The sequence below is a fragment of the Triturus cristatus genome, chromosome 3_1, assembly GCF_964204655.1.
Source record: "Triturus cristatus chromosome 3_1, aTriCri1.1, whole genome shotgun sequence".
Taxonomy (NCBI): Eukaryota; Metazoa; Chordata; class Amphibia; order Caudata; family Salamandridae; genus Triturus; species Triturus cristatus.
The window spans coordinates 573,941,923-574,066,470 of record NC_140583.1 but is presented as its reverse complement, the minus strand read 5'-3'; the positions used below and the strand labels follow the sequence as shown (position 1 = coordinate 574,066,470).

The following is a 124,548-nucleotide window of genomic DNA, read 5'->3' as shown; positions in this document are numbered from 1 at the left end:
CTCTTCATCGAAGCGCACAAAAATGGAGGTGCGCCATGGCTTCCGAGCTGGAAAAAACAACGAGCTCTCTCCCTTCTCCGTCGAGTCTTCACAAAGCACGGAAACTAGCATCGAAAAAACGCGATTTTCACATAAAATCCCGCAGAAAGAACACCCCAAAATGCTAAAGCTGTTGTCAGTGGGAGCTAGGACCCCCCCTGGGACGTTCCAAAGTAGAGCAAAGTTAATCCAAGTGGAGGAAAAAACCCTGGGAGCTGCTGCTCTCTCCAAGGCACAGCCGCCATGCAGAGCTCCTTCCCAGCTCTGAGAGCCCTGCCTCTGATTGACACTCTCTCCATTTACCCCACAACTCAGGTGATGTGCCATAGACCCACCCCTTCCCTTCCATCCAAAATGGAGGCAGGAAAAGGACCCCCAGATCCACATGGTATACAATGAACCCCAACAACTGAATGGTGATTCCTACCTAGTATTTTGTAATGTACTTTTTTTCCATTCATAAGCACCCATGTGTGGTTTTCTTTTGTTTAAAAAAATATATATGAAATTAACAGTGAATTAATTTCCTTAGATTACTTCCTGTCTGGGCAGGAAGCAGTCTTGAGTGAAACCATTTTCAAGGAAAACAATAACTTGGACTTGCAAGAACAGCCAGGAAGTATGCAAAATAATTACACAACCTGATGGAACATAGGGGACCCCTCCCTTCCACCTATATGGCTCACTACTCAGGGTTGTGGTGTTTTTTATTTTTATTTATTCCACTTCTGTAAGACACCAATGATTAAGGACCAACAGGAAATTGAAAAGCTAGTCGAACTAGAAAGTGGAAGCAATGCAACCCAACAGCGCCGCCCTAGTGTTCAAATTCTTAGACCCCACTAACTATTTATAAAAAAAAAAAAAAAAACGAACATGTTAGAAACAAACTCTCAGACTACTCCATTTCAAAGCAAAAGTTACTTTTTTAAATCTTCCAAACCTGAACTTACACATGCATCTGACCCAGACGGCTGAAACAGCACATCTGAAATTTGTGGTCATGTAGTAAGTCATTAGGGGTGACCTGCTAAGAAGCGTATGGACTCCTTCCATGATCAATGTCAAAACAAAGATTTTTAGAGATCTTTCCAGACCCAGCCACTAGATGCTAGAATAATGCATAGAATGTGAATCTAGACTAGATTCACGCCGAATCATTCTTGCCCCACAAATATCAATATAAGAAAATTGTCCATTCACGTCATACACTTAGTGTGTGAATGAAGAAACAGATGTATCTTATATTACAATGTGTATAAACACAAGTACTGTCTCACACATCCATTGTGACTGGTTGTTTGTAGTGAACCAACAACTTTGGAAAACACCACCCAAATCATTTATTAAGTTCCATCTTTAACTCCTAAGTGGATCCCAGCCCTACCTAGTCAATTTCAAATCCTAGATGTCCTGTAGATCTCAGTCATATCTCTGGAGAGCTTTGCTTCAAAATCTTCTTAAAGAATGCCCTGCTCGCCTCAAATAGTACACATTTTTTGAAGATGCTATACCACCGCAAGAAGTGCGTTCAAAGTTCATACTCAAGCACCTCAAAATTACAGGTCAAAGGACACACATGAATTGCTAGACAACATGGTAGACCAGCTTAAAATGTTAAAACATTGATGGATATTGCAGTGGACATACAAGATCAGGTAACTCCAAACAGAATTTTAAACACAATTCAATGTACTTTGACCCTAATATAAGCCATTCGGTTAGCCATCTAAATAACCTCCATTCTTGTACAGCTGCCTTAAAATCACATTACTTTTGCATTTAGTGTACATAGATGTGACAGAAGTTCAGTAAATTTAACTTGTCACCAGCTCCACTACTCCAAAATCATCATTAATTTAAAGCAAATACATTTTATTAAAACCACTAGGTTGCACAAAATTAAGACTACCCACACACAATGAGTCACCTACAAATTACATTTGGAAAACATAACCACAATGTATGCATAAGATGCTTCTTGCTCATCAAGAACATACCATATTTCTCAATGCCAAACATATATTAATGTTTGGAAAAAATGATTAACCCTTTTAGTTTTGTGCTCCATTCACCAGGCAAAAGATGCTCTGCAGCAATTTACAAACGAGGATCATCTAAATCTAAAAACTAAAATCCAAGGCTGCAGATGACAGCTCAAAATCAGTTTTTCCCACACTAAACTATTGTTTCAAGTAGCATAATGAAAAACGAAAAATAGTAGCCAAACCTTTTTGTAATGAAAATCAAGCACACCGCACAGCTCACTAGGTACAGGTGCAATTAAAATGGTTTACTTCACGCAATCAATTTGGATTTACTAAGTTAACCGTGGTATAGGACTTAAAAATGGCAATAAAGCACAAGACCCCAACATAAAATTTACCAAACTAAATGTCACTTATTAATGACATGACAGATGTCACACATTTGCAGAAACTGAAAATTGACATATTAAGAGGAATGCAAATGAAGAGACAATCTTTTTTGAGTAGTCTAGGCATCTCAGGTTGGAGTGGTCAACAAAAAATTGTGAGCTCAAACATCACCGAAGTGGAAAGAAGAGTTTGGGTCTTTAACCAAAGTAAAGTGGAAAGATTCCTATACCAACTTTTTGGAGAAATGGGATGAAACACTGTCAAACACAAGATAGGCAATTACATTGCATTAACATTTGTTGCAGGAGAACAGTGTAGTGATGAAATGTCAATTTTCACCATGCCAATTAGGATCAGGTTCAATCATGATCAACTCAAAACTCCATGACCACAAATAAAAGATCTCCACTTTATTACACTGTTTAAGTAAAACAATCTATCCAGTTGCTCAACAATCCCCTCTCTTCACCCAGACACCACACTGAGCAGTTATGGAAGAGAATGGTTTAATAACAGATACATAGAACACAAAAAAAGAAAATTTAATGCAACAGCTTTTATTTTCAATACATAATTATTTTAGGTCTTTGGCTCATACTTGGAACATTTAGTATTATCCAGTGTTATGCATTTCAAATTGATAAGTGAAGCTACAAAATATGCAGTAAAAATATAAATTAGAAAGTCCAGACAAATACTTATAAAAAAAAACATCTGTGTGATCTTTGGAAAGCAGGAGTTCATTTAACATGCTGATCAGAAATCTAGTCGAGTATTGTGGAGGCAATCCTTGTATAATATTTTATTCTTCATGGGAAAATAAAATAGGGCGCAATGATTAGTCCATGTTGCTATTCTCCAAATCAGGCAATGAATTTGAACCACCATCTTGAATTTCCCACATGTTTCTTCACTTGAATGTCAGCAGCCCAGTGTTCTTTATAGAAAGAAATAAAATAAAGTGTTGGAATGCAGAATAATTCAGGATTTAAAAGCACAGGTAATCTACCTTAAGTATCAAGTTTAAAACTTTACATATACATGCATTTGTAATAAATCAATCGCACACATTTTCTTAAGGTAAATTTTTAACAAAAAAACATCAGAAATTATATTCAAAGCAGGTTACACATTTATACGACGAAAAAAAGGCAATGTAGTCACATACATATGAGCTCATAAAATGTAATTATCCGGCCAGCAACATAAATTGCCTGTACCGTAAATACAACTGTATGAGAGAATTAAGAGTCTTCAAGTTCATTCGGACACCCTGCCTCCCCAACCACGTAAAAGCAGCAGTCAAGAGTACAAACTTCCCTTAATCAGAAAGATCAGACGTCTCCTACAACCCAGCCACTAAATTAAACTGATGAGAGCCTCAGTTATGTGGATCCTGGATTACCTCAATGTAATCTACACCAACCCCACCCCCCCCCCCCTCCAAAAATAGGTGGGCTGTAAAATTCTCAAAAGTCAGGCATCCAAACAATACTTTACTCTGAAACAATGTAAACACATGCAGGCTTTTATTCAAAGTACTACATTTTTTCTCTTTAGGCAGAAGATTAAATTGAATATTTTTGCAGTGTACAGAAGGACTCCCAGAGCAAGAATATAGGTTACCTGCAACCACAGTCCCTGACCCTCTCCCCAATGCCTGCCAAATCAAAACCACTTCAGCGAACGGACAATCAGTCCAAACCCTCTCCCTTCGCTCTCCCCCAAAAGTGCAGGACTTGCACCATTGGCGTAGATACTCCAGGATGTGGTAGGCACTTAATCCACCCTAAAGAGCACAACCATAGAACCCCATCAACAGATTCCGAAAATCACTTGTTCAGCAAGCCGTCACAGAGCCCATGAGTGGTGGTACTAATGGACATAGTGGTCCAAGGATATCAGGTAGGGAGAGGCAAATAGCTTCCAGGACATAATCCTGCCACATACATATACTTTTTCCCTGTCCCGTTCCACCACGCTTCAGGAATCAAACCTGACTCTTAGCTCTTTCACAGTCACACTGGGTGATATCCAAGTAAAAGACAATACACTTCTTAAGTCAAACTCTAAATTGATCAGAGTCTAACTTAAAAATGTTCCAAGGAGCCATATGGCTGATATGTGAAGCATTAAAATAACCATATCTGTGTATGTATAAATGCATGGAGTGCGCCGCATCATAAACTACTTTAATGCCACTATCTTTTTATTAAAAGGATAGGCGGTGAAAAAATAAATAAAATGTAGAGATGAACTAAGCAGCATAAACTATTTAATAGAGAAATTATATTTTCTACTCCAGCCAATTATCTTTACTTGAATTCATAGGTTAACTAATTGACAAGTACCAACACCTGGCAGAGGACATGTGAATCTATTAACATTTGAAGGTTTAGACACACTGTCGATGTCACGATACTGAGGCCTTAAAAACAAAGTATTTTCCTGTAATTTACTTTGACTAGAGTAGTTAGTGCACTGAAATCACAAAACAATGAAAATATTGATGACTTGAAAATTCTGAAACAGAATCCAAGGGAGCACAATTTTCCCAAATGGAAAAAAAGCTGGGAAAAAAAGCTGGGAAAGCGCTTCAGTTTCATTTAGATGAGAAGGAAAGTATACCACAGCTGGCATGCGTTACTTCTGCAAAGCGTTCAATATCTTTCCTCAAAAAACACAGTTTACAGAAGCCAAGCTGACGGGTTAGTAACAATTGAGAAAATGATGGTAGACAATATACACTCAAGTCCGTTCAGAGAAAAGCAAGTGACAACTGTGGAGCCACAAAACAATTTCTGGAAACATTCATAAACTGACATAAGAGTTGTAGGTGTGTTTTACTTGCAGATGGTACAGAAATCTGTCTTTGAGTTTTAAACTCTAAAAAATTGAGTCCTGATTTAAAAACTCAAAAGCATGACCTGCGAGGCGCTCGTCGAGTAAGTTCAATGGAACCACACAAAAAGTTTCCCTCTAATAGCACACCCATTCCTTGAGCAAGAAACAGAGCTTAAAATCTTAAAATGAGAAGCAAAGTCTAACAAGTGACCACACAGAAGAGGAACCTTGAGATTATGCTAGTATTTCTCTCACTCACTATTCCACATCTTTTTCTTGAAGGGACAGGATAAAAATAGATCGGAAACAAATTCACAGGCTAACAACATTGGTGGAACGTTTGATGAAGTTAAGAATGTAAATATGAAAATACTGCAGGAAAGACTAGATAGCAGAACCACGTAAATCCTTAAAAGTGGTTAAATGTAAAGAAAAAGCAATATGTAGTGGTGGTGTACACCAGAGGCCTATGTCTGTGTTCAGTTGATAGTCCGATGAGGAGTGTGTCAATTGTTAAGACACTTGGGACATTAGTTCAGTGGTAGTCGATTAGACAGGGGTATCTGCCTAGCGGTTCATGGTGGGAAAAGCAGAGAGCCTCTAGAACATTTTTACTTGGAATTGTTTGCGTTAACTGGTTAATGTAACCAAATGTGCAAGGACTGTTGTGGTCACATCACCCACACCAATGTGATGCTGATGAACTAATCTATTAAGGCAGTCTCTGTTCTACCACACCTCCAAAGAGAGCACCATTTCAATGGAGACCTCGTGTAGAGAAGAGAACAGTTTTTAAGACTGTCTTTTAGGCAGGGAACTGGAGAAAAACTCAGTAACAATCTCAGTAGGTGGCTACTAACGTTCGCTAATTTGCAAATTCTTAAAGTTCAGGTGCTAAAATGTAAAATCTAAAACATTATATATCATCTCTGTTCCAACAAATTGAAAGGTTTTCCATCAAAACTATAGTTTAGTTGTAACTGGATTTTTCATTTCTCGATGTCCCGCGTTTTACCCCCCCATGCAAAAATTACAAACTCAAACGTCACCACTGGTGTTGGTGTATATTCTCATGTGCCTCCCACTTCAAGTATGCAACATTACACAGAACCAAACAACTGTTGAAAATTGAAATTATTCTATGCGTAACGCAGGCAAACGTTTGTTAAAGTTTCAGAAATTGCATCTTTCAGTAAAATATTTGAAAACCGTGAGCCAGGACAGTTTTCGAACAAGCTGTTGAATCAAGTGTTAGTTTCAGGTTAGATCGGAGATGCTCTGTGCTCATGTGCACAGCTACCTTATCATAAGGCTTTCAGATTAGGGAACGTCAACATTCGGTTAGTCACTACAATTCTCAAACAAAACCCCTATTCGATGCACCAACTTAAAAAAGGCAGACGTGGAACTGTGTATTTTTGTGCTTTTTCTTATCCAGGAATAAGTAATACACATGGGGCCCGAGTCATAAACACAAAAGAGGATTTTTGTATTCACAATCGACGAGTTTAGGGCTATCCACAGTGGGGCAGAGAACTCTGCACATAAAAAGTTAGGCCAGGATGTGCAGAGTTTTCGGAAGTCATAAATGTACTATAAACTCGTAATTTAGGAATAAAAAAAAAAGAAAAAAAAAATAAACTTGCACAGAAGGGTAAGATTTTCCTTTGTGAATCTACTCAAGGATTTGAAAGCTCCAAGAAATGCGACTTAATTAGATTAAAAAGACTGGTCTGTGTCCCCACAGAAAAAAGTAAATGTGCATTTACAATACAGCACGTACTAAGTTCAACAAATCCTCTTTTCTATATTATTTCCCATCTCAAAATCAATTCCGCACAGTAAAGTTATTGAATGTATGTATGCTGCAGAACCATCCTTACAACCTAAATAAATCATATTAAAATGGGATTGCTGAACACCTGGCATACATAAAAGCCAATCTTTGTCTTATGTCCTTTGGTACTGGATATTTTATATTCAAATTCAATTTTGCTCATTTTAAGCTTGAAACCAAGTTAACAGCTGATTAGTGAAGATGACTTAAGCGCCAATGACACCTTTTTCAAGTCTTATAAAAATGGAAAACAAGCTTGAACTTTGAAAGTGAAACTCATTAAATATACTTAAAGATACTGTTACGGATACCGTGTAAAAAACTTATAGTAGTTAATAGGCTTCTCAATGCAATGAATCAGTCTACTCAAGGTACGAGAATACAAAAAAATTTATAAAATTGAATGTTATTGTGCAACGATAACACTGCATTTGTGAGAAGACTAGGAACAGACAAAGATGTGTAGTAAACAAGTGGGTCTGCTGGCAGTACTGGTGCCCGTATTGTTTAACCTATGTATTAATTCAATATGTTCAACTTGATCTGAAAGAATATGCTGTGCTATATTTAGGGTGTGGAATAGGATATCAATTATAATATTTGCAGATGATATGGTAATGGCAAATCAGGTAGAACTCTGCATAGACTGAAATGCTTAAGAACTTTTTATCACAGAGAAACGTCTGAACACAGCTGTCAATAAAAGTAAGGAGACCGAAGTAGGCACTGTGAAATCAACCAAACTACATGCCCAGGGTCAAGGTATAATGGAAAATGTAATTACTTAAGAATTTTTAGAGATCAGATTTGCCAGTAATCTGTCCCGAAAGAAACAGAGTAAAAAAAAAAAAGATAACATTTGCACTGTAACTTGTGGACACCAGATTCAGAATTACACTGTTGAAACAATGGCGATGGTGTATAGGGCAAAATCTGGGTCTTTATTTGGTGATCCCTGGCATGTACCACAAGCCCCTGCCCATGGTAAGATCATGTATATAACAGAAGATTACTATACTAAATTTAAACACAAGAAAACTTCGCCCAATCTTTATTACATGTGGAAAGGAACTGTATCTAGGAAATACACAAGTCACTACAATAAAGCTATCAAATATACTGGAAAAAGTGGACTGGAGAGCATAAAGAATAGGTATTGCAGTTTTTTTTGTTATAAGAAAGCAAGGGTAAAAGGTTTATCAAGAAAGAGGGCATCGGGAAACAATTTGCAGAAAAATATTTTATTAGCCAGACAAAGGAAGAACATGTGGGATAGTAATACATAATAAGTCTTAAGCTTGATATTCTAGAATTCTGGTAAATTAAGATTAATTTCAATGGACTGGAAGAAATGCATGACATTTGGAAAAAGCTTTGTTGATCGTGTACTATAAAATGATTGATGTATTTATTACTTATAGGATTGAACATACAAGATAATCTAGAGGTTACAGGAAGTATGAGATTTTAGGACTAGGAAATAACTTCCACTGAATACTGTTTACAACCAAGAATAGGATTTGTGCCATCATAGATGTGAAGCTCCATCTATCTAATAAGGATAAGAAGGGAAATGAACTACCATACCTCAGAAGTAGTACTGTTAAAATTATAGCATCATTTAACAATGCATGTGTCACTTCATTTGTGATGCGATATGCATGATGCCATGAACTGGAGTAATTTACCTATGCCTGATTTTCAATTTTCTGAATATGAATACGTTGTATTTTATGGTTCTTTGTAACCAAAACTAAACGTAATTAAATACAATTGTGTGGGAAGATCTATAGGCAGGTTGATCAAATACTATTAAAAGGCTCAACTTCAATAGAGCCCTTGTTTCATATGATTTTAGAGATAACAAAAAGCTTGCTATTCGTCTATCAATACCATGCCTCCAATATTAAGAGCCACGTGACTACTCTTCAATAAAGACTTCTGCTTCTCTGTGAAAGACAATTTGGGTAGGAGACAATCTTTTGCTATCATAATCAATGTTAAGCATACCCCCGCAATTTATATTAAAAACATCCAGTCATTTAGACATCTTTCACAACAAAGCAATAAGACAGGAATAGTCTTTCCTGCAGAATATCTTTAATAAAACTGTGTAGCACTTATAATATGGTAGATAATTTCAGCATAAAAATAAAACCATCTACCAAACTATGTCAAAAGCAACACTTGACAGAGGGCATGTGAATTTACCAACATTTAAAGATTTAGAAATGTATTTCACAGAGTACATTTTCTGATGTAGACATGCATACGAATTTCAACATAAAATCAACCAGAAATGTACACTGGGTTTAAGAGAAGTAATTTATATAATACCAATAAATATACTTCTAAACAAAAGTTAATTATATACTATATACACACAGGGAAAAAAAAAAAAAAAAACTTACCATTCATTTTAAAACGTTTGTTCAAACAAATACCCAGATCATAGTAGTCCCTGTTAAAAAAAAAAGAAAACAGACAAATGTAGGGTTACTTTTCATTTAATTTAAATACAATTATTCTCTTTAACAGATGAGACAAGTCAAGCCGGCATAGTTGAAGGAGAGCAGAGCAGTGTTAGAAACACTTGGCTTCTCTTGACATTTTTTCAATTTCAAGCAGTTTTATTTTATAGTAATGAAGGAAAAAAGCACAAAAACAATTACAGAAAGCAAAAAGAATAGAAAGGAAAGTAAGACAAAAGTAAGGGAAAAATAACCAAAAGAAAAATGTCAATCCTAACACACGGCCGAGTTAATGGCTTTGCCAATGCCTGTGAGTAATATGTGGACCCAAGTGTATAGAATCAACATATCTGCCATCTTGTAACACCGAAAACATTCAAAGAGTGTTACCTATCTAAGAATAAGTATCGTCTGTATTCTTGAATTGGGTATGGATACTTCGATATTTGCTTAAGATAGCCCAAACACTGAGAAAAAACATGGCCATATTGGAATAATAAACCAATTGGTAAACCATTCAAAAATTACCGCCAAAGAAACTGCAGTTGCTGCAAGCTAGGTGCCGCACTGTAAGCTGCAGCGGGGAAAGTAAGGGGGCCACTGACCGCGAGTGGGAAACTGCTGTTCCCCCAGCACTCCCACTGAAGTACTTTGTTTTTAAAGGTAGATTTGCAGAAGCAAAATGCCCTCACTAATAGGAAAGCAAGCCAATAGCTGAAATGGGCTGCCCCAATGTATGCTGCAGTACAAAGAAGCAAAAATACAAATGACGCTTCAAAGGATAATAAGCGAAGATGGCGGACCAAAAGCCGCTGCATGTGTGCATATTAAATATATTTGTTTTTACTATAATTTTTATTTAAACCTAAGGCTAATGAACTAACGTAAGCTGTCCCTAGGCAAGACCTAAAAATATTTTTATTTATTAATGCGGAGAGTCTCTGCAATATTAGTAGCCCAGCATATTCCTGAAGTCTTCACAAAGACTCTGCTCCGGACTGCTACATTAAGTCTTTTGCATGAATCAGGAGAGCAACTGCAGTTTAATTCACACTACTTTTTTTCATGGCTAAAACAACAAATTGATGTGGTCAGTCACAAATTGTAACACCTTGCTTTCTATGTGGGTCTGAAAGCCTTTCAGCGCTGGTCCGATCAACTATAGTATGAGGAGAATCGTCTGAGGAACATGGCCCCTGTCCTCTGGCATATAAGTTCAGTGCCCCATGAACACCCTGAGAAGTCTGCTGCAGTTGCCTTGGGATCTGAGTCCATGGAATATATGTCTAGGATTACCTTCTGTAGTATACACCAACTGCAGGAACTTTGTATTCAATGCAAATCGACCGCTGAATATTTCCAGTCCCTCTGCAATTGTGAATACTGGCCAAAGTGGTCTCATAGTGAGCAAAGCTAAGACACGAGACCATTACTCCCAACTATTTCATTACTATTCACAATGTTGAAGAATAAAGGCGTTTTGAAATGCCATGGTGTTAAAAACTGCCAAAGATGCATTTAAATGGTCCAGTTTATGCTGCTCCAGCATTCCAGAGACAAACCTCTCCACTATTAACCTACAGGTACTGTACAGATATTTGGCTTAGGCTGAAGATTTACTTTTACTATATAGTAGTAAATCAATTTATAAATGTTTGCCGACCAACACAAAGAAAACGTATGCCATGTGCTTTGGAATATGGAAGTAGGTATTCTTACAGTTAATGACCAGACACAATGAAGTCACATTCGTGAATCAGAGCAAGGACCTCATTACCTTGATCTTGGTTTGGGTTGCAAGCTACGAATCTGGCACAACCCAAGTCCCTTATACCATAAGGAGTCCATTTTCTGCACTCTTTTGCACAAGGTACATCTTGGCTAGTATCCTTTTTTTAGTGGAGCGTCAACCGTGTCCATCAGGAGAGGGATGTGGTCAGCTTTCATAAATATTTGACACATAGCATGTGGTTCATCACTCTGTTCTATTTGACCAACTGTAGCACCACCCTTATGGGGTACTGTTGTTGCACTGTCAATAAAATGACAGCCTTCCTAGCAAGAAAGACATGGTCAGAAGTAAAGAGAACTTCTGCCTTACTGCAGAGGCATGAAACAATTAGGCTTGAGAATCATCAATGCCTCTTACATCAAAAGGAATACCACTGAATTGGTGTTGGGTGTGGTCAAGACGTGGCGTGCTGTTACCAGTTGTCAGTGACTGCTTGTTCTTTCCCGTACCATACCATACCACCCGCTTGCTTTATTTATAAATCGTAATAAACAGCACCAACTCAACCCAAATTCGGTTTCAGAACCCTTTACAATTAGAGTAGAGACTTGCATCATGTGAGAACAAAATTGACACAACCTGTAAATATAACAAAGACAAGACTGCAGCGAGAGGGCTGAATAGTAGGATAACATTAACAAAAGCAAATTTTCATGACTAGCCATAAAAAACAAACAAGGCATTAGAGGACATTAGATTCAGAATTAAAATGCATTGCTACAGTTTAAGATCACTAAACCATCATCACTGTCACATTTAGTCATATGATTGAGGTAAAGCTGCAGAGTTGGAAGAAAGGACCCACAAATCATCAGCATAGAGCTTAATATTGGGAGAAGTATCTGAAAACCTATCCGTGTAAATTTCTCCCAAAGCGTAGATTTTCACAGTTCAATAAAAAGGAAAATAGGAGCGCGTGAAATGGACAGTGCTGACAGTACCATTGAAGTATTGAATATATGACTTCAACAGCCATTTAGAGGCTATAGGACTGTGGCAAAAGGTAACTCCTGTAACAAATGGCACCCGGATACCATAGTATCCCAGTATGAATAGTATCCAAAGTCGAAGGTGTTTTTTTTCTGCGTTGAATAGGGGGGCGTTTACTTCCAGCAGCACAGTCAAAGTATTCCAAGAAGAAAGACGTGCGTTAAATTGGTGACCCCCAATTAAACCCAGATGCTTATTATGAGTAATTTCATTGAGTGGTCCCTGTAACTGGTCAGCTAAGGTTTTGACGTACATTTTACGACATCTATTTCTTAAGAACATTGGCTGTAAAGGGGCATAATTTATCTTAGTATGTTAACCAAAAAAACAGACTGATGGCTCATGCCATGGATTTGGGGAACACAGATTATAACATTCCTTATATACAAGTAGAAACTGGTTTACCGTTTGTTCCACTAAGAACTGATAGTTTCAACAGAAAAGCAATCAAGGCCAGCGGCTTTGCCTTTCAGAACCAATTTTGTTGCGATTATCTCTGTAGTCAGTGGTGCAGATAAACCTTGAGACAATGTAGAACTTAAGGTGGCAGATTGCAGCTCACCAAAAGAGTTTTGCATATGGCCAAGATCTTGAGCAGTTCAAACACAGAGTACAAAAATAGTTGGTAATAAACATGTAAAATAAGAAGAACTCCAAAAAGGTACATCCATTTGATATAACGGATGGAATTGTACTACTAAGACAGTTTGAGAAAATAGCATTTACGACGTTTTGCATCCCACTGGTAATCTTTCCTGCACAATGATTATCCAAGGAAGAGCTTTCTTATTTGGCAAGTTTGAAAACACTTGTTGAAAGTACTGAACTTTCAGCTGTTTTAGTGGTAAAGACAAGCTAAGTTTCGAATATACTCTGGCATTGTGCATTCTTGTCCAACAAGTAGATTTGTCGTCATCTTTATGTTTTTACCCGCACTTTATAGTCTCGTTCAATAAAATATTTATGTGAGCAGATCCTAAATTAACAACGCAATCTTTGAATGAGGTATGAATATGCAATACAAAATTTGAATCCTGTAGTAGACTGACTCAGACTACACAGGTTTTTTGTGTAGCTATAGAACGTTTGTGAGACATTTAAAGTGGGAGCATAGAATGGTTAGATAAGGGATTCTAGGAGAATTCGTATGCAAAAAGCATCTTGAAATAGGAAAATATAATTCTAGCTAAAGACCTGTATTACACAGAATAAATGGGACCGGATTCAGTTGCGTTTGTTGCACAAAATATATCTAGATTGAGTGTATGAGTTAACACCAAGACAAGTTCCTTTAGTTTATCACGGGATGTTAGTCTTTTGGTGAAGTTATATTTCAATCAACAGCAACAACAGACACTGTTCATAGTGGCTAGTTCAACTGCTAGTAGCCAATAACATGAAGGATACTCATCGTAGGGCCAGAAATGCTGGCAATGGTAAGGTTCTCTTATGTCCAAGAGCAGCAGCTGTCCATCTAACATTAAATCAATCTTAGTCTCAGTGACCTCAATCATTGTTTTTTTCATATTAGTTTTGCAATGCCTCAAGTCCTAACTTCATGCCTGTTGACCACAGCTAAAACAGTCCAGACTGAATGACGAAGTTGAATCTGGCTTTGAGGATTTGTTTGTCGTAATAATGACACCTCTATCTCAGAATCACACAGTACATGATTATTTTCGTTATTTAACAGTTTGCAACAGGTCATTCACGTTTCATGAAACTTATTCTCAAAATTATATTGATTATCAATGGTACAGAAAACTATGTATCTAAAGGATTTAGCTCTAATTTAAAAAACATTTTTGTTTTCTCTTAAGACTCTGCACACCTAGGTGAAAGGGACGTCAATAGCTGTTCTTTCCCACTTTTGCTAAACCACCCATCGAAATCTGCATCAGGTAAAGTCTACCAGCTCAAATAAGAGTGTGCTTATTTACACACATAAAATAACGTATCCAATCCCATCAGAGGCTTAAAAGGTTAAAACAGAGTAAAATATTTTTGGCTTTGAAACTGATGTCGAAAGCCTATCAGCTTCCAGGTTTGAGAAAACGAACTTGTTCCTTTAAGAAGTACTGTAAAAACACACTAAATAGAGAGAATTGAACTTGTAGAGAAACACTGTTTGAGTTCCAATCACCCCGATCAGTTTGCTTTGAAAGATATTGGTGGGAAACTAAGGGTTTTCAAAATCTCTGAAATAACTTCAGCACAGAACGTTGAGCAAAACCTTGCCTGGTTTGGAAAGTTCTGTGATTATCTTAAGAGGTTTCTTGATTAATACATTGTATTCTTTTTATACAGATCAGTTTAAGGTTCAAGATCACCAATAGTATCTTTTATCAACCGTATATGAAAAAAGTGATTGTGGATTTTCTGGACCTCTTGACAAATTCAATTTGTTTCATTAAAATAAATCTCTACCGTTCCAAACTGAAATCCAAGAGAATATTCATCAGCATGGTTCAAGATAAAGACAAGTGAGATTCTGTACTGAGGTGGTGCATGACTGCTATAATGGTGAAATCAAAGCCAGGAGGATCATGGCACAGCATTTATTCAGTTTGCTGGAGATGTACATTACATCATTACAGCGACAACTACGAACGAGTGAGGAAAATAAGAATGTCTGCAGTCTAAAACCAGGTAAGAGCCAGAGAGAACAAGACTAGAGCGGCACTGAAATTGTACTCAGAAATTGTGTGATTCAGCAGTGGGGTGCAAAGGGTTCTCAAAGAAAACTGTTCTTTCGAAAACATGTCAAAATTTGGAAGGAAATAGCATTCGTGTGAAGAGGGAGAGCAATGTATACTGTTATACCACTTGCTATAAGGATCTGCCTAGTTGGCACTCTTAAAAATAGGAGTGCGGAAGAGATTATCTGACTAAGGATACGAGAATCCCCTGCAAATAACACAAGTAAGAAATCTGGTAGTAGAATAAAGAATAGTTCTTTGTAGGGCACATAAAAATAAAGTTAAGGCTGGTGAGGAGGGCAGAACTATTGTCATGTCAAGATATTTCATGTTTTATATTCTCAAGGGAAAGAAACAGTCTTCTACTCTATCCTCATCCAACACCTACAGGACATCCGAATCCAAGGGCAAACAAAAATAGATCTGCTCCTTCCTGACAGGAAAGAACCAGCCAGTCACCCCTGGATACATCGATTGATTCTGCCTCCCAGAGAGTGGTGGTGTAATGCTTAAGACAAACTAAAGCTTGGAGGCTGCTGCCGGAGGCGAGGCAGACTGGGGTATTAGACAGTGGCTGCTGGCTCCCCGACCCCAAAAGGATAGGGTGGCAGTTGCTGGGCTAGTGGACCCCCGTGACACCCCCCCCCCACCAACCATCAGCCCCGCTGATCAGTATGACATTTTATCAATTTCTTTTTTTTGAAACAGGAAAAATGGTTAAACTGCTGCAAAAGCCTAAGAAATGGACAGAAATTACATTTAAAGCATATATTATGTTTCTCAAAGTATGGCCAAAATCATCAGATCACATCGAACAGCACACACCAAACTGATTATCAATATTTATGAAGGTTTCAAAAGCAAGTTAATTGAAACATGCAATTATATTAAAACTTCTTTTTCCCTCAGTTGATCCTCTCTCTCACCTCTACTGTTCACCCACATCCTGCTAAGGTGTCAAACTAAATGAGTGGCGAGGCATCACAGTTTAGTAAGGTTCTGTATGAGCACCTTATAACCAATAAAATATCCTGAGAGACAAGTAGTTCCAGAAGCATTTTAACACCTCAATGTGCCCCGTGAGCTGAGAAGAAGGCGCATGTGGGGACCTGGTGGTCAGCAAGCAACATTACAACCTGTAAGCAGGGTAGCCATATGGCTCCCTGGGATGGCGGGAGACCAAGACCACCACTGGGGGTCTGAAGTGCTTAGCTTGGGCCATCGCACTCCAGTGGCCCTACTAAATGATCGTGCCCGGTGTGGTGCATCTGGCCTGCCCTTGCTCATTCTAGGGCTATTTCAGGGGCTAGACTGGGAGATCAGCAGGCAAGTCATGCTTGGGGTGAAGCGCGTGGGTCCTTCCACCCCGCTCATGGGTGAAAAGTAACTGCAGGCCACTGTGATGTAGCTGCCTATGCACACAGGATACGATAACTGCCAGGAGAACGAACAAGAGAGAGGCAGGAGGATTGCATTGCCAGAAAGAATCTTGGGTCCTGTTGAGCCAGAAACAGCACGAGAATCCCCCCCCTCCAGTGTGTGGTTTTTCCTGGCCCTGGTGGATCCCCCACAACTGCCTGATCATTCACCACAACCTACGGGAGAGAGCCTGCGGGGTGATGTGAGGCCTCAGGAGTGGCCTACACTGATCCCCGTACTGACCATATGTGTCACCTCCCACTGAGCAGGACGTTGCGCTTCCCAGCAACACCGCTGCTGGACTGAACGGAGGAATACTATTGAGGGCTGCAGAGGGTAATGTGGTAACTGGAGGACATTGAAAGATGGGAGGAGGCTGGGACATTTAAGAGTTTCATGCACCAACCATGGGACTGACTGGAACGCCTGGGTCTGCGCCTTGGGTGCCAAATACGAAGGATTAAGGTCAGGACGACAAATTTTAAATGAGAGGATGGCGTGAGTCCTGCAAACGGGACTGCGAAGTCCTCCCCCTCTGGCAGTCTTGAAGGAGAGAAGCAGTGAGAGTATAGTGGGAGCGGCGCTGACCACTATGGTGAAAGGCGGTGGAGCACCAACATCTTCCAAAGGGAAAATTAACCGATTCACCAGGCCAGAGGTGCACTCACGACCAACAGCAATTGTGGATCTGACTCCCTCAGTGGCTATACGGCAGGCAATCCAAAACCTATCGATGCCCTTAGAGGGGAGGATCGACGGTAGAGGGATACAGGTCTCATTGCTGCGACAGGACCTGTGAAACACTGTGGACTACATGAGCTAATCACCCAAGTGGGTACCCAGGTGCTAAGTTGAAGCTATCAGTCGAAGAGCCAGGTCTTAAATCCCTTCCTGAAGTGGGTCAGCAAGAGTGCATTGAGGAGGTGCAGGGGGAGGGCAGGGCGTTCCAGGCTTTGGTATCGAGGTGGGAGAAAAAGCATCCTCTTGAATGGCAGCAGCGGATGAATGCTATCTGTATTAGGGCAAGGCGTGCAGAGCAGAGATTCTTTGGAGGTCGGTGTAAATGCAGATGGTCATTCATGAAGGTGGGTCCCTGGTTGGGGAGGGCTTTGTAGGGCGTGGGCCAGAAGCTTGGATTGGCATAGTTTCTGGACGGGGAGCCAGTGGAGCGCAACAGGTGATGTGGGCCCTCGTGGGCAGGTAGAGGATCAATCTGGCAGCTGCCTTCTGGATCGTCTGGAGTATATGCTTTGAGTTCGGTGGTGGTGTATAGAGTGCCTTGTCGTGGTCCAGTCGGCTGGTGATAAGGGTCTATGCCACCCTTTTCCTGGTGTTGATGGGAAGCCACTTGAACACTTTCCAGAACGTGTGGAAGCAGGCTAAGGAGAGAACGTTGACCCGACGTTTCATGGAGATTTTGCTGTCCAGGAGGATGCCATGGTTGCGGGCATTTTCTTTTGGGGTGGGGGAGGGTCCGAGATCCATCAGCCACCAGCAGTCATTCCAGAGGGCGGTGTGTCTACTGAAGATTAGAAATTCAGTTTTGTCCATATTGAGCTTCAGGCAGTTATCCCTCGCTGAGAGTGATAGGATGAGCTGGGTATAGTAGGCGTAGGAGATTATGTTGAGGTCGTATGATCTGACAATGTCTGCGAGTAGTGTCATGTAAATGTTGAAGCCTTGGGATTAGCCGCAGATGGTGTGCTTCGGTTTTGAGGTGAGGAAAGGGAGGCAGACTATGGGTGTATGTGGTGAGAAAGGATAACGTCCATCAAAATGCATGGTCTGTGATCCCAATCTGGCATAATCAATTGAGGAGTGTGTGGTGGGAGACTGTGTTGAAGGCTGCTGAGAGGTCAAGCAGGATCAGGGCTGCTGATTCGCCCGTCGAGTGGGGGTGCGGATGTTGTGTGTTTTGCTGCGACCAGGGTTGTCTCTGTGCTATGGTTGGCTCTGAAGCTTCATTGGGATGGGTCCAGTAGGTGGTTTCTCTCCAGGTGTTTGGTGAGTTGGAGGCTGATGGCCTTCTGTAAGGCCTTGGCGCAGAACGAGAACAATGAAATGGGACGGTAGTTCTGGAGCTCGCTGTGGCCTGCCAAGAGTTTTTTCAGGAGTGATCTCCCCTCCACGCGTTTCTAGGCATCAGAAAAGGTGGCTGTGGTTATGGAGGCATTGAAGATGGTTGTGAGCTGGTGGTTGATTTCGTCTCTTCCGAGGTTGAAAAGATGGTGTGGGCATGGGTCAGTGGGTGCTCCCAAGTGGATGGAGTTCATGAGAGTGGTGGTGTTCAGTGTGCTCAGTTGTTCCCAAGCAGTGAGCAGCGGTGGTGGTCCGAGGGTTGGAGATCAAAGTTTCTATAGATGGTTGCTATCTTGTTGTGGAAGTTGTCGGCGTGGGAGTCGCAGAGTTCCTGGTGAAGAGATCCTTGGTTTGATTTGCGCTAGTCTCGATACAGTGGGTCGGGCGTTCTTTTTTTTGCGGCTTTAAGCTCGAGCAGGCAGTCGTTGAGGGAGGATTTCAAGGTAGCTCGTTGGTTTAGTTACGGCTGGTGCCATCTTTTTTACAGTTGTTTGCACCTGCACGTTGATGTGCTGAGTGTCGGAGTGTGCCACACGGCTCATTTGGTAGATGTGTGTTTTGGCTGGTTTGGTGGGAGCAACTCAGTCGGAGGCGCTGGTGATCCAGGTGTTGAAGTTCTCTACTGCCTGGTCCAAGTTGGTGGTGACAATGGGCTCAGTGATGCTAAGGGCATAGATCCATTGTTGCCGTGTGACCATGGTCTATCTGTGGTAAGGGGCGCTATGGTGGTTGCGGAAGGTCCGACAAGGGTGAAGTGTACGATGGAGTGGTCCAACCAGGTGACTTCTGGAGTGTGGCTGCATCTTATTCTGTTGCTGGACATGAAGTCGTGTTCCAGCGTGTATCATGCTTCGTGCGTGTGGTCAGTGACTAGCTGCTTGAGGCAGATGCTTTCCAATCTTTCTAGGAAGTCGGTGGAGTTGGTGTCAGCGGAGTAGTTCAGAAGGAAGTGGAGGTCTCCCAGGAAGACTAGTGATCAGACTTGAAGGCAAGCAAGTGATGAATTCAGTGATAGCGTTGCATGGGCCGTTTTCCGGTCCTGGCGGTCTGTGTATGCCAGGGTGCCTTAGATGGTGGTTTTATGGTCGATGAGAAGCTGAAAGTCGAGTTGTTCCATGATTGGCATGGTTTCGTCATTGGCGATAATGAAGGTGATTAATTCCTTGTGTATGATGGTGATGCCACCTATGTGTCTGTTTGTGAAGTCACAGAGTTTCATCTTGTAGCCCAAGGGTGTTGCCGTGGCGGTGTCTGGGCTGGATGCCGGGTTGAGCCAGGACTTTAATAAAGGTCACTTCGGGGCAAGGATGGAGATGGTGTCCCAGGCTTCGGTGGCATATTTGCAGAGTGATCTGGTGATAATCGGGAGGCAACTGAGTTGTTCTGAGGTGGTCACAGCAGCTAGGGCTGGTATGGTACTGGAGTGGAGGTGAACCAACCGCAGATGCAGGTGAAAATTCACACTGTGTAGCGAACGGAGGCAAATTATACTAAATTAAAAACAAAAAGGGCTCACATGACTAAATTAAACTAAACGGAGCTAACAGGATTGCAAAAGGAAATAACTACTCGCTTAGTAGCTGGACTGAACTGGCGGCCACGCAGCAGCGAGTGATGCAGCAGAGACTAGGAGCTGGGCAGCGATAGCAGAAGAAGGGCGAGTGGTGCAGAGACCAGGCGATCAAAGATACTCCCTTAAACTTGATTTTACTTAACTCAGTAAAGTCACACTACACCTGGAGACACGCTGAAGACAGTAGATCTCGGAGCAATAACCTACACCTGGTAAGTGCCCTTAAGGGCGTCTTGGGAGCAAGGCCAGTATCAGTAAAACTTTTTGCCAAATAGTTTAAATTATTGGTCCCAGATAATGGACTATCCTCTCGTTTTGCGACTGAAAGGTTGCCCAGGTCTTTGACTCCAAGCCACCTCCAGGGGGATCCCCTTCTCGTTTTGTCATCCTTAAGACTGTTTAGCTACCTAGACAGAGATGCGATATGCAGAGAGGGTTGAGCCCAGCAGATGGTTTAGCTAGATTTGGTTGAAATTATGATATTTCTGGATTACACTGTGCTTCTCCATCAGAAAAGGAGGACATTCAAATGAGGTGAAAGCCAAATTTTGGGCTATGCAAATTAAATATAAGTTCCTCTACCCTGCATGACTCAAAGCAAATTGTCTTGGGAAAATGTCCTTTTTAGGTCGCTGCTCTGCGAGGCTTCTTGTAACTGCTCCGCGTGGGTCTGACTCCCCCATCCCTCCCCACGCATTTGGTTGGCTTTTGCGTGTATCTTCCAATAATGAAAGCACGCAAATGGCTAAAGGCGGGTGCATGACCCACCTCTTTTCTAATGTTCACTCCCATGGCATTTTGCCTGCGGGAGCGAGCAACGGCAGCGCCGAGACACACGAGCCAAATTACCAGCTGCGAAGATTAGAAATCATACTTTAAAATCCCAGCTCCCTCAACTGGCCACACTGCCCAACGCTGGGGGTAAATACTTTCTTTTAAGGCTCACTTGCACACTGTAAACTGGGAGAACTTTAATCTCGGCTTCCGTTTTTGCCCACACCGGAGTCACCCCAAGCACAGCGCATGCGATTACTAAATGTGAGTCTGTGGTGGGAGAAGAGCTGTTCGCTTATCCCGGCTTTGCCTCGCAACTGTGTTCGATAATCTTGGACAATTCTTGTCACCTCAAATGCATTGGTATGTGTTCGCGCTCGTCCTATACATCCTCGCGCGGTGCCATGTGCAATATATAAAGATAGATCATGCTTGAAACTCGCATTACTGGTGACCGCCCCTAGACGCGATACACACAAGTCATATGAAAAAAGCGCACTCCGTTTCAGGTTGGATTAGTTCCCTTCCGAGCTGTAGAGAGTGACGTCGACTCCTATGGTGCATCCATGTTAGTGCCGCAAGATGATTCTCTGTATATAGTGCTTTATCGAAGTTTGCTCCATCATCAGATAAGAAAATAAACAAGTTGCCCTCGCATGGAAATTGCAGCAGACAAGCACTAGAAAACAAATACAGTTCCACTTAATGCGTGGCAGTGTGATATACAAATGTGGTCATTAATCCGCAAATTACGTCGGAAAGCCTGCCTACACCGACGAGCTAATAATAAATTGGCCTGATCCCGCAACATTTAAGCAGTCCCAAAATGCAATGTAGCGCACAGATACCTCGGCATGTGGCGCTGCTGTGTTAGTCATGTTTCTTCATTTATTAGTTCCCTCGCCCAGCATTTCATTCTGTCCACCACAATGAGGCAATATTCTGACCAGTCGCAACTATTTAGTGGCCATACTGTCCGTCTAGTACCTGGAGACGGTCAGAATCGTGCTGTACAGTTCCAATCCAATCATTCATTCAATGCTTCCTTCTCTCATTCCGTCAAAAGGGCAAGGGCCTATTGTACTTGGTCCTTGTGTTTGCTCACAGTGTAATGTAGCGCCCAGTTGTGCTCCCACTAATGTATTCACGTGCCCTGCCAGTAAGAGACCACCTTGCCCTTTCATTTACGGAACAGAACGATGTAGCTCCTAGAGGTGATTGCTTGCTATACAATCCTTCTCTTTCGACATGACCGTTCTCCACCCAATGTCTGCCTCAGTCCCTCCAACAATAGTACCAGGTCACATCTCTCTGCGTGCTAAAGTTCTATCCCTGGGCAAAAATGGCCCCTGAACAGGAATCAATCGAAGGTCGTGTGCCATGCAAGTCTTAGAATTCATTGATTTATTTATTCATTCATTTAGCACTCCAGCGCCAATAAGGGAGAATTCCACTCTGTGGTGCTAGATAACACCCCACCATTCCTCTTGCAAATCGTTTTTTTTAATAATCAATTCTATTAGCATTTATAAGAGCAAAAACGTAATAAGACAGTGAAAAAGTGCATAATACATCAGTGTCCATCAGAGACAATGAGAAGGGGGCCCACTCAAAACACAAGGCCCTTGTACTAGTTCTCTTGGACGTAAAATTAAACCACAAAGCAAGTGGGAGACCTGCGTGAAGTTCAGCCCAGCCCAGCATGTTCAGCAATTTGCCATATACCTTTTTAAATTTCTCAGGGCAGCCCCGGGCCTCAAAAAGGGGTTCTTCCTGGGCCACACACCAGTCCACATACCCTGGCGCCACTTACGCACAGAGGGAGGCTTTGCCTGCGACCAGGCCGCCGCTATGACTCGTTTGGCCACGGCCAATGCCGTACACCAGGTAACATTTGTCGGCTCGAGAACCGTCCAGGCCGTCGAACACCCCTAGAAGGAGACCGATGGGATCATGTGGGACCTGCCATACCAAAGCGTTTGAGAGTTCAGTTTCTATACCCGTCCAGAAGAAGGGGAGATCGGGGCACAGCCAGACCATATGGTAAAAAAAATCAGCCGGGGCCTGGCCGCAACGTGTGCAATTCGGTGAGGGGCGCAGACCCGCCCTGTGCAGGAGTGTAGGGGTGAGATATGCAGTGTGGAGATAATACAGCTGGATGAGGCATAGTTTTGAAGAGCATGTCAGGGTCTTGGAAGCCATCAGGGGGTCTTGCCAGTCCACCTCCTCCAGGGGACCCACCCATACCTCCCAGCAGATCCTCAACGCATCTAAGGTGACAGGGCTGTTATTCACTAGGGAGCAATATATTCATGACACTCCCCCTTTACCCAGATTGCCCATCATGACCTGAGCCTCTAATGGATTAAATTCAATTAGGGAGGTACCAGGTGGGACATGTGTAGTAAGAGTGTGACAAAGTTGCAAATATTTATGGAATTGAGAAGGGAGTAGCATTGTTGCAGGTCAGAGAAGGCCCGAATCTGGTCTCCCACCCAAATGTCCCCAAGGAGTGTAATCCCGATCATGTACCATGCCACAAGGGCGTGTGTCGAGTGAGTTTCTTATCCCATTGCGTGTGACGCAAAGCAGTGCGCCAGGCTGTTAGAGCCACTCTGATTGGTGGGATGGTGACCGGACCCGTACAGATAGGCTAAAATCCGTGGGAAGTCCATGGTTCTGAGCTCAGTCCGGTAGGCCGGGTCGGACCAGCCTCCAGCAAACCAGTCATGGAGGGCAATGATTCAGGTGGCCAAGTAATAGAGGTGAAGGTTGGTCACCCCCATAACCCCATCAAAGGGAGGTATCCGACAGCGGGTCAAGGTCATATGTGGTCTCCAACTACCCCACAGAAACTTGGTGAGCACCCCATCAAACTAACGGAACCGGCAACCCGGGAGATGGAAAGTGATATTTTGGAGGACGTATAAAAAAACAGGGGAAGATCATCATTTTAAAAATGTGCCCCTCTGCCGAGGGGGTTGAGCGGGAGGGACTGCCAGCGCTTCAGGACGGATTTGGCTTTCGTGACCAGGGGCGTGAGGTTAACCACCCACTCTAATTCGGGAAGTAGGGATATCCAAATCCTCAGATATTTGAATGATTGCCTCCGCAGGGGGATGGAGGACTGCTAATCAAAGCAGGCCCTTGAGGGGTGAAGGGGGACCAAGGTGGACTTAGTCAGGTTTAGACGCAGACCCGAGGTTGTCTCGAACTTCCAAAGCACCTCCAGACAGCGCGGGCCGGAGGTCTCCGGGTCAGCCAGGAAAAGCAGGACATCGCGTAGAGGGCAAGTTTGTCAATCGGGGGAGGGTCCCAGGACCACCCTTGGATTTTAGGGTCGCTCCACATGAGGCACACCAGCAGTTCCATTGCCAGCACGAATAAAAGTGGCGAGAGGGGGCATCCCCGACGGGTGCCTCTGCGGATGGGGAATGCTTCTGAGAGAACGCCATTGGTCAGGACCCTTGCCTTAGGCCTCGAGTATAAGACTCGGATGAGGCGTCGGAAGTGGGGGCCAAAGCCCATCGTGGCCAATACATCTTCCAAGTAGCCCCAATGTCTATTAGGAGTAGGGCCAAGTACGAGGGTGAGCAGGTGGCGATGAGCTAGGGCAAGTTGGAGGCGCCGTATACAATGGTGAGTGCCGCGAGCGGGCATGAAACCGCATTGATCCGGATGGATCAGCTTGTGCAGCAAGGGGCGAAGACGCTGCACCAACACAGTAGCGAAGATTTTCATTTCAGTATTGATGAGGGAGATGGGCGGTACTCTGTGCAGGAAAGGGAAGGTGGGTGGGTTTTCGGAATGACTACTATGGTGGCCACATCGGTCTCAGGGGGAAAGGAACCTGACTCTACCACATGTTGAAAAAGGTCGGTCAGGTGAGGGACCAATACGTCGCGTAATATTCCTGCGGAAAGCCATCGGGCCCTGGCGTCTTCCCAGAGTTGAGTAGGAAGATAGCACCCTGGATCTTCTCAGGAGTAAGGGGAAGGTCAAGGTCTGCTGAGGCAGCCTGGGGCAGGCAAGGGAGGTGGGCTCCGGTTCCCCCCAGCAGGTCGGCCAGGGAGGCCCCGGGGGTTCGGGCAGAATAGAGCTGCGAATAATAGCCACTGAGGTACAGCGGTGGGTACCAGCGGCGTCTCGGATTTCAGGAATAATTCTATTCGCTTTATGGTAGGAGACCAGATTATGAAGCAGCTTACCATTTTCGTCACCCTATCTGTAAACACGTGCTACGGAGGAGCGCCAGAGCATCTTGGCCGAGTCCAGAGAGATATGGCGGATCTAGTCACGGAGCATCGCCAGTTGAGTAGGCATCCTCCGTGTCTCCCGAGGTCATCTCAAGCTGTGCAGCTTGTGTCTCGAGTTGGGTCAAGCGTGCGTTTTGTTCCGCCCGTTTCGCATAGACCACACCTCTAACCTCTCCACGCAGGGTGGTTTGCCGGCCTCACACAACGTGCCCGCAGAGGAGGCCAGGTCAGGAAATAGTGTTTCAGCTCCACTGCAAGCGCGTCCCTGAGGTCCGAGTCTTGCAGAAACCACGCGTTGAACCTCCATACCGAGCGCAGACCTCCTGAGGTGTGTCCCAGGTGAAGAGAAATAGTGGAGTGGTCCGAGATTCCCCGTGGGAGAATAGAGACATCAGAAACTAACTGGTACTCAGTGGCGGGAAGGAGGTCGATACGGGAGTGGGTATGATAGGCCGCTGAGGTGTGAGTTTACTGCTTCAGGCAGGGGCAAATCGGTTTTTTAATGTGTTTTTCTGAATGTGGTTTGTTAAATCAATAATCCATGGTAGACATGCTTCTAGACTACTGTTATTTCTTCGAACAAAGTATCACAAGAATTTTCACAGTTTTAGCTTACTGCGCTACTGAAGTACTTAATTTGTTCATTCATTAATTGTTTCAACATCTACAAAACACGTCCTAAGGCATGCTGGTGTCCTATCTCAGTACATCGGCTGTCATTTGGTACAGTATAGCGCTAGGAGACAATTAATTCCATGGAAATGTTCAGGGGACTGTTCATTAATGCATTCACTCAATTCTTGCTTCACAAGATTTCGTATTGTGCAGTTAATTCAAGCACTGTCCCCTACATCTTTCATTCATTCCCACCAGTATTTTTACACGCCAGTGGTATCTCGATAGTGGATATGTTGTGCTAAATAATGTAGCGTCAAGAAGCGGATATGGTCGTGAAACCTTAATTGAACGCCCGCCTCTAACCGCATGTCAGCAAAGCATTGTCTTGTCAGGAAGGACTCTTGAAGTTGTTGCAATGCACAATATAGCACATAGAAGCGATTGGCGTTCTAAGTGCCGTGCTATACACGTTTCCACAATCAGACTAATTCATTAAACTCCTTCTGCACTTCCAGGCACTATCCCAGCACCGCACCTTCAGCTATTGGCATTGTAAATGCCAATGCCTTTTTATTTATGTTTTAAAAACCAACACATAAATAAAAGGCAGTCATTGAAAATGCCAATAGCTCCAACTCTAGCAAATGCGAGACCTATTGCATTGCAAATGCTTGTTTGACATGGCTGGTGAGGTCTGGCGATGGGTGGAGAAGAGACTACTGAGCGCAACTACCCATGGTGCCTAATCAACCCCTGAAATGGATTCTTGGAGGACTGTTGCCCTGCATTAGACTGGATGCTGTATGAGCCGTGGTTGGGCAGGTTGGGGCCAAGCAGGCCAGATGCAGCCAAAGACAGACTCTTTGACATAGGAAGGAGATTTAGTACACGGCAGCACTGCCCAGACCCAACAAAGAAAACTCTGGGACCAATATCCTCGTCGGCGGATCAATCGTGATCATAACCTAAGGGACCTCAAGGATTAAAAGGCAAAATCGAAGATGGAAGGACGTGATAAAGGGAAGAGACACCAGCTACTATCCTGAGCGGTCTCGGAGGTCTCTAGAAGCAGGATGAAAGACTTGCAAGATTAAAGGGTGGCTAATTGGGGACAGGAGGGATTGCAGTTGGGTGGGGTTGTTGTATCTATGACCTATTGGAAACAGAGCCCCCCCCCACATTCCCGAGTTAACATGAGAAGCTGTTGACCATTAGGTGACAGAAGCTTCAATTCTGAAAGTGTGGAGTGGGGGTTGAGAGCTGCCTATTGCACCCCAAGTTAGGGAGTTTCTTTGGTACACTAATTCTTCATATGACTCTCGCACACATGATTTCCTTCCATAGCTCATGCAGAGAGTGAACAATACTCCTATATCCTCATATGAAACATCAGACGACAAAATGTAAGAGGGCTGCAATCTTCAATCACGCCAAAAGGTTGGAAGCAAAAGTCCTCTAGGAAGGAGAGGAGGGCGGGGAGAAACACTGCTACACCACGGCTTACCATGCAGGATATAACTAGGTGGAGGGAGCAAGAAGTGTGGCCATATTACTTATGACATCTTTCCCCCTTATCATATCAGTAGTCTATATGGACAGGAACCCCATGTTCATTACCAGGGTGTACATACATTCCCCGCAAGGCATGAAGGTGTACTGTCCGCCTTAGCGGACAGACGTCCACAGGGGTACTGATACCAGGAGGACCTTGAACTCAGCGATTGACCCAAAATTATATGTTACGAGCCGTAGGGCAACAATCAAATCAACTCACCTTGCCCAATGTCTAGGACTTTTGGATACCTGAAGAAAATGTCACCCCAAAACTAAGCAATATACCTTTTAACTTCCATTCTGACTACCCATTTTCAAGCCTAGACCATTTCTTCTTGCCAGCAGGGATAAAAACGTAAAATAAATCCCATGCGGCTTGTTGGACCACTCTCCAGAGGTGCCACTTTTTAGGAGTGGCTCAACAGCCACCAGGGATGGCTAGTACCTCAACACATGGTGGTTCAAAGATGAAAAATTCTCAAATAGAAGAGATATGGAGAGTTCTTATTTGGATATCAATATGAACTCGGCTACATGTTTTCGATTGCCTTCAAGGCAGCGACGCAAAGCCATATTAAGGCATTGATAACGGTGACCAAGAGATGGCAAGGCAGAGAGGGCGAGACCCTAGAGGCTCAACTATTCAATTCAAGGGGGCTTGGTAAACTGCATAGCTACCCGGAGGCTTCCCAGTGCTAGAACAGCACACAATGTGAACTCCCTGAGGAGCTAAGTTGAATAGAGCCAGGTTTTCAAGGCCTTGCGAAAGGGGAGAGGGAACGAGTTCCACAGTTTGGGGGTTAAACAGGAAAAACCAAGATCTTCTTACTTTTGGAACGTGTAACAAATGGGCAGAGAAGGATCTGAGAAGTCTATAGGGAGGGGTTTACGATCTCGATAAAGTGGGGCTTCTATTCTGGCGTAATTTATGCAAAAGGCATGGGCATTGAATTGGTTGCTTCACAGGACCCCAGTAGAGGGAGTGCAGTGCCTTTTCTACAGATTGATACATAGGAAGGTTTATCAGTAGCCGGGCAGCCACATTCTGTATAATCTGAAGCCGATTAGTCACACATTAGGGGAAGCCAAAATAAACAACACATCTGTTATCAAGGCAGGATAAGATGAGGGCCTGGACAATTAGTCTTCTTGCTGGGAGGGGAGAAGATTTCAGACCCTTCTCAAAAGTCTAAGGATGCCAAAGCAGGTAGAGGCAAGTCTTTTCACCTGGTACTCCATGGTAAGATTGGAATCTAGCCACACTCCAAGGCTCTTTATCAATCCTTTGGGACTGGGGAGCCCTTCCAAACAGGCAGATGGTGAATTTGGAACTACCTTGCTGAGGTTATTGACCAGCAGTGTAAGGGTAAGTTACTTACCTGTAATTCTAGTTCTCTTCCAGGGGTATCCTCATCAAAGTCATAAGCACTGAATATTCCCGCCCATGTGCGGGGACCCCGGAAATAATAAAATTATATATGTAAAAAACATACATATATACAGCTCTGTATATGTATAAACATATATCATTTTTTCCAAGCAAATGCAGCTCCCATAAAAGGCTAGGCAATGTAAATATACACATCCAATAACACACATATATCTATATATGTATAAAGGTATAACAATACACCCAAATCTCTTTTTTTTTTTTTTTTTTTAATGAGGTAAACACTCATGAGAAAGCAAAAAATAAAGAGAACAAACTGTGGAAAAACACAGATGTATAACACATTGCCAGCCTGCAGGCTGCATTGCAATACAATACCATAGAGACTAAAAAGCCCTGTACAGGTAAAAACTGGCACCGTGCCTTTAAGGCAGCCCTGACTTCCATATCCCATCATGCCTCAGGGGTGACAGTTAGGTCAGTTGTTCTTTGCGGGACCGTAGTCCTAAACACAAAGATATACCTTTTCCATAATGAATAATACACCTCTTCTCATTTGCCTGGGGAGGTGGGTGGGTTGCTTATGACTTTGATGAGGATACCCCTGGAAGAGAACTAGAATTACAGGTAAGTAACTTACCCTTCTCTTCCAGGGGATCCTCATCAATAGTCATAAGCACTGAATAGAGTAGCAAGCTCCCCTTCCACCAGCAGGCAAATGAAACTAAGGTTGTATCACCCATGGAGAAAAAGAATCATGAAAATGATTATGTTTGGAACAGATTCCTCAAGGAGGCTTGTCCTACTTGAGTGTCTGCCCTGGTGTCCGAATCCAGACAATAATGCCTGGTAAAAGTGTGGACAGATCTCCAAGTGGCTGCCTTGCAGATCTCGGAGAGTGGGACATTATTGAGAAAAGCCGCGGTAGCCGCTTTTCCTCTTGTCGAATGCGCTTTAGGGCGCGCCCCCAATGGTTTCTGAGCCAGTTGGTAGGCCAAAGTAATACTAGAAACAATCCACCTAGCAATGGAACGTTTGGATGCAGCAAAGCCCATACGGACAATCCCATAGTTCACAAACAATTGGTCAGATTTCCTGATATTCTTAGTCCTATCTAGGTAGAATTTTAGGACCCTTCTGACATCCAGAGAATGCAACGCCCTCTCTGCCGGAGAGGAGGGGTTGGGAAAAAAGGTTGGTAAGGAGATGGCTTGGTTTACATGAAACTCCGATACCACCTTGGGTAGGAACGAAGGGTGAGTTCTCATCACCACCCTATTTAGATGAAAAACAGTGTAGGGTTCTTTAGAACAGAGGGCCTGTATCTCACTGACCCTCCGTGCTGAAGTGATGGCTATTAAAAATGCTGTCTTCCATGTGAGGTGCTGTAGGGTAGCCTTATGAATAGGCTCAAAAGGTGAACCCATGAGCTTCGACAGAACCAAGTTTAGCTCCCAGGAAGGAGAGGGAGGTCTAACAGGGGGATAGACTTTGAGTCCTTGCAAGAAATCCTTCACTACCTGCACTTTAAAAAATGACTGCTGTGAAGGCGAACGCCTGTATGCTGTTATGGCTGCTAGGTGAACCTTTATGGAAGAAAATTTCAACCCTGCCCTTGCTAAATGTAGAAGATAGGGCAAAATTACATCCTCCTGGCATTTAGTGGGATCATAATGATGCTGAGCACACCATATATAAAATCTTTTCCACTTACAGAAGTAGGAGTGTCTTGTCGAAGGCCTCCTGGCTTCCTTCAGTATGGACATACACTCTTGAGGGAGGTTCAGATGGCCATACTGGAGGACTTCAGGAGCCATGCTGTTAAGCTCAGCGAGGGAAGGCTGGGATGGTAAATCTTCCCCTGCATCTTGGATAACAAGTCCGGCCTGCACGGCAGCCGCTTGTGGGGGCGGATCGACATGTGTAGGAGATCCGTGTACCACCACTGCCTCGGCCAGTCCGGTGCTATGAGTATCATCTTGGCAGATGAATTCTGTAGCTTGGTCACCACCTTGGGAATTAGTGGGAGAGGCGGAAAAGCGTACACAAATGTCATTGACCAATTGATCAAAAGGGCATTCCCTAGGGATCCTGGTCGATGGTATCTTGAGGCGAAGCCTCGGCATTTTGTGTTTTGCTCGTCCGCGAAGAGGTCCACTTGCGGGCGCCCCCATTCCCCGAAGATGTCTTCTAACACTTCGTCGTTGATTACCCAGTCCTCTGGCTCTTGAAAATGCCGACTGAGCAAGTCTGCTTGCACGTTGAGTTCTCCTGGTAGGTGCACCGCTTTCAATGAGATGTTCCTTGCTAGGATCCAGTGCCACAGGGACTGAGCTTCCAGCGAGAGCGTTCTGGATCGAGTACCCCCCTGCTTGTTCAGGTAGTACATTGTGGTGGTATTGTCCGTCTGTACTAGAATGGTACTCGTCGTTATCGCAGGTAGGAACGCTTTGAGGGCTAGGTGGACCGCCCTGAGCTCCAGCATGTTGATGTGGTACAACTGTTCGCTGCTGGACCACCGTCCTTGAGTTTGCAGAGTCCCAAAATGCGCACCCCATCCCTGAAGGGATGCGTCGGTGATTAAGGTCTGAGTTGGGGGCTCTTGATGGAAAAGAATCCCCACTTGCAGATTCCTTGGCTTCAGCCACCACTTGATTGACTGTTTGGCTGCAGAGGAGAGGCAAACCTTTTCTTCCCACAGAGAGTTCCTTTGATCCCATTTGTCCTCGAGATCTTGCTGGAGAGGACGCATCCTTAGCCTGGCATTGGGCACTAGGAAGATGCAGGATGCCATGGCCCCTAGCAGAGATGAGATTTGCCTTGCCGACGACAGATTGCTGGTCATAATCTGTCTGCCTTTTAGCATAATGGATGACTGTCTTTCCTCCGAAGGAAACACTTTTCCTACTACGGAGTCTATAGTTGCACCCAGGTAGTGTATTCTCTGCGTTGGTGAAAAATTGGACTTTTTGACATTCACTCTGAGACCCAACCTGCGACATAAGTTCAGGCATAGCGACAGCTGTGTCCGCACATTCTGTGGCGATGAGCCCTTTATTAGCCAGTCGTCTAGGTAGGGATAGACGAAGACTCCTGCGCGCCTCAGAGCAGCCGCTACTACTGCCACGCATTTTGTGAATACTCGAGGAGCTGACTTCAGGCCAAATGGGAGGACTTTGAACTGATAGTGAGCGTTGCCTACCACAAACCTGAGAAATTTTCGATGATTCCTTAGGATGGGAATATGGAAATATGCATCCTGAAGGTCCAGTGAACACATCCAATCGCCCATCCGGAGAAGAGGATATATTTGGTGGAGCGCCAGCATGCGAAATTTTTCCTTTCTTATGTGCTTGTTCAGTATCCGTAGGTCTAAAATGGGTCTGAACTCCGCCTTCACACTCCTCTTTTGGATGAGAAAATATCTGGAGTAAACTCCCTTTCCTCTCTGGTTTATGGGCACTTTCTCTATTGCAGATTTGAGTAGTAGCGTCGCTACCTCTTCTCTGAGCTGCTTTAGATGCTGGGATGACTTGACAGGAGGAATCGATGGGGGGTGACTTTTGAAACGAAGCGAGTACCCATGACGCAGTATATTGAGTACCCACTTGTCCTTTGTGATTGTCTGCCACTCTGGAAGATGATGCGCAACACTTCCTCCCACCGGAGCGGTGGACAGCATCGGAGGAAGCGGTTTCTCATTGCTTCCCCGGTGCTTTGTTTCCAGCATTAGACTGCCTGTTGTTACCTCGTCCCCTGGATGGCTTGCGGGACTGGTATTGCTGTTTCTTTTGACCTTGCTGGTCCTGGTTCTTTTGCCAATGAGGGGTTTGAACCCTCTGTTGGTAATTGCGCCTGTCATTTCCCTTGCGGCGTCGAAACTCTTTCCTCTTTTCAAGCCCGACTGCTTTCATGGTCTCCAGCTCTGCTTTCATACGGGCCATTTCCTCGTCTGCATGGGACCCAAAAAGAGAACTACCGGAGAAAGGCAGATTTAAAATTCTTGCCTGCGCTTCCGGTTTCAGGGCCGTCAATCTAAGCCAGGATGATCTTCTGGCTGTGACTCCATGTGCATATTCATGCGCTGCCAGTGTTGCCCCATCCGCCGCTGCACTTATGATCTGGTTAGAGACCAGACTCCCCTCATGCAAAATCTCTTCAAAGTCCCGTCTGTCCTCTGATGGAACTTTTTCAACGAACCTCTGAAGAGAGTCCCATAGTGACCTATCATAGCGCCCCAGAAGAGCCGAGGCACTTGCCACCTTCAAGCTTGAGGATGCTGAGCCGCAAACTTTCCTCCCCCAGGAGTCTTGCGTTTTACTGTCCTTATCTGGTGGCACCGTTGAAGAGCCAGCTACTGCATGCGTCTTTCTGGCAGCGGCGGTGATGACAGAGTCCGGTGGAGGATCTGTTTTAAGGAATAGCGGATCCTCCGGAGCTGGACGGTACTTTTTTAGAATTCTCGCCGGCGCCGTTTTGGTGGTTGCTGGCGTGAGAAAGATATCCATTACCGGTTGTAGCAAACCGGGGACTAATGGCAACAACGGGCGTGTCACTGTGCGCTCATGAAGAGTTTCAAAAATTATGGATGTGGTGGTCTCCTGAACCGGCATAGGGATACTTAATTTTGTAGCTCCTCTACACAACACTTCTTGAAATGTAGAAATGTCATCTACCGGAGATACCCGAGAGGGTGGCGTCTCCGAGAGTGTCGGTGAATAATCCCTTTTGGATGATCTGGAAGAAGGGGAGGTAGAAGGGGTCCTACGGCGCCTTCTCTCTGATCTGGTCGACTCTCTTCTGAGGGAGGCAGACCTGGATCGCCTTCTTGGTGCTCGAGAGTGACTTCGGGATTCTCTTTCTCGAGATCTTGGTCTGATCGGTGTCGCTGGGAATACCACGCCCCTTATTCTTGTTAGCGATGCCTTTATTGTGTCTGTCATAGCAGGGTCCTGAGGCATCTCCCTTACGGGACTTTGAGGCACAGCATTGTCCTCCTCCTGCGAACTTTCTCTTGCAGGAACTGGAGATTGATGTACAAGCTCTGGTGATGCTGACCTTGAACCTGAGCCCTCTGATCCTGAAGGCGAGATAGAAATGATACGCGGTGACTCCGGAGCTGTATATATCAGTCTATGAGGAGATTTTCGCCTTGAGACTGGTCGAATTGTGAGGCGAATATGTGAAACCTCCTGCGTACCCTCAACAGAGGGCTGCCTCGACGGTGATAAGCCTATCACCGGAGATCTTTGACTCGAATCTTCGAGGCTCCGAGCTTCCTGTCTCGACGTCGAGATTACCTTCGACGGAGGCTTCATGTACCTCACCAAAGCTTTGGAGACCTGTGAGGACGGAGGCACCTGCCTCAACGTCGACTCCGACGGAGGCCTCTGCCTCGACGTCGACTCCGACGGAGGCCTCTGCCTCGACGTCGACTCCGACGGAGGCCTCTGCCTCGACGTCGACTCCGACGGAGGCTCCTGCCTCGACGTCGACTCCGACGGAGGCTCCTGCCTCGACGTCGGCCCTGACGGAGGCGTCTGCCTCGACGTCACTCCTGACGGAGACTTCTGTCTCGACGTCGAAAGCTCCGACGACGTCGAAAGCCTCCTCGCCGTCGAACGATGTTTCCTCGACGGCGATCTTGATCTTGACGGCGATCTTGGTCTCGACGTCGACTGTGGAGATCGTCTACGTTCTTCTCGCGACGTCGAATGATGTCTCGCCGACCTCGACGTCGAACGATGTCTTTCTTTCGACGACGAACGATATCTCTGTGCAGACGTCGATCGATCTTCTCTCGACGTCGACAGATGCTTCTTCGACGTTGAACTATGGCGCCGAGTCCTCGACGCCGAGCTTTTAGACGCCGTCGACGTCGAACGCATCCTCTTCGACGCTGAATATAAAGTCGACGTCGATTTTCTCTTTGCAGCATGACTTCCCCTTGACTCCTCACCTCTCAGCGACGATCCCGCCGCTGGAGTCTTCGACGCCGAGCCCGACGTCGATGGAGAGCAAACAGGGACCAACTGCTTCGACGTCGACCGTTCTGCTAGGCCATACAGCCTAATCCTCTCCCTCTCCTTTAAAGTCCTTTTGGAAAGGTCTTCACAATGACGACATGTTGCTGGAGAGTGAGAGTCCGGCAGACAGATGATACACACCTCATGTGTGTCTGACGCAGCCTTCTTTTTTCCACAAGATGGGCATGGAACAAATAAAGAAGGCATTTTTCTGACAAAATGGTTGAAAAATCAGTCAGAAAAACACAGGATACTGACTTCCTCACAGAAATTGTAAGAAGAAGTCCAAAAAAATCTTAAAGTTGTTATAATTTTTGACTAAAGAGTCAAAAAAGAAGAGAGCTGAATTCCAGGGTCCTGACTGAAGGAGCCGGAAAGAACAACTGACCTAACTGTCACCCCTGAGGCATGATGGGATATGGAAGTCAGGGCTGCCTTAAAGGCACGGTGCCAGTTTTTACCTGTACAGGGCTTTTTAGTCTCTATGGTATTGTATTGCAATGCAGCCTGCAGGCTGGCAATGTGTTATACATCTGTGTTTTTCCACAGTTTGTTCTCTTTATTTTTTGCTTTCTCATGAGTGTTTACCTCATTAAAAAAAAAAAAAAAAAAAGAGATTTGGGTGTATTGTTATACCTTTATACATATATATAGATATATGTGTGTTATTGGATGTGTATATTTACATTGCCTAGCCTTTTATGGGAGCTGCATTTGCTTGGAAAAAATGATATATGTTTATACATATACAGAGCTGTATATATGTATGTTTTTTACATATATAATTTTATTATTTCCGGGGTCCCCGCACATGGGCGGGAATATTCAGTGCTTATGACTATTGATGAGGATCCCCTGGAAGAGAACCTCCATTTAATTGGCATTAAGCTTGAGCTTACAACTGGCCATCTAACTGGATAATGACCGAAGGCAGGGAGTCGGGTTATGTTGGTTGGAGCTGGGTTAGGGTGAAATGGATATATCACCACTTTGGTGCCATCGGCATAAGAAACTAATCTCAACCCAAAAGAGCATACTATTTCGGCCAGAGGACGCATGTATTAATTTAAAACGGAGAGGCGAGCCCTGTAGAACACCACATTTTAAAGAGAGACTATCAGAGTACTATCAGTGATCTAGAACCTGGAAGGGTCTATTTTCCAGGAAGGAGGAGTGCCTTTTCAGAGTGGGACCAGAAATGTCCACTTTAGAAAATCTGTGGATCAAGTTGGGGTGGTTAACTGTGTCAAAGGAGGCACTTAAGTCCAAAAGAATAAGTGCCACTAATCCTCCACAAGCTAGAAGAGATTTAAATTCATATACTACAAGAAGCTGAGCTGTTTCAGTGCTATGAAGGGGTCCAAAACCCCTTTGGGTGGGAGGATGTCAGCCTCGAGGAACGCGGAAAGATGTGTTCACTTATTTTTCCAGGAGCTTTGATAGACCTGGTAGCAAAGTTATCGGTCTGTAATTACTCAGGCAGCAAGGATCTAGTCTGGGTTTTTTAACTAAAGGTTTAGCCACAGCATGCTTCCATTGGTGGGGAACTTCCCCTAAAGTGAGAGAGAGAGGGAAAGATTCAACAGATCAGCTAGAGCACGGGTGATGCTGTCAAAGCCCTGACATGGAACATGTAAAGGGGCAGGGTCAAGGTTACTTTCAGTAAAAAATCTGAGAGAAGATTAACAGTCAATTTCGGAAAGGCTATCTGTACTCAAGAGCGGGAACTCAAAGGACGACCACACCCCGAGATGACTGGGAGCACATTGAGGAGCTTTGGCAACTCAGTCGGGACTCTGCCAGGCTCTTATGGCTCACCATAAAGCATAGGATCTATGAGTGGGAGGGCAAGGCAAGCCAAACGATCTATTTGCTGGTCGACGCAAGACTTTGAGCTCCACATAATTCCATTAAGACCTAGTAGAGGATGTCACCTTCATTACATGTCATTCGCAGAATACTGGGCAGATTTGCACGCAACACAGGTTCCTTTAACAGAGGAACAATCTACCCCCATTAGCACCTGACCTAATTGGGAGTAAATTAGACAACCCCTCTCCCCCTCAAGAGAGGATCAGGATGCGCCATTATCCTTGGAAGAAGTCTAGGAGGCTATCTCCGCTATGAATAATGATGGAAAAACACCAGGCCCCAACGGGTTTCTCATTGAATTCTTTCAGTGCTATTAGTTGCTGCTGGCACCACATTTTTTGGCACTATATTGGAAGGTGCTTGAGGAAGTAACGATTGCGGTAGCCCCCAAATTCGGAACAGACTATTAATACTGATCAGTCAAACTCTCAGATTAACACCAAAGCCATGGTCTTCACTACACGAATGGTCATAGCTAAGACGGGAAGATATGGGAAACATTAGCTGTAGCCCTGATGGACATTCAAATCAGTTCACTTGCCTTTTATGCTTCAGATATTCCGGAGGATGAACTTTGGTCTACTCTTTGTTAGACTTGGTTAGGCCCCATGCCTCTTGGGCATGAGACCAAATTAATGGAATATTGTCTTTTCCCTTTCTGACAAGGAGAGGCACAAGACAGGGCCATCCCCTTTACTTTTCGTGCTGGTTTTTGAGCCACTATCAGAGTGGATGCAACAAGCCGCTCAGTTGTGGGGAATCAGGTGGAGCTGAGACCATAAAGACCACCACCCCCTACCCTCCCCCTCCTTAACCACTTGCTTGTTAACCAATAGAGACTAGAGTGCTCTGTTCCTAGGCTCCTGGATATGCTACAGATCTATGAAGACGCCTCCGGTTTAAAAGAACATTTTCTAAATTCACAGCAGGTGTCAATCGGCCGCTATCATGAGTTCCCAGCTCAGAAAACTCTAGTGTACTCCTATTGTCACTTTCAATATCTGGTAATCAATATCGCTAGAGATTCCAGACATAGCTGGGAGCTTATCATTGCTTCGCTGCTGGCATGGAAGCAGAGGGAAATGTTAACCTGAAATAAGTTGCCCCTTTCCATCATAGGCAGTGGAGTTATTTCCCCAAAATGATCCCTCTGTCCAGATTGTTATATACACTGCAGCAATTCCATTTCATGCTACCCACAACTCTTTTAGCGGATATCAACGCCATACTGAGGACATTTTGTAGGCGGGGGTGCCCAACCTACAATTTTCCTACATAAATGTATACAGGCTCAACAAGATGGTGGGTTGGGGGTGCTCGACCTTCTTCTGTATTACTGTGCTTCGCAACTAGTGGCCCCAATGACGGTATGGCGGTTTAGATCCTGAAAAGTTACCTCTTCCAAACTTGGAATCTAGAGGTGATAACGTATGGGTCTTTGGTTCCCACAGGTGTCTGAGCTTAGCTGACACAGCGCTCAGAAACACAAAGTACTTCAAAGCAATTACTGCACAGATTTCCTTATGGCCTGGCCCTTGGATCCCACAGATATTTGGCCTAATGGGGTTCAGACCCTGGGATATATATAGTATCTTAAATGTTAGAGACATGTGAACATACTAAATTGTTCGAACAGCTAAATGAAGAATACGCCCAACATGCCTCAATTCCTCCACCATGCACTTGTTCAACAAACATTTACTAGATGTCGTCTTAGAATACAGTCCACTGGAGCACAAGGTAGTGAATGAGCAGCTTGCAAGAAGGAAATTTCCAGCATGCAGAGATCACTGGTAGAGAACTCCCTTTTATTACACTTGAAGACTAAATCGTAGATAGATGTGGGCCTGCTTGAAGACTAGGAATGGCAAGAAGCCAAGACGGTCGGTACCCAGATGCTTCGCTATTTCAGCCAAATTATGGTTGCCACAATTTTAGTTTCTCCACCGAGCAGATCTTCACACAAACAGGCTTTGTTACATGGGGTAGAGGAAGACACACCTGTGCCCCAAATATGGAGTGGAACAGGCAAGAGGTTTTTTTTTTTACGTGATCTGGGTCGGTCATGACATTGCTCACAGCTGGTCTCCGGTATATAGATCCCTTTAATTATTTTGATTATAAAGAACCAAGAAAATTCTTGGTATTGAAATTCAAGAAAAATAAAGATCTAAAAATATAAAAGGCGTGGCTCAGTCCGTGCTAGCCTGGATTGCTAGCCCAAGTTTATAGCAGTCACTACTACACCCTCTTCTGGAACTAAGTCCGTACGGATTTTATGATACTTTTACTCTGCCCAGATATTTAAAAAATAAGTAGAAAATATCTAGCAAATGACTTCTCTGTGGAACTTCCCAAAAGAAAATCTGTACCACAGATTTTGACTGTTAGTTATTAGGTTTCTCTTGTTAAAGAGGCTGTTCGACTTTCACAAATAATATAGATTCTTTGCATGATTATAAGTACTGCACTTTTTTTTGACAGACGCCCTGCCCCATGTACCCCTCAAACTGAAGGATTGAAGACTTCTGCTATCAATGACTTGATAGATTTTTTAATTTTACCAGTTTTACATTTTCAGACTTGCAGATAAACACATTGACAGTTGGCCAGTCTTCGGTCTGAAGTCTTGTGCATTTAACTAGATGTCAAATCAAAAAAGCTGTGACCAAAACATCTTGACAACAAGTAAAGATTATGAAAACAATGAACCATAAAACATAGCCTAACATTTTAAATGTGTTTATATGAAACAATTTCAATTCTCTCCACACGGGGAAATGAGTGGCATAAACAATAAGCTAAATAAGAATACACAACTTTAGGGATGGCAGGCAGCATAGTGATAATTATTAAAAGTGAGTAGAGGAGAATTTTAAAAAAAACCTACCGAAACGGTCACATTTTTCCTGTCAAGTTGTGGAAACTAACAAGTTATGCACACAATTCTTGGAACGGATAAATCCATAATATGATATTCAATACAAACCAATGGGTATACGGATCTCTGTAAACTATCAAAAGTAAGCAACACTATATCACTATGCAGACCTCAAAAAAAATGTTGTCAAACGTTACAACTTAAATTGCACATCCAACCAAATTATTTTAATGACCCTAGAACACTCGTCATGTATGTAATGGCCTTCAAGCCTATCCTAGCTTTAACAGCCAGCTGGTGCACAACCCAGAGAAAAATTTAAATCCGAAATGTGCTTTCCAAAGCTGTGGCCACAAATTAGTTCAAGCGACCTGACATCATGAACCTCGGAACTACTAGGAGCAAGACACTGGAATATATGCCGAAATATAGTTCTATGTAACTGCTGAATCAACGATTCAAGAACGAAACTGGACTGTGTAATCCAGGGGGCCTCCAACCCTTTCTGTAGTGAAAGCTACTTCTGAAAAGTGAAAATCAATGTGCGCTACTGAAGGCCAAGCCACTCCCACAGTGTTACCAGACATCCCATGCCCAGCCTCATTGACTTTGAGCCTAATGTCCATAGAGCCAGATACTATGGTTTGAACGAAGTACTTTGACAAGGGCCACCATGACAGGGCTGCTAGGTGTGTCAGTAAGAGCACCGACTTTATGGCTATATGGACATCTATGCCGTGTCGTATGTACTTGTGGCACAGGACATACCTTTCATCATATGTGGCACCAATACATATATAGGACAAACATACAACCATTTTTGTAAATTGGAGACATTTTAAGTGCAGAAAATATTCTGCAAAAATGTTCACATTATGGAACATTTTTCTGCACTTTAAATTTCTCCAATTTAAAAAATGGCTGTATTTTTCAGTAATAAATGACACTATCTACCAGCCAGTGGGTGCAAGATGCCTGCTGTGTGTAAAAGCGACACTTCAAAATGGGAGAAAACTAAACTGACAAGTTAACTGTATTCCATAAGACTCCTAATTTAAAAAATTTCTCTAATTTCAAAGTGTTGCATTTACAAACAGCGGCATCTTGCCCAGTGGTGTAGACACAGTGCTAGATTTTTAACAATTTGTATACATGGGAGGAATTTAAAATGAAAAAACATTCTTCATTAAATATTACGATGCAATTGGCATGATTGAGAGTGGAGAAAAACATGGACTTAATGCTTCATATAAATATTTTTCTTCACTTTAAATTTCTCCTATTTAAAAAACAATGACTGAATAAAAAATGCAAGAGACAGGGCATGGCTTGGCGAGCCAGCATGGCGGACGGCTTTTAGGTGAGCTCCGTCTAGCCCGCCACATATCCTATAATTATCCTGCTCCCCTGGCCGAGTTTCCCATTGCCAGACACGGCGGAGGCTTGGTGGTCGCTGCGCTCCTGTTTCCCGTGCTCCGGGACCAAGAGCGGCGCCTGGAGGCAGAGACGGGTCCGGTGCGGAGTTGGGGCCTAGAGGCTATGTGAGAGCCGTGGCCTCGATTGCGGGCTGGCGGACGAGTCCTGCGTTTGGCGGCGGCTGCGGAGTGGCTGGCAGCGCCCCTGCCTGGGGTGCGGCAGACGATCCCCAGCGAGCAGAGGCAACCTGTGTTCCTGGTCGGCAGGCCTTTCTCACCCCCACCGGGGATAGACTGGCAGCAGGTCCGAGGAACGACGGACGTTGTGGAGCGCACCAACGCTTGCGGCAGTGGTCGCCATTTTGGACCCACGCCGGGGGGAGCTCCTGGGCCCGCGTGGAGTCCGAGGTTTACGGGCTGAGGGTCATGGCTCCCACACGCTGCAGAGTTGGCCAAAGCGGGCCTGGCACCTGAAGTTGAGCCCGGGAGACGGAGGCAGCAGAGACTTGCGGGTGGACCCTCGCCCTGCGCATCGGACCGCCGGGACCACCTGCCACTACGCCTGGTGAAGGCAGTCGAGACGGGTTGCGGCGCTAGTGGAAGAACTGCAGGGTGAGTGTTTTGCTCGCTGGGGTGCCGGGGCTTCCCCCTCCCCCCCCCCCCCCACTGACCTGTGATCGCCTGGGGGTTCGGCGGTGCTGTCGGCCCGCGTGGGGGTGAGGAGGATGGCCGGGAGGCCCGCAGCGCTTCGGGGATAGCCTGGAGGCATATCCTGTCTGTCCCCCCCGGGGTGTGCACTGGACCCGGCGTGGGACCTAGTTAAGTCTAAGGCCCGGGAAGCATGGTGGCACCGGGGACTATGTGGTGACTCTGGGGTGCCCCTGGGGGGCCCTTGCCGCCCGCGAGTCTTGGAGAGGCATAGACGCCTGCCCGCTGCGAGACGTGGAGTGGGGCCGCTGGCTCCGCGCTGGCCGGAGCAGCTTGGCTGGGGCCCCCGAACGGCCGCCTCAGCAGTCAAATCGAGCTGCGCGGCCCAGAACTGGTCTGCGGGGTTGAACTGCGACGCACACGGGGGCCCGGCGAGGGACACGGGAGCAGCGCTTCTGGAGGGACGAAGGACTGCAGGGATCCGCCTGCCTCACCATGACTAGGGACAAACCTAGCGGAGGGCCTTCTAAACAGAGCACGCTAGATAAATATGCGGGCCCGGGGGGCTCTGCCGGGGCGGTGGCCGGGGCCCCGGATGCCGTGCAATGCTGCCCTCCTAGCGGCCATCACCAAGTCCAATCTTTCCTCGCGGCTAAGGCCTGTCTGCGGGAGCTCAAGCTTCCCTATGCATTGCTCTATCCGGCCCGGCTGCGGGTCGCCTACCGCTCCCGCAAGTTCTTCTTTGACTCTCCAGAGGAGGTGTTCACTTGGACGGATGAAACGGTGCGGCTGCGTCCTCACTCTCCACCGGGGAAGGAATCTGACTCTTCCTCAAGCGGGGTGGCCCGTGGATCTCGCCGCTCGAGGTCCAGAAGGCGGTCCAGGTCCGGGGGTGCGCATACGGGCGGGGGGGGGGGTCGGCACTGGAACAGGTGACGCCAGCAGACTGATTCTCTTTTATATGTATGGTCATGCCTCTTGGACAGCTATATTCTGTGGCCAGGGGAGCTCTGTTTGGGCTGCCATCCTGATTGGTCTTGCCAAGAAGGGATGGAGACTAGGGGTTAATGGACTGTAGTTTGGGGATCCATTGGTGGGCGTGGGGTGGTACCCCCTGTTGGGGTCGTACCCCCTGTTGGGGTCTGCTGGCACTGCCTGCCGCGACAGGTACTTCTCTGTTCTTGAGGTACGGGGTTGGGGGGAGGGGGTTGTAGGGGTTGCATTAGGAATTGTTGCTGTTTTCTTATCACACTGTCTTATCGTGGGTTGGGGTTGCACTGCGGGACATGTCCTGGACAGCTGGGACTCGTCTGGCTTCTGATGCTTTGCCATGGCCGTCGACACGGGTAGATTGCTGGGTCCCTAGGGGTCCCTGCGCATTTTGGATGGAATATCAAAGGTGCGCTGGATAAGATCAAGCGTGGCGCTATCCTTAAGCAGGCCAAACGCGCAGGGGCGGATATCCTGATGCTCCAGGAGACACACCTTATGGGGACGAAGGCGCTGTGCTTTCAACGGTTAGGTTATGTCCAGGTGTTCCATGCAGGCTTTGTGCAGGGTTCACGAGTGGCGGTGCTGGTCCATAGGCGAGTTCCCTACAATCATGTAAAAACGTGGAATGATACACAGGGTAGATATCTCTTTTTGCAAGGGGAGTTGTGGGGTGAACCTGTGATCTTTGGGAGCGTGTACGCCCCGCCGCCCCTGTCCTGGAGCTTTGTTGAGAAGCCGATGACTGTATGGGCGGATATACCGAAGGGACTAGCGGTGGTGGGGGGGGCGACTGGAACGAAATGCCGGATCTGGCCCTTGACAGGCGGAGGCCCGATGGCGCCCCGGCCGGGGGCAGTTCCACCAAACTTCATTCCCTCATGATAGGTCAGGAATGGGATGACCCGTGGCGCCAATTGCATGGCAGATTCCCGGGATTAACATACCTTTCGGCAGTCCACGACTCCCTCTCCCGTATTGATTGTTTTTTTGTGTCTCGGGACGACGCGGGCAGGGTGGTGGCGGCGGATATGCTCCCCTGGGGGCTTTTGGACCACTCGCCGGTGGCTGTTACGCTGCGTGTCGGCCCAAAGCAAGGACCATTCCGATGGCGTCTCTCTGTCTGGAACCTCCAACAAGCAAAATACAGGGCACACATGGGAGACGCCGTAGATCACTATCTGCGGCGTAATGTGGGGACGTTATCGACGGCGGCGTCCCTGTGGGAGGCGATGAAGGCCACGCTCCGTGGGGTTGATACCTCCTACTGTGCCTCAGCACGCAGGGCCCGTAGAGACTCACTTGCGCGGGCTGAGGAGAAGATCTTGGAACTGGAGGAGCGCAGTGGAGACCGGGGACGACGACCGGCCCGCCACCAATTGTTGCTGGCGCAGCAGGAGCTCTCCTCCCTTTTGCTGGATGAGGCCCGTCAGGCGTGGTTGGCAGCCCGCAGCAGAATTTACCAGTGGGGGGACAAATCCAGCAAACTCCTGCATAGACTGTGCCAAGGGGCGACGAGGCCCCTTGCTCTCCCGGGTGTCGTTGGGCCTGATGGCATGCCGATTTCGGACCCGTTGGCAATCGCTGAGAGCTTTGCGGAATATTATGCAGACCTCTATGCGCCCCGAGAATGTTTGCCGGCAGAGGTTATTGCCCGGTTCCTGGATGACCTTCCACCCAAGGCCCCGACGGATCAAGTGAGTGCAGATCTTGATAATCCGTTTACGGCGGACGAACTAAACTCCGCTCTTCAGGAGCTGCAGTCTGGTAAGGCGCCAGGTCCCAATGGATTCCCGAACGAATTTTTTAAGAAATACTCCCAGCAGCTCGGCCCTCATTTTTGCAGGGTGGTAGAAGAGGCCAGGGAGGTGGGTAGCCTGCCCAGAGATTGGCGGCACGCGGAGGTGGTGGTATTTCATAAACCCAGCAGACCCCCTGAGCATCATGCCTCGTATCGCCCCATCTCCCTTCTCAACGTGGAGGCTAAGGTCTTGGCGAAGGCGCTCGCTAATCGCCTCCGTCCCCACATTTCGTCTCTTGTACATCCCAACCAGGCTGGGTTTATGCCCCGGCGGGCGACCAGTCACAACATATGCAGGGCACACGCGGCTATAGCGGCTGCGGGTCACTTGGGAGTACATGTGGCATTATTACTTGCGGATATGGATCTGGCCTTCGATTCCCTGAGCTGGACATATTTGTTTGCCCTCCTACGCCGATTAAATCTAGGGCCTCGTTTTCTCTCCTATCTGACTTTACTCTACACTGACATTACAGCGTCTGTGCGAATGGCGGGCTCTGTCTTCCCTACTGGTCGCGGCACTAGGCAGGGGTGCCCTCTGTCGCCCTATTTGTTCGCCATGGCGATTGAGCCCGTGGGTGCGGGTTGACGCGCAAGTGTCGGGGTTCGAGTGGGCGGATGGCCTGTCAGATCGTATTGCCCTCTATGCCGACGATGTGCTAATTCTTTCTTACGCAACTAGATAGGACTGGCCCGCGGCTGCTACGCATTATGCAGGTGTTTGGGGAAACTACTGGCCTGCATATGAACGAGCGTAAGTCTACCATTTGGGTCCTGGGACGCGGGGCAGGTCCGGGTGCTTGGGCGTCTGCGGTGCATGTGGCGAGTGGAGGGTTTAAATATTTGGGAGTGTTCCTGTCAGACGTTAGGTCGACCTCGTGGGAGGGGAACCTGGTGCCGGTGTGGAACAGGGTGCGGGATGATGTTCGTACTTGGTCCCACATGCCCCTCTCCATATATGGCCGCTCGGCCATCTTCAAGATTGTTGCCCTGCCTCGGCTGCTATACCAACTGCAAAATGATCCATATCCTATTCCCATGGGTTGGTTCCGCCAAGTCAATGCAATACTGGGTCAGTTCCTCTGGGGCGGAGGGGTTGTGAGGGTGGCGTTGCGTACATGTTTTAAGTCTATATTTTGTGGGGGACTCGCCACCTCAAATATTCTCTCCTACTATATGGCATCCCACCTGCTGGTCCTGAATGAATGGTGGTATGGCGACAGGTCGGATCCGGCGTATAGCCTTGAGCGCCGCCTAATGGGGGATCATTCGCTACATACACTCCTCTATTCTGCACCGTTGCGACGTTTACTACCGAGTGTGACGCAACTGGTCTTTCAGATTTTGGAGACAGGCGCTGCGGAGGATGGGTTGGTGGAATCGCCTAACTCGTGTGAGACGCCACTATGGAGAAATGGGAGTCTGCCGCGGCCCTGCCCGGATTCCGGGACTGGGATGCGATAGGGATCTCCACTTTGGGGGACGTCATGAGGGGGCCTATTCTGAAATCCTTCCAGGAGCTACAGAAGGACTTTCATATGCAGAGTACTCAATTCTTTAAATATCTGCAGTTCCGACATGCCCTTTCCCCAGTCTGGTGGGTCTTGAGGAGTTGGACGATTTTAGTCCAATTGAGGCAAAGGTGTTCATGGGGGACCTACGAGACCATAAGATTGAGAATATACCAGTCCCTGGTAACTCACTGCTCCCCGTCTCTGCAGCATCTCCGTGGGGTTTGGGAGGAGGATGCGAGTCAGCTGGAGGAGGAGGACTGGACGGAGGCCCTGGCCTCTCCGCGTGGGGCGGCTGACGCCGTGAGCCTTAGACTCATCCAGTTTAAATATCTGCACAGAGTTTATTTTACCAGAGTTAGGTTGTATAAGGCGGGTCTGGTGGCCTCTCCGAATTGCCTCCGCTGCCTGTGTGCAGAGGGGACGCTGTTACACACGGTATGGCATTGCCCTGTATTAACTAGGTTCTGGCGGGGAGTACTGACATGCCTTTCAGAGGTGCTGGGTTGGGATCTCCCACGGTCCCCTAAATTGGTGCTCCTGCATGTGATGGATGATATAGGGGGCAATGTCTATAAGCGCCATCTGATGCTCCTGGGTTTTACTCTTGCCAAGCGAGATATAGCGAGGGCTTGGAAGGCGACAGTCGCACCCTCAATATCTGTCTGGAAGGCCGGTCTAGATTTCTGTATGGGACTAGAGGCCCCCATCTATGTGGCACGGGGCTGCCCTCGAAAGCATTATGAAATCTGGAAGCGCTGGGCGGACTACAGGGGACTGGAATTAGAGCCCATTTCAGAGGAATAATTGTGTGGGTGGTGGACCATCTCCTCCCGGCTTCAGAGGGGCATGTCACACTGGTGTATCGGGTGCAGTGGGGTCTTAGGGCCATGGTTCATAGAGAGAACAGAATAGTAGTTGTGAATAGATCTGCTGCCTTGACTAGATGGACAGTGCGATGGGTGGGGTGGCTTTATGTTCATTTAAGTGGGGGGGGGGGAGGGGGGGGGGGTTTGGACTACCTTGGTTCTGCATGTCTCTTTTGTAATCTTCATAAGATTTCTCATGAGAAAAATGTCAAAACTGGTATGTAGTCTCTTGATGCTGTTGAAGTCTCTGGGTCACAGAGCTTCGCTGAATGAAATGCAAGAGACCTGCTGTTTGTAAATGCAATACATTGAAACTGGAGAAAATTAAAACGAAGAGTTAATTTAATTACGATAACTCTTCATTTTACTTCCATTTAATAGCATTCAGAACCACCATTTTGTTCTCATACTCTTAATATTGCGCCGACAAGGACTTTTATTCAAGATTTAAATTCCTCAGTGCTTCAGTTCTTCACCTCTGTGCCCTGGGTCATAAATCTGACTGCAGCACTGCTGGTTATCAGGCCCTGCAATTTACAGCCTGAAGATGATAATATTGTAAAAATAAAGAAAGCCTTTCCTCAACTTTAAAAGGAAAATGTGATCCTGTGCTTTTTTCAAAATTTACTCAAGGCTGTGAGTTACTCTGATAGTGTCGGTGAGCTACTGGTAGCTCCCGATTGGTAGCTCTCAATCAACTGGTTAAAAACACCTGGTGCAATCAGAAGGAACAAGACTAAACAAACTTGTAATGTTAGTTCTTAAGGAAGCAGCATGGCACCCGATTTGTTAGCTTGACGTACTTTGGATGTTATATTCAAGCCTGCAGATCTACTGGAGATCATCAACCAATAGCAAACCTAACAATAGAAGAAAGCAGGCGTTGGAAAAGGTGATAGGTCATGCATTGTTGACCTATTGGCTTTGTCAATGCTTTTTTCCAATCCTGTGCAGAAAATAAATAGTTTGATGATGCAGCCGCCTCATTCTGTAGGCACGAGCATGCATCATGATGAATGCATTTGCATGCATCACAAAGCCTGCACATGCCTATAGAATTAAAAAAAAAAAAGGGGGGGGGGGGGGGGGAATCTGTATCAATCTACCAATCTGAAATGGAGGACACATCACAATCAAATTTAAAAAAAACTTGTATTTTATTACCGCAAAGCGCTTTGAGGAGTGGTCCAGCAGCAAATGGCAGGCATTTCCAATAAAATATAACATTTTCAAAAAACTGAAATGACCGCGAAGGTTGGAGGGCAACAGAAAAGAATACAACAAAATATTTATGGAGCTGGTTCGTGGATTCAAAACTCAAATACATCAAGGAAACAATAAATTAGATTGAATCAAGTTGCTGGCAGAAGATGCACATTCAAAGGGTGACTATATGTTCACAGGTGATGCAATCTACCATTACCATTGAACAAATGCTGATTCAACTAAACGAAGCACACATACAAATCAAGGACTAATGACCCATCATTATAGTAGGGCCCACACATCTTAAAAGATCACCAAAATTATATATTTGAAAGATAACCAGAAAAATACCAAGTCCCTAAATTGAAATCATCTTAAATTTGAAATAGACTTCTACAAAGGCAATCAAATCAATACCTTAAATTCTTAAATACACAGTACATGAGTTAAAAATATTCGGAGACTGATAAATGTAAAAAAAATATTGGAATTATTTTTGAAAATAATAATCCTGAAGCTTCGTTAGGTCACGGAACTTAGAGTATAAAATCTATTGACGCAGTGGAAGTTCTAATATTTAAGAACAGTGCCGACATTTCCCAAGAAACAACATCTACAAACACGTTTGGAGTGAGGGACGCATTCCAAGTTTATATTACAACTAGCTGTAAGTCCCACCCTCTGCCCTTTTATTATAGCTGCTTCTAAACATACCAGAGACGTCAGCCCATTGAAGCAGTCGGTAACTCTTCACTGGAGACGCAGAAAAGAAATATACAACAATTCCAATACCTGTGAAAAAATAAAAACGTTATTAAAGAGATCTACTGCAGCAACAAACTTATACAATTGCCTTAAGGCATTCTTTCACCATTAGGATGACAGAATAGTGGAGTGCTGAAAGCCCTCAGTGGGTCTGGACCCCTGCTTTGTGAGCAGTAAGAGTTAAAAACCTGAGTTTTCAAAAAAGAATGATGCAAATGACACGAAATAGTTTATTAAATACAGCACACCCAGAACCCTGACAATACCCTAAGCCCAGGCGCACAAGTTAGCTAGTCAGAACCAGGGGTCGTATTATACAAAGGGCACACTTTCTCTGTTTGCTCCACAGCGCACCTTTTAAAAGGTGCGCCGTGACGCAAACAGGAAAACTGTGACTTATTATGCTGAATATGCTACCCTCGGGGCAGCTGCGAACTCGCTCTGCCATGGGGGCAGTACATTTAAATGAAACACAGAGCGACTGCTTTAATCAGCCAGTCCGTGGTTCACTGTGAAGGTGGCATCTGCCTGCTGTTTCAAGACGGGAAAGGATCCCCTGCAGGCAGGTGCAGTCAGTGACTGGATCCACCTGCAGAGGGATGTCTGGTGGGGTTCATGGGATTCCCCTTTTCTCCTTTGGAGGGCTGCCTTTAGGAGGCACACAAAGTAGGCCACCTTTTTGAGGCACACTTTCAGTGCGCTCCTCCTAAAGGCATGTTTACAGCATAACTAATACAGTGCAGGCGCAGAGGCAAAGTGGCTTCCTCATTTACATGGGGCCACATCCCCATACAAATGAGGGTATGCCCTCTCATGATAACGCTGGCCCCCACACGATCAGTTTTACAGAAGGGGGGACACAAACACTACGCCGCCCTTCATATAGTAAAATTATTCTACCCTGGTGTTGAAAGAATTTACACACTATACCCTGGTGTAGACTAGGTCTATAAATATATATGCAGACTTTGAAACCAATACAAAAATTTCAAGTAGGGATGCTTTAAAACAGTGAACACTGACGTCATTGGATATTATGAAGAAGTAATTTATCTTCCACAATGTATACTAGAAACTGTACCCGCTATGTTGCACTGGCTTAAATGCACAAATGACAATTTTAATTTTATTGTTCACTGACTTTACTTATTGTTACAAATTTAAGTAGAATGTGTTTGCCATGGTCGTGTAACAAAAACATTTGAAGACTGGAATCTATAAGATCAACTAGCTATCCCAGACCATGCTTTGCTCCCAATTCCCATCATTTCAGTGCCTGCCTCAGGCCTCTGGACTGCAGTTACATTGTCTTTTGCTCAGCTCAATCCTTGTTGGAGGGCGTTACATTCAGATGACGCATAATATTTGAAATAGATGCTTTAAGTGTAAAAGAAAGTATAATATTTACCAGTTGTCACAGGTGGATTAGTGCATTTCTTCCAGATGCTCCTGATAGCAGTATCAGCTTTCGGTGACAACTATTAAAAAATATATATATACAGAAAAGCCTCAATACGAAAAATACCTCATATTATAACAACCATCCCAGTTACTTAATAGAAATAAAATGTGTACAGTTCATTGGTGCAAAGATGTAAGGGATTTGCAGGAGCGCTAGTTCAGTGGTGAAAAGGCCTCCTCCAATGAGTTTGTGGACAGCATGTCCTTTTTTTTTTTCTTCCTTTGCGTTCAATCAACCACAGCAGAAATAGTGACTTTAACACTCCAAAGGCAATTCACTCAAAAACACAGGCCTCAATAAGACCTTTTGTAATTTTCTAACAATTTAAAGCATTTACCTTTCAAAAGGTGCAATAATAAACTCTACGTATATTTCCCAGTTTCACTGTGTTTTCAACAGCACTGGAATGTTTTTTTGAGAACGTCTTATTATTCCAACTAAAAATATCTGCTACAAGAAATCTAAGATGGTCAAGGAGAATGGCATCACTCTAACATGCATATAGATAGTCTTGTGTGTGCAAAGAACACAACAGCGTTGTAAGATTTAAACTACATAGGCAGTGTAAATAAAAACGGGGTAAATAAAATATATTAAAAAGAGCAGCAACCAATTGCTAGATTTTTGACAACACGCCAGGAAACCTGTTGGTGAACATGCGCTCTACAAATTCTCAATAACATAACACTACATATGGACAACAGATAAACAACCAATGTATTAACTTGGGCCTTTTTGACTCAACAAATTGTCTTTGGTGGTGGGAGGTCAGCCAACCGAAAACATTGTCCTGAAAAAAATAGCACTCTTCAGCTACAGAATCTAGAGCAAACCCAACTCTGAATGGCAAATTATTGCTAACATCCACCAAATTCTTTTTAATTTAGATATAAATTCTAAATAGAAAGACAAAAAAAAACACGAGTTGTATTTTTAAGGAACAGCAATGTTTCTCCAGAATTCTCTCTCAACCCAGGTTGAGGATTAACTCATGATAAACCAAGTAATCACAGAACAATTACGTTTTTTAACCCCTTAGCTACGGAGTCATTGCCTGTCCCAGTGCCAAGTTCTCATTTTTTTTTAATGCTTCGGGTACTTCGTGCTTAAACTTTGTTTAAAAAAAAAAAAAATAATAATAATACAATACTACAAAAGGTAACCAGGCAAATTTTGCATCAGAATGTTCCCATGTCTTAAAGATTCTAAAAAATACCTAGGATTTGTGGAGTCTGAAAAACTACCTAACATATAGGCAAATGTTAGGTTCTTTTGGAAAAATGGAAACAAAAAGTGCTATGCTAAAAAGTATTCATTTTTTTTCTTCTAAAAATGGCATGGGTGAAATGTTTACTCAGCTAACATTGTTCTTACCAGCTTTTGTGAACAAGCAGGGGTGTAAGAGGAAGCCACTTGTTTTACTATGGTTTGTGCATTTTTCTAGCTACTAGACCATTTTTTCTATTTTTTGTGTGGTTTCAACCTACTTGAAGTTTGTGGTAGAAACAAATGTGAAAAATACAAGTGAACCCAGAAAGCTGCACATTTCTGAAAACTAGATGACAATCCAAAATCAGTAAGGGGTCATCTAGGTAGACTGCTCATGGTTTTCCCAAAGAAACTAATGAATAACAAATAATTAGGCAAAAAGCAACTAGTGGCATTTTGAGATATCGTTTTTTAATCTAATGGACTATTTAAAAAAGTCACGTGCTTAACGTCTGTCAGCTCTTTCTGGTTGCAGGGATTTATAAAAGGATTCTTGGTTTTCCAAAACACACGAAGCTCAAAGCTGAATGTGCTGCAGTCTAGAATTATTTTTTACACCGGCAAACAGCAATTCATATGGTAATATTTAATTAACTGGAAACCACTAACAGAAATCCAATTGGTTAAGTGTTCATTTTGTATTCCCACTCTTCTTCCGATAAAAACAGTACCCCTCCTGTGTGGCTGGGCATAGCTCCGCGAAGAGAAAGGTTCAGAAACACGATGTAAAGGCATAACATTTAAACGGCTATGTGGACAGCTGCAGAATTCAGGCCCCCACCCAAAGAAATGTATATAATTCAGACATTTCTGTAAACTTTACACCCAGGAGTCCAGGGTTGTATAATGCCTTACCTCTTCTTACCCATAATTCTCGAACATTGACTAAATACACACATTTCGGAGGGAAAATTCCAGAATCTGCTGAGATCCACAGAATTCCTACCATCTAGTATTCCAATACTACTGAAAAAAACAGCACCCGCCTGTGTGGCTGGGTTATGCCAATCCAGGGGCCATGCAAAGATCATATTTACTTTATATGGTCACACTACTCATCCATTGCAGGAGCTCGGCACAACCACTAAGGCTGTAGGAACGTTGTGGCTCCTCCCACATTCTGAAACTTTGCATTATTTGAGTTAGGATCTGGCATGCAGTCACCCAATAAAATGCCATTGCAGTGTTCTATCTAAAACTTTCTTCCTCAAATGCTGTGTCATAAGTAGAATGCAAAAGTTGTCATAGGAATGAGTGTTTTAGGCTGGATATGAACTGAAAGAATGGAATGCATGCTGTGGGACAGGGAGCCTAGTATATAGTGTGCCAACAACAACAGTCTGAAAAAGATAAAGAGCACTTATCTGACTCCAAGATGAGATTAACCTCTCGAAACCTACAAGAGAAAATACAAATATTAAATATCACTACTACTTGCAACACACCCATTAAGCCCAACACATATATTTCACTAGTCCTGGACCAATGAAAAACTTATTTGCGACATGTTGGGGCAGGATGGACAGTTTGCCCATACCTTGGGGATACGATCAGTCCACCAAGGATGGCAAAAAAAATTTAAAAAATCTATACATACCCCCACCCCCCTTTATAAATCTGGTTAGGAGTGGGGGGCTAACTGTATTTCCCCAGAAGAGGTAGTTGGAGCAATTGGCGAAAGCCCCCGGGCAGCTGCAGGAGGAAAAACAAATATGACTGCCACATTTTACATTCTCTGTGGGAGCAGATCATGACGGCCCTCACAGATGGTCACATGGTGGGCAGAGAAGTGGCTCAGGGGCATGCACTCCTTCCTCAAGACCGCCTGCTGACGTCCTCACAGAAGGGAAGTAGCACGGAGGAAGTCAACAGGTCCTTACCACTAAGTTAAATCCAAGACTTCCTGGTTATTCTGTTTTCAATGTTAAAAGGTAATAATCTAAAATAGGATTTCATAAATATTTAGTTATTCTGATCACAAAAAATACTTCTGTCGATAATTAAGTAAGTTTGATTATTTTATTTTGAAAAGATATTGAGTGCCTCTACTCGTCATCTCCCTTCAAAAGAAATACATTTGATATCCACTGGATATTACCCAGGTCTCATAATTAAAAAGAGTGAAACAATAAAAGGAATAACAGTGAAAAACTTTCTGGTAAAGACAGTCACCCGCCTTGACAAATAGATGTGTATTTCTACAGCTTGCCGAGTAGAAATAAAAAACGACCAGTGCAAGAATTCTTTATAAAATGTGCCCAATGCTCAAAGGCAAAAAGTATGGCGAAACATCTTTTTTTGATCTCTGGATTTCAATGAGGTTGAGAGTAAACAAAAGGCGTACTGCTGCCTTTTACTGGTAGAATTTGTAATAAAAAGAGCAAACCTTGTTTTAATTATGAAGCTTATAATAAGACACACATTTTTGCATCCGTATAAACGTTAACGTAAACCGATAAGGCTGCTTGGTGTGGCTCACCCCAGGCTTCCTTCCTTCACATGGCTTGGTATTGCCCTAAGATAGCAGAATATTGGGGAGATATCTTTGCTTCAATTAATGAGATATTAGAGTCGAGACTGGAGCCATCACCACTTCTTAGGGTACACGAAAGATACCACTGCTGAGTCTAGGCGTCTACTTGCGAGGTTACTATTGATTGCGAAGAGTCGGGTGGCCATGACCTGGGGGAGAGCGAGGGTTCCAACGTCCAAATCTTGGGTTTCTGATGTGACAACCCGGTCAAGAACAACTCAATACTTTCTGGGAGCGGATGCTGGCGGCCTCTAGATCCCGGGACATTTGGGGTCCCTTTCAGGATTGGATTCGATCTCAAGATTCATTAGATGTTGGCACTATCGAGTGGTAGGATTCCACTAGGAACGTTCTCATGTTTGGACCGGATGACCAAGCCGTCCTTCCATAACCCACTGGTATTATAGCGAACCCTTCTGTGTAACAATGGACTTTATTTACAAATCTGTTGTTCCATCTAATGTCAATTTGTCCTGATAAATGGTGTGACTGACGTACTTCTTAGCTTGCAAGCACATGTAATCTAGCTGCTGTACTGGTTCCTCCCTGTTGTTGGAGTTGTCCTCCCCAATTTTTTTTACTCTAGTTTTTATTTTTCGACCCCCCTCCCTTCCCCTTCCTTACTTTTTCCCCCCTTACTGTTGAAAATACGAGATCCTATATTTTAAGTTGAGATTACATGTATGTACCAATCTGTCTCGTATTGCTTATGTTTTATTTCACAAAATGTTCAATAAAAATGTATTTTTTAAAAAAACCTAAGGCTGCTTAGTAGAGTACACTTAATTTGAAATCGCAATATATTTTTGAAGACCCTCGTAAGTGTTAAAACATTTCCATTTTTAGGTTGAGCTTTAGCGGCAGCACTCATGCGCTGCTCGCTCTGCGAGGCATGCAGTAGCCCAGTATGGAGAGACGAGCTGCTCTCACTCTCCGTCCATTTTTTTCATTGGCTTCTGTGTTTGTCCTTCGTAAATTCTGTCTTCCGATTGATAATGACGCTTGTTAGTCCCGCCTTATTATGCCATGTCGTAATTTGTATCCTTCCATGGCTAATGGCCCCTTTACTTCAAGTGTTACACTGTACGGACGTTTGCAATGCAATAGGTCTTGCGTAAATGCAAGTCCTATTGCATTGCAAATGCTTTTTGTTTTCCTTCCCCGTAGGTACCAAGGTAGTCATGTTACAAGCGTGGATCAGCATTACTGAGCGAACAAAAATGAAGTGCTTGAGCTCTCACTGAGCCTGCGCAGGTAGGCAGTGTCTCGATAAGCTTTTCACAGAAGTTCCGGTATCCCAAAACGCATGTGCAGATTGTTTCCGCGTCTCGCCTATCTTAATTTTCGCACGTGCTCTTGAATTTCTGAGCTTTATCCAGAGGCAGCTTACTGTCAATGCCCCAGTGTTCGTATCCATCGGCTGCCCTGAAAACCCAAATCTCCTCCTGCTGAAGGCCAAATCCTGCCCGCTCCCAAGCATCCATCGAGTTGCTTCCCAGGTGTGCCAGGGAGTGGAGGCTGTTCTCAAGGAGGGGCGGGCAGCAGTCTGAGAAGAAAAAAACACGGCATTTCAGCAGGTATTCACCAGAGGCCTGTCCTTGCTCAGACAGCGCTGGCTAAAGGGCCCGTAGGGTTGAGGTGCTCAGCGGGGATCAGACGGCCAAGGGCCAGTAAAGAAGATAGGAGCGGCTTTTCAGAGCAGAGGGAAGGGAGCAACTGTATTTTCAAAAGCCTTCAAGACGATGGAAAGATGCAAGGAGAAATCTGTGCTAGTGGACCACGAATTTGACACGGAAGAGTATGACAAGAGCAAAGAGTCGCTGATCAAATCGCCAGATGGGGGAGTTTTACTTACAGATAGACGCTCCTCTCGGGTAGGTGAAGGTGCCGTTTAGAGGCCGGTATAAAACATCGAATCAGAAGGTGCAAGGGGGCCCTAATGCATGAAAGGAGAATCCTGGAATGTGGCATCAAATGCGTGTTTTGATCTTTGCCACTGAGACAGATGTAAATGCCCATTAATGGCTTCTAAAGGGTCAAACATTTGTCACATGCATTCAGTAGATGTTTCAGCACCCAGGCTAATGTGCTCTATAGCTACATACATGTAAGGTCCCAAAGGCGAGACCGATTGCATTGCAAATGCTTGTTTAAATAGTTTAAGTTGTCTTCAAGTCGAAAATTCAGCAAGGACTGTAACAGTTGCAGAAAGTAACAGGATTAAATATTATACCATTTGGTTTGTCCAAAGAGAACACTGTGTGTGCAACAAAAGGATCCAATGGTATTGATATTTATGCTGGAGGACAACAATCGCTCTTCCTCCAGAATTCGGACGGAAAACGGCAAACGTTTGCAGGAAGAGACTAAACTCACTCCAATGGCAGTTTCAGCTCGGACCTTCAGGCAGTGTCTTGCATTGGTGCACTTAGGGCGGATGGATATGCATATAATCATTGTGAACTTGTAAAGCACACAAAGAGCCTTCTATCTCCACTCAAGAGCCCGCCATTTTGTACTTAGGAACATCAAAGGAGTACACATTGAAGCTGCCATTTTGTGCCTAACAAAATGGCAGGAAAACTCAGGCAGGAACACCCAGCACATATGATCAATTCTCTGCCTATTTCTGTGGGACCCCGGCAGACAGCTCAGCTACTCTTACCAGATCGCTGCGGTACAATATAGTCTACCTTCAAAAATCACTCGAAGGATGGGGTTTACTTTTGTGAGCTCTGCTCCCTCAAAACTGTCTTAGACTATTAGCACAATAGGCTCACTCGTTTTTTTTCAATGCACTATCAAGCCTGTCGAAGGCCTCCAGCCAACACAAGCTATGCATCAGTGTCATGAGACTGTGCGTCTTGCCCCAACACGCTGCGACCCTGGAGGTATTTCTATATCCTTTTCCCTCTTATTTCTCGAGGTAATGTCTTTGTTGGCTGTCCACGAGGCGGTGATGCCAGTGCAATGAAAAAGGCATTATTACAGCCCAATGGCTAGGCAGCACTTATAAAATGAGGCCCTAAGGTACTTGCCCTGTTAAGGAAAAGCAACGTAAATTGTTAGGTGAGCAACTGTTCGCGTTCAGAGTTCTTAAAAAGCTACACTGGTAGTTATGTTAGCCGTTTACTAGAGCGTGTAACTACCCAGCACGGTCTTCCCTGCGCGAACATGATGAGAGGGGCAATGCACAAAATTATCTAAAAAGATACGTTTTTAATTGCTTCCTGAATCTTAGCAAGTTGTTGCTTGAACCAATCTTATTGCTCTGGGGGCTGCATATGGGATGATAAGGTGCTAAAGGATATGCAGGACGGATGAGTGTTTTATCTTATGGGCAATGCACAGGGTCTTGAATTCCAATCTCAAGTTAATGGGTAGCCAATGGAGTTGTGCGAGGGTCGGACGTGCAGAGTTCATTTTCGAACGCCTAATAGAACTCGCACCACAGCATTTTGGGTGACCAGCAATTTTTTTAAAGCGCAAGCTGGACTGCTCAGATAAAGAGAATGGCCATAATCCACATGAGAAAGTAAGAAGCCTTGGACAACTGTCGTCCGACATTCTAATGAAGGCCATTTAAGTGTTTTCATAAGGGCTCTCAAAAGGCCAAAGCATGTGCCTGCCACTTTCTTTGCCTGGGAGGCCATAGTAAAATCTTTATCCAAGGCTCTTGACTTCTGTCTTAGGAAGCGGGTTTTGTTGTGTTAAGATCTTTTTTCCTTCACATTACACAATTAAGTTTTGTTATGTGTAGCAAAGTCACAATTAGACCAGGCTTAACAAATTAATATTTTGGTTGCTTATTTAAAATATAATTTTCCAGTTTCCTTCAGCTATAAAACATCATTTACAATACTTAAGAGAAAGCAACCCTCATAGATCTTCCTAATTTCTCCGACAGGAATACCGGCCTGTAGGAGCTGAGCTAGTAAAACGTATGCACTAAAAGCATACAAGGCAACATTTCTGAACACCTAGACAGGAAATTTGGAGTTAAGAAAATGGGGAAATGAATTACCCCATTTACAAAGTATCCTTGCTGCCAACTGACGATAAACATCTTAATGACAATGAAAAGCACTGTTTACTAGGGCTCGTTTTTAGCCCCCAAAACGCAACTAGGTAGCCCAGGGAGTTGTATGAAAATGATGCCCCGGTTTTATCTTGTCATTGTAATGTAAAGAAGACTTGCTCTTATTTAAGGGAAGACATGAGAGAACTGTCACATGCTGTCCTCTGATGTTGTGATGGAATTGTTCATTTCTGCTGCTCCTCTTGGCACCGAAAATGATAGGAAACTGTTATTTCTGCACAAGCACTGCTTTGTTAGCTGTTTCCAGAGACGACATTTCTTCCAGGGACGCAGTTCGCATGGAACAAGTTCAATTCAGAGCATAAATTTCAGTCATTTTACAAAAAAAAATGCATCATTTTCAACGAACGATCAATGCACAGGAAAAACGATTCGCCCACAGTTTCAGTAAGTTTGAGTATACCATTCCACCACTTACTTCCAACCTGAAGCATAGCTATCAACTAACTCCTTTTCATGAGGGCCACCTTCAAGCAGTGCTGGTGTTTTGTCAACTTGCTTTTGGATTCTGGACTGTGTATTTAAGTTTCCTCACTGCATTTGCCAATTATTTCTAGCATGAAGAGTGGCTAGCTAAAACCAATAGGAACCAGGTGACCCGAATTACAGTTGGCAGCAATACTTCCACCATCAATTTAAGAAAGAGTGGTCATTTCTGTGCTTCATTCAATAGTCTGGTTTTTTTCATGCCTAATAGACCCCTATTTTTGTCTTGATCCTTTGTGTGCCCTACTTGCAAGGTCAGTAAAATACCATGTCACCAGTGTGAACTGGGAGTCAATGTCCTACAAGAGTAGGACACTGACTCCCAGTTCACAGGAGGGCTTTCTTCTAGCAATCTATTGCATTCTAGGAGTTTTACTCCTGGTTCACATCTCAATCAATTGACTTAGCCACTTGAAAACAATTAGCTTAACAAAACCTAAAAGGCATGACTCTAACATGATGTTCCTACAGACAAGGAGGCATCCGGAAACCATAATTATTTTCATTCTTAAATGTTTTTTATGGATAATATCAAAGAAAACTAGTGCGATTTCATTGGGTGTTTGCAAAGCGTAGCATCCTACATTCTAACATCCAATGCCTAAAACCAAATCTGGACCCACAACAGATGGCCTCCTATCGTCCCATCACGCTTCTGTCCGCCGACTGTAAGATACTAGGGAAAATATTAGCGGACAGGTATACACAAATCTTACGACCCTTGGTTCACCCAGATCAATGCGGTTTCGCTCCGGGCCTAAACACGTTCCAAAATATACACCGCCTCTTCGATATCCAAAATCAAGTGGGTGCCGCGTTCCCCAGAGCAGCCAGTCTTATCCTGGACCTTGAGAAGGAATTAGATACCCTCACATGGCAATACTTGTTCTCGGTCCTAAAGCAAGCAGGATTCGGTCCCATCCTCTTAGCATACACACAACTCCTGTACAACAAACTAACCTCGCGCATTCGCATAAGGCGATACATATCACCAGAATTCAAGGTGCAGAGAGGCACGAGGCAGGGCTGCCCGCTTTCGCCTCTGCTCTTTGCCCTCGCTGTAGAAACCTTGGCTATACGGCTGCGACGGGAGAGGGTACACTGGAGCATTCCCATAGCGGATACCACACATAGTGTCTCCTTGTACGCTGACGACCTTTTGCTATATATTCGGGACGTTACTGCAGACCTAACACCCGGTTGGGCACCACTGACGGAATTCGCGGAAGCCTCCGGGCTCGGAGTAAACTGGGACAAATCCACGGTTTACCCACTACACCCGAACCTCCCCCCTTGTGATGTATGGCTGGGTGACCAGAAAGTGACCTGGAGTGCAGAAGCCCCCCGGGGAGATACCTTGGGATCCGTCTCTACCACACCCCGACCAACATATTTTAAGGTAACCACCGCAGAGCACTGGCCGGAATGAGATCAGTGGTCGGATTCTGGAAGAACCTCCCGCTAGCCCCGATCGGCCGTGTGGCCTTGGCCAAAATGATAATAGTCCCGCAGCTACTGTACCACTTCACGAATCTGCCGGTAATCCCACCCAGATCTTTCTTCCAGGACTTAGACTCGCTCCTCAGCTCGCTCATATGGGGAACAAGCAGACATAGGATAGAACTAGTGAAACTACAACTACCCACCACACAGTGAGGACTAGGCGCGCCGTCCTTCGAATCATACTTCCTGACAGCACAATTACAGTGGCTATCCTACTGGATGGCAAGCAGACACATAGGTGAAACATATACAGCGACCGGCCGGGTACCCATCCCAGAACTCCGCTGCCTGCTACTGCCAGGTACTAAACCGAGGCGTACATACCTCATACAAGTAGCGGTGGCGCGCAAAATGCATTCAACAAATACACCGCATGTCGGCAGGGACTCCTCCGTACTCCCCCCTGCTGCCTCTAGTCGGCTGGCCCAAACAAGAGAAATTTTACACAACTAACATGCTACACACATGGACAGACCACACACGGCCTAACCGAAATAGAGTCTCTGTTTGAGGACGGTCAGCTTAGACCATACTACCAGATTATGGATGACTATGAACTCCCCCCTGGCCAGTTTCTACTGCACCGCCAACTCCTACAAAGCTATTGATCATACTACGACCTATCGTCGGGAGAGCCAGCAACACACCCGGTCATCCACATGGGTGTGGGGCGACACCTGGCTCTATAAAGCCATTCGGGAGGTCACAAACAGCCCCCTGGAGGCCCTGCGTGCCACTTTGGAGGAGGAACTAGGGCGCCAAATACACGAGAAAGAGTGGGAGATGGCCCTCTAATACCCCAAGAAGGTGTCCAGAATGCATGTTTCAAAAATATACAAATCTATATCCTTCACAGCGCGTATCAAACGCCAGCACGGCTCCAAAGATTCTACCCAGACACCCAGTTCCTCTGCCCCTGATCGCATGTTCTGGAGTTGCCCCACACTACAGCCGTATTGGAACACTATTCACAGGACACTCAGATCTCACGGGGCTTACACACCTAAACACCTGGGAAGCCTGTGCATTGGGTATCTTCCGGAAACAGAAGCAACACAAAGTCTCACTTCGCTTCATCTCACTGGCAATTTTACGGGCTAAAAGAAGTATAGCTATGCACTGGCGATACCCCACAGGTCCCCCAATTGCAACATGGGTGAGAGCAGTACACAAATGGGCGACGGCAGAGGAAGACACATTAAGGGAGGAGGAGGTGAAGGGGATACGTAAGCAACCCATCTCTATCGAGTGGACCTTATTACTACACCAATTCAAGCAGCCAACAACACACGACGACCCAGTCGGTTCTCCACACATCCCAGTGGAACCACACTCACAAGCCCAGGCCGAAAGCACATACGCCAACTCTCCTCTTGCACCAAATACGTAACATTTCCCGATATCACCACGAACCTCACAGGACTCGAAGACAAAGGGCTGCATCAACAACAGTTGATGGACAGAATGCAGAACAATGTCATACATTCACCCCAGTACAGAGATCTGGGCTAAATCCATCTTTTTTGCTCACCACGCCATTACAGTTTGAACCCAGCCATATGCAAATCAGTCTTGACCCTGTGCCTCATGGGAACAATCCAGCACGAACTGCCAAGCCAGGTCCTCCCTGGACTGGAAACAAGCATCCTAGGACCGGTTTCGGGGTTTCACCCCTCTTCAGCCAGAATAGCTTGATTCCAGTGGCATGGAGAGCACGGGACCCACGTCTGGACATACCCGTACCACTCAGGGTGACAAATGCAAAAACAACAGTTGATTGACATAATGTAGAACAATGTCATACATTCACCCCTGGCTTGGCAGTTCGGGCTGGACTGTCCCCATGAGGCGAAGAATTATGGATTTAATCCAGATCTCTTGACTGGGGTGAATGTTTTGATTTCTTCTGCATTCCGTCCATCAATTGTGTCGTTTGCATAAGGGCTGCATCAACCACTCTCCCCCTCCCCCTAGCAGCACTCAGACATACCAACCAGCGAGATGCGCACCAACCCTGACACCCCGTCCGATATATGTACCCTGGATTCCATGAACTTATCCCAGTTTCGCATCCCAGTTCTACATAAGATTTGTTTGGCGCAAGACCTGAATAAAGACCGGATGCAGGTCTACTTAATGCGAGGATAGCAATATCCAATGATGTATTATGTACGAAATAAAGTCAAATCACTTGTATCTTAACACAATCTGTCATTTGTAATATGAAAATGCCAATAAAAACATTGACAAAAAATACAAATCCTACTTTCGAACATCCAAAACACAGTTATACAGACGTTTATAACTAAACAGTGCATTTTGCAGGAGGGGACAGAGGCCCATCAGCAAACGTTTACTGTATTTCTGGGATTTGGGGCAATCGACTATGCAACGAGTGGACTCCGGAAGTGGCATTCTACTTTCTTTTGATATATCCTTGATGTCGAAGATCATGAGGCAACCTAACCTGTGTATAACTGGGACAATCAAAATAACCAAATAAGCCCAAATTCTCATGACAATCACATTTCCTTCCCCTGATAAGCCAATCAAATGTAGCCCCATTAACATAAAAAGCGTTCGAAATATTAAGTAGTTAAAACGTAATTGAGTCAATGAGGAGTACCTAAAGTGACCAGTGACTGACCAAGGAATTGCTTCTCTAAACTTATTTACCAAAATTCAAGTTAACACAAATGCTTACATACACATCCCAGGCTAAACAGTTTCTTCTTCCATAGACAGGGGTTTAAGTGGGCCGGGTCTCACCGGGTCTGAGCACCGGCAGTTTTTTTAAGGGGGACTCGAAACGGGTCCCTATCGGGCTCTGTTTTGTGCCCTGGCGCAGGCGGTCCGTGTCTTTTTCCAGACTGCAGTGACAGCAGGCACATCCATGTGCGCGTGGTGAGTGTTGTAGGGGAAGGGATTTCCCTTCTCTTTCTGAGACTCAGGAGCAGCAACATTGTCGTGGTGTCACCAGGGCTTTAAGGGGATTTTTTTTCAATATTATGTACAAGCCATAGTTGTTGCTTATTTAACTTATGCAACTAGCAACCATTGACAAAGCCAATAGTCCTGACTTGTAGGTATGATGTTACTTGTTGTATCATATATCTGGACGTAATGACCGGAACAGCAAAATACAAGTCGGGGGGCACACTCTGCTAAACACAGATTTTTAGCTTACGTGTTTTTAAGCCACGCCCTTAATTACACTGACCACGCCCTTTGAGAGACCCCCCAGTTTTTTCATCCCACTTAAAGCACTGTCCATAGATATACGCAAAAATAACAACTTCAGAGCAGCATCTGTGCAATGGAAAACAATAATAAGAGTCCAAGTGCCCCGCATGCTTCGCTCCCAGGACCAATGAAATCCATTACGTATCCTAAACTATGTTTTTAAGACCCACTTAAACTGCAGTCAAACGTATTTTTCCCCGGCTAGCAGAGCAAACCTTAGCGACCGGGAGGAGCGGTGGAGAGGCGTCAACAGGCGCCCTTCTGTTCACGTTACCACGCCTGCGCTTCCGAGGACTCTAGGGGCGGAATCTACACTGTTGCCATGCAAGCGAGCAGCCAATCCGGTTTCAGTAAAACACTAGAGTGTCCTTTGAACTTCCCCGGAGCATTTCCTGAGAATTTCTCAGTGCACACTATCGCTCGGAAGCACTTTGCCTAGATAATTGACAGAAAGCCATTTTGTGACATAATGGGCTAATGTATTAAGTTTTACATTTTGGCAGCTCGGTAAACCCGTCTCGTGAATAAGAAACAAGTAGAATCCACAAGCTTTTCAACCAATCAACAACAAAAAACAGGAGACAGAATAAGAGTAACGACAGCCATTTGATAGCGATCATTCGCACAAAATGGCTGCTTTATTAAAGGCAACAATTGTGTCTTTAGAGAATACTGTGGTAAAAGAGAAAAAGATATAACACGGAAAATTGCAAAATAATCATTTGTTAAAAGTTGGGTTACTTATTTTTTCACATCAAATAATTCTGAAATCCACTACAAATGGATTTATAAAGCTGCCTGAAAGACAGTGATCAGTTTACAGAAGCATGACTTACTTAAAATTCAAGGGGTGATATTTTAGAAACACGATTGGAGCTTCCCATACAGCGTTTACTTGGTCACTTGTATTAAAATGAATCAACATTGCTATTTCAGAATGTTTTGTCATTCATGTTGCTGCTTCCGGTAGGGTCCTTAAACATCAAACTATCAAGGTGCTAGACACACTGCACTTTAAATTACTTCCTGATCACTTATTAATCCACTTAATTATTCTAGTGTTTTGTAGGCAACTCAGTGCAGATTGGTAATATAAACGTTTATTCATTAATCTACAACATTTGAGTAAGGGTTGCTACATGATTTCCCTCCACAAGGGTGAATTTTGAGCTGTTTAAGGAAGACAAAGTAAATTAGGCATACAGTGTGCGGTTAAGGCTGTGGGTGGAAGTATTACATTTCATATTTTGATCCTTTTACTTAAATCTTTTTGAAAAGTCAGTGCTTTGCAAGTTAATTGCACCTACTCTTTTATAGTGGTGAAAGGGATACACGCACGTTGTGCCAAAATAGTTATCCACCCCTTGACACCACCAGTCACGTTGCTCGTTTTGCATTACACATAAATCACAGAAATGGTCACTGTTGGAAATAAACGTGTTATCACCCAGTTCAAAAACAAAACCTTCACAGCCAATCTGAAAAATTACAGATAGAAATGTAGCTATAGTACTGTAGCATACCACACACAAAAATAAGGGGAAGGAGCGGAACTCCTACTTCGACCGCCTTAGTAAGACACAACACACAAATAAGTAGGAGGGTAAAATGTCGCTATTTTTAGAGGTTGGTGGTAAACAGATGAGTTGTGGACCGTTTACCCCTCCACTCTGCAAGGTTGTCGACATGTTTCAGCCAGACTCTGGGGCATATTATCAAGACAGGCGATAAAATTATCGCCGCTGTAGCGGCAGAAAACTGCCGCTAAAACGGCGATAATGGGCTTGATAATATGCTCTATGGAATTCCAATTGAAACCCATGTTAGATGTGAAGGACATCTAACCTGATCTTCAATTGGAATTCCATAGAGCATATTATCAAGCCCATTATCGCCGTTTTAGCGGCAGTTTTCTGCCGCTAAAGCGGCGATAAGTGTATCGCCTGTTTTGATAATATGCCCCTTAGTCCTGATAAAAGCCAGGGAAGACACTCTTGGATCCCAGTATTTAAACCCTTCTATCCTACCTTAATATGTAGGTTGAACTATGCACCTGTATGAATACGTAGGGTGTGTAATCTCACACGGATTAAAATCGAGTTTCACTGTAGTTCACACTCGAACAGGCGGGGGAGCGAGAACGGCTCCCTGTAGTCACACATTCATGAAGGTGAGTCCATCACTACGACTGTGTTCCTCCCAGCAGCGAAGATAAATACTGGGATCCAAGAGTCCTAATAAAAGCCGGGGAAGACACTAGGTCCGACTGAAGCATGTCGACAACCTTGTAGAGTGGTGGGGTAAACGTTCCACAACTCACCTGTTTACCACCAACCACAGGTTTAGCAAAACCTTTAACTCTAGCCGGGGAATCCACGAATAAAATAGGTACTTGGAATTCCTTGAGTTAGTTTTAACTTGGTCTTACTTGATCCCGACTCTTCTATATATTTGTATGGTCTCCCCCACCCTATTGCTCCACCTCTAGTGTTGGTCTGCGCAGAGGTGTGTTTAGCAGCCTTATGATGAAGCATGCCACAAATTTTTTCTAGCATTTCATTTTTGGCTGTCAACCTCTTAAAAAAAGCGACTTTTTACCCTCCTACTTCGCTTTGTGTATAGTACTGTAGCGAACAGCAGAGAACTGCATCCTACACCAAGCCTCATCTTGGTTAACTGAATACTTGTTACCAAGTAGATTCAACTGCCTAGTGTCTTCTAATTCTACCTCTGAATTAGGGGGTGATCTCAATTCACCAAAGGCCAAATGTTTCCAGCTCATGACTTTGATTTGGCAATCCCACACATGGTAGTAGTCTTAATTTCACTTTAACCAATTCGCACTACGAGACTGAAATACACACGAGTGATTGGTAAAAAAATAAGCAATGGGTTGAAAACCTTGTACCATCATAAATCCTGCATCAATCAACCAAACACCCTCAGAGTACTTCACAAATCGTCTACAGCAAAAGTATTGGGAATACTGTCATAAAATTCAACCGAGGCTTTGCTTTGAGAAAATTTGCCAACTGTCACAGAAACCCACAAGTTTGAGTTTTTTGAGTTTACCAGAAAACCTAACCTAGTGGATAGGGTATGCAACAGTATCTGGAAAAAGACTGGCTGCAATTGTGCTGATAAATTTGGTGCAAGGATTCCAAATATTAAACAACGGGTGTTACACCAAATAACCCTACAAGTGGCTCAAAAGAAGAGTTAATGCTTACATGTCATGCAAGTCAGGTCAACCTCCACACAGGTTCATTAGATAACAAGGGCTTGTATGGGGTTTAAAAAGGTGTCGGAGGACCCACGAGTGTGTAAAAGGAAATACAACAGGTGTAATACAATAGAAGTGCCTCCAATATACAGGCATTAAGTTTCAACCCCAGAAACGAAAATGAAGTAAGAAACGCATTTTGCGACAGGTCACTTTTTGTGCACTTAAGTTTGTGGGCCACTACATAGCTATACATAAACGCAGCCCAACAACTGGATTCCAAAGGGCGGAAAAGGCTTGACCTGAATGTTAACAGGTAAGACAACCGGAAGGCGGAGAATCAGTTATGCTATGCAGCTGCACACAGTCTGAACACAAAGAAACAGTTATAACTTCAGATGCTCCTTGATTGACATTCTACACAAATATGTAAAAAACATGTATTGATTCCAATAGTCACCCAAATGCAGACATCCCATTAGATAATGCATAGTATGAGCCCATGTCATACTTAGGACAGTTAAAAGGTCATTTTAGTTTAAAGACCGTTTTACTTTCGCGCTCTTGATTGATTAAATGTGTAATGCTAACAAATCGAAAACATCAACGACAGCTTACGCAAACATACTTAGCACAAGGTAGCGTGAAATGCAACTGGAATAATGTTACCAGATCCGCAAAAATGGCACAGCAGAAAAAATAAAAGGGCAAAACGAGTCTGGACCATTGCAGAGGCATCCAGAGATGAACTCTGCGTTACTACAACTTGACAAAATGTTTTGCAAACAGTAACTTGTCCTCCGCGACTTACTTATAATTCATTAGGATTAAATCATTTAAATAAAAATCCCATTGGTAGCCTTACACTATTCAGTAGACTAAATAAGTATTTACGGAGCCCGCCAGGGTGGAAAACTTCAAGCAATTGGCCAATATGAAATAAAAACCCACTCACCACTGTTCAACAAGCTCTGGCAAAAACGCTAACTGGGGAGAAGCAGATACTCTTTATGCAAAACCACAATATCTAAAGCGAACTTTGCAGCTAGTTGTAAATGTTTATCATAAGAACTGTGAAGCAATGTGCAACCGGAGTGGCGTTTACAGACGCAACTGTGGCTATCGCCACCGAATTCTGGTTATAATACATGCGGCAGGCTCCATTTGAATAATCAAATGTAATAGCTTAAAAAAAACTACAAAAAATGGTGCAATGCAGTTGTATTCAAAAGGAAAAGATCACATCAGCGTGAGCTTAACACCCCCACCCCCGGACATTATGTAATTAAATTACCTAAGTGTTTAAGGTTTTGTTTTATCTGTTAAACACTCAAAAGGCCCGAAACCCACCGACTACTGAAGATATGATAAAGGTCAAGAATGCGGTTCTCGCAGATGGGCCATCAGATCGTGTCCTGGGCCTGAACGTACTTCATTCAGCCCCCGAGCAGATACAGGTCAGGCTGGAGGAGCCTAGAAAACACCAGTATTAGCAAATGATTGTGGGCCGAACTCGGTGCTTGTATTGAGAAGGAATACAAGGGGACAGCGAGAGAAAGGGACACAGAAGCTAATCGAGACAGACATAAAGAAGAGCAATACAGATGCAGTGACAGACGGAGCAACAGACAGATATAGTTGCCGAGATAGAGGCAGCGATACTGATTTTGTCTGTCTTTATCTCTTCCTAACTCCCTCCAGCTGTCGCCTGTATCCATCTTTCCTTGTCTTTCTCTTGTTTTTCCTCTCCGTCTGTTCTTATTCTGCCTCTCTTCCTCCCTATTTTTCTCCATTTCTCTGTTCGCCCGTGCCTCTTATCTCCCCGTTTGCTTCTACCTTTATATGGGTTTCTTTCGCTCCGTCTGTTTTTCCGTCTCTTTAGCAGTCTTCCTTCCTATCTCTCTACCTATATTTCCGTGTCTCTATATCTCCAAGGCTCTTTTGCTTGCCTTATGTTTTTCAGCCTCTCCCTTTTTTCCTGATTTTTTTTCCACTTCTAGGTATGTCCCTGGCTTTTTCTGCAGGTCTCTTCCAATCACCACGGCTTTCACGGACTTTGCATCCCCTACCTTTCTCTCGCCACGTCTTTCTCTTCCAGCCCCTGCATTCCCTGTACTGGGCAATTCGACGAAGTGCAAATGTTGCTGTGCTTAGTTACATGCAAGCTGAAAACCTTTACTGTTAAATGCCCTAGCCATTCAAAGTTTCGTATAACACGCAGATTGAACACCCCTGGCTGTGAAATGCTGTTAATAGCCTGTGGCATCCATACTAATACTAAATCTGTCAAGTGATCGGCTGACTCTACGGGAACAAAAATGTATTTTGGGAGCTTTCTTTCCCCAGCATGTGCATGGGGAGTTGGACATTTCGTTTGGTAAAATAGGGAGTGGCATTGATCAAGGTCATTCACTGCAAAGGTCTGAAAAATGCAATATGAAGTGTTTTAACAATAACTGAAGTGTGTGGTTGCGAGTGTAAACAACATGTTCAGATGCAAACACTTTTTAGAAGAAGTTTTAAACAAAACAAACCTCCATACCTCGAAGCGAGTGCTCAGACCGAGTGCTCAGACCGAGTCCTCTTCTTCCTCGGGTTTGTCATCGTCTCGCATCATCTTCGGATCCTTTTGACATTGGTGGGAAATTCCACTGCTACGAAAGGGGTGCTCGGGCATTTTACTGTCAAAAGTTGAAAGAAAGGTGAGGCGTCCCGACTGCACTGCTGGCCGTCAATGCACATCCAAAGAAAGAAAAGAAGTAGCCCAGACGCTACGCCAGGGCTAGAACAAAGCAACGATGTTTTTCACGCGGAAAACAACAGATATATTGTACTATTAAACAAAATACGAACATATTTAACCTGTCAAAGTTAAGCAGGATGCAAATTGCAAGTTTTCAAAGTCGAAACAATGTAAATACAATTAAATGTAAAGATTACGTAATTATGAACATAAACTAAAATGTAAGGGGAAACGGGGAGGAAACGTTTAAAAAAACAAATTCAACTGTTACATACCCAATTAATTCGCCGTCGATGTTATGACCATTCGTTGACAACGGAAGGGAAAATCTTAAAATCCACTAAAACGTTTCAATTCAATTGTTTTGGGGTATTTTTAGGATTAGAAAAATATAACAGAGTAATATACTGAACAGAGGGCACTGGCAAGGCACAATGGATACAAAGGGTGTTCCCGAGATGGAAACGGCTCTTCATCGAAACGCACAAAAATGGAGGTGCGCCATGGCTTCCGAGCTGGGAAAAACAACGAGCTCTCTCCCTTCTCCGTCGTGTCTTCTCACACAGCACGGAAACTAGCATCGAAAAAACGCGATTTTGACATCAAATCCCACCGTCGGAGCACCCCATTAAACTTATGTCAGTGTCCGGGGGAGATAGGACCCCCTTGCGCCGCTCCAGAACAGAGAAAAGTTGATCCAAGTGGGAGAATAAAAACACTGGAAACTGCTGCTCTGTCCAAAGCACAGCCGCCATGAAGAGCTCCTTCCCAGCTCTGAGAGCCCTGCCTCTGATTGACACTCTCTCCATTTACCCCACAACTCAGGTGATGTGCCATAGACCCACCCCTTCCCTTCCCTCTAAAATGGAGGCAGGAAAAGGACCCCCGCTCTCCTCCACAATCCACGTGGTACATACACAAAAGAACCCCAACAACTGAAAGGGAGGCATCAAACTAAATATTTTGTATTGCACTTTTTTCAGTTGGTGGAAGCAATGTGGCCTAACGGATAGAGCTGCCGTCTATGGAGCGGACACACTAGGTTCGAATCCCAGCTTCTGCGCAACGTTCTGTGATTATAGGCAAATTAAAAATGTCCAATTTTTGGCACTCGTGTTCCAACAGCGCACTGTTTGCCCTTGGGATAAATGCGCGCTGTATTTAACCCCAAAACAAAATCTACCCAGTTTGGCTTTCGATTGTTTAAAAATATGACGTTAAAAGTGGATAGGAAGCAATGCAATATTTTTTTTTACTTGGGCTTGCAGCAAGACTCGATAGAGCATAGGGGACAAGCTATATGAATATATTCGTAGTGGTGTTATTTATGCTGCTACAATAAGACTGACATATAGAGGGAAAAAGGAAATCTAAACACCAGCCATAAGAACTAGGACATTGAACTGATGCAACTCAACAGCGCCACCCTACTGTTCAGAGACTTGGGTATCGCTACAATTAAATTTAATAATTTTAACATGGAAGAAACACTAAGGCTACTGATTTCGAAGCCACAAATATTTTTTTAAACTTCTAAACCTGAATTTGAGCATGGGTATGAACCAGATGGTGGAAAGAAGAAATACGAAAATGGTAGTCATGTAGTGAGGCATTATTAGATCATTACGAATGACATCTTCAGAGGCATATAGAATTCTCCCACAATCAATTCCAAACCAAATTTTATTACACAGTATTTCCAGATCCAAATTCTAGAAGGAAAAATGAATAGTATGTGCATCTGGACTAGATTTTCAAGGAATTACCCCCCCCCCCCCCCAACAGAGATCAATACAAGAAAATATTACCATTCACATCAAACACTTATTGTGTGGTCGTGGAAATTCAAGTAGCTTAAATTACAATGGGGCATATTCACAAACTAAATTTTTAATACATCCAGTAGTACTACAATAGAACTACTCGCATACTACAAAAGACTAGTCACTAACCTTCTTGCAGTCTTCACCTCTCCTATCTTTTATGTGTGGGAATGTCCATCCCAACTGCGGAAATCTCCACACAAGTGCACTTAGGTTTTTGTAGTAAACGTGGAAGGGACAGTTGAGAGTTAATGGAAAATGGAAATACTTACCACAAAAGAAGAGGGGTGTCGGAGCAGATATTGGTCTGGGGCCCAACTGTTTTCGCTCATTTATTTAATTTCATTTGACACTCACTTGATCCTCCGATGGATCTTTTATTGTACCACTGAGGGGTTGAAAATGAGAGATGTAATATCGAGATATCCAATGAGGATCAGTAATTAGATAACCGACTCACAAATTAACAATTACATTCTTGTATATATTTAAATCAATACCAGGCTATCTATATAGATCAAGCATTATCACTGCTAGTCCGAATTTTCTAAAGAAATTTAGCAGAACTAAAATCATGCAAACCAATAGTTTGGTTAAGCAACACAAAACAATAACATTAGTACCTGATATTTAGAGATCTCCCAATATTGACTTTTCCCTGTCATTAATCCCTAAATTGGAATGCACAATCAACTTCTAGGAGAGGAGTCATGACAAACTCAGAATCAATGATTTAGATAAAAGTAACAATTTATCAAAGATATATAAAAAAAAAATATTATTGTTTGACCATTAGAATGAAAAATTTCCTAGCTAACGTAACAGAAAGTTTCAATTCTATTAAAGGACTCTGAGGTGAGGATTATGCTCGTCCTTTCTTCACTTTATCTCACAGCAGCCATTTAATAAACCTCCACAAAGAAACACATTTTCCAGAACATAAGGCAAATTGGAGAAACAAACAACAGACAAGTACAATCCATGAAAGGGCATTGTCCAATCGGAGTACAGGACCCAGCATATAGCCCATCTTCAGTGTCCTGGTCCTCCTCTTTCTTCACGCGAGCTACGCCATTCGTCTTGTTCTACGCGTCCTGCTTCCCAGAATCTCCTCCTGGAACCAAAAAAGAGGGATCAAAACTAGAAGCGAATCAGCGTTGAATTAAATGCATTCCAACAATCCTTATTTCACAGAAGGAAGACCCTGACCTCGACTCACCAGTACGTAAACCGTTGTTTAACTGAAAACATTTCCATACCACACTGTTTCAACATCATAAAGAAGATGTTAAGCATGCCAGAATGAACACTTAACTTACTGTCTACAGGCGGGGATTCCGGAAACTTTCCACGTGTGGGATAATCCTCGCTTCCGAGTCCTTAATAGAATTGAAACTTTCTGTTACTGTAGCTAGGAAATTTTTCATTCTATGTCAGGACCGGAGGCTTCGGATTATGCTAGTTCAAAGCTTACTTACCACCAAGCGCGCCACATCAATAATAGGTCTGAAGTAGAACCTCTTAAAAGTTGAGCCTGAGGACCAATCTTCAGGGTTCATTATGTCCTCCAATCTCGCTCCTAGAGTGAAAGCCTCGGAGGCCATCGCTCCTCTAGCAGAATGGGCTCCAAAAAGTCGAAGGTTAATACTCGCTTCCTGCATGAGCTACCGCACCAAACGTATAATCGTGGGAGATGACACCGCTTTATGCGGATTCTGGAGGGCGATCAAACGTTGCCTCTCTCCGGGAGGTCTTAGTTCTCCTCATATGCTTTCAAGCAGCGCACCACACATAGCTTGGGGTAATCTGGAAATGCGGTTACTCTATAACTTTGGTGTGACATTTCGTCTTTCAACAAATTGCGAAAGAAACCCCGGTAGGGGAAAAAGCCTGCCTGTGATATCTAGGGCTCTAACGTCTGAAACTAGTCTACACGAGATCAGGTAGAGGAGCATCGTCAATTTAGCCGACAATTCTTTCCTTGACAAGAACTCATCTAATCGCCAGGACAAGAAGAGATTGGGAACCTTGTTCCCATTCCATAAATCAGAATAGCACGGCTCAGGGGGTAGAGACAACCTGAGCCCCCTCAAAAGGCGACACACAAAAGTATGCTTCCCCACCATGCCCCGCCGAAATGGCAGATCGAAAAGTATTGACCGACTGGTAGGCCAAACTTTGTTGGGCCGGCTTGCCAGAAAATTGAAGATCTGCACTACGTCTGCACCCATGGGATCACAACCCCGTTGCACACACCAACGACACCATCACCTCCAGGCTAACTGGTATCTCTTGATCGTGCTGTCGGACCAGACCTTGGACAAGAGGTCCTCAGCATATTCCAAAAGGCCTGGGATCAACCATCTACTCCTGTAATCCTCCACGCCATTAGGTGTAGGGACCGGTTTAGAACCATCTGATGCGGAAACTGATCCAGAATGAGAAGAAGCTCTGGAAACTGGGGGAGACGGATTGGAAAATTTAAAGAAAGTTCCAGTAGAACCGGAATCCAAACTTGTGACCTCTAAATCGGGGTAACTTAAACCACCTCCGCCCGCTGCCGCCTGATCTGAGCAGACGGCCTTGTGATCATCGCAAATAGCGGGAATGCATAAGCCTGCTTCTGAGCCCAATCCTGCAGGAAAGCGTCCGTGGCCACCACCAGAGGGTCCGGCCTTCAATTAAAGACCCAGGGAACCTGGGAATCTAGTCTGGAGGCACAGAGATCCACCGAGAACAGGCCCCAAAGGTTCTGCAACATGGCAAAGCCCTCCGGGTGCAACTTTCAAAGACTGGAATCCCGAAAGTGGCGGAGGGCCAATCCGAGACCTGATTCTCCCATCCAGGAATATACTCCGCTGTCACCGAAATTTGGTGGTCAAGGCAGAACTGCCAAAGGTTTGCGGCTAGATCCGAGAGTACCTTCGAGCAAGTGCCACCGAGGTGATTTATATACCTGACCACCAAGATATTGTCCATCTTGAGTAGGACACACAATTGGACCCAGTCTCTGGTCCAACAACGGATAGCGAAAGACCCCGCCAAAAGTTCCAAACAATTGATATGCAGTCTGCTCCTGCGGTGACCAAGAACCTCCTGTGGAAAAATCCCCACACCTAGTGCCCCACCCAACCTGATCTGCTGGTGTCTGACTCGATAACCAGGTCTGGGGTGGAACCGAATATTGCGCGGCCATTCCACACCTCCATATGGGTGAGGCACCAGCAGATCTTCACATCTTCGTCAGACAGGGACACTGGATGAGACTAAGGAAGCCCTCTCCGCAAGTGCCCCGCTTTCAGCCTTTGCAGGTCCAGATAGTGCAACGGGCCTGGAAAAATGGCCTGAATGGTGGCCGACAGGAGTCTCACCACGCTGGCAATCTGTCCGAGGGGCTCTCTCTCCTTAACCAACGTCCGGCGTAGCTCGTGACGGATTTTGGATATCTTCCGCAAAGGAAGGCCGAGAGTTGCCTCGGCAGAATCTATAACGAAACCCAAGAACATGTCTTCTGAGACGGGACCAACAGCAACTTTTTGGTATTGATGACAAATACCAGGCCCTCTAACAGGTTGACTGCCTGTTGCAAGTGTTCCCACAACTGTTGGGGATCCTGTGCCAAGAGAAGCATGTCGTCGAGGTGAACAATGAGGCGAGTCCTCTGAGGCTGAAGGTGCTCCACGACTGGCCTGAGCACCTTCGTAAAACACCAAGGAGTGGAGGAAAGCCCGAAAGGTAGAGTGGTGAACTGGTACGCCCGATGGCGCCAAAGGAACTGCAGGAACGTCCTGTGCGGTGGAAAAATGGGAATAGCCAGGTCTGCATCTTTCAAGTCCAGGCGGACCATCCAATTCGCCGGGCGCAAAATGTCCCTCAAGAGGTGGATTCCTTCCATTTTTAAATGGCGGTACACCAACCACTCGTTGAACTCGCGCAGGTTCAGAACCGGACGCTGCCCCCCATCCGTCTTGCCTACCCAAAACATGTTGCTTAAGAAGCCTTGCGGATGCGGTGATGTAGGGCAATTCAACCCTTTTTCGAGGAGCACCCAAGCAGCGCTCGTTATCGTTTCCCAAACATGAACAAACTTGGCCAAACGGCTGCCACTTGCAAAAGAGAAGAGGTGGAAACACTTACCAGCTTAAGAGGCGTTGTTGCCCCCTCTGGAGCCACGACCTCTTGAGCATCGTCCACGGGTGGGGTCGAAGTTGTGATAGCGGGCCTGGTCTTGAAACTGCCCACGCCTAGAGCCTTGCCCCCTGGAGTTTTGGGAGGTCTGGCCGGTCAAGCAGCTCCTACCTCGACCGGCCCCATGGAAAACCCAGGAAGGGAAAAACCGCTTGATAGATGCCTGGGCCTTATCTAGGGACGTGAAAGTACTCACAAATTTACAGACAAAAAAACCACAAAAAAAACGCCCAGCCTACTGCCTCAGCTTTGGAATCGGCCAGGTCCCCGAACTTAGGGTCCACCTTAATAAGGAAAGAGTGCCTCTGCTCCGTGCAGAGCGCACAGTTGGCGTTGCCAAGAAACACCACTGCACGTTGTGCCCAACCAGAAAGGGCCTCTTGAAATATAAGGGCACCCGAGGCCTTGGCGTCCTCGACCATGTCAAGAATCATAGTGATCAGACCCAGGGTGTCCAAAAGCTTATCCTGGCACGCCCTCCAGGATCTGCCCATCCCCTTTTTGGGGTCTTTAATAAACTTGGCCAAGAAGGTGGCTATTCTGGGGTCCAATTTAGGTGTCTGGGCAACTTTACCATCTAAGGAGGAGTGTGGGTACTCCATCCAGAGGCGGCGACGAGCCTCCTTCCCCATGGGTGGGCAAATCCTACTGGCCACGTAGCTCGCCACCTTCGAGAAGGGTGTACACTCGGACGACCGAGGATGTACGATCAGCTCCGGATCCAACTTATCTGAACTTTCTCCCACCCCTTGAGAGTCACTAGGCAAAGGGGTAGGCGCCGGGTGCCATGGCCTGGATGGGCCAGCCTCTCCATCAGTATCTCCTTGGGTATCGTTCCCCGCCCCTTGTGCCGGGGTCGCGAGGGGAAGCAGAATGGGTGGGGGAACGGGGTCTCTGGGCACTGACAAGGACTGGTTGTGGACCAGAAACGCCTCATGCAAAGGTGACCTAGTCCACTCCGTCCACCGTGGGGCGCTTCACAGGAGCTGGCTTACCCCCTGCACATTCTGCAGGTTATTAGGGGCATTTGCCGGAGGACGAGCCCGATTTAGCGCATTCACACGCAATCTGCTGAGCCAAGCGCTCTTCCATGTGGCCATCGCTTCTTCCACGGCCCTATAGATGGACGCGTCTACCGCATCGTAAAACTCATCATCTCATGGAATCTGGGCCAAGGGATCGTCCTCCCACTGCATATCTGCATGCTCTGCCATGCCTTGCAACCCAAACAACTTACTAGGGACCCTTTTACTGATGCCTAACCTGTACACTGCCTCAAATCAGTAGAGCAACTTAAAACCTCCATCAGTCCCAGAAACTGCTTTATAGGCGCTGGGGACCAGCTACTTGTCAATACAGGGCACAGCCCAATATCAATAGGTGGTCTCTGTCCCAGGGACTCTACCCAGTCGTCTATGCCAAGAAAGAATGATATATACATACATATATATAAATCTCCCCCAGCACCTATAAAGCAGTTTCTGGGACTGCTGGAGGTTTTAAGTTGCTCCACTGATCTGAGGCAGTGTACAGTTTAAAAGGGTCCCTAGAAAGTTGTTGGGGTTGCAAGGCATGGCAGAGCACACTGATATGCAGTGGGAGGACGGTCCCTTGGAGATATATATATATATATATTTGATGTCATTTCACTGTATTTTAAAAGGAATTTTTCATGTTATTAAGGGAGGAGAACTTCTTTTATATTGCATTTTATTGGGTTTTTGAAAAAAGTCTTTTAATATATTTATGCATTTTCTCATTTTAAGAATGTATTTTTATAAATAGATATTTTTAAAGGCTATTTATAATATTGTCAGAATAATTTAATCTATATATATTTTTTGATAAAATCTACTAAATTTCAGAGAGATTGGAGGAATTTTACTGACATTGCAATTGGATCCCCTTCAATTTTATTACGATTTTCCTTTTTTTATATAATTGATTATGTAGTCCCTTCATACCAAATCATGCCCATATGACACCAACTTTTTAGGTGATTCATACACCGTGTCATTGAGTTTTTGGCTATCTTCTGACTCTCTGGCTCTTATATCTTCTTAGCAAAATTAGATGAAACATAACTGTTGATTCAGATGTAGAACTCAGGGTGTATTGAGACATTTTTTTCTCTCAAAAAAATCTATACATTGCTTGTAATCTGAGAATGTATTTATTTAATGGGTTAATGAATCTTGCAACTTCCTTGTCCGAATTCCCTTAAAACAATCAGGGTGATAAAGTTAACCCGAGATTTTGAAATTCATTAAAAAAACTATTATGATTTCTAATCACAATAGAAATAATTGTGATTATTATTTTTATATATTAATTTCCAGCACTTTAAAACACTTTTATAACTTATACGTTCCTTTGGAAATCTTCCTGCAGGGGATTGACTCTCTATGACTCGTGGCTGTAGACTTAAGGACAATAGGTATTCTCCTTCTTTCCAAAATTTTATAAAATCTATGCCTTTCAATGCCGTGCATAAAAAATGATGTTCCTGTTACATTGAGGTATTTGCACCTATAAATGTTAGCCATTCAATGACCATCGATTAGCACATTGCATTTTGCACTTTGTAATTTATAACTAATTATTTTAAATTATTAATATAATTTATATAATAATTGTGGCATTTATTTGATATCACACATACAGTCACTTGATTCAAAATAATTGTATTTGATCACAATGATTTTGGAAAAGTCACCCAGCAAACAGTATTTCTTTTATGTTCACTGCATCACATGATGCAATGAGTGGTATCTGTGTAAGTGCTATATAGGGAATCTCATCATGTGATCAAGCCCACTTGTTGGGCGAAACACGTCATGCCGCCATGCCGAAGCGTCTATCTGCTTGATTAAATAAAAGAAAACCACGCACCTACTTTGGAGTCCGTGTCCCAATTTGTGCTTTCCGATCTGGAGGAAACGACAGTGGGAACTCTGGTGTTTGTTCATATATATATATTATATATATATATATTCACTTAAAAAACCATAGGTTTCACACATGTTATAGTTAGGTGGATATTTCACTCTTAAAAAAACAATGAAATTCCCCCGTTATAGTTACTTCAGATAACTATAACTCGCGCGCCCGCAATCCTCTGCTCATGACGTCACATATAACATCACTCATGACATGGTCAGTGGCATCACTCTTGACATCACTGATGACATCATCCTTGTGATAGAGTGGCGGTCGCGCGAGTTATAGTTATCTGAAGTAACTATAACGGGGGAATTTCATTGTTTTTTTACGAGTGAAATATCCACCTAACTATAACATGTGTGAAACCTATGGTTTTTTAAGTGAATTTGCAAGGTTTTTTAGAATCTAATTCCTAACTATAACGTGTGTGAAACCTATGGTTTTTTCAGTGAATTTGTATGGTTTTTTAAATGCTAAGTTATGTATGTATTTTTTTTATTAATATATTTATTTTTCAATAAACTACGTATTCAATATTTTTGATGGTTTTTCACCGTGCGCGCACGGTGCACGCTCCCCCGCGATTTAAAAAATAAATACATTTAAATGTTTTTTTCTGCCTTCGGGGTCCTTCAGGGACCCCCTGACAAAGGCTAGGGGGTCAGGAACTCTCTACCCTGCCCCCTTTTCACGTTCACCACCTTCCTTTTCCACTCTCGCAATGAAAACAAACAAAATGGCGGCCGACACTTCCTGATTTCGACCGATTCGAACGTTGACTGACATGTAACAACCAATCAGCATTACGCTCGCGCACGTTAGGGTGCGCGCACGGTGCGCGGCTATAGATATGTATGTGCTTTTAACTGCAATTTTCTCAGGAACTACTGAACAGATGGACTCCCTATATGCAAAAGGCACATCCCTGACCTGAGGACTACCTATCTGCCAGATTTCAAGTAATTCTGTTCAGCCGTTCGGGCTGTACCTTCGAGAAAAGGTCCTATGGGAAAATGCATGGGGGAAACGCGTTTTGGGACCCCCCTTTTTTCTCGGCCCCCGCTTGACGAATCCACCCGAGACTTTTAGGGTAGGAGCTGAGCGGAGCGCCCCATTAGTTTTGAAAATTTCGCAAAGATTCGTCAACCGGCGCCAAAGTTATTCAAAATAGAATTTTGAGATTTACTATGGAAACACAGTCCTAACTATAACTATCTACTGGCGACCGCCAGTAGATTATATATATATATATATATATATATATATATATATATTTTCCATCAAAGTGCTCTTGCGCTCTTGCGCTCTTGAGAGGGCACTCACGGCATCCCAGCAGTTCAGCTTTTCTCGCCTCTCTCAGCTCTCATGCCCTTTTCTCCAAGCATGTATCCAAATCCCGACGCGTTTCGAGGCCATTCCGCCTCTTCATCTGGGGACAAACACAGAAGCACCGCTCTGTCTGCAGAAGACGATACTGCTAGCAGAGAGACCGTGGTGGAGAACTGCTCATCACCCTCGGATACGACGTTCCGTTTGAATAAACAGCTCAACTGCCCCGTTTTCCCTTCCTACTAAAGGTTTTAAAAAGGACTGAAATTGAACACAGAAGCACACAATCTACTATAGGGAGACTTACAACTCACCTCAGGGACTACGTATACCATCATGCTTGATGGTGAACATGGCGAGCCACGCCCACTTAGGGCGGTGATTTCCAATAAAATGTAATGGAAACAAGAGGCGAGTTTCCTGTCTGCTTCTGTGTTTGTCCCCAGATGAAGAGGCGGAATGGCCTCGAAACGCGTCGGGATTTGGATACATGCTTGGAGAAAAGGGCATGAGAGCTGAGAGAGGCGAGAAAAGCTGAACTGCTGGGATGCCGTGAGTGCCCTCTCAAGAGCGCAAGAGCACTTTGATGGAAAATATATACACGGCTGCCCTTGGTCGTGGAGAGGTGCACCGCTCTGTCTGCAGAAGACGATACTGCTAGCAGAGAGACCGTGGTGGAGAACTGCTCATCACCCTCGGATACGACGTTCCGTTTGAATAAACAGCTCAACTGCCCCGTTTTCCCTTCCTACTAAAGGTTTTAAAAAGGACTGAAATTGAACACAGAAGCACACAACCTACTATAGGGAGACTTACAACTTACCTCAGGGACTACGTATACCATCATGCTTGATGGTGAACATGGCGAGCCACGCCCACTTAGGGCGGTGATTTCCAATAAAATGTAATGGAAACAAGAGGCGAGTTTCCTGTCTGCTTCTGTGTTTGTCCCCAGATGAAGAGGCGGAATGGCCTCGAAACGCGTCGGGATTTGGATACATGCTTGGAGAAAAGGGCATGAGAGCTGAGAGAGGCGAGAAAAGCTGAACTGCTGGGATGCCGTGAGTGCCCTCTCAAGAGCGCAAGAGCACTTTGATGGAAAATATATATATATACATATATATATATATATCTATATTACCTACTGGCGTTTGCCAGTAGGTAGTTATAGTTAGGACCACGTTTCCATAGGAAATCCGCAACATTCTATTTTGAATAACTTTGGCGCCGGTCGACGAATCCTCGCAAATTTTTCAAAATAGGTGGGGCGCTACGCTCCGCTCCTACCCTGAAAGTCTCGGGGGGATTCGTCAAGCGGGGGCTGAGATAAAAGGGGGGTCCCAAAACGCGTTTTTCCCATGCATTTTTCCATAGGACCTTTAGACAGGGCTACAGCCCGAACGGCTGAACAGAATTACTTGAAATTTGGCAGAGAGGTAGTCCTCAGGTCAAGGAAGTGCCTTTTGTAGGTTTGGTGTAAATCTGTTCAGTAGATTCTGAGAAAATAGCCTTTAAATCAATATATATATCTGAGCCAGCTTACGGTGCGCTTACGGTACGCTTACCGTACGCGTACGGTGGCGTGCGCGAGCGCGATTCTGATTGGCTCTTAGATCTTAGTAAACATTCGAATCGGCCGAAACCAGGAAGCGGCGGCCGCCATTTTCTCTCTCGCACTGAGAGTGATGATGAAAATACAAAGCACAAAAACATGTAAAGGAGCTGTTTAGACAGCTCCCACACACATAGCCATGTTGAGGGAGTCCCCAAAGCCAAAAACGGATTTTTTTTTTTTCGCTAATTTCGCCGATTACGCTTACCGTACGCGTACGGTAAAAAATGATATAAAAAAAAAAATTATCCACACTCTCCCCACCCCGTGTGCAATTGGTGGCCGAAGGGCACCATTTGTGCATGGCTTATAAAAATTACGAAAAATTAAAATATTACCTTTCAAAACGAAGTGCATCATATGTCCTCCATGTGCGCACGGTGCGCGAAGCGCATCGTGCGTACATGGCCCATCTAGCGTAACGTGGGCACGCGCACCGCGTGCCCACCGTGCGTGCACGGCACTAACTGCGTAAAGTGGGCGCGCGGTGCGCGCACGGAACGAACTGCGTTAAGTGGGCGCGCACGCCACGAATGGCGTAAAGTAACTTAGCATTTAAAAAACCGTACAAATTCACTGAAAAAACCATAGGTTTCACACACGTTATAGTTAGGAATTAGCATTTAAAAAACCTTGCAAATTCACTGAAAAAACCATAGGTTTCACACATGTTATAGTTAGCGGAAATTTTACTGATAAAAAACCAATGAAATTCCCCCGTTATAGTTAGTGCAGGCAACTATAACTCACGCGACCGCAATCTTCTGCTGATGACATATGTGTCTTTATGAAAAAAAAATATTTGTAATATATGTATAGCTAAAAATGTATGGAAGAAGACATGGGCAAATAAGTGTCTAAATACAGTATTAGCATCAGCAGAGGATTGCGGTCGCGTGAGTTATAGTTGCCTGCACTAACTATAACGGGGGAATTTCATTGGTTTTTTATCAGTAAAATTTCCGCTAACTATAACATGTGTGAAACCTATGGTTTTTTCAGTGAATATATATATATATCCATCCATCCATCCATCCACCCACCTGGGAGCATGTCCCCCTCCAGGCCAGTTGCAGAGCCTGGTAAATTACACCCTTGTAGGGTATCTATTTCAACACACATCTACCCCAGTACAGAAACCAGGGCGTCAAAACAAAGCAGGCTTTACAGCCTTTACAGACCCTCAAACGAGGGCGTCTCTCTCCAGCAAGCAGGCGGAGGCTCCGGTAGGTGACAGGCAGACCTGGATGCTGTCAGGAAATCCGAATTCCGAGCATCACCAACAACTGAGTGTGCGCACTTACACAGCGCCACCTAGCGGTTGGCAGTGTAAACCGCATTCCGCCACCGCTCAGGGTAAAATGAACGTCAACAAAGTCGCGTAGGGCCGGCAAACAGTCCCAAGACTACCACAATCACACTCAGCCTCACAGGGAAAGCACTGATCACTACTGGTAGACACAAGACTGGGAAAAAAATCAAGACAAAATCAAGAAAATGTCACATAGGACTGACAAACAGTCCCAAGAGGAGGGACCAGAACACTGACAATATGCTGTATGCTGGATCCTGCACTCTGATTGGACAATGCCCTTTCATGGATTGTGCTTTACTGTTTGTTTCCCTAATTTCCCTAGTGTTCTGGAAAATGTGTTTTTTTTTGTGGAATAAAGAGAAGAAAGAATAAGCATAATTCGAAGCCTCCGGTCCTGACATAGAATCTAAGGAGTGCTAGTCAATTACGTTGTTTAGGGTTGCCATCAGGTGACAAAAAGCTCTAGAAAGATCAGCCAGGATATGAGCTATAGCACCTCATAAGCAGTGTCCCATCAAGAAAGTGTCCACAAGTGGCACATACAGTGTATGCATCAGATCAAAAGGAAAGCATGTAGATTCTGCAAAGTTCACAAATGCAGCGTATAGACTGCAGGTTCTGTCAAATCCATATGAATCATCTGCCTTGTGTGCTCAAAGCAAAAAATGGTTCTCTCCCTTTCCTTCAGATCAATGTAGATTATAATCCTCTAGTTTCAGTGGTGACACCTTCTGGATCACCTCATCATATCAGACCACTCAGACCATTGGTCAGTTCATGTAAGATGATTGTTGTGAGGCATAAAGAAGACACATATTATGGGAAAGGGGTGATGCAAAGCATATACTTTGTCAAGTCATCCAGTACATGTAAACTTCCAAACAATGATCCTCTAGCAGTAGGCACATGAATTTGTTCAAGAGGACAGTTTCCCATAGCCAATGTTCTCAGAGTATCGAAATTGTTACAGATAGTCCTTGTAAGAGCGTGGGAATTTGTCTAATAAGACACAATCTCGCCTCACATTGTACATTTATGAAACTTTCTCACAAGTGTAAGACAGCATAGAATAAGGTATGAAATAGGCCTACAAGAAAGTCAAATTAAATGTGCAGAGTTATAGAACAATAGAAGTATATATTTCAGAAAAGAAAATAAATATTCCAAAATCTTTTCAGTTTATAAGGACTCAGATTATTGTTAATTGTTGGATTGCAGAGATCACATGTAAGTATATCACATTACTGCATTTTCGAAGTACTAACATGTAAAATAATTTCAAATCATAAAATATTAATATCGTTTCAAGTGATTTACACTAGTACATACATCAATATCATAATCTGAAGGTTTCAGAACGATTTCACTAAATATGACTATGCACATATTTTGGTACACATTTTCAAAATGCAATGATGTAATTCAGAATGTAACCTTTCAATATCACACGGAAATGTATCTAAATCATGTTAGATTTCATTAATTCTTCACACCCATCATTATTTCAATAAGTATAATTAGCAGTCTCATAACACCTTAGTACAGCACATTAATCTTTTAATACACATCTAGTTGATTTAATTTGATTTGGCAACTTATAAAGTGCAAACAAATGCCCGAAGTTTGAAACCAGTTAAAACTATGAACCTATATTATTTAATTTATATGGATTAATCTATCCTACACTTTATCTGCATGCATTTACGATGCAGTAACTAAGTTCTCTCACATATTAATTCTCATGTCTTTTTACCGCTTGATTAGTACACGTTTATTCATGTGTTACTCAAAATGTCTCATAATCGGTTTAGATATGTATCAAATGATGTAGCTGCTTATCGACGGATAGAGCGGTGCCTCATAACCTGAGCAGATGCCAGGTGAGGCGAGGTGCACACCCGCAACATATCGGGTTTCTTTCCGGAATCACTATCTGCCCATCCCCTTCGGGACTCACAGAAGTGGTCAGGTTGTACCGTTACAAAATTATTTTTTGTTTGTTCAATATATTAACACCCTTTTGCAGTAGCTTATCCCATGGTCCTGACGAAATCCCGGATTCGAATGTCCATGGGCTGAAACATGTAGACCTGTTTTCTTTGCAGCTATTTTTTCAAGCTGTATGAGCACTGTTTTTACCTTGGCATCAGGGCAGCGCCTTATTAAAACATTTTTGGGCCTTGATAGCCAATCTTAATAGCACTTTTCTTTTTTCACATTATCACTAGCACTGCAAGCATCACCCCATTGAAACAATACATGCTTCTCTCATAATAAATGATACGGTTATCTACTCTGGGACTCATCTGTAACCACGATCTACATTTCTCAGTAGTAAGTGGTTTACCGACAGTTCCCGGTTCCCAGATGATGAAGCAAGCCACTTTTTGTGGGTGATGGGAATCATTCTCTAACAAATTCGCACTGTTATGTATAACTTAGAAACTCTACCAGTTAGTCCATTTCGTTTTTTCAGTCACAGGAGGATCATATCTATTGTGAGACTAACAGTTTATTTGGTGCATTATGTGTTGATTTGGGGATAAAAACTGTTCAAGTCTATAAACGTATCCCTTAGACCACCACTCTTTGTGAGATCTAATTTTTTTGTTGCTGCTTATCAGCTGCATCAGGATTCTAGGGAGGGGTAAGGAGCAGTGGTCACCCCCCCCCTGCCAGCAGCTTCAAAAGTTGAAAGAGTGAATGATAAAACAAGTTTATCATCATTTTATTTGTCAACTTCTATGTGCTGCGTCCTGTGGGCGGGCTACCATGGGGGAAGTCAGGAGAGGGAGTGGTGGGCAGCCCTGCTATCGGTACGCATGTGGGTCAGGCCGGCAAAACCTACATGCGCACTGAGCTGTCTTCAAACCAGCTAGGAGGGATCTAGGGCAGGTGGTGGATCCTCCGTTTGAGCAGAGGAATGTCACCCCACAAGCCCCAGAGCTGAAAAATTAAATGGTAATAAAGTTTATTACCATTTAATTTTTCAGCAAACCGTCTCCAACAGTGTGTCAGGATGAGGTGGGGCCATTGCTGCTGAGGGAAAGCAGGGAGCTGTATGCTATAGTTTGAAATGTGCATGTATCTTTGGCTGGTTGTCTTGCCACAGCCAGATAGACATGCACATTTTTAACCTCTCTAACCACAGGCCTCCAGTGCTCTTGAGAGCGCTGAGTGAGGCCGCACTCTCCAATCCTGGCGCATCTCTCATGCTAGATAACAGCATGAGAGCAGCACCAGGAATGGTTAGGGGAGCTGGCTGGGTCCCTCGTTGGAACCTGCCTCGAGGAGAGAAGACCCGAGCGAGGAGGAAGTTGTGCAGCAAACCAAGAAAGTAAGTCTATTTTTTAATTTTGCAAACTTTTTTTGTGCCGTACCACCCTCGGTACATGCCAGCCACCACTGGTTTAGGGCAGGAGACTGGCCCAGTGAAAAAAAAGTAATAATATTGCTTTTCATAAACAGCAGGTCTAAAAGGTACTACAGCCAAAAAGGACCCCAGGTATTTTCTTATTTGTCCACGTGTTTTTCATTAAAAGCACTCTAGCGCATCTTCGCTTGTTTGGGACCTACTCCTGACATGCCCCTCTCTACCACGGCTCACTTGAGAGGCCAAGATGCGCATTCAAAAGCAAGCACACCTTCGCTCATCTGCAGAGGACAGTTCCAGAATCCCTGGCCTTTTTTCATCCCTATCTTATACAAGAGATGCTCCTATTGAAATTGGCAGACAAAGTAAGCATACTTCATGCCTTAGGTTTGATTTTAATATGACGCTTCTTGCTATACTTGTAATAACTGTTGGTTCTCGTTCCAAATATCCTGTGTCTTCAACATAACAAAAAGATAGATGACAATCAGACATGTGTAAGAACTTTAACCAATGATGTGTGCCACAGGGTTAATTGTTTGCTCCTCAATACATGCTCGCTTATAAAACACAAATTGGAGTTTGCTGATCCTATAGCTCAAGTGAACGCCAATATTGCTTTCCTGACTGAAACATGGGCAGATGAAGCATTGGAACCGGATTTTACAACATGGATACCAAAAGGCTATGATCTAATTAGACTAGATAAACCACACAGGAGAGGTAGCAGCTAGCAATTAGCCACCGTAATTTCATTAAAGCCTGTAGAAAGCTGGCTCTGTATATACTATACCAAAGTAAGGCATACTGTGCACAGAGCCTAAGGGACCCCCAAAAGTATAACAGGGGGTAAATTAGACACACACACACCACCTCTATTTCTGGTCGAGCAGTTAGGCTTATCAGGAGGGTGTATTAAGCATTTATTGTATTCACTCAATCAAGACTGATGGCACACACTCAGAGATTGAATACAGACCAATTAGGTAAGTATAGAAAAGGTATACTTATGTTTTATTTCTACAAACAAGCAGACCTTAGCACAGGTAGATAAAATACACTTTCAAATGCAAGGCTGTACACAGATATGCAATTGTGGTTGAAATTGGAATCTGTACAGGTTTGTATTTGCTTTTAAAACAGTTAAAACAAATTAGAATTACTTTAGAGTACTTTGGAATGACTTTTTAGTTACTTTTACAACTTGGGGCGATATGTCTAGATATCACACCGTGGGTCTTACAAAACACAGGTAAGTATGACTGATTTTGGTTCAAAGAAAGTTACTTTGGTTTTTTATACAAGTCTGTTCAACACTTAGAATTTTTTTAGACAAAAATGATAACATTGGTTCCTATGGAGGAAAAGAGTGTTAGCGGTTTGCAGTAAGTAAACGACATGCAAGGATAGCTTTTGGGGTTTTGAACCAAGATTCCCCAAGGTTCAGTTAGACACTCAAATCACACCATCAGCGGCACTAGGGCAGCTAGGTGCAGAGTGCTGGGTCCCAAAGTTAGCCAATGGGACTGAGGGTCTGTTGGTTGGGTGCTGCTTGCGAGCAGACCACCCTGGTGTGGGAGCAAAGCACCTGGGGTTAGGATCAGCACTGCAGGGGAAAACAATCAGCATAGGAGCCGCACCACCAGTGGCAAAGAGGTGAGCGGATGTAGAGTGCCAATGAGGCGTTGAGAGCCCTGTGATTTGCAATGGAGATCTCTGGTTCGAAGAAAATGCTGCAGGCTCGGTCAAGGAGGTTTCCTGAAGGCGACCACCGGCAGGACAGGTAAGTTGGGTTCTTGGGTGATGCCTGGACACCAGCGGTTGTGCTACCCAAGGCTTTGGGGCATCGGGTACAGGGGTGTATTTAGGCATTGGATCTTTTTACCAGCTCCGGTCGCGGTCGGGGGGAGACCCTACAGGTTGAGGCTGCAGGCATCGGTCTGAAGCTCGAGGTAGGTCAGGGTCACCAGATCCCTGGTCAGGACCACTGGGGAGACCTCTTCGTGGTGTTGGGCCACTTGAACACAGTCCATCGGCGTCGGGTGCAGAGTGATGCAGAGCCGCGTGGACCCGCCTGGATCCGAGTTCTATGTTTCTTATTGAGCAAATCTGGTGCTCACAGGAAACAGAATCCTTTAGATGAAGGCAGGGCAGGTTCTCCGAGTTCTGGATGGCTGCTGGACACATCGCGGTTTCGCTGTGAGCAGGTCAGAGTCAGGACAGGCCGGTAGAGCTGGGGCCAAAGCAATTGGTGTCCTCTTTTTCCTGGGTCAGCACAGCTCTTCGGCCCTTCTTTTTTCTTCCTCCTATCTGAGAAGGTAAGGTTCAGGGTCACCCCTACATACTAAATTTAGGGGCGTATACAGGGGTGTTCAGTTCGGGACCCAATAGGCCCCTTCCTTGGGATGAGTACACCCCCTATTATGCCACCCTCCAGTGGGAGGGGCGCATGAACCTCTTTCTAATTGACTGTGTCCCCTCATCTTTAAGGTGGAGGGGACTAAGATGTGTGCTTCACCTCACATCCCACACCTGAGGGGTGGGGTTGGCAAAGCTGGACACACCTCTCTTCTTTACTTGGTTTTCCTGCCAATTATCCCACCCAAATTGGGGCGCAGAACCAGTGGGAGCCAGTAGCTGGGGGCAACAAAAGGCAGGATGGGGGGCGCTAGAGGGCGCACAGCGGAATGGCTGCCTCTTGAGACAGCTCCGCCGGACGGGGAAAATACATGGCGAAATAAGCATGACCGGAGGCACGCCGCAGCCTGAAAATGTCGCTGAACTGATTGGAAACTGGCCGCCACAGATGGGGAGTGCGAGAACTGCTCAAGTGCCCTGCTACCCTTAGAATCACGAACTTCTACAATCCGCGGTGAGAGCGGCCAACGGCTCCCAAGATGGCGGCGCCCGGGAGTACGAAGACGCGATATTGCTGGTGACCGCTCTGCCCTCAAAGATTGATGCCTGCGGGGGACGCGATCACGGCGCTGCCTTCAGGTCTCCTCTGCTGAACCATCGCGGAAGACCTGGAGACACAGGCGAAGACTGCGAGGCACGACAGCGGCCACGTCCAGACACGACAGCTCTGCGGACGGACTGCTGCTGGCGCTGCGCCGGGGGGGGCTGCGTGATGCCCGCCTACCTGTCCGACCACTACGGGGGTGAGTGCTGACCCTTTGGCCGCGGTGCAACTGCGTGGCTGGAGGCGCTTAGCGCTGTGCTGCGGCGGCGGACGTGGGACCAGTGAGGCGCTGCGACTGCTGGGGACGCCGGTACAGGCTCGATGAATAGATCGGCTGCCACTGCAAGCGGACGTTTGCGGCGTCCTGGATGTGAGGTGCTGGCTGCCCCCATCGGCGCATAGGGATCTGACGCTGGCCGGATTCCTGTGCCGCTAATACAGCGCTGGGACAGCGGACACGGCGCGGCGCGCTCCGGGTGTGGCGCCGGCCGCTCAAGCCTGCCGACAGGGCGGTGAGAACTGAAAAACATAGGAATCCTACTGGCGTTGGGTGACAGCAGTGGAGTCCGTGCGGGGCGAGTGGCAGGGGTGACGAGGTGAAAGCCTGGGGAGTTACGGAGAGTTGTGCTCGTACTGTCCTGCTGAGATACCCCAAGTCCCATCTGCAAAGAGGTCGGTGCTGCCCGGTGACTCTGCGAGCGGGACCCCCGGAGCCCTGAGGCGTACTCAGACACGATGGGGAAGCCGGAAAAGACGCAAACCAAACTTACATTTGAAACCAAGCGCCAGACCAAGGGCGCCGCAGCGCCACCAGACGAAGTAACGCATGCTGAAGAATCATCGCCCCAGGGCATGGCGGAGGCGCTGAGGGCCATCCAGCAGAGCCTACAGGACATCCATGGTAAACTTGATACCATCACGCTGCGAGTTGACAACATGGCGGCGAAACTGGAAGGGCACGGTGAGCGGCTGACGGAGGCAGAGACCCGAATAGGGGCGCTGGAAGATGTCTCGCAAACCACGACCCAAAAATGTGCTGAGGCCGAGAGAATACTGGAGGCGCTGAAAAACAAGACAGAGGATTTGGAGGCGCGGTCGAGGCGCAATAACGTGAGAATCACGGGGGTTCCGGAGTCCACCAACACTGGCCGGATGGAAACATACGTTGAGGAGCTGCTTAAGGACATTGTGGGCGCGGAGCACCTGTCCCCAATGTTCCTGATTGAACGAGCACATAGGTCGCTGGCCCCGAGACCGAAGCCTGGGGCGCCCCTGCGGCCTATAGTCGCCAGAGTCCTCAACTACAGAGACCGCGATGCTATCCTCCGCATAGCGCGTGAAAAACAACAGATCACGCACCAAGGAAACGCTCTGGCATTCTACCTGGACTTCACCCTCACAGTCCAACAGGCGCGGAAGGAGTTCAACCCGGTCAAAAAGAAACTACGTGATCTGGGGGTTGATTACGCTATGCTTTATCCCGCCCGCATAACGCACGACGGACATGCGACGTTGTGTCATTCACCCCGGGAGGCACATGAACTCATCAAAAAAATCGGAGCTAAGCGCAAAGAGAGGCGGAGGGCTGATCAAACTGCGGACACTGACTAGTGGATTGTAAAAAGAGATAAGGGAAGGGCGGCGAAGGCGCTACACACCGGGTGCCGTTCCTGCGGCCCCGACAAGGAGGACTGTGGAGGTCGGCATGGACGACAATGCGACTCCAGGCATGGCAAAGACGGCGAGTGCAATTGCCGCGAACGAGGATACCCGGACATCTGACGGGCTGATGACTGGTAACCTTACTGCTATTTCAGTCCTGATGGTACAGCGATGGCTCCTGATTATGGGCTTATGGGGGGGAAGATGCCATAACAAGACAGAGCCCACCTAATGATGGAAACAGCCGTTCTATGTTGGGATGGCCTATAATTTATGGAACTGAGGGAGATCTAGTTAGATGAATAGCAGGAACAATGGACCCTGACTGCCAGGGCTGGATCATGGGCATAAAGGGCAGCTACGGGAGGAATGTTGAGCGAATGGCTGGTCGCTGCCCGTCAGACAGCAGGGAAATAATGCTGTAATTTGGATTGAATGGACAATGCTGCGGCTGAGTTGGGCCCTGGGGAGGGTCGATAAGATGCTTGCACTGATATGGGGCCTATTGGGTTCTGAATAGTAATCTGTCCCCGTCCACATCCATTGAGTTGGATGGAGTGGTGTGTTCTAGGCGGTCCCCCAAAGAGGGAGATCCCCGAATTCAGTTACTCTAATGTTTGACCTTAGTTATGGGGTATGTCTTTGGCATAGTTGGGGTGCTGAAGTGGGTGGGGGGAAGTGGGGTACGGTTGGGAAGTTGAAATGTTGGTCACTGTGCATGAGACGCATTGCTGAATTCCAAGTACAATTGCTGAGAAATAAGGGGGTCCTTGCCCGCTGCGACAGCTATGGGGGCGCGCTCACTAGATGTGGGGGTGGCTGGTGCATACATGCTGTTACTGGGAGATGGCTGAGAACAGGTTAGGGGCGGGATATCTCCGTTTGCTAACGTGGAATGTCCGAGGGCTTGGTAACCCCAAGAAAATTAGGCAAACACTGGCGTATCTGGACAGGCAGCGAATAGACATTGCACTCATACAGGAGACTCACTGTGCGCCGGCACGCCGAATAAGCGTGGGACGGAGATGGGCCGAATCGGTACACTACTCCTCCTACTCCTCATATGCACGGGGGTGCTGGTGCTGATAAAAAAAGGGCTGAAGTATACAATAGATGAGGTTGAGACGGATGACAAGGGGCGGTTTGTTATTCTAACTGGTCTCCTGCGAGGACAGAGGCTAGCTGTGGTTAATGTCTATGGGCCTAATGTTGATGACCCGCAGTTCTACCACTCACTGTGGAGTAAATTGCGTGAATTACAGGCCCCTCACGTGATATGGGGTGGAGACTTTAATCTTGCGCTCTGCGATGACGTTGATCGATCTGGAGTGACAACGGAGCCACACAGGCGCGCACTACATGTCCTCCAGGACCTAATGGTGGACAGGGCACTCACTGATATTTGGAGGAGTAGGCACCCGGCTGAGCTGGAAGCCACCCATGTGACTACGTCGCGCGGCAGCTGGTCCCGCATTGACTACTGGTTGGTGTCTGGGGACATTGCATTATGGACGCGGGAGGTTAGACACTTACCCAGAACACTATCCGATCACAGCCCGGTGCTCCTCTCCCTGGAGCTCCCGAACTACACGCCGCCTCCATTCAGTTGGAGATTCAATGCTAAAGCACTCATAGACCCCATTTACGCTGATGCTATTGGGCAGGCGATACGGGAATATTTTGACAATAATGCATCTTCTGCGACCGACCCGGGAGTGCTCTGGGAGGCCTGCAAGGCCACCATACGAGGAGTCTGCATAAGCACTAACGCAGGTATCCTTAAAGACATCCAACAGCAGCTCAGAGCCAGGGAAGACAAGCTCCGAATTTTAGAACGGGAATATGAGAGCACACAAAATGTTCGGCTACTAGGGGACATTCGGAAAACACTGTCCGAGTTTCAGAGCCTCGCGGATGATGAAATTAAATACACCATGAAAAGACAGGTGGTGAGGGCATATGGGGAGGGCGGCAGACCGGGCAGGCGCTTGGCGGCTAATATATGCGAGGGACGTGCCCCGCAGAACATACAGGTGATTCGCGGACACCAAGGGGAGCGGAAGTATGGTGAACAAGAAATACTGGGGGAATTTATGGCCACGTACGGAGAGCTATACGCGTCCAGGCCGACGGCCACTGAGGCTGAAATCGTAGAGTACCTCGAGGACGTGGCGATAGCGTGGCTATCGGACACACACCGCGAATACTTATCCCAGCCCATCACAGTAGAGGAGGTCACAGAAGTAATTAAGTCGCTGCCGAATGGTAAGGCTCCGGGCCCCGATGGCTTTACGTGTGAATTTTATAAGACGTTTGTTGACCAGCTGGCTCCATATCTGGTGGAAATGTATGGCAATGCTCACGAGCAGCAACACCTGCCGCCAACCTTACGGGAAGCAATACTACTAGCGCTTCCCAAACCACAGAAGGACCCGGAGCTCTGCGACTCCTATAGACCATTGTCCCTCATAAACGTGGACAACAAGATACTGGCCAAACTGCTTGCTGCCCGACTAAATCCGCTGATGCCCAGATTGATCTTGCCCGACCAATCTGGATTCATACCAGAGCGCTCCACTGCGCACAATACGCGAACGTTGTTTGCGCTTTCACACTATCTAACGCCTGAGACGAAGGCGGCGGCGGTCTTTTTGGACGCAGCCAAGGCCTTTGATTCTCTGGAGTGGACCTATATGACTACGGTGCTGCGGAAGATGGGCTTCCCGCCCATGTTCCTCCAATGGATCCACTTATTATATGATGCACCTGTGGCGCGGATTCGGGTGAATAAGTATATCTCAGACACCATTGACATTCGGAGGGGGACGAGGCAGGGATGCCCGCTGTCCCCTCTCTTGTTTGCAATAGCATTGGAACCCCTTGCGTGCAAAATAAGACAGGGGCATCACTATTCGGCCCTGCAGTTTCCGCAGCGGCCGTTGCACATATCACTGTACGCCGACGATATGCTGCTCTATGTGAGGGACCCACAGGCCAATTTGAATCCACTGTTGAGGGAATACATAAAGTTCGCGCGTCAATCCGGTGTCACTATAAACTGGGCCAAGTCCCTGATTATTCCCTTGACTGACAACACGCACCCACACTCCATGGATTATCCTTTGGAGTGGAAGATGGACCCGATAAAATATCTGGGTGTGTGGTATCACAGGGACCCAGAAATTGTGATCAGGACTAACTATGGGACGGTGATTGACGCACTAGAGGAGAAGGTGGGGAGATGGATCCAGCTGCCACTATCTCTGGCTGATCGTATTGCTATCGTCAAAATGGTGATCTTGCCGAAGCTACTATATCTGTTCACTAACATCCCTATTCACCCCCCAGCGGAGGTGTTCCGCAGGATTACCTCGATGGTCCTCCGGCTTATCTGGGCGGGAAAGACGGCCAGGGTGGAGATGCGGACACTCACATTACCGTACAGTCGAGGAGGGTTCGGGGTCCCGGACCTCTATCTATACTACCTTTGTGCGCAAGCACAATACGCACATTTTTGGTACCACAAAGTCCCATTTCTCACCCACACTGCGATTGAGGAGGGGGATGCTATGCCAGTCCCACTTGAGGCGATTATCACCCATCGTAGGCCCCCCTTGCACATGCAGGACATTAACACCGTAGATGCTACGAACAAGGCATGGCATACCATGGGCAGAATAGCTAATAAACTGCCGCTGTATGCCCCGGCGCTCCGGCTCCAATGGCATCCGGATATATCGGTAACGCAAGAAAAAGTGGGGTTGGACTTGCTGCGCCAAGTGGGCATCGACACCATGGGGGACTTGTACGAAGATGGGACTTTTAAAACGCTAGAGCAACTAACATTCATTAGTAACATGTCTGCATTATTTCGCTTCAATTATCATAGGTTGCAGAGGGCTGTGAAGCGACTGTACCCAACGTACCCGTTGGAGCCGCCGGGGTTGACCGCGTTGCAATGGCTGATCACCACACCTGCGAGCAAACACCTGGTATCTACACTGTATACGAAAATGCAGGGGGACATAGCGGCAAACACAAACGCTTCCATGAAGAAGTGGAACAGTTGTCTGGACACTCCACTAACAGAGGAGGAATGGGCTACTGCCTGTACCTTGACGGGCATGCTGACACCTAATGGTAACCTCCGCATTCTACACTTCAAATACCTACACCAGACGTACTACACACCGGCCAGGCTGCACCGTTATGGGCTGCGTGGGGATTCTAGATGCGAACGTTGTGGGGCTGACGGTGCGGATTTCATTCATCTGGCATGGTCGTGCGAGGCAATTGGGGAATACTGGGTGCAGGTGACGCAACTACTGGGGGCTATGGTGGGTGGTGAGGTGCGCTGCGAGGCCAAAACCTGTTTGCTGGGGCTGCTGCCTGAGTTTCGGGTCCTAAAGCGTAGATTCTGTGTGATTGCGTTGCTAATGGCCAAAAGGAGGGTTTCGCTATGTTGGAATGGCAGGCGGATCCCAAAGCCGAAGGACTGGCTTACGGACTTAACGTACTGTAGAGATACCCTGAGGACTTACGAAGAAGAACTCCCTGCCGGGTCAAGACCCAGAGACTACTGGGCGTACCTAACCCAATATTTGCAAAATGCATCAACAGAATCAATAAGCGATTAGAACATAAGTGGAAGGGTGGTGGGTACAGGAGACCCCTGATTAGGAAACGAACAGACAAACTTGGAGGAAGGATGCTGTTGTGCTGTGACCGCAATGTTATGGTTGTTTTTTGCTTGTACACAATTACAAATGCCAATAAAAAAACAAACAAAAAAAACAAAAGGCAGGGTCAGCACACAAAGGAGGCAGGCCTTTAAAGCTTCCCCTTCTTAGATCAAGCCCATCATGGGGGAGGAGGCATAACACCCCTGCCCAGGTTGGGCCTCTACCCTGGGGTTCAGAAACCTGTCTAGCCATTCAGGAACCCCACCAGGGCTGGTCATTTTTCAGGGGGCATTGCTAAGATGCCCTCTGGGTGCATTTTACCTTAAATCCCACACTGGCATCAGAGTGGGATTAAGTGCTGAGAAGTTTCCTACTGAACTTTCCAGGTTTCAGAAAAGCCATTATGGAGCTGGGGAGTTCGTAATGACCAACTCCCAGACCATATACTCTTTATGACTTTACTGAACTTACAAGGCCTAAGAATGGACTTGGTTGTCTAGTGCACTCTGCTGGAAGGGTGATTTACCTAGGCCACAGGCAGTGGGTTGCAGGGATGGCACACAGGGATGTGTGCCATGTCGACTCTTCACATTTCTCTGCACCAAAACACTCAGCTTGCATGGCAGTGTGTGGGTGTTAAGGTGATGGGGCTGTAAAGGTGGCACAGTAGGTGCTGCAGCCCTTAGAGGCCTTCCCTTTTCACAGTGCCATTGGTACCTTTTAGAGGGGCTTACCTGTAGCCAGAGATGTGCCAATCGTGGGTACAGAAGTATAGTTTTGGGAAAGAACACAAGAACACAGACCCTGGAAACCTGATTTGCAGGGATACAGGACACACCAAGTCAAAGTGCATCAGAAATCTGGCAAAAAGTGGGGAGGGGTTACTGCAACAGAAGCCCACTTTCCTAGTCAAGCCCCACCCCCAGGCCAAAAGCCAGGAAACTCAGCCAAACCTGGGAGAGTCTTCCTAGTCTTTCAGGCAATAGAGGAAGTGGTTTGAAAGTTCCAGGGCCTTTCATCCTTCTGTCCGAGTCAGTCCCTTCGGGGAGCTGGCCTACCTCAACAGTTTCAGGACCTAATTCCCAATGCTCCTTTCCTAGCTCTTTAGGGGCATATGTACAAGTAGTTAACGCAGCCAGTGTGTCAATTTATTTTCTGACACTACGGCGGCTTTATTTTATTGCCGTATTTACAAGTTGCCACTAACCACAGTTAGCTGTAGTTTTCCTGTGTAAACGTGCATTTTTCAGATTGCCACTTCTGTTAGCGGAACTTAACGAAAATGAAATGCACGGTGGGTGTTCCCGTGAAAAACTTGCCACTAACCCCACTTCGTGATATTTACAATGATTCATTGGTCTGGCAATACTTTTGAAAAAATGTCCCTAAGGCCAGTTAGTGCCTGGTTTTTTTAAACCAGAAAAAAGCTGGTCTAAAAAATGGTGCAAAAAAAGCATAACATGGGGGGCGTGGCTTGGTGGGCCAGCATGGCAAACGTGAGCTGAGCGCGCTCCATCCAGCCTCACCATAATCCTCAATTTATCTTGCCTCTACGGAGTGCTGTATGGTCCCTGGTCTGTCTCGCCACCGTCGATAGCGGAGGGCTGCCCTCGGACCCGGTTGTGGGCACCGCAGACGGTTTACCGGCAGAGGTGCGGCGGCTGAAGACATCTGCGGCCTGCCTGCGACACGGCCCCATCCTGAGCCGCAGTGTCGCGTAGCTGCTTGCTGCATTGCCTGGCCGTCACAGCGGCGATAGAGGAAGTGCGCCTCGTGTGGGCGGAGATGCAGGCCGCGGCAGAGTAATGCTGAGCGGGTCGCTCCCTGAAATATTGGTGGCCCTCCGGTCCCCCGTGGGGGCACGGACATAGTCGGCGGCTTGGTCGGGCCGTGGTGCAGTGCAGGCGGAGGAGCTGGGAGTGCGCGGCGCAGCCGGCTGGCCGCCAACTTGGTGCCGCAAATTCGTCTCGGCGGCGGCCCGCAGGGCTCTCAGTGGACAGAGGGACCCCGGGACCATCGGAGCTTCTCCAGCTTGGGGTTTCAGTGCGTGATTACGGCTGTGCCGCCTGCCCCATCCTATCTCTTACCCCCTGCTCAGTGTGTTAGTGCCCACTGGGGGTCCGGTGGTCTTGTCGGGCCACACGGGGGGAGCCTGGAGCCTGCAGCTGTACGGTGACCCATCATGAGTGGCATTAATGGGAGGAGGACCCTGAGCGGCAGCGCACGGGCGGGCTCACAAGGTTGGAGCGATCCACTGGGCTCCCTCGTTTGGCCCCTGCAGACTGTCTAGCCATCTCGACCGGCTATCAGCCGGATAGTGCAAGAGACCTAGTTGGTGGCAAATATCCGGCACGGCAGGTAATACGTGGGACTTCGGCGGCCGAGTCGGGTCACAGTGGGGAGCACCCCCCGTTCGTCACTGGGGCCTCGGTGTTCCTCTTCTCTCCCTCCCTACCTCCCCGCCCCAATCTCTTCGGAGGTGTCAGCAGGGATTCGGCAGTCTTGTCGGGCCACCAGGCGGGGACAACATATCGGGGTGCTTCCGGGGGGGCTCCGCTGGACTGGCTGGACAGGGGGAGAAGCCTGTGGGGCGCCCTACCTTCATCTAGACACCATCGTGGTACACAACGGGGCCTGGCATCGAGAGTGGAGGACACGGAGAGGAGGGCGTACGCAATAACCTGCATTTTGTTGGTTTTCCAGAAGTTTGCAAAAAGGGGAATATGGAGCGATTTCTTACAGACTGGCTTGGGGGCTTGCTCCCCCCTGGGGAATTGTCGGTGTGCTTTGTGGTAGAGCGGGCTCATAGGGCCCTGATGCAGAAGCCCGCCCTGGGGGCCTGGCCGAGGCCTATCATCGCCAAGCTCCTTAACTATCATGACAGGGACACGATCCTGAAACAGGCCCGGGCTAGGGAGCCACTACTGTCCGACAACTCACGCATCTTAATCTTAAGCTAGTACAGCAGCGGCGACAGTCGTTCCTAGCTGCTAAGGCCTGCCTTCGTGAACTTAAGCTCCCCTACGCTTTGCTATATCCAGCCAGGCAGCGGGTGGTGTATCAGTCCCGCACCCACTTCTTTGATAAACCAGAGGAGGTATTCCACTGGACGGATGAAACTGTGCTGCTACGTCCTCACTCTGCCCCGGGAAGGAAATCCGACTCCTCATCGGGTGGGCCTACCTGGATCAGCATAGGGAGAGGGGGAAGGCGCTCAAAGTCTAGGCGTTGCTCGCAGTCTGCGGGTGCGGTGGCTTGGGAGGTGTCCGTTTCTTTGCCACGTGTATCGGCAGACTGAACCAGGATGACCATGTACTTTTCCGAACCTGTACGTTCCCTATAGACCGGAGAAGCGTGTGTAATGGCCGGTCTCTCCGTGGGGCTCCACAGAAGGAGAGGAGGCCAATAGATAATGGGCTGTGTTTTGGGGGTTCATTGGCGGGTGAGGGGTGGGACCTCCTGTTTGGTTCATCCTGCTCTGCCTGCTGCGACAGGTACTTCACCGTTTTGGAGGTACAGGGTGGGGGGGGGGGGGGAGTTTGTGGGGTTGCAGCACTGTCTACCGGGGTTCTGGATTCTGATGTGTTATGCGCAAGATTATTGATGCTGCCATTGTACTGTATAGGACCTGCACAGCGTAGGAATGTCGGTTAGCGCATGGGAGGCCTCTGGTTGTATTAGAGTCCTTAGCTGGAATGTTAGAGGGGCGCTCGACAAGATCCAACGGGCAGCCAAGCGCGCTCGCGTAGATGTACTGTTATTGCAGGAGACCCACGTCATGGGGACTTAGGCATTATGTTTCCAGTGCTTTGGATTCACACAGGTCTTTCACTCCGGATTCATGAGGGGTTCCAGAGGGGTTGCTATTTTAATTTTAATTTTGAATTTTTAAAAATTTGTAAAGCGCACGTTCACAATGCAGTTTCATGGCGCTAGAGGGATTCCTGGGCAAGAAGAGTACAGAGGACTATAAGCTGAAGGCCTGCTTAAACAGGAAAGTCTTGAGGACCTTACGGAACTCCATATAGGAAGGGGAGAGTCTGATATGGAAAGGGAGGGTGTTCCAGAAAGTGGGCGCAAGCACCGCAAATTTCTGGCCTCCTGATCTTTGTTTCTTGAAACGAGGAATGACTAATTGGGATTTGGTGGATGAACGAAGAACTCTGGAAGGACAGTAGTTGATAATAACGGAATTTATGAAGGCAGGGGCCGTGCCCATCCGGGCTTGGAAGGTAAGGCAGCCAAGTTTGAACAAGGCCCGTTGCTTAATGGGAAGCCAATGAAGGGCGATGAGAAGGGGTGACGAATGGTGAAATTTAGGTAAGCCGTGTATCAGACGAGCTGCCTGGTTCTGCACCAGCTGAAGACGCTGAAGTACGTAACCGGGGGCACCATTATAAATAATGTTCCCATAATCGATCTTGGACAAAACCATGGCCATTACAATCAGTTTAAGTGCAGAGAAAGAGAAAAACCGGGATACTTTCCTAATGATACGCAATGTAAAGAAACAGGAAGAAACAACCGAGCTAATGTGAGAGTGGAGTGTCAGATGATGGTTAAGTGTGATGCCAAGGGTCTTGACTGAATGGGAGGGTGAGCCAAGGGAAAAGGGCCAAAAGGAAGAAGACCAAGGGTTGCCACTGCCACCCGTCAGAATCAACTCTGTTTTGTCCGGGTTGAGTTTGAGATGGTTCGCATCCATCCAATCTTGGATAAACAGCATGACGGACTGGAAGGCAGTAACAGCTAGTGAGGGGGAGGAGAAATTAAAAATGAGTTGGAGGTCATCAGCATAATTGTAGACTGTGACCTCCATTTGTTGCAGTGCGAAGATAAGGGGGAAAATATAAAGATTGAATAATAAGGGGGAGAGAGAGGAGCCCTGAGGGACACCACATTGGACCCTGCGGGGTGGAGCGGAAAATTCGGCCAAATGGACAGCCTGAGTGCGGTCAGCCAGGAAGGAGCCTGTCCAGGCTAGTGCTTGTCCCCCTTTGCCCGCCGCCTCGACACGGGACAAGAGAATAGAATGGTCCACCGTGTCAAAAGCGGCGGACATATCCAGGAGGACCAAGGCTTGAGGAATTCTGGTATCAAGACCCTCCCAGCGCCAAGACGCTTCGGCATTCGTTCGCGCTTTACAAGTGGCTATCCTATCCTATCCTATCCTCCCTGAGTTGATCCATGACCGAAATAACCACCTTCTCAGTGGAATGGCGGGGGCGGAAACCCGCCTGGCAGGGTGCAAGATAATTACTGTCCTCGATAAAGGTGCTAAGTGTCTGGGTGACGTGGGACTCAGCTATCTTGCTCAGGTAGGGGAGAAGGGATATCGGACGGTAGTTTATCGTGGAAGAAGGATCTGCCCCCGGTTTTTTTAGTATGGGGAAAATTATAGCCATCTTAAAAGGGGCGGGGACGAGACCATGCATAAAGCAATCATTAAGGATGGTAAGGACCAGGGATGGGCATTCGGCAAAGATCTGACGGAGAATACGTGCCGGGCAGACGTCAACTGGAGAGCCTGACTTAACACGGCTAAGCAAGGGAAGCAGGGATTCTCTAGTAAGTGCGGGAAAGGAAGTAAGGGACAAAGCATTGCCTAAAGGGAGGGAGTGGGAGAAAATGAGCGAGGGGGTGGGAATAGTTGCTTTAATACAAGCTATTTTGTCAATTAAAAATTCATTAAGCGAATCACATAGCTCCTGAGAAGGAGGGATCTTGGGCAGAGTTCTGTCCGAAGATGCCAACTCGTGGACGGTGGAAAAGATCTCCCGTGGCTGACTTTCTGCAGCTAAAATACGCTCCGAAAAGTATTCTGTTTTAGCTGCCAGAATGGCTTGTTTGTATTCGCTAAGAATGGTGATGTAGTATTGTTTCCGGGTTGGGCAGTATACTCTTCTACAGGCTCGTTCGGCCTGCCGTAACTCCAATTTTTTGGCTTTGAGGCCAGGGCTGAACCACTTGTTGGCATTGTGGGTGCGGTTGATAGTAATCCGCTTCAGGGGGGCCACTGCATCGCAGGCTTTAATGAACCAGCGATCTAGAGTGGTAGTCTGGGAGTGGGGGGTCAGGCCCGATAAGTCTGGGCAGGTAGTGATTAACGAGTTGCACAGGGAAGGAATATCGACTCGATTCCAGTTCCTTGTCCGACTGATTTTTGGGCAGGAAGGAGTTGTTTTAGAGCTCAAATCCAAGAAAAAGGCGAGCATGGAGTGGTCAGACCATGAGCAGGGGGAAATAGTAGTTGCATACAGACATGTTAAGACCTGGGGAGATATTCTGGGCAGGTATGAGTTTGTGCAGGGCACGGTGGTTGGTGAGACCTTGGTTCTGGGGAGTGTCTATGCCCCCCGCCTCTTTCCTAGGGGCTGGCAGAAAAGATTATGACCCTGTGGGTGGGTATACCAGCGGGCCTGGCAGTTGTTGGAGGGGACTGGAACGATGTGATGGCAGTGGTCAGGGACAGACGGAGGGTCTGTCTGAGGCCCGCCACCCTACAAAATTATACTCCTTAGTGATGAGTCTCGACTGGGTCGACCCCTGGCGCAGGAAGCATGGTAACACACAGGGCTACGCGTATCACTCGGCGGTTCATGGTTCTCTTTCCCGTCTGGATTATCTGTTTGTTCCACGGGTCGTTGACAGCAGGGTGGTGGCGGCAGATATCCTCCCACGGATACTTTCCGACCACTCGCCGGTGGCACTTACTATACGAGCAGTGGGGTGGGGGGAGGGCAGTGGGCCGTTCCGATGGTGCTTATCCGTCTGGAACCTCCAAAAGGAGGACTATAGGGAACGACTGGAGGATGCCATTGATGAATATTTGGCTATTAATTTGGGTACGGTCTCAGAGGCAGAGACTCTTTGGGAGGCTTTGAAGCCCACCATTCGGGGGGTGGACACCTCTTTTTGCGCTGCTGCTCGAAGAATGCGTGGAGAGGGCCTGGTTCGTGTGGAAGCTACTATTCTCGAGTTGGAGATGCGCGGTGGGGAAGAGGGGGAGCGGCTGGCTCGGCATCAGTTATTGTTAGCGCAGCAGGAATACTCACATATCCTCTTAGACGAGGCTCGCCAGGCATGGCTGGCTACGCGTAGGATTTACCAATGGGGCGACAAATCTGGTAAAATGTAACACCGATTGTGTCAGGATTTGCTTCGCCCCCAGGCCCTCCCGGGTGTTCTGGGTTTAGATGGGCTCCCTTTGACTGGCGCGTCGGCTATTGCACGTAGCTTTGCAGAGTATTACGCTCAATTATATGCCCCCACGGAATGCCTCTCGCCGGAAGTCATTGCCCGTTTTTTGGCCGATTTCCCGCCGAAGGCGCTGCCGGATGAAATTAGGGAAGAACTGGAGGGTCCACTTACTGAAGAAGAGCTGGGGGCGGCCCTAGGAGATCTGAACACGGGCAAGGCGCCGGACAGTAATGGCTTTCCGTGTGAATTAAAAAATATATATTTTCTTCAGTTGGGGCCCCACTATCGTAGGGTAGTGGAGGAGGCCAGGGACCGGGGGTGTCTGCCCAGTGACTGAAGATATGCAGAAATGGTGGTTTTTCATAAGCCCAGTAGACTGCTGGAACAGCATGCATCGTATCGCCCTATCTCCCTCCTGAACGTGGAGGCCAAGATCTTAGCTAAGGCATTGGCGAACCGCCTCCGCCCCCACATAGCCTTACTGGTTTATCCGGACCAGGCTGGATTTATGCCCCAGCGTGCAACAAGTCATAATATTAGGTGGGCACATGTGCCTGTTGCGACTGTTCAGGAGTTGGGGAAACGGGCAGCGCTCTTGCTTGCGGATATGCATAGGACATTCGGTTCCTTGAGTTGGGTCTATCTATTTGCGCTCCTGCGGCAGTTAAACCTCGGACCGCGTTTCTTGTTCTACCTGACCCTGCTATACACTGACCTGACCGCATCGGTGCAGGTCAAGGGCTTCATCTTTTCTGCATTCTCTATCGGACGAGGCACCAGGCAGGGGTGTCCGCTGTCCCCATATCTTTTCGCTCTAGCAATGGAACCCTTGGCTGCTTGGGTGCGGATGGACGCTCAGGTGTCTGGTTTTGAATGGGCGCACGGTCTCTCCGATTGCATCGCCCTTTATGCAGATGATGTTATGTTTTTTCTTACCAGTTTGGAACGTACGGGCCCCCAGTTATTGCGCATCATGTAGATCTTTGGGGAAACATCAGGTCTTTATATGATCCCTCGGAAATCCACCCTGTGGGTATTGGGAAGTCGGGGTGAGCTTGGTTCTTGGGCGTCATCGGTACTGGTAGAAAGTGGGGGCATGAAATACTATACTATAATATTTGTCCGATTCCCCCACCGCGGCTTGGGAGTGGAACCATGCTCCTGTATGGGAGCGGGTGCGTGAGGATATTAAGACCTGGTCCCACATGCCCCTCCATCTATGGCCGGTCGGCCATCTTTAAGATGGTGGCTCTCCCGCGACTATTGTATCAATTACAAAATCATCCCTACCCGATTCTTCCACGGTGGTTCTGGCAGGTGAATTCTATCCTGGGACAGTTCCTTTGGATAGGTGGCACGGTGAGGGTGGCAATCTGAACGGGTTTCTTATCCACGTATTGCAGGGCGCTGGCAACCTCCGATATTTGGTCTCATTATGTAGCATCACATCTACTTGTCTTAAATGAGTGGTGGTATGGGGACAGAGCGAACCTGGTGTATGCAGTGCAGCGGCGCTCCATGGGTGACCGGTCCCTCCATACTCTTCTTTACTCTGCTCCGTTGAGGCACCCCCTTCCGTCTGCCATGCGGATTGTTTTTCAGCTCTGGAGGCAGGCGTTACGGAGGACGAGCTGGTGAAATAAATTGACTCGCGAGACCTCATTATGGCACAATGGCCGCTTTCCGCAATTGCTGAATCTCTCCGGGTTTCGTGATTGGGATATCTACTCTGGGAGATGTTATGCGGGGCACAATTTTAAAATCTTTTCAAGACATTCAGAAGGATTACCAGATGCCAAAGACGCAATTCTTCAAATATCTGCAATTTAGGCATGCTATCTCTCCCAGCTTGGAAGGCCTGGACTCGCTGCCGGAGTTCAGCCCAGTAGAGGGGAAGGAATTTATGGGGGACCTCCTAGACCATAAGATATCTAAAATCTATCAGTCCTTGGTCACGCACTGTTCCCCCTCGCTGCAGTGATGTGGGTCAGATGGAGGAAGAGGACTGGACAGAAGCCTTGGCTTCCCTGCGAGGGGCGGCTATTGCAATGAGCCATCATTGATTCAATACAAATACCTCCACCAGGTCTATTTTACCAGGGTTAGGCTCTGGAGGGCGGGCATGGTGGCTTCCCCGGTGTGCCTCCATTGTGGGCACGAGGAGGGGACTCTGTTACACACCATATGGCACTGCACAGCGCTCGCACGATTCTGGAGGGGAAGTTTTGCCTTGTCTCTGAGGTGTTGAGATGGGAGCTCCCTAGATCGCCGCAGCTTGTCCTTCTACATGTGATGGAAGGGATCGGGGGTAATATTTATAAGCGACATCTCATGCTCCTAGGCTTCACTTTAGCGAAGAGGGATATAGCTAGAGCCTGGAAGGCAGTTGTTGCCCCTTTAGTTTCGATTTGGAAAAATGGTCTGGACTTCTGTATGGGCCTCGAACTCCCCACCTTTGAAGCTAGAGGGTGCCCCTGGAAACACTATAAAATCTGGAGGCGCTGGGCGGATTATCGGGGTCTTGAGCTGGAGCCGCCGCAGGGGGGCCGGGCCCAAAACCAAGAGTGACCTGTTGGCCTCTCCCGTACCTTACGTTATTTCCTTGTGCTGCTCGCAGTTCCTTGGTGAGAAATGGTATTGTGATTGTTAAGCTCTTGTGTAGATCAATGGCAGTCCGAGTCTGTGATATATTGTTCTGGAATAAGGAGACGGTGCGCTGGGGGAGGGGAGGCAGGGGGGGGATGTTGGTTGCTTTGCAGGTATTGATTTTATTTGTATTGCCCTTCATATTCTTTTGTTCATAAATGTGCAAAATCGTCAAAGTAAATCTTTGTATCTTATATGCGGCAGCTGTCTCTGGGATTCAGAGATCTGCATTGTATGTGGTACTCTGATAAATAAAATCTGTTTAAAAATAAATATATAAAGCAGAACATAAGGGAGACAATCCCTGAGCCTCATCTACTCACCTAATGATGCTATGGAGGTACTAATCTTGCAGCTTGGAGCCCCGAAAAGACCACAACCACCACCACCACTGCCACCAGGACCACCACAGAGGCAGCGCCAAAGAAGAGAGCGGGTCTACCGCCAACGCATCACCCTGATAGACCTCTGGCCAGAAGATGTGATAGCACACTAGAGGTTTAAAAGGACCTCCATCTTACTCATACTCACACAGATAGCACCAAGGCTGCAGGCACCATACCAGCGCTGCACGCAAACCCCTCCCGCAGACAAAGCTACTCGCAGTGCTGCACATGTTGACCTCTGGTACCTTCCAACCAGCCACTACCAGAGTGGGTGGAGTCTCACAGTCATCCTTCTCCAGGTTCCTACCCGAAGTCTTGGATGCCATTATCAGCCTGACGCCACAGCATCTACACTACCCCAACACTGCACAGGAACAACTTGACAACAAACAAGGCTTCTATGACATTGCTGGTTTTCCACGTGTTGGGAGCAATTGACTGCACCCATGTTCTACTTGTGCCTCCTCCTGCGGACACTGCACACATATACAGGAACAGGAAGCACACACACTCCATGAATGTTCAGGCAATTGTGGACCACCTGGGCCTGTTCATTAAGGTTGTAGCTAAGTTCCCTGGGAGTGTGACTCATACATATTTCACCAATCAGTCGTCAACCAGCGGTTTGAGAATGGTACTTATGGTAATGGATTGCTTGTTAGTAAGTACAAACTGAACACACCACACATCTCAAGTACACAATCATGTAGCTCTAATATGAGACAATGCACATGTAACCAATGTAATACCACATACCTTGGAACAGGTCCAAACAATGTACATAACCACACAATGCTAATCAATCAGGACATTTGGAAGACAGCTCAACAAGGGAAGAGCCATGAAAATCTCTCAAAAACCACTTTGGCATTCTTGTAACATAGATTTAGCAGAACTCATCATATAAAACATACATGTTGAAATCAACACATGCACCATTTGTACAAATAGATGAAAGATCACCCTGCTCTCACTTGTGAAAGTGCACAATTTGCCAACATGCAAAAACACAGTCAGCCATGCACCATGTATTGGTTGTACCTGCATCATGGCTCTGCAAGTAGTGCCGAATAAAGGGAGCACTAACTGCCCACAAATTAAAACAACAGTTGTTTTGAACATCAGTCTGTGTTGTCGCTGAATGGAGCATGTATAAGAAGAGCATACAAACTATCCAAATCACATTCTCAACACATGTCGTGCATCCACATGTCTCCCCCGGTGAGGTGTAGCAATCTGAGGCACAAAATCAGAAATCGGAATATCTGTTGATTGGGAATAGACACACACATGTCGTACCACAACATGCATACATGCCGAGTCTAAGTCAACCCATGCGCAAGGACATCAATGCATTTGTATGTTGCCTACAAATGCCCCAGTAAGTCAAGTGCATTAGGTAGCAGTGCCACTGTCACCTAGATAATGACACACATTTGAGGCAAGGTGGATGTAAAGAGCCCTCAATGAGTCCAATGTTTAGCAGGAAAGATTTTTCACTCTCAGTCACTCTCAGAACAATGATTAACAATGAGGTAACCAGATGATGTCTCAACATAGTAGTCATCAAAAAGTTAAGGTTGAAGCCTAACATGGCACATGTGCCAATGGTGCACCCTTCACAATATGTGCACAGGAGACGTCCGGTTTGTGCAACGGGCCTGTAAAGAAACTATCATGTTCTTTTACATTGTCCCATACATCCTGACACTTACAACATGGAGTCAATACACAGGACACGGACAATGACAACATGGTGATGTGTAGTCTGTCAAGTATAGGCAAGTTAATTTCACAGATGCTAGTAAATTGTAGGAAAATCAACATGTCAAACCATAAAGTACAAAGTTGCACAATGTGCACACACATGAAAAAGCACTCTGTAAACACAGCAGGCACATATACCAATGGCCACATATCTCTTTAACCCTTTCGATGCTCATGACGAGCTGGACAAGTCATGGCACACAGTGGGCGTGTGCTCATGACGAGTCCAGCTCGTCATGACACCCAGCACCGGAAATCCCTCTGGTGCGGGCAATAGAGGGATTCCCTTTTCTCCCCTAAATCCTTGGGAGCTGGGGGAAGAGCTTCCCCAGCTCCCGAGGCCCCCCCTGGTTGCCCTGAAATGACGATTGGCGCCCACGTCGCGCTGATGTCATTTCAGTGAAACTGAAACTGAAATGACTCAAGAGGCTAATTTCAGTTTCTACATCCTCAGGGGGTTATCTCAGCCCCCTGAGCACATAGAAACTCAGGAGAGGTATCGTTGGAAAGGGGAGAATCTCCCCTTTCCAATGATACCCCTCCCTAGTGGATCCCTGCTTGGGGATCGCCCCAGGAGGGCGATCCCCAAGCAGGGGTCCACCCACTAGGCACCAGGAAGGGGAGAGCGGCCCCTTGGGCAAGGGCCTCTGCTCCCCCCATAAAAATGTTGGCATAATTCGTCTTTCTGCCCCCCCGGGGGTAGATGGGGGCAGTAGCCCCCAATCTGCCCCCCCGGGAGAGTAGAAAGCTTTATGGGATATTTATTAGGGATGGGGGCTGCCCAAAACGGGCATGCCGATGCCCCCACCCCCCGGCCACAAAATTACAGACTTTCTGTCCCCCCCCCCCCGGGAGGCAGATGGGTCAGTACCCCAAGCTCACTTGACGCCAGGGATTTTTTTTCCGCGCAATTTCTTTTAGGGTGGGGTTGCCCAAAATGAGCACGCCAATGCCCCCACCCCCTGCCACCATTACAGCCTTTCTGCCCCCCCTGGAGGGCAGATAGGGGCATTAGCATTAGCCCCCAATCTGAACCCCCAGGGAGGGCAAAAAGCCCACTAGTCGCCAGGGTTTTTTTAGGCAAATTTGAATAGGGAGGGGGCTGCCCAAAACAGGCATGCCTATGCCCCCACCCCCTCCCCTGCAAAAATTACAGCCTTCCTGCCACCCCTGGGGGCAGATGGGGGCATTAGCCCCCAATCTGCCTCCCCCGGGGGGCAAAAAGCCCAATAGATAGAAGGATTTTTTGGGCAAATTATATTTAGGGTGGGGGCATAGGCATGCCCGTTTTGGGAAGCCCCCATCCTAATTAAAATTTGCCCCAAAAATCCCTGGTGTCTAGTGGACTTTCAGCCCCCCCTAGGGGGCAGATGGGGGCATTATCCCCCAAATTGCCCCACCGGGAGGGGGGGGGGGCAAAAATCCCACTAGACGCCAGGGATTTCTTTTGGCAAATTTTAATTAGGGTGGGGGCTGCCCAAAACTGGCATGAGAATGCTCCCACCACCACCCGCAACAATTACAGCCTTTCTGCCCCCACTGGGGGAGGGGGGGGAGATGGGGGCAGTAGCCCCCAATCTGCCCCCGGGGGGCAAAAAGCCCACTAGACGGCAACAATTACGCTGGCCTTTTTATGTGTGGGGGTGGGGGCTGCCCAGAATGGGCATACCGTTGCCCCCTCCCCCAAACAAATAGCCACAGTGTTTCTGCCCCCCTTGGGGGCATATCAGGGCAATCCCACCCCCGACATCCCCCCCCAGGGCTGCAAAAAGCAGACTATGCACGGATTTGTTTTTAGCAATATGCCTGTCGATTTTGGGCCCTAGCGGAGCCAGAACATAGGGAAACCTAGCAAACCTGTACATTTTTACAAACTAGACACCCAGGGGAATCCAGGATGGGGTGACTTGACTGCCTCCCACCAGGGTCTGTTACCCAGAATCTCTTGCAAACCTAAACATTTGTCCAAAAAAACAAATTTTCCTCACAGTTCTGTGGTGTAAAGTTCTGGAATCTGCTTGGATCCACAAAATTCCACCCACCCCGCTTTCTCCAAAGTCTTCCAAGAAAAATGGTACATCACTTGTGTGGGTAGGCCTAGGGCCCGCGACAGGAAACTGCCCAAAATGCAACGTGGACACACCACATTTTCACAGTGAAAACGGACCCTTTTCTTGCAAAGTGCCTAGCTGTAGATTTTGAATCCTAGCTCTGTCGGCACCTAGGGAAACCTAGCAATCCTAAACATTTTTGAAAACTAGACATGCAGGGGAATCCAGGATGGGGTAACTTGACTGGCTCTCACCAGGTTCTGTTACCCAGAATCCCTTGCAAACCTATAAATTTGTCCAAAACAAACACATTTTCCTCACATTTCTCTCGTGGAAAGTTCCGGAATCTGCGTGGATCTACAAAATTCCACCCACCCCACGTTCCCAAAAGCCTTCCAATAAAAAGAGTGCCTCACTCATGTGGGAGGCCCAAGTACCCGCAACAGGCAGGGACCCAAAAAGTATTGAGGCAACATCAAAATTGCCTATCACCAAACAACCTGGTTTTACAAAGGCGGTCGCCTGGGTTTTTGGCCCCGTGCTCAGCGGCCATCTAGGGAAACCTACCAAACCCACGCATTTCTGAAAACTAGACACCCGGGGGATTCCAGGGAGGTATGGCTTGCGTGGATCTCCCAATGTTTCCTTACCCAGAATCCCCTGCAAACTTCAATCTTAGCTGAAAAAAAAAATCACTTTTTTCACACATTTTTGTGTGGGAAAGTTGTGGCATCACTGGGCTGACACAAATTTCCTACCACCCAGCATTCCCCCTGGTCTCCCGATAAAAATGGTGCCTCACTCGTGTGGGAGGCCCAAGTACCCGCGACACGCAGGAGCCCAAAACATATTGAGGCGACAGTTTGCAGGGGATTCTGGGCAAGGAAACGTTGGGGGATCCACGCAAGCCATACCTCCCTGGAATCCCCTGGGTGTGGGCAAAATTAGTTTTTTTTGGACAATGTTTTAGGCTTGCAAGGGATTCTGGGTAACAGAACCTGGTGGGAGGCAGTCAAGTCACCCCATCCTGGATTCCCCTGGGTGTCTAGTGTTAAAAAATGTATAGGTTTGCTAGGTTTGCCTAGGTGCCGGCAGAGCTATGGTTCAAAATCTACACCTAGGCACTTTGCCAAAAAAGGGTCATTATTCACTGTGAAATTGAGGTGTGTCCACGTTGCATTTTGCGCCGTTTCCTGTCGCGGGCACTAGGCCGAACCACACAAGTGAGGTACCATTTTTCGCGGAAGACTTTAGGGAACACGGGGTGGCTGGAAATTTGTGGATCCACGCTAATTCCAGAATTTTCCACCACAGAAATGTGGGGAAAATGTGTTTTGTTTTAAAATTGTTTAGGTTTGCAAGGGATTCTGGGTAACAGAACCTGGTGGGATGCAGTGAAGTCACCCCATCCTGGATTCTCCTGGGTGTCTAGTTTTTAAAAATGTATAGGTTTGCTAGGTTTCCCTAGGTGCCGGAAGAGCTGGGGTTAAAAAACTACAGCTAGGCACTTTGCCAAAAAAGGGTCATTTTTCACTGTGAAAATGTGGTGTGTTCACGTTGGGTTTTGAGCCATTTCCTGTCGTGGGCACTATGCCTACCCACACAAGTGAGGTACCATTTTTATCGGGAGACTTAGGGTAATTCAGATTTGTGAAGCAACTGTTATTACTTATTGACTTTTGATGCATTTCTGCCTTCCAAATAAAAGACATTGTGTAAAAAGGAAGTCATTTTGAAAAATGACCGATAATTCTCAAGCTAGTACGAGTATTCCCAATTTCGAAAATGTGCAAATATCTACTGTTTCTAAACTCTATAATGGTTCCCATTTCAGAAATACATAGGTGTCTTTCATACCGATTTTTCCATGTATACATTTTCCCACAATAATTGCTATATACCCTGTACATAATAAAAAGCCATTGCCAATTGCTGCTCAGTTTTGACTCTGGGGTCGTGGGGTTCTTGGTGAACCTACAAGTCCTATATATCCCCACAACCAGAAAGGTCCAGCGGATGTAACAGTATATTGCTTTCAAAGAGCTATCATAATTAGAAGAAGTTACAAGTGAAAACGTTGACACAAAAGGCTGTTTTTTTCAACTAATTTAAAAATTTTCCTAAATTTAACTGTTAGTTTCTATAAAGAAACCTTGATGGATCTACACAAATGACCCCTTGCTGAATTCAGAATGTTGTCTTTTTTTAATGAATATCTTTCGAGGATCCATTATTGCTTCCATACCCATTTCTACCATTAACTGGAAGGAGGTTGAAAGCACAAAAAATAGCAAAAATAGGCTATGTCCCAGAAAAATGCCAAAACTGTGTAAAATGTTTGTCATTCCCTAAAAGCTGGGGAAATGGTGATTTCAGCCCCATAAACCCTTTTTTGATACCATTTGCAGGGAAAAACTCAGACGCTTTCATTAGCAGCCCTTTTTTCCCCATTTTTCCCCCGAAAAAACAAAACTTAGCTGTATTTTGGCTAATTTCTGGGACCCCTCCAGGGGAATCCACAAACCCTTTAGAATCCCATGATGTTGGAAGAAAAGGACGGAAATTTGGCGTGGATACCTTATGTGGTCAAAGAATTACAGGGGCCTAAGCGCGCACTACCCCAAATAGCCAAAAAAGGGCTTAGCACAGGGAGGGAAAAGGCATAGCAGCGAAGGGGTTAATCTGTTTCAGGTGATAAAATATATGCACTCACGCCATGGCTGATGACACCCCTCAGAGTGACACACACACACGACCAGAGGGACTACAATGTTGCACTGGAATGTACAAGGGCCATAGTTGAATGGACATTTGGAGTCCTCAAATCCAGGTTCTGGTGCCTAGATCTATCGGGGGGCAGACTCCTGTACAGTCCTGAACTTGTTTGCAAGATCATAATGGCCTGTTGCATTCTGCACCATATATGGGTACGCACAAACATGCCATTGGATGGGGGGCGTGGCCTAGCAAGCCATCATGGCGGACGTTTGCTAGACGAGCTCCGTCCAGCCCAAAGAGTATCCTACACTTATCCGGACTCCTTCAGTCCCTCGAGAGGTCTTAGGTCCGGGAGCAGGTAGGCCTGTGGTGTGGACATTGGCCGGCCATTTGCAGCGGGGGGCTCCTCGTTACTTCCTCCCCCTAACCCCAATACCCTAGAGACAGGGTGTGAGATCGGCGGCACCTTCGGGCCGCGGGGGATAAGCGGGAGACATTCCACATCCTTCCCATTCCCCCGGGAGCACCGGCATCGGCAGTCGGTCGAACCGCAGGGCCCTGGGGACAGCGCTTATGGCTAAGCCGCGCAGCTTGAGGTGTGCAAGAACAACAGAAGGGGGAGGGGTGCCCCCTCTATCGCCCAACAGTGAGATCCCGCTAGCAGTCGATTTGATCACACACATCCTCCGGGGGGCCCCTACTAGACATGGGCCTCAGTGGTGGATTGCTGGCCCTGGGATAGAGGCGCCTCCCAGCTGGGGACAGATCGGGTCCCGGGCCGGCTGGCTGCATACATATGTTGGGGGAGTTGCCGCGCCGGCGTCTGGCCCGGCACTGCAGAAAGTGGACATGACGCGGGACAAGGGCAGCGATAGCTCGACCAAACATGGGCCCATCGACAAATTCACCGGCCCGGGAGTGGCAGCTGGTGCTACTGGAGGCCAGCAGGAGGCCATGCCGGACAATGCAGCCCTGATGGCGGCGATTACTCAATCACAGGACATGCTTGATGCCAAAATTGGGGCGGTGGGCTCGGACGTTATGTTATTGCGCCAGGATTGTGTCCCGCATCACGGAAGCAGAGACCCGCATTTCAGGAGTGGAAGATGATATCACGGCTCTGAAACAAAAGGTGGCAAACATGGAGAATATCCAGAAGGGCCTGGCGCTCCGAGATGAGGATGCAGAGGGGCGGGCCCGGCGTAATAACCTGCGCTTCGTTGGATTTCCGGAGGGTTGCGAAAATGGCAACATGGAGAGGTTTCTCACACAATGGCTTGAAAGCTGGCTCCCTCCTGAAGCCATGTCCCGGTGTTTCGTTGTGGAACGGGCCCATAGAGTGCTTATCCAGAAACCCCTGGTGGGGGCCCCTCCAAGGCCATTGATAGCAAAACTCTTGACTTATCTTGACCGCAATGCCATATTGAAGCAGGCCCGGGCCAAAGAACCTCTGCTCTATGACAATCAATGCATCCTAATATTCCCGGACTACACGCGACCGGTACAGCAGCAGCGCCAATCATTCATGGCTGCGAAGGCCCGGCTGAGGGACCTCAAGCTCCCGTACGCTCTCTTGTTCCCAGCTCGCCTGAGGGTGGTGTACCGCTCCCGCACCCACTTCTTTGATACTTCGGAGGAGGTATTCAAATGGCTGGATGAAACTGTTTGAGTGCGAGTGCACACACCACCTGAGCGGGAATCGGACTCATCGTCGAGCGAGGGGACATCGAAGGGGCCCCGAGGGCAGCAGCGAAGGGGGGGGTAGACGATCTCGATCCCGGCGACGCTCCTTGTCCTGCGGAGCCTCCTCTCGGGGGCCCTGCTCCCGGGCAACAGACATTGGAACCTTAACGTTTGTCGTCGAGGTGTTGCCGTGATGTTCTTTCAATTGACTTGGTGAATGCTTGATCTATTGTGGTTGAGGGAGTCTCAATGTGGGCTGAATCCCCACCTGTCTGGTACTTGTGGGGGACGTGCCCGGAGGACATGGGCTGTAAGTTGGGGATCCATTGGCGAGGGCGACCCTTGTCCCCCCGTTGGGGACTAGATGCCAATCCTGCCGCGACAGATACTTCAGGGGTTTGTTATTGGGGAGGGGAAAGTTGTTTCAGGGTACGAGTCGCACGTTCACGAGGGGTCCACTACACTACACACGCGCACCGCTGCGGCCCTCCATTTGTCCTATGGCAATGCCCGTTCCCTTTTGGCTGGTCGGTCGGCAGGGGGTCAGATGTCCCCGGGTTCCCTCCGCATTGTCAGCTGTAACGTGCATGGGGCTCTGGACAGAATTAAACGTGGTGCTATTCTTCGTCAGGCAAAGAGGGCCAGAGCAGATATCCTCTTACTGCAGGAAACTCACCTGATGGGTACTAAGGTCTTGTGTCTACAGTGATATGGGTTTCAGCAGGTTTTCCATGCCGGTTTTACGAAGGGCTCAAGGGGAGTATCGATCCCAGTACATCGCAGGGTCCCATATGAACATGTGCAACAGTGGGCTGATACGCAGGGGCGCTTCTTATTTATCCGGGGCATGATTGGGGAGGACCCTCTGATACTGGGTTGTGTGTATGCTCCCCCCTTACAGTGGACGTTGGTGGAGAGGCCCCTTACCTTATGGGCCGACATGCCTGATGTGGTCTCTGTGGTGGGCGGGGACTGGAATGATGTTATGGATGTGGTCAAAGACAGGAGCAGGGCTGGGGGTGGCTTGGGCTGCGGGCAGCCCACGAAACTGCGCTCTTTGGTGGCAGGTCTTGACTGGGTAGACACGTGGCGGCGCGTGCATGGGGTCAAACGGGAGTACACATACCTTTCGGCGGTTCATAAGTCCTTTTCTAGAATCGACTATATATTTGTTCCCAGAGTGATGGCTGGTAGGGTGGCGTCAGCTGAGATTCTCCCCCGTGGTCTCTCGGATCACTCCCCGGTGTCCGTTGAGCTTCATTCAGATAGGCAGGGGACGACAACCTTTCAGTTGGCGCCTCTCGATGTGGCACCTGCAGAATGATGAGTATGGGAAGCACATGAGTGAGGCAATCGCCCACTATCTCACCATCAATGAGACGTCTGTCTCCAGTGCCGCGACATTGTGGGAGGCTCTGAAGCCTACCCTACGGGTTGTGGACATAGCCTGGTGTGTGGCGGCCCACAAAAAGCACAGGGAAGAATTGGTTTGGGCTGAAGCAGTAGTAGAGGCGCTTGAGAGCCGGAGCTGGGAGGCAGGTGAAGGGCAGGCGGTGAGACAACTGCTCCTGGCGCAACAGTCCTACGCCGCTCTCCGGATGGATGAGGCTCAACAGGTTTGGCTGGCAACGCGTAGCAGGATATGTCAGTGGGGTGACAAGTCCGGCAAGATGCTACATCGGCTCTGCCAGGGCACTTTTCACTCGCAGGCCCTTCCCGGGGTGCTGGATGAGGCGGGGGCGTTGATCACAGACCCTAAGGTCATAGCGGAGAGCTTCGCTACATATTATGCTGCTCTCTATGCCCCTCAGGAGTGCCTGCCGGAGGCTACGGTTGACAAATTCATAGCGGACCTCCCGCCCAAAGCAGTATCGGATGAGATGCGTGCACAACTGGAGCTCCCTCTGATGGATGAGGAACTAGGCACGGCCCTGGGTGAGCTCAACTCCGGGAAGGCGCCTGGACCTAAAAGATTCCCAAGCGAGTTTTTCAGACGGTACAATTTACAGCTGGCCCCTTATTATCGGACGGCCCTGGGGGAAGCCAGGGCAGAGGGCCAGCTCCCTCCGGATTGGAGGCATGCGGAGGTGGTGGTGTTCCAGAAGCCCGGCCGGCCCCCGGAGCAGCACGCCTTCTATCGCCCAATTTCTCTCCTGAACGTGGAAGCCAAAGTTCTGGCCAAAGCGTTGGCTAACCGCCTTTTACCTCACATTTCGGTACTGGTACACCCAAACCAAGCCGGGTTTATGCCCCAGAGGGCGACCAGACATAACATAAGGTGGGCGCATTTGGCAATGGCGGCTATCCGAGAAACCGGGGAGCCGGCGGCACTCCTCCAGGCGGACATGGACAGGGCATTTGACTCCCTAAGTTGGGTCTATTTGTTTGTCCTACTGCACACTCAATTTTGGCCCACGCTTTATGTCATACCTGATGCTCTTATACACTGATTTGACGGCGTCAGTACTGGTGGCAGGAGCGGTCTCTTCCAGCTTTTCTATCAGGCGAGGCACCAGGCAGGGGTGCCCCCTGCCGCCATATTGATTCGCCCTAGCTATGGAGCCGTTGGCGGCCTGGGTGCGCATTGACGCACAGATCAGGGGCTTTGAGTGGGCCCCGGGCTTGTCCGACAGGATCGCACTTTATGCGGACGATGTCCTCTTTTTCCTTACAGCATTGGACAGATCGGGGCCGCGGCTCCTGCGGATCATGAAGATCTTCGGGGAAACGTCGGGACTATATATGAATCCCCGCGAATCCAGGCTGTGGGCTCTGGGAGACTGGGTGAGAGTAGGCACATGGGCGTCCGCGATTCAGGTGGCAGGTCTCAAATATCTGAGGGTTTTGATTCAGGTGGCAGGTCTCAAATATCTGAGGGTTTTCCTCTCGGATGTGCCAGCCATCTCTTGGGAACGGAACCTGGCACCAATATGGAAACGAGTCCGTGCAGGTATAAAAACCTGGTCGCGCATGCCTTTGACAATATACGGCAGATCAATGATATTTAAGATGGTAGCGCTTCCTCGATTACTCTACCAGCTACAGAATCACCCGTACCCGATCGCACCTAGATGGTTCCGGCTGGTGAATTCTGTGCTTGGGCAGTTCCTGTGGGAGGGGGAAGCGGGGCGTGTAGTGCTGCGCACATGCTTTCTATCCACCTACAGCGGAGGACTCGCCACTTCGGATATCCTTTCGTACTACCAGGGCTCACACTTATTGGTCCTTAATGAGTGGTGGTATGGCGACAGGGGGGACCCGGCTTACTCGTTGGAGCGTCGACTTATGGGGCCTCACATGCCACACACTATTCTCTACTCGGCATCGTTGTGGGGTGCGCTGCCACGAGTCACACGGGTGGTATTCCAAATTTGGAGGCAGTCGTTGAGGCGCATGGGATGGTGGAATACCCTGACCCGAGAAACTCGCCTATGGCACAATGGGCTCCTGCCCGAGCTGGTAACCCTGCAGGGCTGGGATGCTATAGGTATCGCGACCCTGGGCGATGTCGGGAGGAATGTGTCACTCAAGCCCTTTCTGGAATTACAGGAGGAATTTTACATGCCCCGATCCCAGTTCTTTCGGAACCTCCAACTCCACCATGCACTTTCCCCTCACCTAGATGGCCTGGAATCTCTCCCAGAATTTAGCCCGTTAGAGGCGAAGGTTTTCATGGGGGTTCTAGAGACAAAAAAGATTTCCCGGATCTACCAGTCCCTGGTCACTCATTGTAACCCCACACTTCAGAAGCTTCGGGGGGCTTGGGAGGAAGATGAGGGTACGCTGGAGGAGGAGGATTGGAGGGAGGCCCTGGCGGCCCCCCCGAGGAGCGGCTATAGCGATGCATCTCCACCTCATTCAATTGAAATATTTACACAGGACCTACTTCACTCAGGTTCGACTGTGGCGGGCGGGATTGATTGCCTCCCCGGAATGTCTCTGATGTGGCCGGGAGGAGGGCACATTTATGCATAGTGTCTGGCTGTGTTCATCCCTTGACCGATTTTGGAGGGGGGTGTTTTCCTGCCTGTCGGAGGTCTTGGGGTGGGAACTCCCGCGTACGCCGCAGTTCGCTCTGCTCCATGTTATGGAGGGGATAGGGGGGAATGTTTATAAATCATCTTATGCAACTGGGCCTCACATTGGCGAAACGTGATCTAGCCAAGGCATGGAAGGATCCACGGGCCCCCTCGGTGGCAGCATGGAAAAATGGGCTGGATTTTTGCATGGGGCTGGAACAGCCAATCTTTGTAGCCAGGGGATGCCCACATAAGCATTACAAAATATGGAAACGGTGGGCGGACTACCGGGGTCTGTGGCTGGAGCCTCCCATTGTTGTGGACATTCTTCCAGTGGAGTAATTGCTAGGTCATATGGGCCTGTTCCAGTGCAGGGGGGAGTCTGGGGGGTGTGTGCACCTATGCTAACATTCTTTTGTTACATGTATACTGCTCGTGGACTGGACTCAGTGGACGTTGTACGTCTCTGGGCGGGGGGGTGAGGAAGGAGGGGAGTTTTGGGAGTATTAGTATCCTTCTTGCTCTACCATGTCATGTATTTGAGTTGTTACTCTGAAAAGGTCAATTGCTTCCTTGTTTATGCAAATTTGATACTGCAGTTGTCTCTGGGGTACAGAGCCCTGCAACATGTGTGCGATTTGACAAAATCTGTTTTAAAAAAAACACGCCTTTGGATGAAGAGCAGGAGGAGCAGAACAACCCATCTGATAGCCAGGATGAAGAGGAAAATGCTAGAAACACACCAGCTTCTGCAAATGGAACAGCAAGTAGAGATCAAATAATCTCCAATTTATTTTTACCTAATCATGGGAACCAAATATCAGATTACATGTATATTCCTTCCAAAAATGTTAAAATTGTAACTTTCACCATACCAAAGTCCTGTATGCTTGTTTTATCACTTCACAAGTACATGTATCTGTCAAATGAAAGGTCATTTTTAAAAAAATGTGCCACACTTATCACATATAGCAGTGGACCGAACATCAATCATCATGTAAATACAATATACAACAAAGTGATCACTAAAATGTGTTGATGATAGAATGCAACACATGTTTGCCTCTTTAATGGCAACATTTGCAAGCAGATCACATGTCCCATATCGTCCATGTAAAAATGTTAGGCACAAGCAGGCTTTTTCCTGGCTATTCTGCCTGCTGATACAACCTCTGGTCCTCCTCTCCTTCACTCAAACCATTACTAACAACTCAATACTACAGCAGGCATCAATATACAACACTCTCTCTGACTCACTGACTCAGCAAGCATAATCTTTTGTGAGCACAGATAATAAAATACAGGGTACAGCATAGAATGCAAACTATGCAATTCAAAGGACTACGGCAATGCACTCTACGCCGGAAAAAACAAAAACCTCACCCGCATGCTACTAAACATCCAGAACGCCACCGCAAGACTGGTCCTCAACCTACCAGGACACTGCCACATCTCCCAAAACCTGCACACACTCCACTGGCACCCCATCGAGGCTGGAATCACCTTCAAGATCCTCACCCACGCATACAAGGCCCTCCACAACACCAGACCAGCATACCTCAACGGCTGAATCAACTTCAACGCACCCCAAAGAACCGTACAATCAGCCAAGCTCTCCTACGCCGTGGTTCCCCGCGCCAAAAAGACCAGATCAGGAGGCAGCTCCTTTTCCTTCCTCGCGGCCAGAGCATGGATCGCCCTTTCGCACCACCTCAGGCAGACAACATCACTCCCCATCTTCAAAAGAAACCTCAAAACCTGGCTCTCCGACAGACCCCCTCCTTGATGGACTGGAACCAGCACCTTCCCTCCTCCCCAGCACCTTGGGACACTTACAGGTGAGTAGTGTAGTCACGTTTAACAAACCCGTGATTCATTTACTGAAAATACTGATGCAGGGGATGGTAGTGGACACTCTAATTTTCCTCATCACATGTCCCTTGCATCACAAGTCAGATGGGCCTCCTGCTCAACAGTGACGGGCTGCACAACAAGTTGCAACATGCATACTTCACGTGAGTGATATTAAAACAAAAACATGACAAGACTGGACATTAGGTACATTAGGTAATGTTAATTGTTCATGCAATAAGTTCAAGAAAATGGTATCACTATATCACGCACAACGCAGGCATTGTCATCCCTGTCACTCTGCTGTAAATCAGCAGCATCTGTGTCTAGACACCAGGGTCTCATACAAAGGCACGGTATGATCCGCAGGCCATGTGGACTGCTTGTGCTAACAGGCATTGTCACTTTTGCAAGGACTGTGACATGCAAAGTGCAGCCTTGCCATTACAAAATACCAATGACATGTTAACATGTGAAGCTGGGTCTTCAACATGCTTCATCATGGCTCAGTGTGTCATGTAGAGCTATGCATAAATCTGAGGATTCAGCTTCCTCATGCTATCTATTACATACATTTAAGTATGCATTATCTGAGCTGTGTCTATAGGATATTATAGTCCATCGGGCACTAATAATATGTGTAGACACAATACCAAAACTAACTTACAATATTATCTGTGCATTCAATACATATTGTAACATACAAGATAACATTAGCTCATTGCTGACATGCATGACTTTTCTTGTGATGTTGTGTACACAAGAACATACCCACACCATGTAACGTTTTGCCAAGTATTTTAGGTAATGTTGACAATGGAGATGGTCATTGCACATCAACCAGAGACCATGAAATGCCTAGCAATGCGTGAAATGCATAGACATATCTAGTTAAAATGAAGCAATGAGTGCTGTACCACAAACTGTCATCAATGTCCCCCTCTGTGTCTACAGCTATTCACACACGCCTATGTGAATTTGCAGCCATAGCTGTGCATTGCATGCGGCTTTGCAAATATCATAGACAAGTAGTGACTGCCTGTTGATCATATACATTTGTGTAGCAAGACCATCAGACTGGCACAAACATCACAGCAATGTGTGATGTTAGAGGCTCACATGCAGTGACGCATACCACCAATGCCAACCGTAATGTGTAACACCCTGGCAAGGGATCTACGTACACACATGTCCAGTGAAGAACAGACATCTATGTGAGAAAATAGTGCCTCAATGGCTCTGGATCACTCATACATGTACAGAACAGATACACCACACAAAAGAGTACAACACACAGATCACATCACTAATACATATTGTGCAGTTAGTCCAGACAAATTGTATGAAATGGTACATATATTGATCATGTATCAATTAGCGATAAAAATAAAAGCATAATTACACCTTTCCGGCAACATTTTGCATATCTGGGACGAAAAATACTCACTAAATACATACATATACATGAAATCTTACCGCTCAGCCCTAGACGTGTGAAAGTTCATCGCAAAATGAAAGAAACGGGCCGCAAACTGACAGGATATTATGTCAGTCTGCATCCTGGCACATGGAGTACAGTACACTTTCACTTTCTCTTTCAGCCACACGGTTATTGTCTTTTGGGAGTTGTGGAGGTTTTGGGAGGTGTCTGCTGGTCTTGGTGCATTTGAGAAAGTTCTGTGTGTTGTGTACTGTCCATACTTTCCTTGTTAAGTCCTGTGTCTCTGTCCCTACGTGTTAATTGCAACTGTCTGATTGTTTTGTCGGGTGTACGTCTCTGGGGTATCTTTGTATAGTTAAGTAGTTAATAGGGGTTGCCTGAGGGTTTTCTTTTGGTTTGCCTGGGGGACATTTTGTATTTTGGTATGTTGGGGCAGGGAGGGCAGGATGTTGGAGGGGGCCGTGGGGGCCTTCCTCTGGGTCATCAAATTTTACCTGCCCAGGATGGTAGAGGCTGGGGGATGCATCCTACAGGGGTACAATGTAAAAGTTTGGCAGTGAAATGGGAGCACATCCATGTAAAGATGCTGAACATGTTTGGTGTGGACAGGACTGTCCAGCAGTGGAAGTACCGGTGGCAGGACTGTGTTGGCCATTATGTGAGAAAGTGCCCTTTTTCTTGCATGGTATGCCCCCACTTTTAGCTGAATTGCTGATGTTCTTTTACTGAGTGTGCCCTGGGCTCCTGTTAATCAGTTACCCAGGGCCTATGTTCCTTCCCTAAAACTGCATTGAAGCCTAAACCCAATTGGCATCTCTGGTCACATGTCAGCCCTGGTAAATGGTACCAAAGGTACCCAGGGCACTGTGACCAGAAAAGGCCCCTAAGGGCTGCTGCACTTATTGTGCCACCCTTAGAGGCCCTGTACCCAGACACTCACACACTGCCTTTGCAGGCTGCTTGTCTTGGTGCAGAACAAAGTGAAGAGTCCACATGGCACACATCCCTGTGTGCCATGCCCACAAACCACTGCCCTAGTATACATCAGCCACCCCTCTAGCTGGGTGCCCTATGCCAGTGATGAGGGTACAGGTGCATGAGCCCTGTACCCCTACAGTGCTCAAGTCCATTCCTGGGCTCCGTAAGTGCAGTGATGCCATTAAGAGTATATGGTGCTGGGAGTTTGTCATTACGAACTCTACAGCACCATAATGGCTGCACTGAAGACTGGGAAGTTTCATATCAAACTTCTCAGCACATTAAACCCACATTGATGCCAGTGTGAGATTTAATGTAAAATGCACAACAGAGGGCATCTTAGAGATGCCCCCTGAAACTCGACCAACTTCTAGTGACCTGACTGAGTGGCTGCCTAGGCTGCCACCACCAGACATGTTTCTGGACCCCTGGGTTAAGATCTGCTGCTCTCAGGGGGCCTGAAACAATGCACATCCTGGGACGAGGTGCCCAACCTCCTCCCCCAGGATGGGCAGGGTTCACGAAAGAGAAGCTTCAAAGGCATGTTGCCTTTGTGAGCCTCTCCAGACCATTGCTGCTTTCAGCAACTGGTCCCCACTGGTTCTACCCCCCACTTTGGGCAGGAGAACCAGCGGGAAAAACAAGTGAGGAAGAGAGGTGTGCCCACCTCTGTCAACTCCACCCCTCAGACAGGGAGGCGAGGTGAAGGACAACCTCGAGTCCCCGCCATCTTGAGGATGGGGGGACCCAGTCAACCAGAGACATGCTCCTGCCCCCCTCCCACTGGAGAGTGGCAGAATAGGGGGGTGTACCTAGCCCAGGGAAGGGACCCATTGGTCCCTGCCCTTTACCTACATGTAACGCCCCTAATTTTAGGGGGCACCCTGAACCTTCCTTCCTCAGATCCAGAAACGACAAGAAAAGATAAGTAGAAGGATGAAGAGCCGTGCAGAGCTAACAAGAGGACAACGCCCACTGACTTGGCCCCAGCCCTACAGGCCTGTCTCCCCTTGAACCTGCTCCTGCGAAATCCCGGTGTGTCCTGCAGCCAGCAACATCAAAAACCCGGGAGGACCTGCCTGCCTTCACTTCAAAGACTGGATCTCCCATGAACACTGGACTTGTTCGAACTGCAGCTTGTGGTGCCAGCTAGAGACCGCGAATCCAGCCCACTCTGCACCCGCCGAACCCGGCCCGAGTTAGAGTGGAAAAACACCACGAGGAGGTCACCCCGGCGATCCAGACCTGAGATCCGGTGACCCCTGACCTGCCTCAAGCCTCTAGACGCCCGCAGCCTCAATCCAGAGGACCTCCCCTACCGTGACCAGAGCAGGTAATAAAATCTGAAGTCCCAAGGCACCCCTGCACCCGACGCCCCACGGCCTTGTGTGCCCAAACCAACGGTGCCTAACCAACCCACGACATCCCAACTTACCCCTCGAAGTGGTGGTCGCACCCAGAAGATCCTCGTCCTCGAGCCTGCAGTGTTTCTTTGTACCGGAGGTTCTGCATTGAAAACAACAACGCACCCGACCTCAAAACAGCACCCTGCACCCGGCCGTCCTAGTACCACCTTTGGTGCTACTTTGGTCCCAAACTTGCCCCGAGCTAAACCCTAGGAGCTTTGCTCCTACAACCTCGTGGCCTGCTTGCCAGCAGCCACCAACCGGAGGCCCCCTATTCCTCACTGGATAACATTGGGTCTCAACCCACTGCACTAGGCCACCCTAGTGCCGCTGAGGGTGCAACAACAGTGCATCACTGACCCTGGGAGACCCCTGACTCTAACCCCAGAACCTTAACTCCCACAGCCGTTTACTTAACTGTGAACCGTTAACCTGTTTTCCACCCATAGGATAACATTGACACTTTATCTACAAAAAGTTTCTACGTGTGGAGTTTTGAAACCTAAAAATATTCTTTAAAAATTGCACAAATAACCAAAATATGTTTACTTACCTGTTTGCAGGAAATGTCCCAGTGCTGAATCTAGGTATCCAGCACTGAGTTAGAAAAGTAATGTGAAAAGTAACTTACCTGCAATTTACTGGAATAGCTCATTCATTTCAATGTACTGCTCCAAAACATTTCTAAGTGTGGAGTTTTGACAACTGAAAATATTCTTTAAAAATCATGCAAATAACCAAAACTTAATTACTTACCTGTTTCTAGGAAATGTCCCAGTGCTGAATCTAGGTATCCAGCACTGAGTTAGAAAAGTAACGTAAAAAGTAACTTGCCTGTAATTTACTGAAAAAGTCTATTCATTTCAATGTACTGCATTTGCTAAGTGTTGCATACTACTGCTCCCCTGTAAATCAAACAAAGTACAATTTATATTGCATTTTCAAACTATTCTATATCCAGTAACTTATTACTGAAAAGTATTTAATGCTTACCTGTACCAGGCTTGCTTGGTTCTAAAAATAAACAACAGTATATTTTTTATACAAACACAATTTGCCTGGAGTTCAGTTCTTGAGTGTGTTAATTCATTTGCTGAATGAGTGTGTATATCAAATGCTTAACACTGTCCTCTGATACTGCCTTACAGCTCGACCAAGCTACCACTAGTAGAGAGTAAGGTTCTATCTAACTTTAACCTCTGCCTACCTCTGGGGATACTTGGACTCTATACACACTATACCTCATTTTGGTGTA

General features: G+C 46.6%; 1 long non-coding RNA gene across 4 annotated transcripts; it reads right to left on the bottom strand.

The window, feature by feature from the left end:
- Positions 1–2,958: 2,958 nt before the first annotated feature.
- LOC146860580 (uncharacterized) lies at positions 2,959–70,034 on the bottom strand. Of its 4 annotated transcripts, none has more exons than XR_014978832.1 (6): positions 69,534–70,034; positions 69,050–69,196; positions 50,106–52,824; positions 48,647–48,724; positions 9,510–9,559; positions 2,959–3,354 (listed from the first exon to the last, which is right to left on the bottom strand). It is a non-coding gene; the product is annotated as an uncharacterized LOC146860580 (long non-coding RNA). The 4 variants fall into 4 exon arrangements; XR_014978833.1 differs by having other exon boundaries at positions 50,106–50,175; XR_014978830.1 differs by having other exon boundaries at positions 69,058–69,196.
- Between the last annotated feature and the right edge of the window lie 54,514 nt (positions 70,035–124,548).